Genomic DNA, 108,299 nt, shown 5'->3' on the forward strand with positions numbered 1-108,299 from the left:
CATCATCATCATAATCATCATCACATCCCACATTTATATATATCATTGTAGAGTCAGAAGGGACCATGAGGATCATCAACCCCCTGCAATGCAGGAATTTGCAGCTGTCCATGAAAGGGATCGAACCTGCAACCTTGGCGTTATCAGCACCGCGCTCTAACTAACTGAGCTATCCAGGCTTGCACATGGGCAGAGATTTCTTGTAACAGGGACTTGTGCGGAAAATTTTTGCCACGGGGAAAGTCATGATGTCATGACTGAGAGCTCTTTCAGAGGACTCCCACCAGCACCACCAGTATTCACAGCGCTGAAGCGCTGCTAGTTCTCCAACAACTGTATAGGCAGCCAAATGCCTTATCAGGGATGAAGGTCCACAGAAAGGCTGCATGCAGTTCCCTACAGGGAAGTGGGTTTCTGTGTGGGGAATGCCTGTGAATTGCTGTTGATTGTGTTGAGGCTTTGGCCTCTCCTGTGTGTTGGGAGAGTGAGGTCAGCCTTTTTTTCGCCCAGTCTAGCTACTGGCATTTACACTGCCCATTTATAGTACAATGTAAATGGAGCTGTCTGTCCTATGGTATTCCCATACATAGCAACTGATCTCATTGCCAACTCAGCTATTCCATGCTTTCTAGAGAGAGGGAGAGAGAGAGAGACTGCGCACAGGAGGCACTTTCCATAAAAGGATGGCTAGGGAATCTTGCTTTATTCTGTGTGGGGCTTACTGATTCAACTAGCAAATCAGTGCGATTAATGAGCCAACTGGGTATAATAGCAGGAAAAGATTTTTCTGGCCCACCACAAACCTAACTGCGGGAGAGGTGGTAAGAACTGAATGTGCCCAGGGAACTCTGATTTCAGGAGAGTCATAGAATTGTAGAGTTTGTAGGGACCCCAAGGGTCATCCAGTCCAACCCTTTGCAATTTAACAGGGCAGGGGGGAATGTTTATATTCTAAATAGCTTTGTTCAAGCTCTAACCCCCTCTTCATTTTGCTGGAGGGTTGCTTTGAGAAAGGAGAAAGTGACAGGTGTCAAAGCCTTTTCTTCCCACCTCGACAGACTGTTGCCAGTAATATTATTAATAATTCTCCTCTTCTTTTATTTAAATATACAAAAAGATAACCAACCATTATTCACACAGCCACAGAGTGAATACAATGAACGAAATGATCCTAATAGACCTTCTGCAATTTTTATCTCTGGGTTTGGTAGTTTCGGGGGACCAGATGAAGCTCATGGGCTCCCAGTTGCCGATTCCCTCATATCTTCTGACCTCAAGCATGTTTCGAAAGAATGTGCTGATTTTCCAACTAATCTTACCAATGGCACTCTTTCTGTCTACTCAGAAACTAGCAGCAGCACACATTGCCTGCTATTACCGTATTTTTCCTTCTATAACACGCAGATTTTTTCTTCTAAAAAGGAAGGGGAAATGTCTGTGCGTGTTATAGAGCGAATGTGTGGTCCCTGGAGCCGAAAAATCATGCAAAAATCAAATCGCGGCGCTGCACGCTGCACGGAGAAGCGAAACCTGAAAAGAGGAAGCGGCTGCTTTCCTGCATTCTGCCTCAGGGTCTTACTGCCCAGCCTCCTCTGTTTCGTTGCTGTGTTTGCTGAAACGGAACAAAGAGCAGGGAAAGCCCCTCCCCTCCAGGCAAGCTCCGGTGCTGCTGGGGGAGAGGGAGAGAGAGGGGGGAAGGGAGAGAGAGAGGGGGGAGGGGAGGGAGAGAGGAGGGGGGAGGGAGAGAGAGAGGGGGAGGGAGGGAGGGAGGGAGGGAGGGAGAGAGAGAGAGAGAGAGAGAGAGAGAGAGAGAGAGAGAGATGGCTGGCTTGGGTGGGGGGAAACTTTTGCCTTTCTTTCCTCCCTGCCGTTAAATCCCTCTCCTGCATTCTTAGCCAGCTGCTTCTCTGCACACCCCTCTAATGCCCCTTCTTTGTTTTTCCTTCGCTCCCCACTTAAAATGTGGTTACAAAGCATGGATCCTCAGGATCTTTGCATTGGGTCACCCCAAATTCACCATCAGATCACATAGCATGTCCATGGCTACAGCCTGCCCCCCAAAAGTCACGCACCCACTGTTGCCTGGGGCTGCAATGGTGCAAAAATGTGGTTAAAAACCATGGATCCACATGGATCCTCAGGGTCTTTGCATTGGGTCAGCCCAAATTCACCATCAGAGCACATAGCATGTCCATGGCTACAGCCTGCCCCCCAAAAATCACGCACCCACTGTTGCCTGGGGCTGCAATGGTGCAAAAACGTGGTTACAAACCATGGATGCACAGGGATTCTCAGGATTTTTGCATTGGGTCAGCCCAAATTCACCATCAGATCACATGTCTGTGGCCACAGCATGAAGCACAAAAATGATACATCCACTGTTTCATTCAGAATGTTTTTTCCCTTGTTTTCCTCCTCTAAAAACGATGTGCGTGTTATGGTCAGGTGCGTGTTATAGAGCGAAAAATACGGTACTTTTTAGAATGCAAGTTGCATACCTTCCTGCTCTAAAATTAAAATGCCATCTATACCTGGCACTTCTGCTAGCTCCAGGAAAATTGTATTTATATACTGGAACTAATTAGAATTTCGGCTTTGTTTCTGCAGCCACTGCAAAAGCAATTGCAACCAGGAAATGCTGGCTCCTTTTATGAGCCTTGACTTAGGAGGCCTTGAAATAAATGCAGGTATCTCATCTCCCCCAGGCTGCTGCTTGCTTCTGACATTTTATACAAGTTGTTTTTCTGGGGTTGTTATTTTTTTCCTGCTTGTCTTTATTTTCATTCTTTATTTATTGTGCATTAGGGAGTTTGGGAGGGGGAATCTATGCAGAAAATATTCTTCTGGTGTATCACTAACCCATTTAAAAATAGCTATGCAAAAATATGATCAGGCTGAAATACTGAGCAAGCTGCAAATATTTCCTAATACTGTACATGGAAACTGGTCTTCCAAATAAAAATATCAGGCTTTGTGGATCTCTGCTCCTGAATTTCAGCAACTAATAAAGAAACCTAATTTTAGCATGGTGATGCCAAAATTTAGGAGCTTTGTTTTTGATAGGCACCAGGTTTCTGCCACCTAGAGCCTGCAAACTGGCATTCTCTTGGGTTCAAAATACAGTCGTACCTTGATTCTTGAACTGAATCCATTCCAGGAGTCTGTTCAACTCCCAGAACCATTCAAAAAACATGGCGTGGCTTCCGATTGGCTGCAGGAGCATCCTGCAGCCAATCAGAAGCCACAGAACCCACACCGGATGTTGGGCTTCCAAAAATCATTCAAAAACCGAAACTGTCACTTCTTGGTTTCAGTCATTCGGGAGCCGATTTGTTCGGGAGCCAAGGCGTTTGAGATCCAAGGTACGACTGTATGAGATGAGTTGGGGACATTCCATGTAACCCATCTGAATGATGGTGACAATAGCCTAGCTTAAACCATACCTATACCCATCTGCTAAACCAAATCCAAGACTGGCTTCAGGGTATATTGTCCTCTCCCAGGCCTCTTCCACTCTTGGTGTGTCCAGTGGGTCCTGGTGTCAAGGAGCCAACAGGGAGAACGGGTCGTTCACAGAACAGAGAAAGACAATGGCACGCCAGCTAATTTACAGTTAGCTTCTTTATTAAGGAAGCAGAACAGAGTACACACATAGACTTCTGAGGGTTGCTCCTGTCTAGATGGAGCAGTTGTCCAGACTGGCTTCACTTCCTATCCCTCTGTGTCAGGCCCCTCCCTCTGTTTCACCCTGGCTCTCTGCTCTGTGACATGCAAAAGATGCCTTGTTCCGGGAGTAGCATCTTGCAGGCTGTCAGCAGAGAAGCTGTCAAGGTGACTCTCTGGTGGAGCTGCGAAGTCTGATTCCTGCCGCTGCCCTGTACTGGGGCACCTGCCTGTCTCCTCCTCTTCGTCCTCCTCCAAACTCCCAGCCTCCAGCACTTCCCAGCTTTTCCCCTCCTCTGGGATGTAGCTGATTTCCCACCACCAAGAGCCCAGAGCCAAATCCTCTCACTCTGTGCTTTCCCTGGAGGGCTCTTGGTCAGGCACCCTCCACCACTTCTCATCCAGCCAGTCCCTGACATCTGGTAGACTTATACCTAGCTTTGTGGGCAGTGCCCCAAGCAGTTTGAATTTCACAGTGTCTGTTATGTACTGAGTTGAATAGGATCCAAATTGCAGCAGTCCGATTGGTCCTAGAACAATAGGATCCAGAATTCAGCAGTCTGATTGGTCTGCAGGAGCCACCCAATCCAACTCCAGGTGGAAGTGAATCCGCAACCTGATTGGCCTACAGGAGAATCCTGGGAATTAGCCAATCACGTGGGGCCCATTGTGTAAATAATGTATTTAAAGCAGACATTTCAGGGGAACTTCCTTTTTAAAAAAATAATATTTTATTAGATTTTAGGAATAAAAGATTAGAAAAATACAGAAAAAGCAAAAATACAAAGTCACAAAATACAAAAATACAAACATTAAAGCATGAAAAAGAAAAAGATAAAACTAAAAAAGCACATACAAAAAAAGAAAAGAAAAAACAAAAATCCCTCTTTTTTATTTCACATTTTTGATTAACTTATTTTCCTGACTTCCTCACATCTCCCTTTTTTGTATCCCTTTTAAAATTTATTTCAGCAAATTAATTAAATTTAATTATTTAGTTTATCTATTTATCTGTTATAAGTCTGATCTTAACCTTGTTACTAGAACCCCTTCAATTCAAATCAATACCATCAACATTCAAAAATTTTACAGTGCTTCTGTAAATAAATTTTAAATTTCCTCCAATCTTCTTCCACCAAGTCTTCTCCCTGGTCTCGGATTCTGCCAGTCATCTCCACCAGTTCCATATAGTCCATCAATTGCGTCTGCCATTCTTCCACATTTCAGGGGAACTTCCATTCCTCCTCACTACTATGAGCTGAATAAAGAGCATGAAATACACACTCGACTCCGAGTATATTTCAGTGTCCCAATCTGGTTTCATTCTAGGGAAACATTCCCCAAACTGGCTGTCTTCTGGCTGGGGCCATTGGGAGCATTGGGGGGAATGTAAATGGTGCTTTTAGCTCTCCTCTGTAGCTGCATCTGGGTGGTGGGCCAGAGGGTGTGAGGTGGTTTTTTTTTTTCTAAAGGAGGCCCTGGCTGGGATCAACAGTATTTGGGACCTTGGCAGCTGTCAAAGGATGCCAGGTGCGGATACTGGCCCTGACCATATTCTCCGACGTTTCAGAGTTGAAAATAGGGACACATCTGCTGGCAGTATCTCTGTCCTCACAGCAAAGATCATTGCTTGAGCCACCTGTCCCGTCCTTGCAAAGTTGCAGTGCCTCTCCTCTGCTGGCAGATTATGCTGCAGCAGCTTGCAATTTATCCTGCAGTGGCTTCAGAAGCCGGGCATTGCGTTAAATTAGTCATAACCTTTCCCCCCCTTTCTTTTAAGAAAGCAGCAACCTCACAGGTTAACCATTTTTAATCGAACAAATACTTGCAACCTTCCCATGCACCTTCCCATGTTTACTGGGAGTAAACAGAAGAGTAAGCATTGCCTACCTATTAGTAAGGGACGCTGATGGCGCTGTGGGTTAAACCACAGAGCCTAGGACTTGCCAATCAGAAGGTTGCAGTTCAAATCCCCGTGACGGGGTGAGCTCCCGTTGTTCGGTCCCAGCTCCTGCCAACCTAGCAGTTTGAAAGCACGTCAAAGTGCAAGTAGCCAAATAGGTACCACTCTGGCGGGAAGGTAAACGGCGTTTCCGTGTGCTGCTCTGGTTTGCCAGAAGTGGCTTAGTCATGCTAGCCACATGACCCAGAAGCTGTACGCCGGCTCCCTCGGCCAATAAAGCGAGATGAGCGCCGCAACCCCAGAGCAACCTCCCTTTAATCGATGGACTGGCAATATGACAACACTTCCAACTTATGAACAGACTGCTTATACAGGTAGACTTTGTTTGGATAAATATGACAACATTTAGAATGAGTTTATACAGAATGTAGTAGGGTATTAACATCAATATATGTACAGTGGTACCTTGGGTTACATATGGTTCAGGTTACATATGCTTCAGGTTACAGACTCCGCTAACCCAGAAATAGTGCTTCAGGTTAAGAACTTTGCTTCAGGATGAGAACAGAAATCGTGCTCCGGTGGCGTGGCGGCAGTGGGAGGCCCCATTAGCTAAAGTGGTGCTTCAGGTTAAGAACAGTTTCAGGTTAAGTACGGACCTCCGGAACAAATTAAGTACTTAACCCAAGGTACCACTGTATTAGGATAATAACACTTTATCAATGTATATACGTAGGTATGACATATATTGTAATCTGAACCCCATCTGCCTGGTGATAAAGCCACTTCCGGCCTGCCCAGGAGGTGGGGTTGCGGGCTTCACGCCCACCCCCACGTGAGCGGGGGCTGGTTTCAGCCCCCGCGAGAAGAGGGGAATCCCGGCCAGGTCTGCCCTATTTAGGGCCGGAGCAGAGGGGGCTTGCCCTCTTTTCACCGGCTAGCCCTCATGTTTTCCCACCCTCCCTCCCTTTAGGTATGCTTTAGGTAGGTCTTTGACTTTGCTATGGACTTCGGTCTGTCGCCGCAAGGGGCATGGTAGGAATTTTTCCCAATTGGCAATTTGTAGCCTTTTGGTTTTTCGCCTACCTCGTAGCAACTCGTCACAACTTTCCGGCATTGGCGGTAGGCATTGGTAAGAAGGGGTTAAGAGGATGTGGGGGGGGAGGAACGCCATCACCTCCCCCCAGTGAGCGAAGGGTGGTCCGTTAAAGGACTCCGGGGGGCGTGGCCCTGTCCGAAGCCTATGGAGGTGTGGGCCAAAGGCACGCCCCAGAGCGGTGACCCGGGGGAGCTCCTAGCCGACGTGCCTCGCGGGAGTCTCCCCCGATATAAGGTTAACCCTTCCCCGTTTCTCCAGCAAATGGGCTGGAGCCGGATAGTCGATAGGACCAATGCCTAAGCCAATGCCTCTCATTCCTGAATTCAATAAAGTTGTGGCCTAATTCGCCCAATAAACCTTAATTATGGTGTCTCGTGTCTTTATTTATCCTGGTGGGGGGCGGGAACTCGCCACGCAATTCCCATTTAATTCAATGGGATTTATTTCTGAGTAGACATGGTTAGACTTGTGCTGTTACTTGGTCACTGCAAAGACCACACTGAGATCAGGTAAGGATATAATTTAACTGGGAGCTCTATTGATTCTTGATTATTTCGTACCACTTAAAGGAAATATATTTGTTTTTTCCCCAAATTTCAATATTTGCTTGATTTATTTCCTCTCTCTTATTTTTAAATTCATCGAATAGGGTGGTGTTTCTTTGCGAGAAGCTTATTTTGAGCAAAATAAGAGATGACAGCAATAATTTGTGTCAATCACATTTACAAAAATATCCTTGCTCAGAACAACTCCATCTGGTGTCTCCTCTGCTAAATCTTTAAGGAATACTCTATGAGGAGAGGTCTAGATCAACCATGAGAATGAGCTTGTAACTTTTGACTTTCACATATAAAGAATGGTTTTCTTCCATGTTGTTTTGTCAAAAGACAAAGTTGTCGGGGTTGCCTGGTCAGGGCATGTCAGAACTACATACTCTAAAGCTCTGTAGATGCCCTAAACGTTGATGTGTTTATCAGTGAAATTTCACACACTGCATGAGTCAGAGAACAGGAAGAATTTGCCTACTAAACCTGTAAAGCTGCAGCTATAATGAACAGCAGATACTACTTGGCCACTACTTGGCCACTGCTGCCCTCTGTGGGAAATAACTAATTTTTGCCAGACTTTCCCTAAACATCTCTTGCACTGTGGGGCCTCCATTCGGAAGGTCACGATGAGGTTTCCTATTAAGCCACAGCTCATAAATGCATTTTTTCCCCACAGGCATCAGGTTGGTCACTGTGATAACAGGATGTTGGATAAGATGGACCATTGTCCTCATCCAGCAGCAGCAGCTTCTTATGAATGAGAGTAGAACCTTCTCAGTAATTACACCCCATGCTTTGAACTCTCTCTATTTCTGGAATGTTTGTGCTGTTCTGCTTTAAAGAAAATTATAGCTGGGCTTCAGAGTAGGATAATGGATTTTTTTACCCCAGTGGCTTGAATATATGTAATGGCTTAAATTTTGACCCTAGTGATTTCTAGCTACAAGGACTTTTTTGCTTCCTAAATTTGTTGTTGTTTAGTCATTTAGTCATATCAGACTCTTCGTGACCCCATGGACCAGAGCGTGCCAGGCACGTCTTCCACTGCCTCTCACAGTTTGGTCAAACTCATGCTGGTAGCTTCGAGAACACTGTCCAACCATCTTGTCCTCTGTTGTCCCCTTCTCCTTGTACCCTCCATCTTTCCCAACATCAGGGTCTTTTCCAGGGAGTCTTCTCTTCTCATGAGGTGGCCAAAGTATTGGAGCCTCAGCTTCACGATCTGTCCTTCCAGTGAGCACTCAGGGCTGATTTCCTTCAGAATGGATAGGTTTGATCTTCTTGCAGTCCATGGGACTCTCAAGAGTCTCCTCCAGCACCATAATTCAAAAACTATACGGGTCTTTTGGCTCCAAACACACCATGCATTTAAAGCCCATGGCTTCTTCCAAAGAAACTGTAGTTTTCGCTACAGTTCCCAACACCCTTAACAAACTACAGGGTTATTTGGGGGCAGTCATGGAGTTTAAGTGTACACAGCAACCTCGAAAAGTAGAAGTGCAGATCCACTCTCATGTCAGGCCATCTTATTTCCACCTAAGCAGATCGTAAATTGCCATTCCTATGGAGCAGGGAAGGGCACTCCTTGGTTTGCCCTTAAAATCCACAGTGAGGAGTTGGGGTCAAGCTTTTGTGCTGTAGGGAACTTGGTTCAATTTTTATAGCTGGCGTGTTGATCTGTCTCTCAGCATGACTACTGCTGGATCTGCTCCAACATGTGCCTCACATTGCCACAAGATGTCGCCGTTTCCAAGGCTCACCAAATTTGCTTTATTGTTAACTAACAATGTTTATACCGTTCCCCGCAATAGCAATTAATTTGGAAAGATTCGTAGCTTAAAAAAAATATAGCAAAAATTGAGCAAAGCCTGGTTTCATTTATTTATTTTTTGGCCACTTTTAAATCAAATATCTGAGCAGGAAACAATATCGAATCACGTTACCATAAGAAACTCGTTTTAAAACAAGTAAGAACCGTAAATAAAGTCACAAAACAGTTCAGTGAATCTGAAAAGCACATCATTAAAAAGATCAATGACATGCCTGGGCAAATTAAAATGTCTGCAAAAGATGCCTAGCACCCATTGAGGACCACACCAACCAGATCTGTGAGGGGAGGCCACATTAAACCCTGGACCATTAACATCAAGCAGGATCCCTGCAGACATCTTTTTAATTCTGTAGCTAGGATGATTTCTGCTCATGATGGTATTGGGGCTGTTATACCTGATCTCACTGCCAATTTGGATTGTGCCTCCAAAGCCTTTGGGACACCCATACCTACAGCCTTTCTCCTTAGCTGATCCATGCAGGTCTACTAAGGAAGGGCTAATAATTAATAAATAAAATAAAATAAAAAATTATTTATCCCCAGCCACTCTGGGCAGCTTCCAACAAAATATTAAAAATACAATAAAACATCAGACATTAAAAACTTCCATAAACAGGGCTTCCTTCAGATGTTATCTCCCCTTCTGCATCCACCAAATGTTCCCCTGTCACTTAGGACAAGGGGAAATTGCAGCTAAAATTGCATCTGAACACTAGGCTCTGCCTACCTCAGAACTGTCTACTCCTTTTTTTCTAAATTACCGTATTTTTCGCTCTATAACACGCACCTGACCATAACACGCACATTGTTTTTAGAGGAGGAAAACAAGGGAAAAAACATTCTGAATGAAACAGTGGATGTATCATTTTTGTGCTTCATGCTGTGGCCACAGACATGTGATCTGATGGTGAATTTGGGCTGACCCAATGCAAAAATCCTGAGAATTCCTGTGCATCCATGGTTTGTAACCACGTTTTTGCACCATTGCAGCCCCAGGCAACAGTGGGTGCGTGATTTTTGGGGGGCAGGCTGTAGCCATGGACATGCTATGTGCTCTGATGGTGAATTTGGGCTGACCCAATGCAAAGATCCTGAGGATCCATGTGGATCCATGGTTTTTAACCACATTTTTGCACCATTGCAGCCCCAGGCAACAGTGGGTGCATGATTTTTGGGGGGCAGGCTGTAGCCATGGACATGCTATGTGATCTGATGGTGAATTTGGGGTGACCCAATGCCAAAATCCTGAGAATTCCTGTGGATCCATGCTTTTTAACCACATTTTTGCACCATTGCAGCCCCAGGCAACAGTGGGTGCGTGATTTTTTTGGTGCAGGCTGTAGCCATGGACATGCTATGTGATCTGATGGTGAATTTGGGGTGACCCAATGCAAAGATCTTGAGGATCCATGCTTTGTAACCACATTTTAAGTGGGGAGCGAAGGAAAAACAAAGAAGGGACATTAGAGGGGTGTGCAGAGAAGCAGCTGGCTAAGAATGCAGGAGAGGGATTTAACGGGAGGGAGGAAAGAAAGGCAAAAGTTTCCCCCCACCCAAGCCAGCCAGCCATCTCTCTCTCTCTCTCTCTCTCTCTCTCTCTCTCTCTCTCTCTCTCCCCCTCCCTCCCTCCCTCCCTCCCTCCCCCTCTCTCTCTCCCTCCCCCCTCCTCTCTCCCTCCCCTCCCCCCTCTCTCTCTCCCTTCCCCCCTCTCTCTCCCTCTCCCCCAGCAGCACCGGAGCTTGCCTGGAGGGGAGGGGCTTTCCCTGCTCTTTGTTCCGTTTCAGCAAACACAGCAACGAAACAGAGGAGGGTGGGCAGTAAGACCCTGAGGCAGAATGCAGGAAAGCAGCCGCTTCCTCTTTTCAGGTTTTGCTTCTCCGTGCAGCGTGCAGCGCTGCGATTTGATTTTTGCATGATTTTTCGGCTCCAGGGACCACACATTCGCTCTATAACACGCACAGACATTTCCCCTTCCTTTTTAGAAGAAAAAATCTGCGTGTTATAGAGGGAAAAATACGGTATTATTATTGCTGCCACTGCCAAAATCAGCAGGGATTTTTTTTGGGGGGGGGCAGCAGAAACATTTTCTTGTGGGGCCTGACCTGGGTTAGCTACCCCTGCTGTATAGGATCCACGTTCTTGAATTACTTTGTGAATTTGCCACTTTCTCGTGCACAGAAATGTGGGGAGCTGCTTTGGATCCAACTATTTCAACCAGCTCCATCTTGCTAACTGTCTGCGACTCTTTCGAGTTTCATGTGGGTCTTTTGTAGCAGAGGTAGATTTAGGGCAGAATGACTGGTTCCACCATACTGGGTCCAAGCAGGGTGTCACAACTATGGTGAGCAGAATGGAAGGTGAGGGGGGCATCAAATTTTGGCCTTGCACAGGGTGCTGCTGAAATGTGAAAGTCCATCCCTCTTCTCAGTCCTCTTCAGGGATGCCAGGAATCCATCCTAGGGTCTGGTATGTGCCAGACATCTGCTCTGCCTGGTTACAAGGCCCTGCGTTGGTTAGGCAGACTTTTTCTCCTATTGGGCATTCCCCTTTTGTGTTAGCAGCAGTTCCATTGTGAATGAATGTGCCCTCCATTCTGAGGCCCTTTGAATGTATTCAGTGCAGGGATTATGCTTAAGCACTGATTGTGTCCCAGGTCAAAAGAAGGTTATGCCGAGTCAGCAAAGTGACTGGTCAACAAAAGCATGTGTAGAATTCCTTTTAATACTGCAGCCATATAGCTGAGCCGGGCAGGGAGGAGGAAGGAGGCAGTATTCATAAGCAGGAATGCCGTGTCACCTAGGGTTGCCATATTTCAAAAAGTAAAGAATCAGGAAAGTTGTCGAGCTTTTTGACTCGTCCTGGTAATGTCTGGGAAAATCTGGACATATGGCAGCCCTACTGTAGCCCTGTGTTATGTGTTGCTGAAGGATGTGCTAATTGGAGGAAGAAACCCCTGAATGCTAAAGTTCCCTCCCAACACATTATCAGGTAACTGATCACTATAGGTGAAATGAAGGTTTGGGAGCAACTGGTTTCCATGCCTTATTCCTGGGCTGAAATGATGGAGGTACTGTATTTTTCGCTCTATAGGACGCACTTTTCCCCCTCCAAAAATAAAGGGGAAATGTGTGTGCGTCCTATGGAGTGAATGCAGGCTCCTTGGCTTCAGCGATAGCAACGCAAAGCCTCCAAAGTGCAGAGGGAGCGCTCCCTCCGCGCTCCGGAGGCTTCGGGTTCCTTTTGCTGAAGCCAGGAGAGCAAGACTCTCCTGGCTTCAGCAGAGAGGTAGAGCTGCACAGCGCCCCTTCAGCGAAACGGGAGGAGAAATGGAAGGGGCTCCGTTTCTCCTGCTGCTTCATTAAAGGGGTGCTGAGCAGAGAGGGGGATAATTTTTTTTCTTGTTCTCCCCCTCTAAAACAAGGTGCGCCCTATGCTCGGGTGCGTCCTATAGAGCGAAAAATACAGTAAATGTTGTGGGGAGCGCAATAAAATCCACATGCCCCTATCTTCTCATTTCTCCCCAACTTTAGTCAAATCACACCCAACCTGCAACTTCCCAAAATATAACCTGCTGTAACAAAAAGTGAGGAGCGTGAGCCTCCTTTGTCCACCCCTCCACCCCCCAAAACCTTTGCCTTGAGCTATCTAGATGCTTGTGAGCATCGCTCAGGGATTCCACTAGCGTTGATAGTGCTGGTTGGGCTTCTGATACAGTAGGGATGGAGGAAGCACTGTCACTTTCAGGTTCTTTCAGGTTCGAGATCTGGTGGTGGTGCCCTGCCTCTTCCCCCCTTCCATTTAAGAGAGCACATGCTCATCTCTTCAACTTCAGGAATGAATGTCAAAACTTCATCTGGAAAATAAATTCCACCCATTCTCAAATGGCGTTCACATACACCTTAAGACAGAGCATAAGATTCAGGTAGATAAAATCTGAGTATTAGAATCTGGACCTTATTGCCCAGCTTTGCCAGTAATTTACATTTTTATTCCTGCTGTTTTTAATTGTTTTTAGGGTGGGGGGGGGGCTCTGCTATTTTTTGCCTGTTTCCCATCCGCTTCCCCTTTTCATGATATCATAGCTCTTTTATTATTTCTGTTAGCTGCCTAACAGAAAACTGGTCCTAACTGCTAACTTTCCCTCAACAAGCATTTTGCACCACTGTTGTATACATTGTTATTCAAAACCAAGTCCTGTTGTGCTCTATGGGGCTTCCTGTGAGGTAAGTGGGTGTAGCATTGCCACCTCAAATGAAAAGCATCAGAAGTGGCCCTGATTAGGGGCTACGAACTGCTATTTCTGGTTGAAACCCCAATTGATCGCAAACACTAGTCAAGGAAAACTGAGCCTTGCCCCCCACCCTCTCAGTTCCCACGCCCTTTGACAACTGTTCATATCATGGCTAAATATGGACTCAGATATTATTTAACTGACAGGTAATAATCCTACGTAGGTTGCTTCTTTGTTCCACATAGAACATATTCATGACTAATTTGAACACTGCTGATCGTAGTTCCTGTAAGGCAACAAAGCAGCCATAGTTTTCATAAGGTTGTGGGATTCCCACCCGCCATCCGCCCCAAGAATTGAGAGGCTTGAAGGAAAACCAGGACAGGAAAAAAGCTTTAGTGGTGATACACTGACCCTTCACAAAAGGATCAAAGCTTATACCTGCACCGGAAATGGGGTGAATATCTCAGCATATTAAGCAGAGAAATGAACAACCTTTTTGCCCAGGCAGATGGCCTCTTCACTTCTCCGTTTGCAAGAGCCAGCGAACAATCAATGAAGTCTTCATTGCTTCAGCCAAATCAGGAAACTGTAGCTAATGGCTTCAGAAACAGCCAGGATATTAAGCCCCAGTTTATAGTGGGTTTAGAATCTTGGCTAATTCAGAAACAGCTAACCACAGTTTCCTGGTTTGTATGTGATGGGAAACTGGACTTAATGGAGTACTTCCTGGTTTGTTCCCTCACCTGCACAAAGGGCCGTGTGAGGACAGAAGGCTTGTCCATATCTCAGCTTATTATAGTGAGACATGGTTATCCAAATGTTGCTTCCTCCCAGGTAAGTGTGTATAAGGCTGCACACCCTTAGAGTCAGTGCTGTTTTTCTAGGGGTGAGGAAAAGGTGCTCGAACTCATCACGAATGCCTCCCTAGTTTTCTTAGAATGACAATGTCACCAACCTGAGAGGTTCTGGAACTAAGTTCTGGTGAGTTCTGGCTGGAAAAAAAAGCCCTGCTTAGAGTGTCTTTAAGTCGTTTATTTGCCTCCCTCCTCATTAGACTCAAGGCAGGAGTTGTGGAGGTGGCACCTCAGGCTCCCTGGAGAGAATTCACCACCCTTCTTGTGTCTTAAAATCATGAGCATTCCTGCTTTGCTTTCACAGCCATTCAGCTGAAAAAAATGACCCTTAAAAAAAAAATGCAAGCAATTTAACGAAGCATGGAAGGGGTGTGTTAGAGGCATGCTTCTTGCTTTTCTCCAGGAATCAAATTTAGATCCAAAGAAATACAAAGCTGGCCACCTGATGTGATTCAAAAATCTCCCCCCTCCCCAACACAAAGACCAGGGCTGCGCATGAACAATCGTTCTCTGTATAGCAAGGGCAAGGAAAGAGATGCCTTGCAGCAGTTCAATACCCCCTTCCTATTTATAGCCTTAAATGAAACGGTTAACAGCACTGGTCACGCCAGTTTTGCTATGGGGCCTATTATGTCACCAGGATCCCTGCATGGATTTCTTTAAACGCAGTGTACACAATTGTTACATTTCGCACACAACCTGTTCAATTAAGTGCTGCCTGGCTTGTGTCTGTACGTGACCTTTTGAGAGAGGCTTGTGGAGGGCTGTTGATTGAACTCGCACACAGTTGAAATACCAGAGATCATTTCAGAATGAATGTTTATTGGCAGGGGTAGGATAGCCCAGGGTAGCTATTCACACCTCCTCGTTTAATATATCAATTTATGCTTCTTCTTTTTTTGCAGGGTGAAGCATGGGGAAGAGTGCAGAAGGACTCTGATTCAATCTCTGCCGTCTCCAGTTAGGGCTGTTGCAAATCCCAGACACTGCCAGTCAGTGTACACAATACTGAACTAAATGGGACCAGTGTTCTGACTCGGTACACAGCAGCTTCCTGTATTCCTACAAATCACTGCATTCAGGCTGCCTGTGTTTTTGCTGCCTTTATTTCCTGTGCCTTTGACAGCAGCGCTATCTGTTGACATTAGCAGGAGATATTGCTCACCTCTGCAGAACAAGCTGCTGTTAATGGCACATGAGTCAGCCAGGCTGTCCCCTCCCCCCATGGTCAGCTAGCAATTTGATTCTGTATACCTAAGACAATTAGCAACCTATTGATTACAACAGACTTCTGGGGTCAAACAGAAGCAAATCGGGACCTCTAATGTTCTGTGGGCTTTCTCATTTCAACCTAGCTTTATATTACCCATTAAAAGGTGCAATAGAGGGATGCGGGTGGTGCTGTGGGTTAAACCACAGAGCCTAGGACTTGCCGAACAGAAGGTTGGCAGTTCGAATCCCCGGGATGGGGTGAGCTCCCATTGCTCGGTCCCTGCTCCTGCCAACCTAGCAGTTTGAAAGCATGTCAAAGTGCCAGTAGATAAATAGGTATCACTCCAGCAGGAAGGTAAACGGCATTTCCATGTGCTGCTCTGGTTCACCAGAAGCAGCTTAGTCATGCTGGCCACATGACCCAGAAGCTGTACGCCGGCTCCCTCGGCCAATAAAGCGAGATGAGCGCCGCAACCGCAGAGTTGGTCACGACTGGACCTAATGGTCAGGGGTCCCTTTACCTTTACCTAAAAGGTGCAATGAGAACATCTCCACCCAACTACTGTCATTTCTGCAGACCCTCTTCTTGTACAGCAGAATTAGGATTACTAGGGAGTAGCGATGGGTGGATTTGTCCATTTTGGTTCTCTATTTTCTCATCTTACTGTAAATCTAGTCCTTCACATTTCTGTAGCAATGTGATTTAAGAAAACAGCAACACTAAAGATACCCTCATGAAAATTTGCAAGCATTTTAGTGTAAATTTCTCCCAGTAAACACATTTCTATTTTTCTTGATACAAATATTTTTGCAAAACAGTTTCTGCTAATAATAAATTTTTATGCATACTCTGCCCTAGCAATGCAATTATTATTATTTTTTGCAAACATTACTTGGTTGGGGAACTGATTTGCAAAATTCAGAGAAGTGGAAAAGTCTTGGAAGGATGGCTGTCCGTGAAGACCAAAGCTCAAAAAAGAGAGAAAAAGAGTCAAGGCTAGCTTTGTGCTGCGATTCATACAGAGCAATTACACCCCCACCACACCCCAAAGGAGATGTATTTCATTCCTCAGGGAACTCTGCAAACTTTTTTTAAATAACAAAAAACAGCAACAAAATGGTGGGCAGGCCGGATCGTCCTCTTATATACCTGCTGGGATTGACAAGGCACCTGACCCTCACCTGAATCTCATAGCTCTGCTGTAGCTGCCTCTGATTAGTTATCATTTAACTCTTGGGGAAAATAATTAGCATCACACATCATGTGCATGGAAGTTGCCAAACCAATTAACCAGCTAGAAGGATTACTGTTAATAGCACCAGTTTTCCTATAACTTGATATTGCTGGATAGTTTTGATGAACTGCAAAAGCATTTTTAGTCTGCTTTCTGTTGCCACCCTGGAACTTTTCTTTATTAGTGCCACTTTGTTTTGAACAATTCCTTGCAAATGAAGGAAAACAACTTTTCTGCTTGTATATGTTGATAATATAATTTTGGTTACTGAGGACAAACAAGATTATACAAAAACAAGATTGGGTGCAGGCCTGGCCAGGACATAGGTGTCCTGACTGTGACCAAGGTGACCTCTGTGCTTGCTTGATCAATAGTTGTTGGGAACTTAAAGTCCCTGCTCTCTGCTCCCTGCTCTCCCTTCTTATGCTTTTTGTACTGGACCTAGAGACTCCAATAGAGTGCATTCCATGTCAAGAAGGAGGGCAAGCGGGCACTCTATCAAATGACAGGGCAAGAGTTACATGGAGCAGGGCCTTTTCACTGGTGGTGTCCATTGCATGCCTCACTCTTCCCAGACCTGATCTCTTTTGGCCTGCATTTTGGAGCTTTATAATTTAGGAAGACTTTGGTATAACTGGTTGACAAGTTTTATCAGTTGCTGACGTATGAGCGGATTTTATTTGCTGCTATTCTGTGCTTCTGGTGCACCAGGGTTTACACCAGCATAATAGAGTTTGCCAGGGTGCCAGAAGAAATACAATTTCTGAGCTTTCTCCATTATCTGCACAGCTGGGAGTGTTCAGTCAACAGTGCAAAGGCTGAGCTGAAGCATTCCCTGCTGGTTACCTGCTTTCAGCAATAGGGGTCACTGTTTGGTAGTACCCAGCTGGTTAGCTGTCAGATTCTAGAGCTCCCCATTGGTGGCTCTTAGGTAATTCATAGAATACAGAGTCCATTCATAAAACACAGTGTTCATTCAAAAAGCAGTAACATAAATCTCCTTTGCTACATATTGGGTGTATATTTCAGCAGTTGAACGTACAGGTTTATGGCCATACTGTAGTGTAGTGCTTATGCAACTGTGAATAAAAGTGTCTGGGCTCATTGTCTCGGGGTATGGGGGGGGGGTAAAGAGGTGGCAAAACTGATTTCCAATAAGTGCCCCTCCTTTATTTCCATAACAAGTCCTTGAGTCTGTACTCTGAATAGTGACACCAGGGACCTAGAAGGTGCAGGTATTGTCAATCCAACCCCTGCACAGTCTCTGTTAGAATTCCTGCTCCATGATTGCAGTCATGGGATTTTTGTCTATCACATGACGGTGTATGTTTTGACTCCACAAAGTGGGAAGTGACGGAGACAGAATGTTTGTGTTACTGTGTTCCATGAAGTGGGACTATTGTCCTTTGTTCTTTTTCTTTTTGCTCTCTGATGCTAGAGAGAGAGGGAGCCATGTTGCAGTGCTCCGTGTGTGTTTATATGTAAATAAAGTAGATTAGCTGAGTTGCTGAGGTCTGTTACACATGCTGCTGTGGATCCCTAAGTGTGCCGATGTCTGTTGGCATCAGTCGCTGTGATGTTCAAGTTGAAGAAAGCTTTTGAAGCTCCCGAACGATTGGCCAGGAGGGAGAGAACATGCCAGTGAGGCATGTGTCTCTGCCAGGGTCCTACTCGAGTGTAGGACAAGCTCCTGACAGTCTCATCAGGGCTGACCTTAAGGTGACTGGAGCAATTTGGCAAAATTGGGCCCTGTGTGCTGCTCCTAAGGGGGCCCCCTCACCAGGGCAATCTAGATGGATTTTATTTATATCTAAAAGATTTTGCAAACTTTGGCTGTGAACTGGGGCCCTACCAAAAAATAAAAATAAAAAAAATCAAGTTGTGCCCCACTGCTTCAAATTGGGCCCCACTGGCTAGCCCTGAGTCTAATAGTTGCTGGGCTTGAGTTACCCCGCCCTTGCATGAATTTTTGGGTTTGCAATTTTGGGAGAGGGGAGACTGCGGCACTGGGGAGCAGGCAGGCTGGCGAGGCCCCCTAGATTTAGAGGCCCGAGTTGCCCTGCCCTCACATGAAGTCTTGGGTTTGCAATTTTGGGAGACAGCCCGCTGGGGCGCGGGTGGGCTGTAGAGGCCCACTAGATTTAGAGGCCCTAGGCTTCAGCCTACTTAGCCTATACATAAATCTGGCACTGCTTCTCATGCCATCAGGTTGTGGCAGGGCAGAGAAGAGTCACAGCTACTGAAATGATATTTTCCTATTTTCCTGCCACCCCACCCTGCAGAGGCCCTGCCCTCTTGTTTTGCATCTGGTCAACCTGCTACAATCCTAAAACAGTTCCTGGCTGGACATGAACAAATGATGTGTATTAAGGACTTGATGCCACAGGGTGATCTATCCAGCACTCTGCCAGCCAAGTAGTGGGGTGGGTGTGTGTACATTAAAACTGCTTGTGCTGCTTTCAGAACAACATATTGCACAACAAGCGGGGCAGAAATGGTCAAAGTGGTTTTCGAGCTAACTTCTTTTCAGGGGCCGGGTGGAAAAGTAGAGAAAGAAGATTATTGTGCGTGCTAATTAACTTTGGAAGGCTGCCAAGCTGGGCCTCCAGCTACTTCCAAGTTTCTTATCATGAAGTTTGTTTGGTAAATAGTTTGGCTCAATCTGTTTGGAAGGATTTGGCATCTCCACACTAGCATTCTTTTTATCCCCATTCGTTTTCCCACTCGCCAGATCACTAGTTAATTGATCAGCATGCCTCTTCCTCTGCTAGTTCCCATTCTGAGTTCTCTTTGCTTTGCTTTGCTTTGCTTTGCTTTCCTTATGTAGGTCGTCCTGTCTAAGTCTTCCTTACCGTGGTTATGCTCTTCATGTTATTACTTTAGTCAAAAATAATCACAATGATGTAGGTTTTCAACAATATTGTCAGCTGCCTTGCAGACTCACTGAATTGCAAGATGGGGAATGAATGTTTAATGAATAAATAACAATAGATTCCCCCCCCCATCTGTTAAGAATGGTTAAATGATCAGTGAGAAGTGGCTGCGTTATTACAGACGGTGCTTATGGCAAATTCTGCATCCATCAGGGATGGAAGCCTGCAATAAAATAAACAAAATCCCATTGATTTTCATATAATCATTTGCTTTTCTATAAATTGATTCAAGCCTACGAGAGGCAAAGAGCTCTGGAGGGCACTGAACCTTTTCCTGCTTGGGCAGAGGAAACCCAAATCAATTACTCTCTGGTTTGTGAGACTTTCCTAGGTCAGGGATAAGAAACCTGGGGTCCTCAAGATGTAGTTGAACTCAAACTCCCATCAGCACCAGTCAGAATTGCTGGATGCTTTTATTGTTGTTTAGTCATTTACGGTAGTCGTGTCCGACTCTTCGTGACCCCATGGACCAGAGCACACCAGGCGCGTCTTCCACTGCCTCCTGTAGTGTAGTCAAACTCATACTGGTAGCTTTGAGAACACTATCCAACCATCTCGTCCTCTGTCGTCCCCTTCTCCTTGTGCCCTCCATCTTTCCCAACATCAGGGTCTTCTCCAGGGAGTCTTCTCTTCTCATGAGGTAGCCAAAGTATTGGAGTCTCAGCTTCAGGATCTGTCCTTCCAGTGAGCACTCACGGCTGATTTCCTTAAGAATGGATAGGTTTGATCTTCTTGCAATCCATGGAACTCTCAAGAGTCTCCTCCAGCACCATAATTCAAAAGCATCAATTCTTCAGCGATCATCCTTCTTTATGGTCCGGCTCTCACTTCCATACAACACTACTTCCATACATCAAGGGGTGTGTAGTTCTGTACCCAGGACCCAAGTCTATGTTTGCATGGCACAAACGATTGCAGAATTGTGCCCTGCCCTTGTGGCTTCCTTATCCTCTTTTCTGAGCTCTCTCCCCACTCCCGGCCATACAAGAGAAATCCCTGGGCATGTCTGCACATATGAAATGGTTTTATCTGTTTTGTGAAATATGCAATTGTTTTAGGTGTGCTTTTATTGCCTTGTGAAATTGCTTTGAGGGTTTTCATGGGAAGCAAGTCACAAATTAAATAACAATAGTAAATGGTGTCGTTTCTTTTCACATGGGACCAAAGGAACCTGCTATCAGTCCAGAGCTTTCAGTGACAACCTGTGGACGTCCCAGGTATTTTTGAGCACTTTCAAGCCTCATTTATTTCTGTGGGACTGTTTGAGGGCATGATCCAAGTGACTGGCTTTGAAATGAATTTGACTTGAAAGTGCTTAAAAATTGACTCATATGTTTTAATTTATATCTCACAACATGGTTCAAATATTTAAAATGTTTTAACATGTGTCAAAAGAAATATTACAAAATTGTCAGAGTGTCTAAAGGACTGTTAAAGATTATATTTTTTTAAAAACTTTGCTGCCATTCTAGTCCCACCTGGGTAGTAAGTCCCATTAAACTTAGTGCAGCTTACTTCTCACTGAATAGACAAGATTAGAATTGCACTGCAATGCTGCAAGCCTATATGCACTTATGGAGAAATAAATTCATATGAATTCACTAGGACTTCATTCTCAGTATACGTGCATAGGATTGCACTGTAAACTAAAGTATTATTCCAAGTAGTTCAGTAATGTTTGAAGCTACCAGTGCTTGCTGCTCCCATGTTATTCACTCTGGGTTTATGTCCTGCATGATAAACCCAGAATAATATCCTTGGGTGTCTTATAACTTAAAGGTTTTAGCCAACTAAAGTGGCCATCCCCGTTTCAACTGGTGCATCTTAAAAAGAGTGCATAGCTACTGTTCTGATCCACATAATGCTCTCTTAACATGCTATTAGCAAAGGAAAACAATACTGCAGACTCCCACTACCCCTGGCAACTTACCTTGTAACAACATAATGGGCAAACGCTGATAAGCAGAAAACAGCATGGCAGATTTAAGTGCAGGGTTACATTCCCATAATACTGGAACACTCTGAGAACAATGGGCTATAAATAGTCACACACACGTTGTACCAACTCGGGTACATTCAAGTCTTTGCTGCGGTGGTACCAAAATTAACACTTGCTTGTTCAAAATTTAAACAAGGTACAGGATGAAATATTGTGGGGCTAACTTTGGCTGGTGCATGAAAGCGCACTTCACTTGGCATAAAAGTGAACGTAGCCTCATCCGTGCAAAGAAGGCTATTATACCGCACCTGGATTGCTAGTCTATAAACAGTGCACTGACTTCTCTGTACATCTAACTCAGGGTTTCCCAAATGTTGCTCTGTAGCTTTTTTTTGGACTACAACTTCCATCATCCCTAGCTAGCAGGACCAAGATGATGGGAATTGTAGTCCAAAAACAGCTGGAGACCCAAGTTTGGGAAACACTGATCTAAATAAAGATGTTGTTTTCATCCAAAGGGATGTATGAAACTGGGTGGGTGGGGGATTGCATTCCTTTTTATTGATATAAATTGAGGCCGCTGGTTCCACTATCCTAAAATCACATACTAGAATAGCTGCATTTGGTTTGGTTTGCCTGTTTTATACTCATTTTCTCTCCGCAGCAATGGCCAAATGTAACAAAATAGCAGCCTAACCTTAAGCAAATTTATTCAGAAGCAAATCTCCTAGAGGCCACTGGGGACTGCATCCTGAGAAATGATGTCTAGGACTGCAGCTCCAGGATTGTACAGCGAATCTTGGGAAGAAGTCCTGCTGAACACAGTGGGACCTGCTTCTGAGTAAGCATCCTGATGGAGGACGCTGAATGCTACATTTGATATACAGTTGTTACTAGCTGGTGTTGCAGGAAGCAATAGATACAAAATGTCCTCTCTCCTGCTTTGCAACTGTTAGGCTTTGCACAAAGGAGAAGCGGGAGATAACTCGCCTCTTGAAAAAGTTACATTCGATGCAAGCTACCTCTCATACTGGAAGTCTGAGAACTGTTCAGATACAGTAGGGAAGGTGAGAAGGGTTCTGGCAGGAACTGTAGCCACTTGTAGCCTCACAGGTCCCACACAAAAAGTACAGTAGGAATATTGACTAAACATGAATTGCAAGGAACTTCTGGTCTTGTCAATCCTGTGCTCCCAAGGATTGAGAGGGAAATGCTCTTGAATGGCAAGGCATTGCTGAAAGGGAGAAGAGAGTGCTTTAGGCAGATAGATGGACACTCTTCCATTAGTTAGAACACAGGAAGTTCTCTTATGTTGGGGAAAAACCATTGGTCTACCCAGTTCAGCCTTTTCCGCACTGACTGACAGCAGCTCTCCCAGTTTTCTGACAGCGATTTCTCTGGAAATGTTAAGAGTTGAACACAGGTCTTTCTGCATGCAAAACAGGTGCGCTAGGATAGTTGCAAAACTGCCACGTACATGTGGGTTAGGAAGCCTTTGCTCTTGCTGCTGCTGTAAATAATAATAAAAATCAGAGCATGACTATGCCATGGAGACTGGTATAAAAATCTAAGTCTGAATCTATTTTGCAAATGTTGACTGCAGAGCGGATATATTTGTATTACTGATTTTTATAATTTGCAATTAATTTGAGTAATTAATAGGCTGAGTTAAAGGTACCCATGACTATTATATTAAAATATGCATGTGTCTGTTGTAGAAATCCTGATTGTGCTGTCTGAGTCTTTTTAAATACAGGGGTGTGTTTTTTAGAGCACTGCAGGTACAAAATCAGTTTGGCCAGTGACCACAGCAGGGCTTGGGTGGGGCATGAATATATTTAATGAACGTCTGAAATGTGATGACCTTTAGATCTGACTCTTGACAGACTAGTCAAATTTTGTGAATGTCCAAAAGGTAGAGAGAGAAAGAGAGAGAAGAGAGCAATTAATGTTGACTCTCATCTTCAGCTCCATGTCTATAGCTTCTTACCTGAGACTAAACCTGATAGTAATTGCTTCTGAGAAGACATGACAATTAGGATTCCAATATCAAGATGATTGTTAGAATTAACTGGTGTATATCTCCAAAGACATTGCAAAATTCATCTAGGATTGTCAGCCAAAACATGCAGAATATGAATATTTACCCATTTTTGGAATATTCATTGCAACACAGCAGGCAATAAAAGGTCTATACCCTGAGTCCAACTCTTTGAAATGCCACCATGTGTGGACTCAGTCTCAAATCAACAGCTGATGTCTTGAGCAACATCTGCATGTGTTTCATGGGCTGCATTCAATTGCATTCCAGAAAGTTTTGAGGCAGAGGCCCCATCCCCACTTTTGACAAATAACTATGAGTTTTATTAATTTATTGCTTCTTGTTGACTGGTCAAATTTTAAAGCTCCCTCTCTATATTATGTCACTGGCTTTATATAACAAACAAGCTCAGCATTCCTCACATGCCTTTCAGGAGAGAAGAAAGGAGTTCTTCTAACAATTTTCCACAAAGGGCAGGTGATGGCTGAGATTATGCCCATTCCTCTCCCACAGCTTTCAGATAGCAAGCTGAGAATTGGGCTGCCTCATTTTATCTATAAGGAGATCAGCTCAGTCTCTCGGGATTTGAGACTGATTTTTGTGTTTGTTTGTTTTTCAGTACTTGGAGGAACACAAAAACAAAAAGTCTATACATACCCTACTGGGAATTTTTTATTTTTATTTTTTTGCTTCTTTCCTTTTATTATTCCTTACATTTTTCAATGCATGCATTGTTAGAAATATAAAGAAGATATAGAACTTTATCCTGGTTAATTGAAACTAATAAAAATCTTACTGGTACTGCAATTCAAAGTACACCCCATGGAACTCAGGGAGATTTATAGCGCAATCCTGTACATGTACACTCAGAAGTAAGCTCCAGTGAATTCATCATAACTTACCCCCAGAAAATTGTGTATAGGATTTCAGCCTTACTTTTGGATAAATAACTTTAGGAAATGTCACACTTTAGGGACATGTCAAGGGTAGGAAATGGGTGCATCAAGGGCAAAGGGAGGAATAAACAAAGCTGCAGTATGTCCTTCCTTCTGAGAATGTGGGCCGACCTAAACTACCTAAAATGTGGATGTACGGTAATTAAATTCACCTAACAGGAGTCAATATAAGCACCAAAAGTGAAGGTTAACACTGTCTGATTCACTCATGCCTCCCGCCACCCAGAAGCAATTAGGATGCAGCTTAATTTACAGAGGAGATGCGCCCAAGTCCCCTCTGGGAATGGTGGAGCAGAATGCAAGGAGCCTCATTCTCTATCTACTTATCTTTTAGAGTCCTCTTCCTTATTACTTTTGGGCAACTTCTCCCTTAACTTCCATATGCAGTCCCCAGCCATCTCCCAGATGAACTGACAGCGTTCATTTCCCTCATATTTGCTAGACAGCAAAGCTGTTTACTTTCCTTAGCAGCAGAATGTTCCATGCCATCATGTCGTTTTAGCTGTTCGTTGGCAGAGACTTGTTATATGCAATACGATATAAACATAGACACTTCTGCAATGAGTCAGTGAGTTGCAGCTAACCTGGTGCAATCGCACTGCACAAGACCTTGCATGAGTCATATGACAATGTGATAGGGGAGGATGAAGGCATGCCTGCACTAATCCGAATCCCAGCCACATTATTAGGACCTAGAAGCCCCCTGTGCAACACTTTGACAACAGACATGAGTTTCAAGGTCTGTAGCTCAAACAGACTATGACGTGTTGATGAGCTTCTGCCAATGCAATTACTTTCCTTCAAAGGACCTCATTAAGACAGATCTGTGAATACTTCCAGATATGGGAAGCTCTGGCTATCATATCACCAACACAGGATGCTGACTAAGAAATACCTTGAAAAAGAGGTGCATGCAAATTAGATATGCAACAAATCAGATTTTGAGAGGGACGGTATGCGTTCTTTAGATATGTATGGTACAAGCACGTAACACACAGTGATACTGCTTAAATTCCTTTGAGGAGGGTGTGTGCTGTAGCTGCTTATGCCTTGGACTTGGACTGGAGAAGGTAAAAGGTAAAGGTAAGGGTACCCCTGACCGTTAGGTCCAGTCACAGACGACTCTGGGGTTGCAGCGTTCATCTCGCTTTATTGGCCGAGGGAGCCGACGTTTATCCACAGACAGTTTCTCTGGGTCATGTGGCCAGCATGACTAAGCCACTTCTGGCAAAACCAGAGCAGCACACAGAAACACCATTTACCTTCCCGCCGGAGTGGTACCTCCCACCGGAGTGGTACCTATTTATCTACTTACACTTTTGGTGTGCTTTTAAACTGCTAGGTGGGCAGGAGCAGGGATTGGAGCAGGGACGGAACAATGGGAGCTCACCCCGGCACAGGAATTCGGCCGACCTTTCGATCAGCAAGCCCTAGGCTCTGTTGTTTAGACCACAGCACCACCCCCGTCCCATTGGACTGGAGAAACTTGAGTTCAAATCCCTGTTCAGTTGCAAAGCTTATTTGGTGGTGTTGATCTGGTCATGGAATGAAGATTATATCTATGGCAAGAGAGATTTTTTCTTTGAGGGTTTTTTTATTTTAAGTATTGTTAATGTGAAGAGTGTGAAAGTTGGGGGTCAGAGTTGGGAGTTTTGGGCAAGACAGCTTGTGTTTTTTCACAACCATATGTCAGGAGTGCTCTGATGGTGTTTCCTGCTTGGCAGGGGGTTGGACTCAATGGCCCTTGTGGTCTCTTCCAACTCTATGATTCTATGATTCTATGTTCTCTAATTATGCATATTTGCTAGGGAGGTGGGGGTGGTGTTGAATTTCTAGATACATGTAGGGACTCAGACTTGTGTAGGAGCAACACCATTTTTCCTAGAAACCTGTCTTTTTAATTCTGTGTGAGCACAGAGGTACTTTTACTATGTTTCTTCTGGCTAGTGGGGTTTTATTTTTTTACTACCAAGCCTGGACATAACTGGTGGCCCCTTGGTCTCAGCCTAACCCATCCTGATGAATGGCACTCCAGATGTGGCCCTGCTGGCTGCTGCTGACTACTGGAGCACCTTAGGCTCCTCATCTATGAGAAAGGAAAAAGCAAGTCTCATAGTAGGGCCGCTCTCCTTTGTGCAACTTAATTCCTTGCAGAATGCCTTTGATTCCCTGACTTTGATTTGCAAAATGAGTATGGAGGGGGCTGGCTGGGATGCCATGTGCGTGGAATCGTGGTGAAATTTTTATTTTGTAGGGGAACAGTTAGGGCCAGAAGCGCCAGCCTGCGATAGCGACGGGGGTGTATGTGTGTGTCAGGCAACGTTTCTAGCATGTGACATTGCAAGTGTCAGCATCACACTTCCCTCCCTAAGCTGGGCAGAAGCATCCTAGACTTTGGGAAGGAGGTGCCAGATTTTAATACTCTAATGTATTGGGAATATTTAGGGAACTAGCCTAGTCCCCTTAGTCCACACGCCACTGGTGGAATCTTTCTCCACAAAAGAGGAATCACAGAGGTGGAAGCAGGGCCGGATTTAGGTTTGATGAGGCCCTAAGCTACTGAAGGTAATGGGGCCCTTTATATGTCCAGCTGTCCTTTGTCAACAACAAATTGTCGCTGTTTTTTATGTTGATTATATGCTATATGGTAATTTACGGACCTAATAGGTATGTAAAGCCATTTGCACATAACAAATAGGAGCCTACACAACACAAAGCACTGTTGCTGTGTGTAGGTTTTATTTTATTTGTTTATCTTATATTTTGGAAATGTACATCAAGTTCCCCCCTTTAAATTATTTGGGCCCCCCCAGGAGAGTGGGGCCCTAAGCTATAGCTTATTTAGCTTATAGGTAAACCCGGCACTGGGTGCAAGGGACCACGAGGGTCATCTAGTCCAACCTCCTGCAATGCAGGAATCTTCTGCCCAACATGGAGCTCAAAACCCACAACCCTGACACTAAGAGTCTCCTGCTCTATCGATTGAGCTACCCCTGGCCAGGAAACTTTGGGAGAAGCGGGGGGTTGGGAATCATTCCCTCTTCTTTTCGCCACACTTTCTCCCCGTCCCCGGGATTTTCTCCCCGCAGCCGACGGAGGCGAGGGGCTTGTTCCTTCTCCCTTCTCCCTTGCTTGGGTGTCGCACGCAGCATCTCGGGGTCAGATCCCAGAGTCCCAGCGAGGGAGAAGGGGAGGGACCAGCGGCTGGTGATGTCAGCTTGGGAAGAGCGAGGGAGGGAGAGGAGGGAGAGGGAGAGCGCGACGGAGGAAGGGAAGGAGGGAGGGAGCCAGAGCGCAGAGCCAGCGAGTGTTCCGGGTCAGGCGCTGGAATGAAGAAAGGTGCTGCTGCTGCCTCTGCAGCCTGAGCGACGAGCGAGCCGGGCTCCTTGGGAGAACTGGGGGACACTGATTGGACAGCGGAGGCCCAATAAGAGACAAAAGCAGCAGGAAGGTTTTCTGTTTCTTTTCTTTTCTGCGCGTAGTAGTCTGGAGCGGCAGGAAAGAGTTTTCTCCTGTCCCAGGCGAATGTTTGCAGGAGCGGCTGCCGCCTCCTCCTCCTCCTCCTCCTCCTCCTCCGGGACTTGCTGAGGAGAGAGGAGAAGGCGAGGGCGGCCTCGAAGGCGGCGGCTGGCAGACCAGCGAAGGCGACGTGCCTGGGGAGCCGGCGTCGGCGGCGAGGGTTGCTAAGGGCCGGGTTTGGAGCCGCCCCCCTCCGCGCTGCTCTCCTCTCTCTCCCCGCGCTCGCTCGCTCGCTCGCCGAGGGCGAAAGAAGCCTCGCGCTCGCGCGCCTGGCGCTGGAACTGGAAGCCGAGCCGGGCAGGGGGCCGCGGGGAGGCTGAGGCGCTGCCCCGAGTGGCCGCGCGAGCCTCGCGCAGCTTGCCGAGGGTTGGGCTGCGGGAGGCAGGCAGAGGGTTGCCGCCGCCTTTGCTGCTATGTTTCATTGCATCCCGCTGTGGCGGTGCAACCGTCATGTGGAGATTATCGACAAGCGCCACTGCTCGCTGGCCGCCGTGCCCGAGGAAATCTACCGCTACAGCCGCAGCCTCGAAGAGCTCCTGCTCGACGCCAACCAGCTCCGAGAGCTGCCGAAGGTGAGCGAGAGAGGGGGCGAAGAGACGGCGGGTCGCCGTTGGGGTGTGTGTGTGGGGAAAGATTCATTTTCGCAGGTGGGTCAGGAATGGAGCGCCGCTCTCGCCTCTCCCCCCCCCCCGACCCTAAAGGTGAAAGAGTCCGCGAGAGGTTCCTTCACCTCGGCTGGGACTGGGAGCAACCATTAGCAGCAGGGGGGGGGGGAAGGTGGCCCATTGAAATCTGCTGTTTCTGAAACTTCTGAACTTCGCGGGGGGGGGGGGGGAGTTCCGCTCTTAGTGCTCTTCTCGAGCCACCTACCAGCGCGGGTGAGTGGTTTACTCGGAAGGAGTGTGTCGTGAGCCCCGTTCTTACGGCGGCATCAATACATTGCGAAGGTGGTCTCTTTGGCGCATGGGCTTCTGTCAGAGCGCGCTAGCAAAAGCCCCCGCCCCCCCCCCACCGCTCGCTAGTTTGGGATGGAACCACATTGGACAAGAGGAGAAAGTGTGGGGCGAGGAGCTGGCTAGGTAGGGAAAGGGACCTGAAAAACAGCTGTCTCTGCCTGGGCGCCAGCCTTCCTTGCCAACACAGCCCTAAGTCTCAAGTCTTGCAAGACCTGCTTTTCCATTTGTGTGATGGCCTGTTTGCCTTGTTTAAAAAAAACAAAAACTGTCCTGCTTCACAGCCAGGTACGAATGAGATTTTAGAATAGCATCTTGTCAGGAAAGAATAAATGAGGAGCAAACTTAGGACCCAAGATAAAGGAGAATAGTGAAAGTGGTACTGGGCTCTTGTTGGGTAGCCCCTGTCTTCCTGATGTAAATTAACTTCTGGATTCCCCCCCCCCCCCCGTTAATACTTAAAGGTGAATTCCCACTAAAGTATTGCTGGAACTAACCTTCCATTTGCAGGTATTACTGTGCAGATGGAAATTTCTGCAATTGTGGTATTGTGTTCAATTAATGTGGTCATGAGGGTGGCCACTTATAGATGTTGAACTGGCCCATGCACAGTTCCCCATGGAAAATAGAACATTTGGATTTACAATGTGATGGAGAAGACTATGTAAACTATACCCTTTACACAGGAATTATTGCAAACATTGTTTTATAAATTCCTAGTCTCCTGCTTTTTTTTTTTTTTTGGAGGGGGGTTGTGTTAGCCTGCCCAAATAAAAAGATTATGAGTGGGTTATTTTATACACAGTATAAATAAAGCAGACCCTGTGACTAAAACTTAACCATGTCAACTCGAATTACCTTGCATCTCTTCTGAAATACTTGGGGTAAGTCTGTAGTGAGGCCTCATTATAAGTGAGTGATATAATCCATAGATGCAGCAATGGTATTGATATGTGCTGCTTTTAACAGTGGTTCTGAAAAGGGTCTTTAGATGGATTTAAGATATGGGCAGAAAGCATTTTTATGGCCTCAAGTAAGTCTCCTTCTGCCACTGTTTCCCCCCCTTAATGTACCAGTAGATACTTCCTCTTTCACTGTAAAAGTTTATGAATCAAGTACCACCACATCTACATTTGTGGTGGTGAACAGTCTGTGGTACTGACTGGCTGGGTTGCTGTGGTTTCTTGGGGAACTAAGCCCTTTGCAGTCCAGTTTCTGTGAGGGAAGAGAAGGTTTTCGGTATGCCTAGATTAAAGTGGAAACACAGGGTATGTCTGAGAACTGGGATACAGGGAAGCTAAGTGACAAGATGCACAGAGGACAGAGGCTGAAATAGAAGGACAGAACAGGCAAGGACCTGAGAGAGTAACCTGAAAGAAGCATAGGTGGAGAATTCAGCTTGAGGAAAGCTGCCGCTTGCTGTTTTAGCTACTGGATTTTGGTAAAAGTTTCCATGTGATGTGATGTACAAGCATGTCTGCTGAATCAGCATGCGTGACACTTGGAGAAAACATCACCCTTATCTAGCTCTGGTCATGCTTAAGAACCATCCCCACCATTTATGCGTGGGTAGTTGTGTCAAAATACTAATGAGCATTTCAATGTGCATATGAATCTGCATCCCACTGGAAACAATATAATGAAGACAGGTGTGTATTCTGAGCCACATTTGGTTTATAGCAATGGTTCCTGATTCTATAAGACAGGGATGGGATACAGCTGGACTTTCAGGTCCCATTATCCCTGACCGTTGGCTGCACTGGCTGCTGCTGCAAGTTGGAGTCCAGCAATATCTAGGTAATTCCAACATCCCTGCTGTAAGAGATGTGGAAGTCTGCTTTTCCATATTGAGCTTTTTAGCTTCTTAGGAGTGCAAGCCTGGAGTGCATCCTTTGGTTCAAGTAGCTACTAGAATGGAGCAGAATCATCGCTTTTGGTAGGTAGGCCACTTTTGAAGAAGAAAGACTGAGAATTCTCAATTTATAGGATGAGTGTTGTTTGTTTCCTTTTGCTATTTTCACTCTTAGAACCCGTACCCTAGGGGCAAAGGACTTTAGCACCTATAAATTGTCAGAGGACTTGAAGTATTCTGTGTGATGATTCATTCCATCTAGGATATAAGGAACTGTCTTGAATTAAATCAGGTTAGCTGAATTCCGTGGGAATGATAGATACAGTATACTACTTCACTGCCTGTGCATTGATTTGGAATCAAGCATTCTGTAATAAGAAGACCAATCAACTCTCTCTAGTACTGGCTTTTCAAAATCTTAGAAAATGGTATACTCAGTGCTTCCCCCCAGGGGGTACTTAAGGGTACACAGTACCAGCACCTCTTTTTTGGTTGTTAAAAATGTAGCACTTGTTGTAACAACTTCATGGTGCGTACCAGCATCTATTTTTCTAGAAAAATAGGCATTTCCTAGTCCTGCTCTCTGATATTATTTTACTGGAGATCACATTGCTCTTTCACTGAGCTATGCCTCTGCCCTATACAGTTTGAGCTTCCCCTCTGGAAAGGGAACTTCTTTAGAAAAACCCAGTCTTCTTAGATTGCCTTCTTCCAGGATTCAAAGGCACAGCTTCATGGGTGCAGACCTTTGTGCGAGTCATATGCCAAATCACTGAGCCATACTGTGTGTGTGTGTTTGTAGCTGCTTCATGCTCAAATATCATGCTGTGGTCTGTCAGTTTGTTTGTCCGGGTAAAGTCATTGAAACTGACAACATGCTTCTTAAAAGTGATAAACATGTTTGTCTTTCCATTCTTGAATTTTTCCTTTAAGAAATACAATACCTTCAGCTCCTATATTTGGTCTTCTAAAGAACTAACCTTATTTCTATTGCACTCTCAGTTTACAGTGACTCTTTTCAGAGCAAAACATGGTTAAGAAAGTATAACTGGTTCGATGTGGATGTCTGAACTAGGGTGGGGGGAAGGCTTATGAGTGATCACCAAACCAGAATAAGAAGCTATGGTTTGAAGTTGTTTTCAAACCATGGTTTTTGCCAACTCTGATTCAAGCCCCCTTCAGAGGTTACTTGGGTGAAAGGGGCTGTATGAGTAGTAGGCATCAAGGCAGGACTACTGCCCCCAAGTCACATTGCTATCTGCCCCCACACCCCTCTATCCATGCATTGTGTGAATGTCTTCATGGGGGAAGCCTGTCTACACACACAGGCACTCACTCATTCTGGGATCCTGATCATGCAGGGTCTAGTCCTGCTCACAGTAGACATTGAAGCTCCTCCACATGCAGCTGCTGGGTGACCTTGGGCTAGTCACACTTCTTTGAAGTCTCTCAGCCCCACTTACCTCACAGAGTGTTTGTTGTGGGGGAGGAAGGGAAAGGAGGATGTAAGCCACTTTGAGACTCCTTCGGGTAGTGATAAAGCAGGATATCAAATCCAAAACTATTCTTCTTCTCTTGATGGCATGACTAACTTAGGTTTGTTGCTTTCAGTGGGTCTACTCTGAGTAGGACTTAGTTGTGTGTGGCCCATAGGGTTTCTGAATGTGTGTAAGCCTTTGCGCGTAGACACTGACTCCCCCTACGCAGACATCAACATGCACAGCCTGAGGCTTCTTTTATGTGAGGAGCCCACTTCAGATGAGTAAGACATGGAGGGACTTTGGTGTGATGTCCACATGAGCAAAGGAGTTAGTCATCACTCTTTTTGCAGAGATGCTGCATCCTGGTCAGGGGAGTGAACTTGTTGTATGTGTTTCTAGTCTATAGTTACCACAAAGTATGGCTTGGTGTGTTTTCTGAATTCAACAAAAGTCTTTCTTTCTTTCTTTCTTTCTTTCTTTCTTTCTTTCTTTCTTTCTTTCTTTCCTTTCATTCATTCATTTTCATCTGCCCCTGCAAGAGCAGTGCCCAGTGATGTATGGTTAGTAACATGTCAGATCCAGGAAGTGTTTCTAGGGCTTGAACCCAGGTCACATTCCAGCATTCCAATTGCTTCTCCCCACAGCCAAAGAAAAATCACCACCAGCTGGTAAATAAAGGTTGCATTTTATCTGTGGCCCTTGCTTCCGTTGAAATTGTTTTAGGGAATATTGTGATTTCCAAGGGTTGTAAGGCAGGAACTGGCAGGCTTTAACACTTGAGGGTTCTATTTTGTTTTGTTTTACTGTGGCTCAGCCAGTGGCAGCTGCAAAATAGAGGCTTGACTGGGTGGACCTGATTCAAAGAATTAGAACCAAGCTGCCTCTGAGCACATGCTCAGCCCATAAATGTATGATCAGTACCAGAAATGAGCTCACAACATTTTTCACATGAAGGTCCTACTCTTGATTCTCCTCCCGACCCCTGAACTTTCATTTTCATAAACCTAGTTGGGCATGGGGGTTGGGAGAGCTTCATTGTTAAACAATTGGAAGTCAGAAACTTTTGCCAGTCTCCTAGATATCTGTCATTAGATCCCAGTCTACCAGGGGTTTTGCTGACCTCTGTTTTGAGCTGCTTTGAGAAGTCCATATGTAGTAAGAAGGGCAGGATAGAAATTTCTACGTAAACAAAAGAAATGTGGTTCCATTAAAATAAAGCTTTACCAAAACCTTTTATTTACTGGCACTGTGATGATATATATATCTATCTATCTCACCTCTGCCAATACCTCTCTCTGGTCTAAATAACATTTTGTGCAGTTTACCAAACATCTGAGTGTACATATTTTCATTTTTAACAATGGTCTTTGTTTTGCACCTTCCAGTATTTATTATTATTTATTGAATTTTATATCCTGCCGTTCCTCCCGAAGGAGCCCAGGGTTACCCACAATTTAAAAACGAAGATTTTTTTTTTAAAAACCCACTACAATTACAAGCACTCTAAAACCAGTAAGTTTGAAACATTCTAAAAGCATAGAGTTAAAAATATGATTCCACTCAGTGGTCTTAGTGTTGCCAGGAACAGTATTCTTTAGCTATCAAATGCCTGGGTAAAGAGGAATGTTTTCAAGTTTCTCCTGAAAGATACTGATGATAAAGATGGGTCAGCATTCCACAAACAGGGGACCACCACTGAAAAGGCCCTGCAATGAGTGAGCTCCAACTGAGCACCCACTGCTGACAGCAGCACCAAGGCATCTGCTGCTGAGCATAGGGTTATCTGACATGGCTGATATCTGGGAAGGCACCCACTTCACTATATTTTATGCCTTCTTAAATGCATGGGCTACACAGTCTAGCAAGTGACTACCAGGAACACATCTTTGTCTTTCTTAGTTGTTGTCATTGCCAGCAGGATGGCTTGCAATTGTGGATTCATAGCTAACAGATTTATCAACATCAGGTGTAGTTTGGCTCTCAGATCCAATGTCCAGAACTCTACAATTCCATAGTATAGATATGGTCTTAATAAATAAAGAAATTGCCCAAGGTGTGAAAACATTGAAGGGCCGCCTAAATTTGTTCTCTGAACATTTGATAACTTGTGCAAATAAGGGGGGGGGGGGAGAATGCAATGTATAGTAGAGACAGAAAACAATAACCCCACACACCTGTCCTGATAGGGGAAAACTTCCAAAGCTTAATGGAAATCTCTTTGCCACCCTGATTATGTGTAGGAAGAACAGATCAAGCAACGTGTGGGGGCAATGCAGTGTGCATGTTTTTTTTAGCTATTTCCTTTCAGGAAATATATAACAGAAGCAGTCTTTTTCAACCTGCTGTCCTTTGGATGTTCTGGTCTACAGCTGCCCCCCCTCCCCAGTCCAGACCATTGACGATTCTGGCTAAGGGCTGATGGAAGCTGGAATCCAAAACAGGTTCTAGAAGGCTGCCTTAGCAGTTTAGCATAAAGGGGAAGGCTAATCACAGTTAGGCAAGAAACAATGTGTTTTCGTTTGCGAGCCTTGAGACTTTAAAGCAATTCATGCCTTTCCCTGAGAGATGACAATATAGTGTGTGTGTGTGTGTGTGTGTGTGTGTGAGAGAGAGAGAGAGAGAGAGAGAGAGAGAGAGAGAAACTAAATGGCATTTGGAGGATTGGGAATACATAATGGAACTGACATTTACTTATGCTCCAAATAATAATAATAATAATAATAATAATAATAATAGATTTTCTTTCCACCCAGCAAGTTTTATCGCAGAAGTGGATGGCTTGTTGCCTGAACATTCTCTTTTGAAATATCTAGATTCTCTGGAACAGCAGGTTTTAAGGCATGGCATGGCTTCAAGTCAGCTAAGGTATGCAGGTGATACTGTACCATGAGCAAGGCCAGACATATGTGAAACTGGATAATTGAGGTTCCTGCAATGCTTCCGTATATATTGCTCTTCCTCCAAGGAATTCTCCTGTGGTGGAGGAAGGGGATCCTGTGTGGGTTGTCAGTGCCCGCCTCTCCACTGTCATGAAGTCAGTCTTTCGAAAGGGTACACCTGTGGTGGGCAAGGCATTCTTCCCACTAATTCAATTCTTACTTAAGCAAGTAACTGCATGGGACAAAAAACAAAACAACATTGTTCCGTTTTAGTTCCAGTAGTAGTGGAACTGTGTTATATGCCTTCAGACTGCTCTCTGGACTTGTTGTGTGGACTGTGAACGGCAGTGCTTTTTGGGATGTAAATGTTTCTGACAATACTGCTTGCGTAGTTTCTCAACTATCCCCAGGACCCACAAGAGAATATCTCGTGTCTCATGCCTTGTTGATGCCTTAACAGTCCCTAACGTTGTTTTCACAGGTGATTAGTCACCTTTTGGCTTCTGTTCTTACAGGATGTTACTGTGTCCTGTTCCCACACTAAATGTGAGGCGATTTACAATTGGTCCTCATTCAGCCATGTGATAGTGTCAATTTGAAAGCAAGTTTTCTAGTTAGGGGTTGCAATGAAGTGAGGACAAAAGATAGCACAAGTTGCTTCAAGGTTTCGCACGCCGTTGCGAGCAGTTAGGATGTTTTTGACAATAGGCATCTTGGTTGGCCTCTGTGAGAAAACAAAATGCTGGATTAGGTGGTCTGATCCAGTCAACTCTTCTTGTGTTCTTATAATAGCAGCAACAATATATATCTGTAGGTATTTGAATTTTCAGTTTAAAATATGAATTGGTACATCACCTCCTTAAATTTCTTATTTTTAATACTTGTGATGAGTTTTTTTTTTGGTATTTCAAGCTAAACTTGGTTTTTTTTAAATACTTGCAATGTTCTAAAACAAATACAATACTCTAATTCTGATTCAGTTATCTGAATGCCATTGTTTAGGTAGCCTGAATTGCAGCGCACTTGCACAAATGGGAGGTAGGAGCAGGCATGGGGTACCCCTTGATATATTCAGAGATACAAACCCTACAAAGGCATGGATGGCTGCAGCAGGGAGGATATTTCCTCCAAACATCCTCATGGGTATTGAGCAAGCCCAGTGCCTGTAGAATGCTGACTGAGGGAAAACACCCTGAAAACTGGATGGGAGGGGAAAAATGGGATGGAGGGGCTAGAATAGCAGCATGGAGGTAGAAGCACAGAGATATAAAGATGCTCGCCTGTTTACTTGCTCTGCATAGCCTTCTGACTGAATTTGAAGGCCTGCCTCAAGCACCCACCTGCCCATGTTTGCATGTTACTTTTCGTTCCTCTTATTGTAAGCTAATATGATCAGAATATTTTCATTGTTCCTTGAGGCTCTTCAGACTGCTTAGCTGAAAGAGCACTTGGATTATTAACATGCATTTAAAAAATAAAAATAAAAATTGCACTGTAGTGGCTAAATGGGTCTAACAACTTCTTTAATTTTATACTTTTCTGCAGTCTTCTTAAATTATGGACACGCTGTCAAAAGGAGTGTAAGTGCCTACACTTTAGACTGCAGGCTGGCCAATGACCTGGCAGTCTTCATCAAGGAACTTTTATCCCAGCCTTTGGGAAGGCTTGATTTTGGGAACTACTCAGAGAATTTTTATCACCTGCTTTTTTTTTTTTTAGCATTTACAACCCATCTTTCCTCCAAGTGTCTCAAGGTGCTTCTTTTCCTTTTCATTTATATCCTCACAACAACCTTGTGAAGTAGTGTAGGTTTTTTATATCTTGCTGACATTTCTGTTTCTTTTATTGTGAACATTTTATAGTGTTCACTGTTTTCTTTCTTTTTGTATGTGACGTATGGTATCGGGTGGCCTCAAAGTTAGGTAAGTAAACTGCATCCCAGGATCCTCCAAAGCAATTTGAAGACACTTGAGGCACACCTCTGATGCTAAGCCAGATAGACAGAAGTGCAGGTCTTCAAAAACCTGACGAAACTCTGGATTTAGCTGTCACGTCATGTCTTTCTTCCCTGTCACAATGTTTTATGACAGCCTTTCCTCTATAAATTTGGAGTGGAAAACCTGGTTTGAAAACGCCTTAAATCAACAGGGTGCAGGCCTGCACTCAGTTACACCCAAGTGCTTCCAGTAACACTTGTTTTCTTGCAATGTGTAGACAGACTTTGGCAAAAACCTTATTCTCAACAGTACAATAGGGATTTTCATCTCTCCTTGTAGTGAAACCAATGTGTACGGTACAAGACCCAGCTGGAAAATGTGGGCTTAAATGGTGGATTTGATGAGGGAAGGGATGGGTTGCGAGGATGGGTGGGCGTATAAGGGACACAACTAGAAATGTCCATAGCCCAGTAGGACCAGCTTATGTGAGAATTAGTGGGAGGTTCATTGCATTTTTCCTGTGTGACCCCTGTGTTGAATTCTTCCCTCTCCCAAATAGGTTTTCATGTTATACAGAACCACTTAGCATAATGTATTTGCATTCTTACAAAAATTGAAATACATCCTCTGCCATTATCTCAGGTAATCTCTTAGGAACCATACTGTTATACTTTTGGTGCATCTTACTTTGTATTGTTGATACTAACTGGAAGATGCTCTCCAGGGTTTCAGCTAGGGAGTCTCTCCCAACCATACCTGGAGATGCCAGGGATTAAACCTAGGAGCTTTCGAATGTTTTACCACTGAACTATTCCCCTTCCCCAAATAGTCGACATACACACTTCTTCTCTTCACATGTTTGCCGCCTCCAGATTTGTGTGGACAACAATGTGTAGATTAGTGGTAGGAAGGGAGTGCGGACCTTTCTTTCTTGGAATGCGACTTGAGATTTCATTCTGTACATCATTAGTATCTCTCTCTCTCTCTCTTGTTAATCCCAAGTGCTTTAAAAGTAGCTGCAATGAGTGTGGCGTACTTCAGATTTCAACAACTGCTGTAATTACTTAATGCAGAGCACTAACTCAGTAATTGCCCATCTTCACGAAAGCTTTGCAATTAAGGGGGGGAAATATATTTAACAAAATTCATATATTGCTTGTTTTAATAAAACTTCTAAGTAGATTAGAGTAGACACATGTAACTTCTTTGCAATGTTAGAAATTAGCCAGGCTCCAGGTGCGTTTTGTGACTGGTGTGGGTCCAATTGCAACCACAAGGAGATCTCTGGATGCCAGGTTGATGACTGGAGAAAGCAGAATGTCACTTACAGAAGGACCTGAAATAGTTTCCTTTGAATTTGTTTTATTCTAGATTGTTTTATTTGATGTTTTAATGTGTTGCAAACCACTTTGATGTATTTTCTTTAAAATATAAAGCAGTGTAGAAATGAAAACAACAACAACAACAAATCTCATTGCAACCCCCCCCCCCCAAAACCACCTAGACATTCCATTGTGGCAACCATAACCTAGGTCTAAGGTGCCATTTGGCAATTAGATTATATGTTTAAGTTTTTAGTACTACTTCTACATGTCTGGATAGGCTTGTCCTAAACAAAAATATTTCAAGCAGGCACCAAAAAGAATACAGTGTAGAGGAAGGCAGATCCTAAGTGTAGATGCAACAGCCTAGAAGCCCAATTTATTGCAAGCTTGGAATGAGTATTATGTGGCACCTGGAAGAGTAACGGTGCTGCAGATCAAAGTGTTCAAGGGGGCATCCATAGGGTAGGGCAATCCTGCAAGTAAACTGGTCACAATACAGTTTTAAATACAGATAGTGATGCCTAGAATGTGGCCCAGTAACAAATCAGGTTCTATATGCTGATGGGGTCTTGGGAAGCTCCTCATAAAGGGCCAGTGTGGTGTAGTGGTTAAGAGCGGTGGACTCACAATCTGGTGAACCGGGTTTGATTCCCTGCTCCTCGACATGCAGCTGCTGGGTGACCTTGGGCCAGTCACACTTCTTTGAAATCTCTCAGCCCCACTCACCCCACAGAGTGTTTGTTGTGGGGGAGGAAGGGAAAGGAGAATGTTAGCTGCTTTGAGACACCTTAGGGTAGTGATAAAGCGGGATATCAAATCCAAACTACTACTACTACTACTACTACTACTATTCTTCTTCTTCTTCTTCTTCTTCTTCTTCATTGTAGTAATCTAGTTTCAAAGCCACCACTGCCTGAACTTCTGTGGCCAAGCTCTCCAGGGGTGGTCATAGCTGGTGCAGCTGGTAAAAGGCGCTTCTAGCCACTAGGGCTACCGGGGCCTCCATTGACAGAGCTGGTCCCAGAAGCACCACAGGGCTGGGCTGTGTACCTGCACTAGCCAGTGTTTAGTTGGCTTTGGAGTGAGATTTGTGTTCTCATCTTCGTCCAGCATGCTTCCTTAGTCTGAAGTTCCCCAGAATGCCAAGCAGTCGGCAATTGTGTCGGCTGCCCATTTCATCTTTGCATTGCATAGCGAGAGCAGGGCTTCGACAGAATGGCCAGCTTCCCTCGCTGCAAAATCTCCCTGAGCATTCGGGAACACATCAGGTTCCATCAGTCTCAAACTAGGTAGTTCCCTCACTGATAACTTCTGAAGGCTTTTTAAAAAACAACAGCAATGGCACAGACCTGTAAAACTCCCAAAAATATTGTTTCTTAAAGGGAAAGTTTGTACCATTCAATTCACTTTCAGGGGACTATAAGGCAAAGTCAAGGTATTTAATGTTTTCTTTCTTTTGTGCTACATTGTTATGTTGTTCAGTTTTGTGGTTGGTTGTGCAAGAATTACTTATACAAAGTGGCAGGCTGGGTTGTTTACTTATTCTCCATGGCACTGCTGGTAATGGAAGTAATCTGTCTACATTCTCTCTTCCCCTTTCCCGCTGCTGAGCATGACTATCCAGCTTGCTAGTGTATGCCCCAGTCCTTGTTTCTCTGTTTCCAGTTAAACTGGCCACAGATTCGGTAGCATCCAGTAACAAAGTATGATTATAGGTTTCCTCTGCAGCAGCTGGAGGTGAAAGCTCTCTCCCTCTGCTGTGATCTGATGAGTCTCGCAGCAGATGCTCTTTAATCTTCACTGCTTTTGCTGCTCATTCTACATGTTGTGTGCGTGTGTGGGAGTAAATCTGTGCCCACAAGAAAACAAAGCAAAGCAATGATTTCGGTGCATTACTGAAGTGAGCATGTGGAAGTTAGGTTTTGCAGTAACTCTGAATTGTCTGTGACAGAAGGCCCTCGCTTCTGTTGAGTTGCTTCCCCATTCCCTCCTCACCCCCAAGTGGGTCTGCAGTAATGTAGACGGGCTCAAATTTGGCCTCTTTGTAGGAGTGTAGGTCACACAGATGAGAAGCTTTTCTGAGCACAGCTGCCACGACTAGACTGGCGATGTCAGAGGGACGTGCCAGCATTTGCTGAGGGTTCAGGCATTCTGCTCACCCTACCTCTTGTCTACCTTTTCAATCTTCTCATTTTGCTAACCCTGTTAGACTTAAGATCACCTGCCAGATCTCAAGTGGGTGAGCCACGCCCAGATTTTATGGATGTTTTGGTTTCAGCATGATCCTGCAAAGGTTTGCACTCTTTAATGCCTCCCCTACCTCTGTTGTCTAACCTGTGTTACAAATTACGAAACACCATTCTGTGAAAGAGTACAAACTGAACAAGGCATCTATTAAAGTCTTAGAAGCATTAAAAGATAAGGCGGCCAGCTTTTTTTGTATTATATGGCTTGCTTGATTGCCACTCTGCACTTCTTTTGGAGAAAGAATGAGACAGAAATTTAAGGGGGGGGGGACACAGTGAGAACCATGCTTATAACACTTGCCATGTGTTAAAAAACAAAAAACAGCTAAGGTGTTAAATCTGCAATTTCTGTGAGATGGTTTTACACCCTTGTTTGTTGGCAAAACTGTCTACATGTGTACAATTAAGTAAGAAAGGACTACTGTTAATTGCTCTATGTGGCATCTATTACCGGCAGTGAGAAGCTACTGAAAGTAAAAGGTCATGATATAGCTGGTGTGATTTCCCCCCTCCACCGCAATGGCATATAGCATTTTCAGATGCTTCCACTGGTACAGAGAAAATCAGGCTGCATGAGCTAGCTGCTGTACACTATCTGTCTACCATGAAATAACAGCTGCAGTGAGGGTGATTTGAAAGTGATCTCTGTTTAGACTGGCTAGTGGGTAGCCCTTGATTAGTATGCTTTAATTCAATTTTACATGATCGGGAATGACTGGAAAATGTTAAGAACATTAATGTAGCTATAAAAACATTTCTATACTGCTAAATCTTAAAGAAAATATCAAAACAGTTCACAGCAACTTTACATAAAACCGATACAATAAATCCCATGTAATGTTTTTGAAATCAGAGAACTATTGTGGAAAGGTGTTGTTTTTTTGTTGCCAATTAATTTTTATAGAATTTTACAAACTTTTAAACAAATCAACATCAAATTTAACATAAAACCATTTAAAAGTTGTATTCTTAAGTGCCTAAAAAAGCCTGATGAAATAGAAAAGCTTTCAGCAGGCATTTCACAGTTGGAACAGAAGGAGCCTGTTGCCTCTCTATCGGTAGAGTGTTCTGCAGGACTGTTTATGAAACTAAAGGCTAGGTTGCTTGTTGTTGTCAAATGAGCCTCACCTACTTGGCTAATGACCAACGATGCACCAGCAGATAATCTCAGTGATTTTGTTAGAGAGTGTGTGCAGAGGGTGAGTAAGTGATCCTTGCAGGGTGACCCTGTGCATCCTTTCTTAATGCACCACAGCAGCAGATTTGTGTTGTGTGGCTGGAAGAATCCTAGGCACCTTGAAAATTGCTCCTGGTGCTTGAGGAATTTGAAATATTTTCCCTTGATTCTGTGCTGGGCTGCCTCCTAAAACAGCAACTCCACTCCCCGCCAGGTTGGTGTTTGGATGTTTTGTATGGGGTTTGGTCCCATTTATGTTAAACAACAAAAACAAAGGGCTGTTCCTGTTTCTGTGACTACATCTTTTAAATGGATGGATGTCCAATACAAATTGTGGGAGGGAGGGGCAAATGCTCATCTTTTTCAGTTCTCAGCTATTGGTTAAAAGCACATGCACTCATTAAAACTGAGGTCACTTAAAAGCGGGTGACAGATCTGGTTCTCCTTCTTCAAGAAAACTGCTGCATTAATCACAGAGGTGTGACGGAATATATTCTTAGCTATATCACATAGCTGCACCATATGCACCATAACCACTAACCCTGGAAACCCCAACATCACACTCAAAACCTCCCTTGGCACCTGCCAAAATCTTCTGTCCCAGTTTCTTAAAATCATTGCTTTTTGGCTTGCAAGGGTTACCTGCTTTTGTCTGTCCTTTTGGTTGGAGGTGGGTGTTTTGCCTGTTTGTGGGGTTGGTTCTGAGCACCGCCAGTTTTTCTTCTGTGAAATGGGTATTTGTGGTGCCCGCAACAGTTTCTAAAATTTCCAGATGTTTCCCTTGGCTCTAAAAGGGGTGTGTGCATGTGTTAGGAAACCTCTGCCCTGATCTACCTACTGGGCCTTAGCAAATGGAGGAAAACAGTCACAAATTACTAACACTATACTTGCGTGCAGTGTAACCACTACATCTTTAGACTGAATAAGGGAAGCTTTCAATCATTGCTGTAACATTTTATAAGATGCATCCATTGCCCACAGGCACATGGGTGTAAGTACATTTTTAAAAGTCCTAAGCAATAATTACAAAAAAGGCTAAAACCACAAATCACCTACGTACAGTTGAGCACTCATTTCAGTAATGGGTAGTGGTACAAAGTTTTGAAGCTGAATTATATTCTAGGTTGGAGCAGCCCAGAGGTTCAATGAAATGGCAGAGGATGCTATGAGAATGCCATGCCAAGTGTTCTGAAAAAGTGGGTCCTGTCTCCGGGAGTCCTTTGGGATCATATTCAGGGTGGAGTGGGAGAAGGAAAAAGGAGGAAGAAAGTGCAGTGAGATTCCCTTCCTTTTTTTGTTTTGATTTGAATCACCACATGAATTTCTATAAAAACAGTCTTCTTGATTAAAAGCTGTTTGCACACAATGAGTAAGATATTGCATACCTATTCTGTCCACAAGCTGAGGAGGATTGCTAGTGTGAGGGAGACTTCTCAGAATAATAATAATAAATTTTATTTATATCCCGCCCTCCCCAGCCGAAGCTGGGCTCAGAGCGGCTAACAACAAAGAAGTTTGTTCATGTAAGACTTCCTCATGTAACGTGTGTGGGATGCAATATTTGAATAGGTTGTTGTGTACAGAATGCAGGTTTGACTAGCCCAAGTGGTATCCCAAGTAAAATTCAGGTGTCAGCAGTGTGATCCAAACCTATACACACCAGATTCTTATGCATGCACACCATACTGAAGTTACTGTATATAGCTTGTGGCTTTTGTAAGCAGCATGCTGGGAGGAAAGACAAAGTCAGGTGGTGGTAGCTTCCACTTACTGGAGGTTACTGGTTTATGGCTTTGCCTGTTCATCTCATCTGACGACTTGAGAGCTCTTGATATCATTTCTGCAAGGTGGTGGTGGTGGTGGTAGGAAGAGGGAAGATAAACAAAATAAATGTCTGGTGTTAACGTGCCATTTCACATTATGGATTTTTAAGTTGTGCTTTTAAAAAATTATGCAAATTGGTTGCCGTTCTTGTGCACAGAACATATTTCCTGGATCATCCTAAGTTGCTCCTAAGTTCCTCATTCTCCTTGTCTCTTTCGGTCAGGCTGCTTCCAAACTAGCTTTGACTTTACAAATGTTGACCTTTTTTTTGCTAAGTCTACTGCAGACAGCTTGGGGTCAGCACAAAGTACTAATCACAGGAGGCTTATAAGCAAAACATTTCATTGCATGCCACATAGAAACCTTAAAATGGGCAGTGTATGGTACCAGCAAATTTCTAATACTTCTATTGTATGTGGGTGTCAGAATCACTACATATATTCACTGTTCAATAATATAACAAAACAAATGATGTGGAAGTAGTACATTTTAGTACCTTCCTTTTCCAAACATCAGTTTGGATGCAAGTTCCCCTGATTTACAATATCCTTCTAAATATTTAGAATTTGTATCACTTAATTCAAAACCTGAGTGCTCCATTCAGCTTAATTAAAAACTGTCCACAATATTTGCATATTTTTGGGTGGTGGTGGGAGGCACACTTTCTATTCTGCTACTTTTAATAATATCAAAACACACTTGGGTTAAAGCAGGTAAGGTTTGGCATGTGGAGGAAGAAGCAAGGAAGAGTGTTTTCTTATCTCTTCAGCAACGGCAAACACATCAAGTTGTAAGTTTGCCCCTAAGGGATACAGAATCTTTTGATCCTTATCTCCAGGAATCCCCAAAATGCACCCTTCTGATTTGCAACACAGTGTTGTCGACTCTACTTTAAAAATTAACATAATATATGTGTTTAAACAATTTTCTTTCCTCTAGCGCAGATCTGTCCAGCCTGTGGGCCCATCAAGCTGAACGCAGCACATTAGCTTGCCTCTTGCCTGCCAGCACAGCTGTTTTTGCAACAAAGAAAAGATTTATTAAGCCACCCCACAGCTTGTGATCTACTCTGGTGTGTCACAAACTGTGCAGATGTGCTCTAGATTTATATGACAGGAATGAAATATGCTTGTACCTTTTTCTTCCACCACCTTGTTAGAAAAAATGCTTTCTTCTCCTTCCTGGTGCCTGAATTCCTCTGGAGAATTGTGATGAGCTCCTATGCATTTACAATGGAATTCCCATCCATTTCAATGAATGGTATGGTTTTGTGCTTGTACAGTTGTACCTCTGGTTACAGACGCTTCAGGTTACAGACTCCGCTAACCCAGAAATAGTACCTCAGGTTAAGAACTTTGCTTCAGGATGAGAACAGAAATTGTGCAGCAGTGGCAGTGGGAAGCCCTCAGGTTAAGAACAGTTTCAGGTTAAGAATGGACCTCCAGAACGAATTAAGTTCTTAACCCGAGGTACCACAGTAAAGGGAAATGTATGCAGAACCACTTCTCTCCAGCTGAATAGACATGTGTGCACTTACACTGCTCCAGAACTAATTATTTATTTATTATTTATTTATTAGATTTATGTACCATCCATCATAAGCTCTCAGGGCAGTCCACAGAATAAAACAAGTAAATAAGTAAAATGAAACTGCAAAACAATAACCCCCCTCCCACAGGCACATTAAAGAAAGGCTGCAGAATATTAATCAGCCAATATTAATTAATTAGATGAATGTCCAACTATGTGGAATGCTGGAAGTCATCCTGTGTGCCTTACTGTTGCAGCAAGCTGGGGTGAAAAAAAGGACAATCTAGCCACGAAATTCTGACCCCATTTGAATAAATTAAAACAAGGCAGCAGCACCCTTTACGTGACAATTGTATGCTACCACTGCACAGTTTGTAATACCCAGTTGGAATAAAAAAGGAGTGAATTTGTTCAGATATACTGGTTATGAGGACAGAGCACTGTTATATAGTGATATAAGCAACTTAGCTTGCAGAAATAGGCAACCTGACCAAGGGAGTGCCTGCCTGGGAGTGCCTGGGGATTAGGAGAGTGAGAGCCTTATCGTTGGTTGTGCAGTGGTAAACATGAAACGTGTTGGGAGGAAGGGCTGATGCAAACAATTTTTGTGCTCTCCTCCATTCATTCAATTGATGTGATTTAGAAAGTTAGAATAGTCTTTGGGTGACAAGACAAAGTCTTTGTTGCTGTTGTTTAGTCGTTCAGTCGTGTCCGACTCTTCATGACCCCATGGACCAGAGCACGCCAGGCACCCCTGTCTTCCACTGCCTCCCGCAGTGTGGTCAGACTCATGCTGGTAGCTTCGAGAACACTGTCCAACCATCTCGTCCTCTGTCGTCGCCTTCTCCTTGTGCCCTCCATCTTTCCCAACATCAGGGTCTTTTCCAGGGAGTCTTCTCTTCTCATGAGGTGGCCAAAGTACTGGAGCCTCAGCTTCAGGATCTGTCCTTCCAGTGAGCACTCAGGGCTGATTTCCTTAAATCTGGTAAATTAAGTAATGAAATCTTCATTGCGAGTAATTGAAAAGATGCTTCGGATGAATTCACTGTGATCACAATTATATATTTAACACTATTTCAGGCAAGGGGAATTTTAGCGGCAAAGAAACACCATCAATGTTGGCCAAATTGGCTCACATGTTAATGCTGTCATTCAGACTTGACCCCATGCATGCGTACTCACAGGGGATATTCCATACTGGGCAGTCTCTGTCAAAGAGTGAGACTTAAAGTGTCACTAACTAGGGAACATTAAATGGTCTTTGCTATACCGCCTGGGATTATTTTTTAATGGACTACTAACATGACTACCTGCAGTTTTTGTATACGCACTTAACAATGGATAATTATTTTCTCTTTCAGCCTTTCTTTCAGCTTGTAAAGTTACGAAAACTCGGGCTTAGTGATAATGAAATTCAGCGGCTTCCTCCAGAGATAGCAAACTTTATGCAGCTGGTAGAACTTGATCTGTCTCGAAATGGTAAGCCTGATTATATGAATACATACATGTTCTATATGGAATAGTTTTAAGGATTGTTCATGGCGAGTCAAGTTTAAGTACCTCAACACAGAACTGTTTAGCCAAATCGAACTGCATTTACTCTCTCCCTACTTGGAAAAGTCATGGGTTGCATGTTTGCATCCCGCCCCCACCCCAATTGAAACCCACACTGGTGAAGGGCTAAACCAGCACATAGGCTCTAAGCATTAGTCTTGTTTCCTTCCTAACATGTTGGCTTACATGCATCTTCACATTTCCAGTATCGAGTAATAAGGTTTCCTTCCTGGGTGATGAAATAGACTAGACTACAGGTGGGCAACCTGTGGTCCACACAGGCCTTTTCTGAAGCCCACCATGGAATACCCATCCTACTGCCACTCCTGAATGTGTTGTGCTTCCCTCAGCCTGTCCAACAACTGCTTGCCAGACTGCTGGGAGCCAAATTTGCATGTGCCAGAAGGTGCATGGCAGTGGAGTGCAGTGAAATTTTTCATAGGGGAACAATTAGGGCCAGAGGCACTAGCTTGCAAGGGCCGTTGGGGGTGTCAGTGTCATGAATATGATGTGATGCATCTCCAGGTCTCTGGCAGGATCCTGGAGCTCTTCTGCTTCCTTCTAAAAGTTGGATGGGCTTTGGGAAGGTGGCAGGACAGATCTCGGACCCATCAGAACCTCGCACCTCCCTCCGTAAGCTAGGCAGAAGCTTCCCAGGCTTTGGGAAGGGGGCACCAGGGGAACATATAGGGCACTACTCTAGTTCCCTTAGTCCAATGACTGCAAAGCTTTTAATATTTGATGAATTATTGTATTTTAATATTTTGCTGGAAGCCACCCAGAGTGGCTGGGGAAACCCAGCCAGATGGGCGGGGTGTTGTTGTTCTTGTTCTTGTTCTTGTTATTCCACTGGTACATGGGATATACTCCCCCTTTTCACCTTGCTCCCCATCTCTCTGCCCATTTCACACATCTCTGCTTCCCAGTCTTTGGGGAGAACTGAGAAGCTAGGCAGGGACAGAGAGGTGCATGATGGGATTGCTGAAATCCCCCCCCCATGCCTCTGGGCCATAAAGGTTGCCCGCACCTTGTCTAGACGTTCTATTGATTGCACTGAGGCCCCTTGAAACTGCCTCTTTGAGCTGCCTCACTTGTCACTGTGGCATGTAGAGGTTTTGCCACTTCCTGTGGGAGACCAGCTGCTAGGAGGCTGAAGTGCCAGAATAATGGGGAACTTTCATGTGATGCCCAAATACAATGCCTTGATTGTTCTGTGTGCTATGGTAGATAAGAAAAAGGCAAACCATTATGGGAATGGTAGTTTTAAGCTGTCTCCATGAAGCATATAGTGCAGACAAGCCTATAGTATCAACATTTTGGCATTGGGGAGTAGTGTTCTAGCTGGAAAAATAACCTGGGTGGAACATTATTGGGTTGAAGGTGCCAAGTATCTGACAGTGGCGAAGATTACCTTCATTGAGATACTCCAGCAGAGTGCAGTACCTTTTTAAAAAAATAAAAATCTGCTGTTGAAACTACATAACATGTTTCCAGTATCTGTTTTTGTAAAGACTTTGTCAAGAGAAGTTTGACATTTGCAGAGGTCTGTCTTATGAAAAAATATTAAAATTTGTATGGAGAGGCATCACTCACATGCTCAAAGGGTATGGATAGACAGAATGATTGAAATTAGCAGTCTGAAGAGAGGCTGCCATGAGAGAAAGGAAAGAGGCATGGTAATAGTATTCTCTGTAACTGGTATAAACACAGCTAAGGAACATAGCTGTGGATCAGGAAGTCCCTGTTCTAAAATCTGAATCTATTATTAACTCGCTAAATGACTTTAGGCAATATGGAGGATAATAGTACTGGCTTAGGGTGGGGAACTAGATCCTAATTTTCCCTGCCCTTCTTGGGCCAAGTTAGACAGGTGAGCTGTTGGGTGATCATTTGCTAGTATAGGACTTGCAGAGCATTGCACAAGATGGAGCTTTGTAAGGGGCTTCTAAAGACCTGACAATTAGGAAAAAGCATTTCAGCTTAGCCATGTTTTTACCTGCCCAGCAGATGATGGTGGGTGGCCATGGCTTGACTTGAAATGGACTTGCGAGCCAAGTGGGGAGGCCATGTGTGTGTGTCTCACTGGGCCTGTTGGGTTATTGTACCCCTATTGAGTTACTGTATGATTTACAGCAAGATAATGGAAGTGAAGCACTTTGGATGTGTAAAAAAGCTCAAGTCAAATGACAACATTGCAATTGCTACTATTCTTTTGTTAGTTCCACATAGGTATTAGGCTGTCACATTGCAGGGGTCCCTTCCTTGAGTCTGGCAGAATAAGTCAAAAGATTCTAAGCCTGCATGTTCAGAGGACCATTCTGTAAGGGTCTCTCCAAACTTCAATCTCGAGCTAAGTCAAGCTAGCTGGAGACAGCTGCCACACCCCTCCTGGCAAAACAAAATAGGTCTGGTTTCTTTCTTGTTCTTGGCAGCTTACTGCTGCTGCTTAGGGAAGCAGTGGCAAAAGCAGGGGTTGTACATGCAAGAGCAGCAAGGCCTCAGACCTTGGAAAAACCTAATTATGGGGAAACAGAAGCCGCTGTTTCGATTCTTGGCTGTGCCCCAGTATCTCCAAAACAACTTCTTCCTTACTATTAAGTGTCTGTAAGGTTTAAGGATGTGTGTTATTCTTTTTCAGTGTTGTCCTTTATGCTTGGAGTTTTAAAGTGTTTGTCTAGCCTATCTCTCCCAGAGCCCATATTGCAGCAGTTTTAGGTTGTTTTTTTTATTTATAGGATTATTTAAAGGCCACCCTTCTGAGCACAGCTCACCCAAACAGACTTCCATCTCATGAAAACAACACTAGAATGTGTCCCTCCCACTCCATAGATGTTGGGTTGCCCATTTGATCATCCCAATGTCTACTTTCATTGTCCCCTCTCTTCCAAAGTGTTTACATCAAGGTGGGAAGCCAGTCACAAGCACTATGTTGGGGCTTTAAAGGCCTGAAACTGAGTGTCCTGTCTATTGTGAACAGAGTGATACCTATCTCCTAAAAAGTTGAACCTATTGCTTTCCCAAGCACTATTTGTCTTTCAGTATTCTTGGTGTTTTGCTGCAGAGTAATAAGGAGTGAGTTCAAGAAAAGCTGAGTGAGCAGCTAGGATAGACTACTTTTTGTTGAGCATTTGCTATATTCCACACTCTCACTGTAAGACTTTCCCATTGCTAAGTGACTCTTTGATACTGTCATACTGGAATCATTGGCTGTTTCTAAATTACCTGTCTTTTTAAAGCATCCTGGTTTGTTGACACAAAGTTTCTGGGGCACTTATGCAATATCCACCGTTTGCTGAGCATTCATTCTGATTTGTTTATGGGGAGGTTATACAAAGTCACATGAAACACTTGTTATCCTATGATTTCTAGTGTTTTCCCCCGGGACTTTCCAATTTTTATTTTTGGAAGTTGCTTTGTTGTGTATCGTGGATTTGCTGGTATGTGGTTGACGCCTACTGCAAAATAACAACAGTCTAGAAGTGACCTTCAATGAGCCATCACAAACTCAGTCACTTTTATTTTCTAATTAAGTGAGACTGCTGTTGTGTGTGTAAGGATTGTAGTAGTATATTTCTTAACAGGTCAACTCCACAGCTGAAGTGTGATGGAGTAAATGTTGATTTATAGGTTTACTGTTCAATGTAAATATAAAGGATGAAGAAGTAGGTAATGAGGATTAATTATTTCCTGCACCTCCCACTTTTTAAAAAACCCTGAAAAAAAAAATCTTCCTTTACAGGTTTCTCAGGTAGCATTATGACATATTTCATGCAAGGGTGTGGTATGAAAGTTAGCTATATTTGTTAATAGTGAACTACTTTTAAAATATGCAAATATTTACACACATTTGCAAACAACTAGAGGAGTAACTGAAATGTTCATGTTCTAAGTTCAACACCTGGTAGAATGGCTAACATTATCTCTTCCATCTAGCTTTATTGATTTAGAGTTTGTTGACTTACTTTCATTGTTCTTAGAGCTTGTGTTTTCTGTTTTTATTATGCACACTCTTTTGATGGTTTTCCCCCCTGTGAAGTGGCCTATAAATTTGTTGCTTAAAATAAATTTATCGGGACTGCCACAACATCTATATATCCTGAAGAACAGGGTTGGAGAATTTCTGACCGATGAGCCAGACGTGGCCATCTCTGCCTTGGATTCAGCTACACTTTTCCTTCCTCAGCCCAACTCCCATGCACCAATTAAGCTTAGAATACAGGACCCCATTTATGCAAACAGGGACCATTTTATCTAAACCTAATTGCCCTAGGATGGCAGTGATGATTTTCAGGGTGGCAGCCAAAGGGGAGAGAGGAGGGTTAAGCCTTCCCTGCACACAGTGGTCCCCTCTGAAGATTCCCCCCGTTAGATATGTAGGAAAAGGTTGCATTTTTGCCAATGGAGGTTTTCATGCTGAATCCCCTTTCCCAACCAAGTAGGCTGGGGGGGGGAGTGTGGGTGAGAGGAGGAGGGATGGTGCGGGCAGGGGAAGAAGAGAGAAAGAGAGAGAGAGAGAGAGAGAGAGAGAGAGAGAGAGAGGACTTGGCAGTGGATGAGTGGTATGTGTGAATGTAGCAACGTGTGTGTGTATGTGTGTGTGAGAGAGAGAGGGGGGGCATTAGCTAAAGTGGTACCTCAGGTTAAGAACAGAACGAATTAAGTTCCTAACCCAAGGTACCACTGTAGATGAATGTGGCGTATGTATGAAATCATATGAGAAGGAGACAATGAGTGGGGCGACTTTGAGTCCACACACTTGTGGCTTTGGCTGATTCATCCATCTAAAATTGTAGAACTTGGAAGTTGTTTGGAAGTGGTGCAATGCAGCTTAGGAAGGGCATTTGGGGAGGTGGTACTCATACAGGGCACCTAAGCTGGGTTAGTTTTTTTGTACGGTTACCTATGCTGTTAGTTTTTTCCTAAGCCCGTAAAGCCCATACACCTTTCTCCTCTGAAATACATAGCCTAATAATGATAGCTTGGCAGGGTCTGCAGGTTTTTTGTAATTTTTTTTGTTTTAAATTGCTCTCATTTGTCCTTAATGTAAACGCGGTAAGTCTTCATGATCCATCATTATGTAATTTCGCTGTACAAATAAGCCAACATTTTAAGCGCAGTTTCAAACTTCTGCCGGAGCAGAGTGGCTGTGCAGAGAAAAGAAAACTTCAGCCTCTGCTTATAGGAACCTCACGGGAGGGAGGGAGGGAGGGAGGGAGGGGGTGAAGAATATGAAGCACAATGCATCTCTGTGCACACAGCCATATTTACACACCCCCCCCCCCCGTGCCTCCTTCCTTGCCTCAGTGCCTCAACTCATAATGTCTACCATTTCACTTGCAGTGATTAAAGCAAAGTTATATCAAATTCGGTAGCATTTTAGTGAAGCAGTGTAAATAACTAGTATTACATTATGTTCCTAATTAAACTTCTACACTTCTTTAAGATTAGACTTTAATATCAGCTGTGGATGCAATTCATATTTGAAGCTGTGGCAGCAAATAATGAGAAGACAACCGTGCCTAGAAAATAGAAAAAGGCATAAACTTAGGCCTTGCCTGCTGTACACCCACCCCTATACAGTGATACTTCTGGTTACGTACTTAATTCATTCTGGAGGTCCGTTCTTAACCCGAAGCACCACTTTAGCTAAGGGGGCCTCCTGCTGCTGCCGCGCTGCCGGAGCACGATTTCTGTTCTCATCCTGAAGCAAAGTTCTTAACCTGAGGTACTATTTCTGGCTTAGCGGAGTCTGTAACCTGAAGCGTATGTAACCCGAGGTACCACTGTACCATTTTAACAGTGATGGTTAAAATGGCACATTGACTCTTGGCAACTGTTGTTCAAGGGTGATGGAAACTGTAACTCTTTGAGGTGTCTCTTAACACCCCTTAACAAGCTACAGTTGTCAGGATTCTTTAAGGGGAAACCGTGACTATTAAAGCAGTACAAGAGCGCTTCGAACATATGGTGTGCATGTGACTTTATATGCAGAAGGCTGCTCGCTTGGTTTTCTCGCTTCAGCTGGCCTAACATTCACTGACAATGTGCCTGTTTGCGCTGTCCTGTGTCACAGAGTTTATATAGCCTTGTTGTTCAGCAGTGTCTGTGTACTGACTGTTTGCCAGAGCATCTGTATGTCACATGTTTATAGAGCAGCATTCATTGGTCTTCAGGGTTGGATATTCCAGGGGATTTGAACTGGTTAACAATGAGTGTTAGAAATTAATCTTCATATTTAGCTATCACGCAGGCACAAAACTTAATATAAGTCAGACTAAACATTCAGGGGAAAAAACCTATCTGACCATAAGAGCTGTTTGGCAGTGGAACAGACTCCCACAAGAGGTGGTGGACTCTCCTTCCTTGGAGATTTTTAAGCAGAGGTTGGATGGCCATCTGTCATGGATGCTTTAGCTGGGATTCCTGCATTGCAGGGGGTTGGGCTAGATGACCCTGGGGGTCCCTTCCAGCTTTGTAGTTCTATGTTTTTTCCTGCTTCAGCAATATTTCATGATGTTCCTATCATCTGCTACTTCTGGTTGGTTGGGGGAGTGTGTGTGCGTGTGTAGATTGATATTGTCCTGCCCTGCTTTTATTGTCCAGTGTATTTTATTTTGCAATTAAATTATAATGGCAATCTAGAATATATACAGCTCCACCTTTTTAAAGCTTGTTGAGAATCTACTTGCCCTTTGCCTCACATTCCACCTCCAAGGAATCTTCTGTGGTGTCCCTGAGCGCATATTGACTTTTCTTTTGAGGTCTGTGTCAGAAACTGACTTGGTTCTTCATGGCTGTGATTATGCTGCATTCCTCTTTACAAGCTACTAAAACAGTCAGAGGCTTGTTTTCCTTTTCACCTACAGTATGTGTGTCTGTGTTTTAAAAAGAACGGGAATTGCATGCAACTTTAGCTGTGTTTAATGCTGCCAAGGAAAGAGAAAAGGGTGATGTAAAACACAATGCTAGTGGAGCCATAACGGCTTGTTCATTTTGGATTCCACTGAAATCCCTAAATGATAGGTCTATATATAAATGCAAACCAATATCTATCATTGCTTTTAGAAAGATATCTACCAGACAGTATCTTACAAAGTTGCATTGCATTGTAGGATCTAAAATGCACTGAAGGTGGTATTTGCTCATTGCTCAGAGCAGACCCATTGAAAATAATGGTCAGACTCTCCTCCCTGAAAGAGAGGGGAGTGGTTGTGGGCGGGAGCCTGAACACCGCCCCTAGCAGGGGGCGTAGCCCCCTGCCTCCAGCTCACCTGGCTGGCGCTCACGCCCCCCCCGGTGGCCGTCCAATCAGGTGCCATGGGGGGGGGCGTGTCCAGCAGCCTTGATGCTGCAGCGTCAGCCTCTCCCCGGCCTCATTTCTCTTCGTCGTCCTGTGCGAGTCACCCACCCTCCACTCCCATTGAGTTAGGGCTTAGGTCATTGGACTTGCTATGGACCTTAGGTTGGTCGCCCCGGTTGCACGGGGGGCCTGGTAGGAGTTTTTCCATTTGGCATTAGGCTTTTTGGTTTTTTCGCCTACCTCGTAGCAATCGTCACAACTTTTGTGGTATTGGTGGGTAGGTTAGGCATTGGAATAATGTGCTGTGGTGTGTCGAAGTGCTAGGTGTGGCCATCGCCTATGCCTTCAATGTTTAGGGGTATTCCGTTAAAGGAATCTGGCGGTCGTGTATTCTGTCCGATGCCTGCTTGGCGGGAGGCCATGGCACGACCCTCGGTGACAGCAGGGGTGAGCCTATAGTTGGATTAGCATCAACAGGTGATGAACTCCTGGTGAATAAACCCACTTGTTCCGCGATCCAATGCCTAAGCCAATACCTTTTCATTGCTGTAATCAATAAAGTTGTGGCCTTTTCTAGCCCATTAACCTTATATCACGTGTCCCTGTGTCTTCTTTTCACATCGCGGTGGTCGGGTCCTCGAACCACAACTAACTTAGTCATGTTCATTCATTTCACTGGGTTTGCTCTAAGTAAAGCTGAGTTGAATACCATTCTTTGATTTTGAAACAGAGATGGTATGGTAGATTCTTGGTTGCTGTTTCTTACTCTTTGTTTTCTCCCTTGCAGATATTCCTGAAATCCCTGAAAGCATTTCCTTCTGCAAATCGTTACAGGTAGCAGACTTCAGTGGGAACCCACTCACCAGGTAACCTTCATAAAAAGGAATGAATGGTAAAGTTGCAAAAAGTGTTCAGGTCTTAGAAGTGTTGTGTGTAAAGGTAATCTTCTATTTGGCTTGAACTTGGCAGTTTTCTGTTGTGCCCTTCCTCTGCAGGAGCCCATGGTGGCATAAAAAGATCAAAAAATAAAATAATAAAACTTGAGGGCAGAATCCAACACATTGCTAAATAGAAGCATGCATGTGGGCAACAAGATTCACTTGCAATATGGGACTTGCACTCCTCTCTTCCTCTCACACCTTCCTCAAACCTGTTCTGGGGTTCCACTAACTTCCTGATTGAAATAGACTTAGTGGGGTAAAAGGGGTTGAAGTCCTGTTGTGCAAGTGGATCTCATTCTGCATACAAAACTGCTTTGTTGAATCCCTTCAAAGGTAGCTCTATGTGGGGCTACCTTTGAAGGTGACCCGGAAACCATAACTAATCCAGAATGCGGCAGCTAGACTGGTGACTGGGAGCAGCCGCCGAGACCATATAACACAGGTCTTGAAAGACCTACACTGGCTCCCAGTATGTTTCCGAGCACAATTCAAAGTGTTGGTGCTGACCTTTAAAGCCCTAAATTGCCTCGGTTCAGTATACCTGAAGGAGCGTCTCCACCTCCATGGTTCTGCCCGGAAACTGAGGTCCAGCTCCGAGGGCCTTCTGGCGGTTCCCTCACTGCGAGAAGCAAAGCTACAGGGAACCAGGCCTTCTCGGTAGTGGCACCCGCCCTGTGGAACGCCCTCCCACCAGATGTCAAAGAGAAAAATAACTACTAAACTTTTAGAAGACATCTGAAGGTGGCCCTGTTTAGGGAAGCTTTTAATGTTTAATAGGTTATTGTATTTTAGTGTTTTGTTGGAAGCCGCCCAGAGTGGCTGGGGAAACCCAGCCAGATGGGCGGGGTATAAAGAATAAATAATTATAATTATTATTATAATTATTATTATTATAATTATTATTATTATTATTATTATTATTATTATTATTATTATTGAAAAATATGAAATAAAAGTGGATGGACCACTTTTTGAAACCCTTCTTGAAACAATGACTGCTACTTTAAAAACAGAATTGATGGAAGGCCAGTGAAAAATTCGACATTCCTGTGCTGCTTAATGCAATCTCTTTTTGTGGCAGTGAACTGTTGGTGTGTGTATTGGCAACTGCGTTTCTTTTGTCTGTGCCAAAGACCTGCATCCCACAGAATAATATGGAACACTGAATCAGATGAGCTTACACAGAAAAGAATTGCGGGGAGGGAATGTGAGAAGCCGCTCGAGAACTATTAATGATTTGTGAGACTGCTCAGGCATGTGGGCACACACCACCTCTAAACCGAGGCCATTATTTTTATAAGACTGCAGCAGCTGGTGGAAATTAATGGCTGAGCATGATGCATAAATGCTGAAGGAAAGTGGACAGATTTCTTCAGGAACCTCTGTGCTACTTTTTGCATGGCGTAGTGTGCTTCATCACAGGATGCAAAATACGGGCACCTCATGACAATTATGAATGGCTGCTGTTTTTCTCAGCAGAATGCAAGCAATTATATATGTCTGGGGGGATGTCTGCTTTGTGCATTTTATCAAGGAAAAATGGCAGTTTAAATGTGCAGCACGTGCTGCTCAGAACGATGCAACGATGCAAGGGATTAATATTTGTTACCTGTTCCAGAATACAAAATCTCAAATGAGAATGGGGCAAGCTGATCATATTCTGCCTTGGGTGGTCCATTCTGCTGCCTCATTGCTTTTTCAGCCCCTGAATGTTTGCACATTACGATTGAGGCAAGCAGTGCAGCCTTAGTTAAGCTGCAATACTTCCTATTCTGTTTATCGATCCCATCAACAACTAACTGCTTCCTGTTTAACACACAACATACATTTAGACAAGAACAGAGGCTGTTTATCACCTCCTAAGGGGCTAATTATTTACATGGAGAAAGTGATGTTAATCTTTCTTTCACTGCAATTAAGCCTTGATTGAACTAGAGGATCATGAGAGATGATATCTAATCTGCAGCAGATTCTTGTATTGAAATGAGCTCCTGTGAATGACAGCCATCTTCCTCACATGCAGGGCTAAGAAAAGAAGACACAGCAGCTGATTGATGTTTGCCTTTTGTCAGTCTAGTTGGATTCAGTGTTGTGGCTCTGTTCCACTTTAATGAACTATTGATTTGTTTTTTTAAAAAAAACAGCATGTGCTGTGTGCCTTGTTGCAGGCCAAGCTGCCTGGTAGTAAAGAGAGAGAAGGCTTTATTTTTTTCCTCTTTGTCCTTGAGAAAACAGTTGTATGATGAAAGCAATCCAAAGGAGGTGGTGGGAAGAAAGGCCTTTCCAACAACAACACATTGGAGAAGAAAATATATGTTCACACACACACACACACACACACACACACACACGATTAACTAAACTGAACCACTTAGCACAATTTAGATGATTTACTTTTTCCATTTGTGTTTGGACCAACTGGCATTTTGGTTTTAAGGATTGCACTGGAAGAATAGCAGAGCAAAGTTCAACTCCTAGCTGCTGCAATGTAAACCATGCAGTGCTTCTCCATGGCAAGATGCTGAGGAGAGAGAGGGGGGGGGGAATGTCCTTTTCTGTTGTCCTTGGCTGATCTGTACTTTCCTTTTTCTAGGTTGCCTGAAAGCTTTCCTGAGCTGCAGAATCTAACATGTCTTTCTGTAAATGATATCTCTCTACAAGCATTACCTGATAACATTGGAAAGTAAGTCCATTTTAAAATAATAAAAAAAATTGCTGCCTGAAATTTGTCAATGGTGGATTTTGTGCATAAGCCTAAATACCTGTGAACATGGTATAGAAAACTGGTTGGTTTTTCCTCAGGATATTTTGCAAGTATCTTTTAGGTCATCTAGAGCTGGAGTAGCATGGCTATCAGGTAAGCTGGCAAGTCTCCAGTTCAAATTAGCATCCCACCATCAATTCATTAATGGCTTTTATCCCTTATTTTAATGCAGAATTCTCCTCTTGTATGAAGAAAGTCTTCTCTCTCTCTCTCTCAATATATGTGTACAAATACAACACTTCAGGCTGGAAGAATGCCTTGTATAAAAACTCACCTAAAATTCATAACATTCAACATCTCATGGAGATAGCGTCCCAGTTCAGACAAAATGAATGCTCATGATGATTTAGATTAATGAACTTTCTTCTCTTCTTCCATAGTTTTCTGCTACATCCAAACATGGGAAGCTGTTATAACTGCATTTGGTTCAGGCTAATCAAACTGTGGTTTCAGATTCTGGTTGATTAACTGCCTAGAACAAAGCAGTTTCCAATATTTGAATGTAATGGAAAACTATCTAAATCTGTTATCGGAAGCTTTACCGATGCAACCTGCTGGGAGAGCAGAGTTGAAGACCACCTTGTTCCAACAGGCTTTTGGGAATTGACTGCTTTAAATGAAAGGGCAACTGCTGTGCTGTTTTTATTGCAATTATGTTTTAAACAGCTTTTATGTATGTATATAGTTTTTATTCTATCAAATTTTAATTGCCTTTTGATGCTTGTTTCTTCTATGTTTCTTTCTTTTTAATGTGTAAACCATCTTGAGTCCCGTCAGGCAGAAAGACAGGGTATAAATAAATATATAAGAACTCTATATAATAGTTCATAACTAAGCAATGCTTAGTTGATCACTTTTATGTGGACACTAGTATCCTAAAGTCTTTGAACAGTCTTGAAAATACGAAGTTCCATATCTTAAAAGCAGAATATGTTTCAAAAAAGTTTCCCCTAGATTTATATAAAACTGCCCAATAACTTGTTTTTCTGGGTGGCCAACCATATAAAATACCACAAGACATTTAAAAAACCTTTCATAAAATAAAAGCATTTAGCAGAGGGTTTCCCAAACTTGGGTCTCTAGCTGTTTTTGGACTACAATTCCCATCTTCCCTGACTAGCTAGAGATGGTGGGAGTTGTAGTCCAAAACCAGGTGGAGATGCAAGTTTGGGAAATCCCGATCTAGCACAATTCAGGATTCTACTATCCCATTTCCTGGGCCTTTTGATCGTCACTTGACATCCTCCTCCACTTGCCCCTCTTAGGGAAGTTTAGAGGGTGGGGACAAGGGGAGAGGACCTTATCAGTTGTGGCTTCTTACTTGTTGAATGTTCCTCCTCAGTTAGATCTGCCTGGGACCATCATTAACATTCATTTGGTTACCTGGTGAAAAGCCTCTTTCTCCTCCCAGCCATTTTATGATAATTTATGATAAAAGTTCTATTGTTTATTGCTAGATGTTGCCTGCTGCTGAAGTTTTATTTCACTGGGTTTATATAATAAAAGCAGAGCAAAGAGCCCCCTTAGCCTACACATATGCACAAAAAGTATAAATACACTTGGCTAATATTTTAAATCAATAACAGCTTCAAGAAAAAGATTACTGCCTTTGTGAACTGAGGGAGTCAAAGCACTTTTTAACTTCCCATTGCAATTGTTGATTTTAGTACTTATTGAACCGAAAACAGAATTCACTTCTATAAAATTAGAGGTTCTCCATAGGTAGAACAGAGGGAACATGAAGCTTAAAAAAAACTTTTTTCTTTTTGCTTTCATCTTTTGATAATTGTTTTATTTTACATAATGGGCATGTAGTTATGCCCACGTACAAACTGAGGGGGCCTGATTCAACTCGCTGTAAAAATAGCGCAGTCCCCTGACCTTCAGGAAGCACGTAAGATCTACTTGGTAACTTTGGTATCACTTTTTGTTGTACAATGAATATGAATCAGTAGTTTGTTCTGTGTGTGCTTGTGTGCTTGTGTGCGTGTGTGTGTGCACACACGCTTATGGGCTGGCATTCAAAACCATGAACCAATTATGTATAATGTGTGTTAAATACAAATGACACCTGCAAATAAGCATACAGAATTGAATACAGAAAGGGGAAACATGGCAAGAAATGTGATTAAAAAGACTAATTCTGTGGGTTATATACGCAAAATATCTCCCATACATTATATTCAGTTATTATAGCTCATGCTCCAGCTGCAGTTCCCTGTCTATTTGCAGAAGAAACTGGATATGGTTTAAAATTAAGACCCTTGGCCTCTCTCTGTTATGTATGCTGGAACTGCTTGTATGATCAGGTTTCAATACATTATACGTGATAGATTATTAGTAGAGTACTGGTTAAGTTGTGTGACAGCTTGTTCCAGATATCTGGAAATCTGCCTGTACTGCAGAAGAGCAGTACAACTGATGATACAAATTATTCTTTTAAAATCTGCTGTGACCCACAGCAAGTATTTATCAGGATTCAGTGCTCAGACAGCTAGGTATTCAGGTGCAGTTGGGCATGGTGGAAGCTTCCACTGTTTGGGGGATGCAGAGATCTTGCTCCAAAACAGCTCTAGGTCTCTGGGAGTCTTCTACCTTTTCCACTTCTAGCTATTGAATCTGTTCTTTTAGCCTCTTCCTCTATTCACTTTGTACTTCACAAATTTCTCAGGTGCATGGAAGGCTGATTGTTATCGTATTTCCTAGGAATTTGGGAATTCACAGGATGTTGATTCTTCCTGGGGAAGGTTGCGTACTAGCTATCCCATGGAATGCCACCTGGAATTTCGCTTCTGGGGTTCCTGTGAAGCCTGGAACTCTAGAGGTCTATGGTTCTTATCACTGGTAGTTTTTTTGATAGTGCTATAGAAGCAAGAGTTTTAATGTCCTATTCGTTTATTATAATAATTCACAGTTCATCTCTGTTCCCACCCTGCTTTCTTCCCTGTAGTAATTCTGGAACAGAGTCATCATTCATTCAGACCAGTCATTTACAAGGCTGCAATACATAAATGGGGAAAATAAAGACAGCAGTAGAAATAGCAAAGGCAGCAAGTATATGGGGATAGAAAAACATACAATTGTAGAGGCACAGTATATTATAATATACTTGCTTCACACACCGCACAGTACATTTTGCTTGACTTATAAGTACAGGACAGCTTTGCTGAGCCACAGTAACTAAAGATACTGCTTGCTTCTTCAGTTCCTTGTATTGGACAAACTGAATTCTCACCTACCAGAATGGTATAGGAAAAACGAATTATAGATGTCTAGCAGGAAATAGATAGGACTGTGCACTTCTATACATACCCAGGATAGGTTGACCTCAGCTTCTAGTTATGGTTTAGCTGCATTAATAGATAGCTACATTACTTTCGAAATATTTGAATGAAGCCAGCATATTTTAAGCACTGCTCTGATTTGAAACTGCGCCAGCAACTTGGTTCTTCTAAAAAGGGCATGTTTTGGAATGTCGCCCCCACAGGCTTCTAATTGATCCCATACTTAAAAGTAGAAAAGACATCTGGAATGCCGAGGGAGAAAAACAACAATTGTAATTACTTCAGAAATTGCATACTCCCTGTGTTGGCTTGGCAATATTTCTTGCATGGAATTTATACTTGAACACAGCTTTGAAACACTGGACGTTTGGTGGGAAAATGTTGGGGTTTTGCCTCGCAAAATGTGTACATACTGTAGCAGTATACTTTGCATCCCCCCCCCCAAAAAAAAGAGGCAATAGTGAATGATACACCTATATGTTACTGTGGAACACCCCACTGTTCTAAGTTCACAATGCCATGGTATGAACTGGAATCTTGGCTCAGGGAGTTGTGCCAGCATAGCAGCCTGAGATTAACACCGCTGTGCTTTCAACAGAGGTAATGTACAGTTTGAAGGACCTTGTGTGAGAGACAGGGAAGGGGAGATATCCCAGGGTGAGAGACTGGGAGAAGAGAGGGATGCTCCCATGTGGAAGCTGGGAAGTTAAGGTACATTGTGAGAGAGGATTTTGTATTCTTCAATCTCTTCCATCTTTTTTTCTCTTTTCTTCTCTCCTTTTATTATTCTTTGTGTAGATTAGCTGGTCTTTTATTGTATAGTGGAAAAATGCAATAAAACTTCATTTAAAAAACAAACAAACCAGAGGTGATGTCAGGGTAGTGTCTACTCAGCTGTCACATGACACGAAAATGGCCGGGGGGGGGGGGCAGAGCTGGAATGTGACTGCAGAAGTCTCAGATGCCATTCTGAGGTTTCCTTGGCCACCACTGAGACAGCTATGATAATGTAACCCTATGTGTGTCCGAGTGGTTTCCGTGAATTCAGTCTACAAGGAACATAACAGGGCATGGCTGGCCTAGACATATTCCTAACCACTGTCACTTTTGAGTACAGTGACAATGCATTTCAAAGGGTGGCTATAGTGTGAAATTGCAACCAAATTCTACGCGTGAATTTGACTTTATTCAGTAGCGAAAGGGAGGTCTCTTTCCCGCTACACTATGCAGTTAATTCTCTTTATGTGTTGTTAGCATAACAGTGCTGCAGATCAAACTTCTACCTTTGCATCTCACAGGCTCACGGCTGCAGTGTTGGTGACCCCTCCCCTCCCCACTTTTACCCGTGTATTTATTAGCTAAGTGAAGTAATATTTGATGCATCTGACCAGTTTTGGCAGTAGCCCATGAAAACCTACGCTTACAATAACATTGTTGTTCTTTACAGTGCCACAGAGCCCTTTGTTGTGTCTTTCTGCAAAAGTGACTAGCATGGCTGCCCCTCTGGAATTTAAGGCAGAGGCAGCTATGATGCAGAAAATATGGGCATGCATTTCTGTTTTTTGTTTTTGTTCAGGGAGGTTGGAGGATTAAGGCAGATTACAGCCTTGGGATAATGTCCGATACCTTGTGTTCCATTTGGTCCTAAATAAAACCCTGGCCAGGGTGGGGGAATTGTTTGTTACTATGGTGATGATAGGCTTTTACTATGATGGGAAGTGAGTGGAAAGCTTAGCTTAGTCGTGTAATGCCACTTACAATGATGAACACTCCATAAATGGGAAGTTATGGATAGCTGGAGATGCGCTGAACCAATAAATGCAGTTTGTATACCAAAGGCATGTTTTCTTTAATTGAAAAAAGGGGGGGGAGCTTTACACACTGACGCCTAACCATTGCGTGACACATCCAGGCAATTCATCCTTTTCTTCTTGTCTCTACTCCACCACTCATTCAAAAAACAAACATTTTCAGTTTTGAATTTAAGTGTGTGAGTTTTCATCCATTGTCTGGGTACTCATTTTATAACCACAAGTTTTGTTTAAAATAGGTTCTCATTTGCCTTAACACATTCTCATTACAAGAGTTTGTCCTTATCTATGTGTTCCAGATTTTATTAATCTACACAGATTCACTAATAGCATTAGTTTCCTTTAAGTGTTGAGTTATTGGTGTATCAGCAATGTGAAACATGAAATGGATTAATCTTTTGCAAGTTGTAATAGCATTGTAAGGGGGTGAAAGTCCAATTTTCCTTAATGTTTTTTATTGATCTCCGTCCCAACTGTTTGAGTGATGTGTATCCACCAGTGCCTTTTCTTGTTTTTGTGATATGTGGAAGCTCTCCCTACACATCCATATAAGTAAATGATCTTGTATTTGCCATTTACTCTACATGGCTTTTGAAGTGGGCATGAATCCATGAAAAAGATTATGGCATAATCTTTAAGATGTGCCATAAGACGCTTTATTTTTCCTGCAAGAGACTAATATCACTACCCCTTTGGAAATTATTTTTAATGTTCTTTTTAAACAAAGACAAAGGATTAATAAGGTTTGTTTTATCTTTTTTAGCCTTTATAACCTGGCATCACTGGAATTAAGAGAGAATCTGTTGACATATTTACCTGAGTAAGTTGTTCGTTTTAAGTTTGTTATGCATTCATGGCATGAATTGCAGCATTTCTGCCTCCCTTTTAAATGAGTCATTCGGTACAAAGAGATGGCGCTGGAATGCAACATTTTCATTAGCATCTTTTACTTTAATTTGTGTGAATGTTATTCAACAATTAAGAGGGGAATGTCCTAGCCCTAATGCTAATAGGCTGCTTTTAAAGCCATGTGTACAAAATACACTATTCTTGTTTTCCTAGGTCAGTTGCCCAGCTGCAGAGACTAGAAGAGCTAGACCTAGGGAACAATGAACTTTATAATTTGGTAAGCTTCCCACACTTTCCCCTGGTTTATAGTGTTGGTGCATTAGTATGCAAATTCCCAAACTGGCAACAGTGACATCTGAAAAGAGCAAGGCTTCCAGAGAGTGATTTTGGACTGATTGCAATTAACGCTGTTCGTTCCAGTAGCATTTGGAACTGTCTTTGCTTATTGGGACCCAAAAGCATCTGTCTTCAAAGGGCTGCCTTATGGGCTGTGGACGTGGATAAGGAACCTCTTGCAGGGAGTCTATAGAAGGTTATTGGGGAATGTAACTGCATCTTGGGTACACAAGTGCAGCACCTGTTGCTCATGCTTTATCAAGAGAAGAGGATCTAATCATGTGGTCCATGGATGTGAAGCTTTTATGAATAACAAGGGTTTGCAGAAGGAGCTTCCAAGCAGCCATCCCATTCAAACGAAATGGAGTGAAAACAGCCTCTCGGAGGAAGGCTGTGGTTTGCTTCCACTTCCTGAAGCAGAATAACCAGCAATCTGCTGTTGAGACTCACTGCCCTCCAGTTGGCACCTTCTCAACATCTAAGAAAGAAAGCCACCACATCTCTTATAGGACAATGTTGAAACATGGACAGTTGGTCTTAAGATGCACTTTGGAGAGAGCTTGAAAAATCCCACTACTCTGCTTTCCCATTTTGAGTTCCATGGGCTATTCACACCATTGTCTAGTCTAGGATGATCATCTTCTTCTTTTTAAAAAAGTTAATACTACAGTGGTACCTCGGGTTACAGACGCTTCAGGTTACATACGCTTCAGGTTACAGACTCCGCTAACCCAGAAATAGTACCTCGGGTTAAGAACTTTGCTTCAGGATGAGAACAGAAATCGTGCTCCGGCAGCACGGCAGCAGCAGGAGGCCCCATTAGCTAAAGTGGTGCTTCAGGTTAAGAAAAGTTTCAGGTTAAGAACGGACCTCTGGAATGAATTAAGTACTTAACCCAAGGTACCACTGTAATGAAATGCAAACTCACTGACATTACTTATATGCCCACTTGTTCTCATCCATACTGTCAGGGGCTCAGGAGCAGAGGCACAGGAGAGGGAGGAAATGGAGAGCGAGGGGGAGGAATCCGAAGGGAGGGTAGGCGGTGACAGTGATCAGAGGGATTCCATGAGCCTCTCCAGCGAATCGGAAGATTCACAGAAGGGAGCGCCGATGGCCAGGGCAAGGGGGGTGCCAAGGGGGAAACCCCAGAAGGAAGGGGCCAGTGGGGACTCCCAGAGCAGCAGTTGGAAATCAGGACCAGCTTCCCCACCAGAGCGCAGTGGGGGGGAGGAGTCCCAGGCATCGGGACCAGTGTTTTCACCACCAGCGAGAGGAGATGAGTCAGGACTGGCCACGCCTCCATCGGAGAGCGGGGAAACGGTCAAGAGGAAAGTTACCGGCTGGGCGCGCGCGCCAAGTTCAAATGTACAGGCGAGCGGCACAGCAGGTAGCCCGGATAGGGAGCCAGGTCCTAAAGCCCGCTGGAAGGAGGGGCAAGACTCAGGGGGGTCAGCGTCAGAAGAGTCCAGAAAGGAGGAAACCCCAGGGGGCAGAAGGACCCAGAGGAGGAAAGAACTACGGAAGAGGTGGAGTAAGGCTAGAGTCTTAAACTGGTGTCTAGGAGGCGGAGACTCAGATGGAGCTTCGCCGGTCTAGGTTCTAAGACGTAGAGTTGCACGCTGCGGTTTGGAAATGGAAACTAATCTTCAATAAAGACTTTTATACGTTATTACTGACTAGCGTTGGTCCTCTGTGAGCTGGGACCTGGAGGCAACTCTGACACATACGCTTTTCTTGGGTTAAATGGAGAGCACTTAAAATTAGCATTACCTTTCTTCTGTTTGACTTCTTTTTCCTGCAGGTAATGTATAAATGCACACATGACATGTATCCAGCCATAGAAGAGTGAAAGGTTGTCACAACTTGGTGATGCTTCCTTGTATAGATTATTGTTTATGTAGACTCGCCCATCATGTTTCCTGTATAGATTGTTTTTGTAGGCTTGTCCTTATAGTCATCGCCTCTAAACTATTCTTCTCCTTACTTCATTCCTCAGCTTTCAGCTTTCCAAAACTATATTTCCCTCCCCCCATTTTGAAAATTTGCAAATTCTTTTTAAGACTTGCTTTTATGCCTCTCACAGTTTGTAGTGTTTTTCTTTTTAACAGTCCTCACTGGTGACAGAAATGGCAAGCACATCAAGAGAAAATCCCCATCTGCCCTCCTTAACTGCTTTAATGTTTAATTCATGTTTAAAAATACAGATACACTCACACACTAAAATAAGCTCAAACTGTACAGTATGAAATCACAAATTTAATGCGTAGATGATATATACACAAAATTAAAATTCTCCCCAAAGCTAGACAAGATTAACATTCCAGTTGCTTCTCTTTTTTATTTTCTTTCCCTCATCCACTGATGTGGCACTGAAGGCAGAGCATGAAAAAAAATTAAAAACAGTCCAGGCTCTCATTTAATAACCACAGAGAATGTGCATTGAAGACAGACTACAGCAACTAAAAATATTCTGAGGTTAAATTCTTAATAATGGTAGTTAATGTTATAGTGTGGTTTTGGAAGCTCACTGTTAAAAAGCAGGGGGGAGGAGAGGTGTGTGTGTGTGGCTCTATTGCAGTATAGAGTCATTGCAAGTTGGGGGTAAGTTTGCTTAAGGGCATTAAGTTGCACCGTTTGTCTTGGCATTTTGCTCTTCTTGGCATGTTCCTCTTTCAAGCGGGTCATATAATTTCATTTAAAGAGAAAGAAAAAAATACCAGGTTTTTCTAGCAAGAAATAATAAAACGTAACTTCTCAAAATAGTGGCCCGTCAGAATAATGTGAAACTCTTAGATCCCAGCACTTTAGAACATAGGGAGATGGCCCTTCTGTCATTGGTGAAAATGAAGCGCTTCTCATTACAATGTTTCATGCACATTATAGGTAGTAATCAAGAAACTCTGTATCTGCGAATGTTGCCTGGAAAAGATTTCACTTCCATCAACTGAAGAAAGGGCTGTGGAATGTTGGCTGGAGTGTTTTGGGATGTGGTTAGGGTTATCAGGAGTTGACCCTGGAAGTGGAGTTGTTGCAACATGTTGAGATACCATTTCTCCTCCTCCTTGAAGTTCTGAACTGTTAGTAGTGTTAAGTAATGGCAAGCTGAGCAGCCAAGAACCAGGAGGAGAGACAGGTTTTGTGCTTATTCCTTATCAATGGCTGCACCTATTTGTTGTGAGATTTCTTTGCTATGGGACTTTGGATATAGCAAACACAAGCGAAATGCTTGCAGGAGTTCTGCATTCTTGATTTGGCTATAAAGGATACTTAGCTGAAGAAATGATGTTATTTCGGATTCCCCTGTGTATTTAAAAGTATTTTGCAATGGTATTCATGATACATTTTCTCTCACGTGTTGCAGCCAGAAACTATAGGTGCACTTTATAATCTTAAAGATCTCTGGCTAGATGGGAACCAGCTGGCTGAATTACCTCAGGTAAGAGACAATTCTCATCAATTTTTTAATTACACTAAACTACATCGAACATTATTATTATTGGATGACTGAAGGGGAAATCTAAGCCCTTCATATCCTGTTATTTAAAAAAGACAAAGTGTCCATTTAAAGATTATGTAATATTTGATTTCCGCCTGTAAATGCCTTTTCATCTTTGTATGTGTGTTTTGAAGCTGAAGAAGCAAGGGGAAGGGATGTGATGTCAGTGCTTCCTCCAGAAACCCATTGCTAGGCATTGATCGGTTTCCCTCTCTGCCTCACAGTGGAGAGGTCACTTATGTGTCATGCATATCTGTCAACGTTTCCCCTTTTTGAAGGGGAATTCCCTTATTCCGAATAGGATTCCTTGCAAGAAAAGGGAAAAGTTGACAGCTATGGTGTCATGTAACTGCAAGGAAGTGGAAAGGGGTCGTGATAATATTGATGGGGAAGTAGGTGACTCTCAAGGATATTAAGCCCCCCCCCCCCCAAAGAGTGGTGAATTCTTTTCAGCCTGATGGATTCATTTCCTCATGGTTGACCTTTTTTGTGGGTGGGTGTGGTCACATGCCAGGGAAGGGGGCCAAAGGTAAAAGTGGGTGTGACCAGAGGCAAACATTAGGACAGGTGGGCAGGGACTAAAATGGGCACAGTAATGAATGGGGCACTTACCTTTGTAGAATAGGCTACATTTCAGCTACTCAAATGCCAGATGTTTCTGCAGCTCCTCACACACCTCTATCCAAGCAAGCAGTAGACTTATCAAGTCAAGCAAATGTATTTAAAGATGATGAGAGGTGTCGCTCAAGCAGAGAGGGTAAGGCCTGGGGAATGCTTTGGAGCCTAAAGGGCTGCATTTGACCCTTGAACTCCAGGTTGCCCACCTCTGCTTTTCACAGTTTTCTGTTTGGAAGATGAGGAACCTGAGAGATGCTCTACACAGAAAGAGCAAGCTGCTGTTTTGGGACGTCTGCTTTCTGCTATCTTTCCACCTTTCAGCAACACGAGTGTTTTGATAACTTGGGAACTGAACTATGAGAAAATGTGTGTAGGTGTGGATTTTATAGTGCGGGTTCGCTGGCATGTGAGCAGAATTCAACATAAATGTCGTTGATTTTACAATCGGAACATGCACCCATATCTTTGGCTAACTGTAATCCAACCATTGATGGTATAATGGCAAAACTTGGTACAGTGGTGCCTCGCAAGATGAAAAGAATCCGTTCCGCAAGTCTCTTCGTCTTGCGGTTTTTTTGTCTTGCGAAGCAAGCCCATTAGCAGCTTAGCGGCTTAGCGGATCAGCTGTTAAGCGGCTTAGCGGCTTAGCGGATCAGCTGATAAGTGGTTTAGCGGCTTAGCGGATCAGCTGATAAGCGGCTTAGCAGCTTAGAAAAAGGGGGGGAGGGGAAAAAACCCACAGGAACTCGCAAGACATTTTCGTCTTGCGAAGCAAGCCCATAGGAAATTCGTTTTGCGAAGCACCTCCAAAACGGAAAACCCTTTTGTCTAGCAGGTTTTCCGTCTTGCGAGGCATTTATCTTGCGGGGCACCACTGTATACAATTCAGTGAGATTAAATAGTTAAAATACCCCCCTGTTAGACATATTTCTTCTTACAAGGAATGCAGATGCAGGTTCCCCATATACTGATACTGGAGCTTTAGTCAGCAAGGACTGATTTGACTAATTGTGTGCCTAAGCTTTTACATGTTTAGCCCTTTCACCTTGAATAGTATTCAGAATTGGGTGTTGGCTACTGTTGAATGAATGACTGGCTGGCAGCACTGGGCTGCACTCATAAGTCAGCAAATTAACTTGGACTGTTAGCACATGCTAGGTATTGCACACAGAGATTTTACTGGTGAATCACTTGTGATATCATCAGAAATGAGTTGTCGTCTGGCAGAGAGGAATTGCCCTTTTGCCGTTAAGCATCTTGTTATGGGGCAGTTGTCAGATCTCTGGGTGCTGCACGTTGAGACATGACTTAGATGTTTGTCTTGTAGGAAATAGGAAGCCTGAAAAACCTGCTTTGCCTGGATATCTCCGAAAACAAACTGGAAAAACTGCCTGAAGAGATAAGCGGTCTGCTGTCTTTAACTGACCTACTCATCTCTCAGAACCTTCTTGAGGTGCTACCGGATGGCGTAGGTAAGTGAAAAGTGTTCTTTTAAAAAATAAAATAAAATAAAAAAGAGCAACAATAATTTAATCAAGTCCAAACATTTCCAATGAAACAATTTCTTTCTCATAGAAATTTCTGCTTTGGACTAATGCTGGTAAAGGACAGCACAGTACATTGGCTACATTTACACATAACACTAGCCCTTGGTTTAGGGTTGCAAGAATGAGTTTGTGTGACTCTTGGACTCATGTATTCTCCAGCCTCTTTCCTCCTCAGGCAGGGCCGTAAGCAGAATAGTAACAGCTTCTGCTTTTGCCTATCCACAATTTAGTGTTGTATCCAAACTTTAAGCTGTGAAGAGGGCCTGGGTTGTCTAGTGCAGTGTTTCCCAACCTTGGGCCTCCAGCTGTTTTTGAACTACAATTCCCATCATCCCTGACCACTGGTCTTGCTAGCTAGGGATTATGGGAGTTGTAGTCCAAAAACAGCTGGAGGCCCAAGGTTGGGAAACACTGGTCTAGTGGTTAGAGCAGGCTTCCTCAAGCTCAGCCCTCCAGATCTTTTGAGACTACAATTCCCATCATCCCTGGCCACTGGTCCTACTAGCTAGGGATCATGGGAGTTGTAGGCCAAAAACATCTAGAGGGCTGAGGTTGAGGAAGCCTGGGTTAGAGAATGTCTGGCCCAGGACCTGGGAGAGATCAAGGTTCAAATCCCTACTTAGTCATGAAGCTCATTGGTTGTCCTTAGGCCATTTGGTCCTTCTCAGTCAAAGCTACCTCCTGCAGTGACTGTGAAAATAAAGCAAGGGAGGAAAAAGAATCATGTACGCCACCCTGAGATCCCTGGAGGAAAGGTGAGAGATAAAAACAAACTAGTATAATAAACCACAGCTTGCTTCCATTTTAGTAAATTGGTGCTTAAGACTACAGTGGTACTTCAGATTACATACACTTCAGGTTACAGATTCTTCAGGTTACAGACTCCGCTAACCCAGAAATATTACCTTGGGTTAAGTACCTTGCTTCAGGATAAGAACAGAAATTGTGCTCCGGCGGCACGGCAGCAGCGGGAGGCCCCATTAGCTAAAGTGGTGCTTCAGGTTAAGAACAGTTTCAGGTTAAGTACAGACATCTGGAACGAATTAAGTACTTAACCTGAGGTACCACTGTAATGTTAGCTAGTCTGGACTCAGATGGACTTGTAAGCTGTAGTTAGTCACTCTCTGCTCTGCTACCTCATCTGCTCAAAAGACTTCTGCGTCTTCCATGATACAGGCAGTTAAATCTTTCTCCCACTTGAGCCTGTAGCTTTGTTCTGGAATACCAACATGGTTCTCTCTCTCAAATCCATTTATGTCCTGTGGTCATTTTTAAATGAAGTGTGATAGCTGCAAATTCATTTGCTTGCATCCATTTCTTTTGCAACATTTCTTCCTTTCCCACTATTGCTGGCAGGCTTCCTGGGGCAGGGACCTAGTTTTATTTTTTTGCTTAAGTTAAAGCACTATACATATTGATGTTGCTATGAAAATAGTAGTAACTCAAGTACAATGGTTTTCAAGTACAGTAAGGGAATACTCTTAAGAAAACATCTCACATGAGATTCTTCCCACTGTAATATCTCTATTTTCGCAAGCTTTATTTTGATTGCCTTATCTTGTCTGGTGCTGCCCAGGCCTCTCCCATCTTTGTCCTTGCCTTCCTCCCACTTGCTAAACATCCTGGCTGCTGCCCTTAGTACTCCAACTCTTGGTGATATAGCCTACTGCAGTCAGTCAGCAGTTTCCTTTTTACTCACTGTGCCTTGCCAATTTTTTATTGGTACATAACCAATTACCTATTACGGAGAGGGCAACTGGAGGCTTATGAATAAGGTCATTAATTACCTTTCATCAGACTCTCTCACTGTGGCCACAGCATTAAAAATGAAACTGCCCCCCAAAAAAAAACTATCCTAAAAATGCATGAATTTCTACACCTGTGTCTTATATCCAGTGGATGGAAATATGGAATTGGACCAGAATTCAAATCCCTGCTGCATTATGAAGCTTGGTGGGTAGCCTTGGGAAGCCAACCACTGTTGGCTTAACATACTTTATAGGGTTGTTGAGGATATATTGAAATCAAGGCTGGAAAAAGTAGTTGTCTCCCCTCCCTGCACCGAATACACAAAGCAAGTTGTGAAGTATTTTAAAGTACCTAACAAATTTATTATGGCATAAGCTTTCAGAAACTACAAAAAAAAGTCTCAGCCACTACAATTTTACAGTAGTCAGCTACACACAAGCAAAAGACATTTTGCTAGCCTTGCTAAATGAAAAGAAAGTACTCTGAAAATGGGCAGTATCACATTTTAAACTCACTTAACTTACCATAAAATGGCAAAAAATGGAGACTTAGTGCTGGTATAATATGCATCAAATGTTGCTTCCTTTAACCCGAGATGCAGCTTTGTACTATAAAGGACTCTCCCCACACATATGCATTGGAACAACTCTGTGGCTTTAACAAAATTTAATTTGGCCTGATTATTGTGTTTGTTGGATGCATAACTCCCACTTGTTCTCAGTTGAGCTTACTCACAGATAAGTGTGCACAGAAGATTTATTCCAAAGAGGAGGTGTCATAAGGCAGGCATGGCCAACTTTCAAGAGACAGAGATCTACTCCCACTATAAATCATTGAGCTTTTTGGGGTGGGGGTGGGTCCTGTGATCTACCGTGATCTACCACAGACACAAATAAGGGACTGTGGAAAACAGAGTAATCTTCCTTCATTTTAAAAAGTTTTTTACTATTTTGCTTTTACAGGTGAAATAGTAAGGAAAAGCATATGGTCAGCATTTTTCCTAATTGCTTAGTTAAAAATAAAAACAAAGCCTTTCCCTACTTTTCAGTGTTTTGCTGCACAGCAGAACCACTGAAATAACTAACATAAATTTAAAATGGAATTGTTTTCATTGAATAATGTAATTGTGTTACAATTATTAGATTTTTAAGACGTTTTAATGAACTTAGTTTAAACATAGTGATCTACCTATATCTGCATTGATAATGACAACCCTTCTCCCATTGTGAACTTCTCCTTTGCTTTCTCACAAGAAATCTAAGACTAAGCCCCATTAAACCCCAGTGATTCCTATATCCTGGTATCTAAACAACTCACTCATCCATCACTGCTCTGACTTCACTCATTGGCTAAAAACATTGCAAGCCAGGTGTAGCCAGGGAAGGCGTACCTCAATGGTTCTTGACTATATTGTCCTTTCTTGTTCTGTAACAGCTATCGTTGAAGAACTTGGATAAAAGAACTTAGATAAAAGTCACATGGAGTTTTGTTTTTTCATTTTCTAGATTATAAACATACCTGAAATAATTATCTTTGAAAAGACCTTATTAGAAACAACATCACTACAAAATTTTGCTGGCACACCTCAAGTATTTTAGAATATCTGCTAATGATGTCTGGCAAGTGTTTTATGCCACATATTTGCTACTGGTGCAGTTAAAGCAACTAGCATAAACTTCTCCCTTCTGCTTGTAGGTAAATTAAAAAACCTATCCATCTTGAAGGTTGACCAGAACCGGCTTGTTCAGTTAACAGAAGCAGTAGGAGACTGTGAAAGCCTTACTGAGTTAGTTCTCACAGAAAACCAGCTGCTGGTAAGTATGGCTGCAGCTCTTCAAATGGGTGGCAGTAATTAAGCCTTTTGCCATATTCTGACTCATTTTCACTGCAGCATCTTTGTTTTTCCAACTTATGACTACTCCAGTAAAATATAAGACAGTCGAATTAGTACCCTTCAATGTGCATTCTTAAACACATACTATGCATACCATGGAGGCTGTAGTCTAGGAAAAATATGGGATTATCAGAGAGAATGGGAACAAACTTAGATTTCAGTTTTAAGCAGCTGTTACTTGTATCTAGCTTGCTACAACAAATTATTTAGAAAACATCTGTGGCATATATGAAAAGTGCAACAGAAATGAGAACACGCCCCCACACAAAAAATGGAACTGGATCTTTATTTCCCCAAAGAAGGGCCAGTAGGGTCCAAAGCACATTTGCTTAATAAATATGTTCTGCCTACCCTGCTTATTTATATATTTGTTTATTTTGCTTGCATATTTAAGAAACCACAGGGATGGGAAAGCTACTTATTACTTCTTTGGGTGAAATGTCCCATCATTACATTCTAGCACAGTGTTTCCCAAACTCGGGTCTCCAACTGTTTTTGGAATACAGTTCCCATCATTCCTGACCACTGATTTTGCTAGCTAGGGATGATGGGAATTGTAGTCCCAAAACAGCTAGAGGCCCAAGTTTGGGAAACACTGCTCTAGTGGTAGGAACACCTGTTCCAAATTTAAGAAACTTGCCAAGATTGGCTGGTAGGACTTCACTACTGTGTCATTCTATCTTTCTTCCCTACCCAATTTATCCTAACATGCATTCACCTCATAATGGAAAGCCTTGATTAAAAGGGTTTGGGTCCACATATCTCCCCAAATGAATATCTGATTGCAAATGCTCTTTAGTAAGCTGATGGTTATATCTTCAGAGGGAGAGAGGCTTTAATTTAAAACCTTCAACATTTTGCATTTGCCCAGTGTGGTGGAGCAGCAGCAATACCCTCCCAGCAGTGTAGTCACTGCTACTTACTGGGAGCGATGAGGTTGGGGTTGTGCAAATGCTATTGCTGCAGCTCCTCCCACCCACTCCTGTATCAGGGGACCTGCTCCTGCATATTGCACAAAAGCTTGCCTAATAATTTGGCAAGTTTCTTAAATCAACTAGATGATTTAAAGGTATTGGAACGAGGAGGTAGAAATCCATAGTGCACAAAAGGAATTTTCAAGTTCCTGGTGCTGGAAATAGAGGCAGTGTAGAAAAAGAAAATGGAAACAACAACAACAGAAACAACAACAACAATTTATTTATACCCCACCCTTCTGGCTGGGTTTCCCCAGCCACTCTGGGCGGCTTCCAACAAAATATTAAAATACAGTGGTCTGTTAAACATTAAAAGCTTCCCTAAACAGGGCTGCCTATGTTGGAGCTGTTTCTGACACTTCCAGGCGGGTGCCCAAGTTAGGATGGTGTTGGATCTTGGGATGTTGTGTTTTCAAGCAAGGGGAGAAGGAGAAGACAAAAGCAGTAATGGCTGCAGAGGTGAGGAAGCAAGGAGGGTTCTGAATGACACAGCAGCATTTTGATTCGCTAGGCAAGATGCAAACATAAAAACAGAGTGCACACCATAGTTACTTAACTCTGTTACATGCGGCTTCATCCTCAGATTATTCATATGTAAATTTGTATGTGGTGGTGAGAATTCCTCTTGGCACTGCCATCACTGCTCATTACCTGGGATGGGGTTAGGTTTGAGTCAGCAGTGAGGTCATAGTCACATGGTTGTAGCAGAGGATTGGTGGCAAAGGTCATGTTAGTGCAAACATGACCTTGCTTTGCTCTGATCTGCCCCACCACATTCACCCCTAGAACTTCATTGATTGAGCTCGCACACCTTGGAATCTTAAGTCTTTAAATCTCAACAACCTGTATCATCTGGAACTGCTCTGAAAGGTAAACACATATTGAAAAGCTGGAGGTATTGTAATCACTGACATTGCTCTGCTTTGATCTGAAACAGACTTTGCCGAAGAGCATTGGACGGCTAAAGAAGCTGAATATATTGAACGCTGACAGAAACAAACTAGTGTCTTTACCCAAAGAGGTAAGCAATATCCCTGTTGTTTGTCTTTGCAGGGGAAACTGGACAGCATGTAAAAAGGTATGTCATTTCCATTCAGCTAGCAGCCTTGGGTCAGGGATGATGGGGCTTGTAGCCTAACAACAAATGGAGAGCCATAGGTTCCCCATTTCTCAACTAGAATGAAATGTAGTAGGGCGAGAGCTTGGACTGCACTGACTAGTAAAACCTGAAATAAGTGGACCTGGGTGGATGGAAATAAATGCATGTAAGGAAGTGTGTTAGAGCAGTCTATAACTGAAATGGTAATTTACTGTCCAATGTGCTGTGGCTGGTGTCTAGTGGTTTAGCCCAAATGATTTCACTTCTCATGGTCTTGGACATCTGAAAGGAGCTCTTAATTTCCATCAAAATCCACTCAACACAGCAGATGAAGCATTTTCAAAGTTAGAAAAAGGAAGAAAGAAGGCCAGTTCCTTTCCCAGGGCAATGTTTTGGAACACTAATTGCTGATGAATGTGTGGTGCTCTATCAGAATACCCTTGAAAAGTCCCAAGCAATTATGAGTATTACTGGTTAGCCATTTAGCTTTTTATGGTTAAAAATTACTATGCAGAAGTTCATCTCAAGGTCACAAGATTTGAAATGGCATTGGGTGCTTGTAACAAATAAACTGAAGAACGCTGCCTTCTTGGATATCTATACAACATCTGGAGGGTTTTTTTTAAAAAAAACATTTTGTATTTAGCACACTGATGAGATTGCATTGCTGGCAGTCTTATTGTCACAGGCTCTTGTCTGCGGCAGGTTCTGACCTGCAGAGTGCTTGTGTCTTTCTGTGTGAATAATTTACTGAGGGGTAGCTGTGCTTAGTCTACTGCAGCAAAACAAAAAGCATTGCAGGAAAAAAAAGATTTAATAGTTTTGCTATCGCAAATCTGCTGAGAATCCTCAGGAGACCTAGATTCCTCATTGGAAGCTAGTCCTGTGATCTGTTTGAGCAAGCATGTACCTTGCAATGTAATGTTTCTGGATTTCAAAGCATGGTGTACCTTGCAAATGTCCCCTTTAGTCCTCGGGAATTACAACTTTTGGAAGTAAACGTAGGTTTCAGTTCTACCATCTTAGTCTAAATCAGTGTCCTTTAAGGCTAACAAATGTCACTGTGGCATAACATTCAACAGACACAATTACTTTCACACACATGTGTCTTCCGTTCTTCATTTTATGCAAAAACTGTGCTGGGCACATGTAATCTGCTTGGTTTGCTTTTAGTTCTGCTTTGTTGCTGAGTGAAACTGGTTTTGGTTTTTAAGGAGGGTGGGAGGGGGGTTGGAATGACAGCCGACAGGCTTCTGGTGGTGTTTTTTTTGTTGCCAGTGTAGCTGTTTGATAACATTTGCTTTCAGCAAAATATGAACATGTGCTATAAATAAGAAAAGCCACACATGGTGTGAAAGTCAAAATGACAAGAAGAAATTTAATTTAATAACATCCAGAGACTGAAAGACTGCAGGGATGGAGCAGTGTGGTGAGGAGTCTGCCAGCTGACAGCCTTACAAAAAGGCTTCAACTCTGCCCTCGCCACTCAATGGGATTACTGCTACATTGCAGTAAACATTTCAAAAAACAGTCTTATTAGCCCTTGAAGGTCAACACAGGTTTGTTGGTTCAGTTGGCCACATGCTCCTGAACTTTTAGGCTTCCAAGTCAGAGAGGTCTTCAGAATTTTCCTTTTCTTTGTAGTTTGGATGCTGATTTTTCTGGCCTCTCCAGATACACCTGGTATCTGTGAATAGGCATGATGGATGGGGGCAATGAGCACTGAGTATCACCAATCCTGAGTGGTTCTACACTCTAGAAAATGTGAAGGTGGGCCAGTATAAAGAGATAGCCTTGGATAAGTGTACTCATACCCTTTTATATAGGATTACACCAAATCAGGCCAGGTCTCCATTTAGCTCTGCAGGGTTTCAGATGAGTCTTTCTCAGCCCTACTTGCAGATGTTGGGACTGAACCTGGGAGCTTCTACACTTGGGAAGGGAACCTGTGGCCCTCCCTATGTTGTTGGACTCCAGTTCCCATCAGCCTTAGCCAACATGACCAATGATCAAGGATGATGGGGGTTGGATTTCAACATTTGGTGGGTCACAAGTTCCACACCCCTGTCCTACATTGAAAGCATGGGGAACGTAACCAAATGTGGTTACTCTCTAGATTCTTAGCCAACAAATATGTTGACAATTAAGTGTATGAGAACAGTTAATTGAAAGCAAAGCAAATCAGCATCCTTAATTGGATGTTACTGCAGAATGAAGATTGTGTTCAACTAAGTCCTACTCAGAGTACACCCATTGTAATTAACAAACCTAAATTGGTAATTTCCATTAATTTCAATGGGTCTGCTCTGCATAGGGATAGCATTAAATACCACCCTGAGAGTTTATTCTACAGTTTTATTCATATAATAGTAGAGAAGTTTGGTGGTTATATGATACTTCATTGATTAGAAAATGTGAGTTCAGGAAGCTGACTGTTTTCTTCTGATGTCAGTGATATTTGAAACTGGAGATAAAATTAAATTATAAATAGAATTTTGTCTTTCACTGAGTACCACATGTATGGTAGGGTCTGATAAGAAACAGTTTTCTGCCTGGTGAGTTTAGCCTTCTTTCTGTGTACCACTTAATTTGTTACAAATATCTGAGGGACCTGAATTGTGCCTGGGGGCCTGTAGATCCAGCCTGTCATTTTACTGTGAAAGCTTCAGATTATACAGAATGAGCTGCTACACGAGGTTGACTGTTGTGTTATAGTACAGAGATAACTGCATGCTGAGTCAAATAGTTGTCTTGTTGAGAGCAGGAAAAGAAATACTGGAGTTCAGCTTCAAATGTATCAACATACTCTGTACAGAACCTTAAATATGATAGCATGTGCTTTATTTGTTTTTTAGAAGCATAGCAAAAAGCTTGGGTATTTTTTCTGCTCTGTAGTGCCATGCAATTAAGTGTTTGGCTACAGACTAAATAATTAGTGGCCAATTTATTTTTTGTTTAGTACAGAGTCAGGCAATGGTATAAGCCAGACCCATAAGCCCTTCTTCTCCTGTCCAGGGATGTCACAAACACCAGCTTCCGGTGTCGCTTCTGCTGCTAATAGGTCGCTTCTTTTGCTTCCATTAACTGTTCAAAAGTTCAGTTAGTTTTGCTCACTCTCTGGATCTTGAATATTCACAGATTTATTTCCCTATACCCTCTTTGGTATTTTTCATGATGTCATAAGTAGCTTTTTCAGAGCTTCAAACCTCATATTGCCAGTGGTGAACTGTGTCTGGTGTTACATAAACCAGCTATTCTGGCTGCTCCGCAGCTAATCATAGCCATCAGTGCCACCTACAGAAATATGACAAAGTGAACTGCCAAGTGTGATAATGAGAACTTCTGCTGAGCAGTGTTGGGATGGAACCTTGACAAAATTCTGACAGGTGAGATCAAAGGAGGTGGGCTTGCGTTGCCTTAATAGCAAAGGGGTTTGACATGGGGAGATTAGTGGGTGGATTTCAGCAGGCAGCTTCTGGCAGGCAAGCAGGTTTGATGAAGTGACGGTCAGGTTCTTTCTTTCCTACCTGTTTGAAATCATTATATGAACTAACAGCTGATTCATACACAGTGATTTATTTCATTGCTCTGTTATTCGGCATTTGATGTGGGGCAGCCTGCTTTGATAAGGTATTGTCTGAAATGATGTGCACTGATATAAAAACTCTGGTGCTTGTTAGTGGTGGCTGTTTTACACCTGCAAATCATCACTTAATGTTGAAGTTTTGGAGTTCTGAGATCATAAATATATATACATATATATGAATTTTGTCTGTCGTATTGTCACCTATTTTCTTGTTCCCTTTTTTGCAAATGGGCATCTTTAACAAAGTTTAGAATCAGAGCCCCTAAAGATCCTTGGTATGCAATGTAACATGCACAAATGAATACATTACTCTTCAGTCATACCAGGTTGTCCAAAAGGGGTCAGAGGAACATATATGCAATTCAACTAACCAGATTCAAACGTCTGCTACTTTTGACTTTTTTTTTGCATTTGTGTTGTGTATTTTGTCCTGCACATGAGCCATGTTTTGAGATATACATTAGGTATCTATGAATACATAAAAATGAAATGGTGGTTAAATATATAAATTGGCAGCTGGGACTAATAAAACTGTTGGCAAATATGATATCAAGTGAGTCGCTGGCTATTCATCACTTGACTTAGATGGCGAGAGGATATTCTGGATTAGTGTTGTGGCATGGATGCTTCGGAACATGCATGCCGTTTAGAAAATAATGTTAGTTCAACTACGGAACTCACTTCTACAAGATGCAGTGATGGCCACCAAATCGGCATAGCTTTAACAGAAGATTAGGCAAATTCATGGAGGAGAAGGCTATCAAGGCCACAAGCCATTGTGGCTATGTTCTCTCTCCACTGTTGGAGGCAATATGCCCCTGTATGTCAGTACTGCTTGTGGCCATCCCATAGACATCTGGTTAGCCACCGTAGGAACAAGATGTTGAACTAGATGCACTCGATCCAGCAGGCCCTTATATTCTTACGCTCTTTGAACTCTGTTTATTTTGCTTGCCACAAAAGTAGAATGGATTCTCCCACTAAAATGCTTTCCCTGGTAATCATTGCTTCTGTTAATTGTTGCATGTAAGTAAATGTTTCTGCAAACTCTCCTTACCACTATTTGTAGATATTTCCCCCGTCTACAAAGTGTGAAATATTTTGGCAGCAAGATCAGTAAACCTCAAGGTTTTGAACAGCCATCCTTTTGAACCCAGTGTGTCCCCATGTTACAGAACGGGATAAAAAAGAAACTCTAAGCCCTTGTCTCCATTCAAATTCCTAAGTGTGCACATAACACCTGAGAACTTCACCGGAAAGTTTCAAGATCAGAATTTTGTTTCACCTAAGGATTCATTCATGCCTAGGGAACCCTGTAATTTTTGAAGTGGAGGTGTAAGTTTCACAACAAAAGACTGAGGTGATTATTTCAAGAAGGGCTATTAGTTCACAGTTGATATCTTACCAGTTTTGATTGGATGCTACATCTTCACCTATTATTTTTGACAGAGCTGCATGGTAACAAATGGTTCAACCTTGTCAATGTTGCTCAGCTGCAAACTATGGCATTTTTAAAGTGACTATATGTGGTAGATATTTAGAATGTGCTGTGTGTAGCCAGCCATTAAATGTGTAGCATTTTTGTGCTCTGAATAGTCAACTCTCCTATTAAAAAAAGAAAAAAGAGAACCCTTAAGGCATTATTTGCATCTCATGATTGTATCCTCCATATGAGCATGAAGTGTAGATAGCAAGCAATCACTTATCACATAGTATTCATTTGCAAAACTCTCTCTAGGATGTATGCAAACACATGGGGAACTGGTCATTATTATCTGACCCTGTGGTAAGCAAATACTTTGCTATGTTTTGGATTAGGTCCACAAAGCTCAGCATTATGGACAACTAGCTTCTCACATGCTTTCATTTAGTCAGTTTACAGATTTATTACAGTTTACCATGTAGTGGTCAGTTCACCAGGCAAATTGCTCAAGGCTGTTCAATGCAGAACTAGCTGGAAGCCAGTTTCAGTGAAGGAGCGGAAATGTTGAGTTCTCTGGTAGAGAAAAAAAATGTCTCATCATAGAGTGTGTGTGCTTGTGCAAGACTGGTATTGTCTTGTCCTTTGAAATAATAGTGTGTGTTTATATCAAACAACTGTCTCTTGTGTTTTTCTTAATTGTTAGCTGCTTGGAAAAATTGAGTCAGGTAAACTCTTGTAACCTTGTAAGTATTGTTCTGTCCACGGTTGCACTGATTCCTTTCATCCAAACTGCTTTCAATGCATGATGATTCCAACTGGCTGCACTTTCATTGCCCCCAAAAGTCTGGGGTTTTCCAGCTCAAGGGGTGGGTTCCTCTCAAGAAGGCTGCATGGCCAAAACTCATTCTGCTTGTTCTCGACACAGAATCATTCAAAGAAAACACTCCTTGTGTGCTACAGGGCATCATTTGCCAGCTCATCTAGCATTCACTAACCAGAATAATTGTGCTCAGTTTTTTTATTTTAGAGATGCACCAGTTAGGCAGACAATGGATACTTTTGCTACGGTTCCTCATATCCTGTCAAGAGTACTTAGAGAAATTTTAGTGCATGGTTTTTCACTCCTGGGGAGGCTCTGCAACTTAAACAAACACAATATATAATCATCTTGCTCATGCTTTTTTTCACTATGAACTCCTTGCATGAAAATAGGAGGAAAGTATGCCTGTTTCTAATGGAAGGGAATACGATGGAAATATTTATGTTGGCAAAAAGTTTGCATAAAGATTAAAATGTGATGAAAGGAATACTTTTTTTTGGTGGTTACTGGGGAAAAAAAGATTTCAGTTGTAATGGAGGGAAAATGAAAATGAAAATTCAATTCAACCAAAATTGAATTGACTCCAATAACTAGCTAGCATTTAATGAGTTGTTTGAAAAAGTATTTTTAGATTTATAACCAAGGCTTAGAGGGGGCTTTAAAGTGGCTTGTTGATACAAAGATTGTGGTCTACTTCAAACGGTACAGACTCTCTCTTTAAGTTGGTGGTTAGCATCAGTGGTAATGACAGTAGAAAACTTTTTATCCTTTTAAAAAGAGAAATGTGATGATGGAAATTCCATTCATGTTGCAAAGTGACCATCTTAAAGATGCATGTGCTGTTGAAGTTCTTTACAATAGAATGCTTATTCTCTTGAAATGAAGCTTTGAACTTCACAGAACCTGGGTGTGAGATGATATCCTGAGTTCAAGATGCATAGTGTTTTCTACGCTGAAATTTAGGTGAATGTAAACAGAAGCTTATATAGAATTTCAGAGGAAATTGGATACTTGACACAGTAAATTGAAAAGACCCACTCTTAAATCCTATACATGTTCATTTAGAATAAAGGCTTGCTGATTTTAGTGGAACTTACTAAGTCTTATTACATTTTAAAACCTACTTAGAATTGCTAACTTTAAAATGGTGATTGTGATTTTGTGTAACTTAAAAAGTATGCCTTAAGTGCTTTTCGCTTGAATCTATTACTTGAATCTATTGCTTTCCATTGTGCTGTTGAGTTAATTATTGGGGTTCGTGTAAATTATGGCGCTTTTTTTTTTGAGCGCAAGATGCCTTACAGTGCACTCTTACATAAGTACTGAGTTTTCAAGTTTGCATAAGCGCAGTCTCAATAATTGCTATGGAGCAACCTTGTGGGTGTTTTACTTAGTATAAGCAACTGCTGCTTTAAAAACACCTCAGCTGCAAATAGAGTGAATTGAAGATGCCGGTGCATTTGACAATGAATCTTGCTTTGGGCAAGCAGGTTTGTGTATTCCGTTGTTGCTTTGCAGGTGCGCCAACATATACAAACACACCCCTGAGCACCTGATGCAGAGTAGCATGTAGGGAAAAGAAATGAGATCAGGAAGCCTAATTTTATAAAGCAGTGGCAGAACCATCAGACCAGGAATTCAGATGTTTTGCTGAAGCTTATCAACTTTGTTCCCAGCTGCTCTCTTTTAGTCGCTAAACAGAAGAACTTTAAATGCTGTCTCTGAAGCTTCCATTGTCCAATGGGTTAGCTGAGAAGGAATCAGAATGAGTGTCCCAAGACTGCCCCTTAGTGGAGCGAGTTGTTGTTGTTGTTGTACAAAGCAACTACTAAGGCAAACATGAGTATTCTAGTGTGCTGGTAACATTAGTACTCACAGTCCATGTTCTACATGCATACTGTGCCTCTGCAACAATAATGCATTCTCTTTTCTTTTCGTAAAACAGATTGGTGGGTGTTGCAGTCTAAATGTTTTTTCAGTACGTGACAACCGGTTATCTAGGATTCCTCCTGAGATATCACAAGCCACAGAACTTCATGTCCTAGATGTAGCTGGAAATAGGCAAGTACTCGTATGCACAACAAATCCAAATTATTTTTGTAATGTATTCAAGATGCTTAATGTTTGCTACATCGGATGGGGTATGTGCAATTTGGTAGCTGTTATAAACACAGTTTTTTTAAAAAAACACATTAATAGTTGAATGTTTAGGTTAGTTCCCAATTTAAGTCAAATGAAGAGATGTGTTGGATTTAGATTTATTTATTTATTTTGCTATTATTCCACTGGGGTACAGCTGTACAGAATGGTACTGCATCTGTAATGAGATTGTGGCATGCTGTTTTTAAACACCAGATATATTAGTATTATTTTATTATCTTTTCCATTCAGAAGAAAAAATAGGTACTGGAGGTTAAATCTCCCTTCCTTAGACTGTTGTGCTGTGATAAGATCCAGTAGCTACTGTAATGGGATGTGAGTCTTTATGCTGTCTGGCTGTAATGTAGTTCACAGCAATTAATCCCCCCAGTTTGCAGAATTTAATTTCCCCCCCTTTCCAGTCACTTACAGCAATACCTATACCATTCTCACAACGCTTTTAGGGAAATGCATGGAATATGAAGGGTTAGTTGGGTGGGTGGAATACTGCAATTTTCAAGACCAGACACTACCTATGTATACTTGTGAAAATGCCAAGCTCTTTCCTGATCACATCAGATGCTTCTTGCATATTTGCCTGCACATAACAAAACCAATGTGGTAAGGCTGATCTTTTGTTGGAAAACAGTAAGTTACATAAAGTGCACAGAATCCATGTAAAAATTTAAATTTGTATGATCTTGCATGGGGAAACAGTTGTTTGGGGCACCTTCTTCCACCTCTTTGCAGACATAAAAACAAGACTTTTTCATAACACTGAAATGCTTTATTCTCCATAGCAGTTTAAGAACTATTAGGATTGTTTTCTCCTCCAGGTTGCTACATCTTCCCATGTCGCTCACCAGCTTGAAGCTGAAGGCATTGTGGTTGTCTGATAACCAGTCCCAGCCTTTACTTACGTTCCAGACAGACACAGACCCTGAAGTAGGGGAGAAGATTTTAACATGTGTTTTACTTCCTCAAATGCCTTCTGAGCCTGGTTGCCAAGGTAAATACATTTTACAGATCAATTTCACATGAAGCAAGATGGCTTCAGGGGTAATGAGAAAAGCAAACAAAACTCCCTTGGCTGCATAGTATCATGTAAGTGTGCTATGCCTCTTAAGAGGTTTTCAAGAAATTGTAGTTTTGAAGTTATGAAGTGTTGCATATCTTCTGCCAAGTGATGATAATAATGGCTTATCGGCTCCCCATTCCCTGTAGTTTTACTTTTAACTTATTGAATAAATGCAAATCATTAGCTTGATCTTGGAACAGCTTTTCTTGATGATGTTTAAATATGTTGCATGTTCTTAGCTCTTAGCTCAAGCAAGTACAAGAGTTACGTACATGAAGTGATTTTTTTGCACTTGCAACTGAAGACAATCTTGGGCATTGAGAGATTTACATTTCAGGGAAACAGTCTTAAAGAAAAGAGTTCCAGAAAGTTGATGTTTCAGCCTCTGTCTGCTCATATATGGAGACATGAACAAAATTGCCTGATAAGACTGTATCATTGCAAATGCGATGTAATGTCTTTCCTAAACATAAGCACAAGATCTTTGCAGCTGACCTCTCAAGTGAATGTAGTATGGAATTGTCAAACGTGTTTTTATCAGGAAAAAAAACCTTGACATCTGAACTGTTGGATATACGTTGATGCTGACTTCTCTAACAACCTTCTATCTCTATTTGCTATCTCTCATAACAGATAACCTGCCCCGATGTGGGGCACTGGAGAGCTTGGTAAATGAAATGTCAGATGAGACATGGAATGAACGAGCAGTAAATAGAGTCAGTGCAATCCGCTTTTTAGAAGACGAGAAAGATGAAGAGGATAATGAAATGGTATGTTTTCTTGGAAAGCGAATGAAAAAGTGGGGCCGTAAGCACGGTTTGTTGGACTACTGATGATTCAGGCATTAATTTACACGGCACCAGCAGACCATTACTAAATTGCCAATTTTGTTAAATGCTTGTAATCAGATACTCTTGCAGAAACCCCTGGGTAGCAAAATATTGCTACTTAATCCTAGCTTTAATCGACTTTTATTGTCTTTTTTGGGGGGTTTTCCCTTCAGTTTTCCAAAAACAGGATGGAAGTATCCATCTTCTATGGAAGATTTGGAACCAACATCCTGTAGGCAGCAAAGCCCTTGGAGTTATTCCTCCCCCATTGGACTGTCTCCTATCCTGCCATACTGTTTGTTGTCATTGCCACAATCCCTTCCATCGCCCTGCCTTCATTACATGATCATTTGTATTGACATCTGAACTGGCAGGAAATGTTCAGTGTTCTGCTCAAAATGAAGGAGGGCCGAGTGGGAGCACCTGTCACTGTACTTATGAGACCTCCACTAAAGCACATCCCCTCTCCCTACAAATATGCCCATGAAGTAGGTCCACTTAAATGATTGCTTTTTACTCACAGAAGATGTCAAGCGGCAGGCAGGCAACCTTCATATAGGAGTGTAGCAGTATGAGACATGTGTTTGCGTTCACACTTAAAAACAAATACCTTAGGTATACACTTAAAGATGCCATGTGTGAAATTGTCCACAGTACAAACCTAAAATATGCATTAAAGGAATGTTCTTGCTTTGAATAGTGACTACAGCATTTTTGAGAGTAAGAACAAAAGTGTTTCCTTGCAACTAATACTTAACTGGACTGCAAAAGGCCCCTTCTACCATCCTCATATATTGGAGCAACAAATTGACTCCCAGTCCTTCTGACTTTCTGTAACTGGTGAAATTGCACAGTTCATATTAAAATAATGCTGCTATAAAGCAGTTAAAATTGCTGTGATTCATTTAATATCATGGTTTGTGTGTGCACGCGCACACCTTCTGCATCATGGGACAATAATTTAATTTTGCTCAGTGCATAGCAGGCGCACACAGCCCGCCACCCCCCTCACTTTCACTTATTTTTATTCTTCAGAATCAACTAAAATTAAAAGCAGGGGAAAGATTCATTGCATAACTAACAGCAGCTGCCGTGACTCAGAATGCATATGGTGGTGGATGCTTTTTACGAAGGTGCTACAGTCACTTTTCTGAGCAGAATTGCATTTCACAGCTGCATATGTGAACTAGAATTATCAGCTGTCTTTTTGCAGCTATGGCTGCTCACAAGTAAATGTATGTTGACCACATTTCCCACAGTACACAAGTTTGAAGAACAGATGCTTATTGAAATATATATCCTCTGTGTTTTGATGAACATCTCATCTTCAAACATTAGTGTTGACAATGTGGGTGCATTTTTCACATAAAGCATGAAGTGTCCCAAAAGTAATAGCATGTAATTCCCAGAGGTAAAATAGATACAGAGTATGACTACTTTTAAATGCATGGGACTGCAGTGGTGGACTGAGTTCCTTTAAAAGACAGTGGTAGGTCCATTTATTAAAAAGCCAACTCTGGACACAATGGAGTGTAATATCTATACACCAGTCACCAACACCCATTTCATGGCAAACATAGTGGAAAGGGTGATTGTGGAGTAACTGCAGGTATTCTTGGATGAGATTCATTATCTAGATTTGCTGCAAGCAGACTCAGTTTTAGAACCCAATCAACCTTGGTTGCCTTTCCTTGTGAGACAGGGGGAATGCATCTCTGTTATTTATGCTCTGTCTCTCAGTGGTTTTGGATACTTCCTGGACCAACCAGTTTTTGAAACTCCCAATTGTTCTGGACGCATTTTGCGACAGGGAATTTTGTTAGTGCAATTAGTTTCTCAGCTCTGGGCGCAGCACCGCGCCTAAAATTTCAAACTAAAACTGCAGAGTGGAAGGAAAGGGGGACCTTTTTCTGCCTCCCCACTTCCAGCTACTCTCTAAAGACTGGAAAAGAGACCCTCTTAAGAATATTAGAGGGTGGGCAGGGAAAGGACTAGACCATGTGAAAAATGAACATAATACTTACCTGCAGTTCATTCATTTTCAGCTTTGTATTCTTGTTATAAGAAAGTGCACCTAGACATTCAGTTGTTGCACCCATAGCCTAGGTTTAAGGTGCCATTTAGGTCCTAGCTTTCATATCTCAGTTTCTAACACTGGGACCAGTCACGGTGGGATGGGTATCGGGGACACTGTATTACAATGGTTCCGTTCTTACTTTCAGGCCTATGTTTGGAGAGTAGCGTTGGGTAAGTGCTCTGTGGTCCTCTGGCATCTCTGCTATGCGGTTCTGCAGGGTACTATCCTGTCCCCAGTGCTATTTAATCAGGCTGCTGATGACAGGCAGTCCTATTTTGCCATAACAATTAAATCAGGAGAGGCAGTGGAAGCTCTGGATCAGTGTAGTGATGGACAGGATGAGGGCCAATCAACTGTACAGTGGTACCTCGCAAGACGAATGCCTCGTAAGACGAAAAACTCGCAAGACGAAAGAGTTTTTTGTTTTTTGAGTTGCTTCGCAAGACGAATTTCCCTATGGGCTTGCTTTGCAAGACAAAAACGTCTTGCGAGTTTGTTTCCTTTTTCTTAAAACCGTTAATACCCAGGGAATCCGTGCTTCGCAAGACGAAAAAACTCGCAAAACGAAAAAACTCGCAGAATTAATTTCGTCTTGCGAGGTACCACTGTATTTGAATCCTGGGAAGATGGAAGCACTTTGAGTGGGTTGTCCCCTCAATGCATGTTGCCTCTCTGCATCATGGCAAGCATGCCTTCAGCTATTAGGTCTATCCCCTGCCACATTTTATTTATTATTATTATTACTATTATTTTTAAGCAGCTATTTTAGAGTTTACAGCACATTTCCTGGTAGACTCAATCACTGGTATTTGATTTCCAAGCCTGAAAAGCCATTTTAAAGAATATATATAGTTTCTTAACAAGGGGGGGTGGGGAGTCACAAGAAGGAGAAAAATCATTTATTCCACTGTTTGTTTTTAGAGGACACTTCTAAGGCGAGCCACTCCACACCCTGGGGAGTTAAAGAATATGAAAGTGAAAGTGGAGAATTTACGGAATGATATGAACGCTGCTAAAGGACTGGATTCAAACAAAAATGAGGTCAATAATGCCAATGACAGAGTGACCACTTCTGTGTAGAGGCTCGCCTCCCAGATATTTGCCTCCCGTGTCTTCCCACCTGCTGTCGAACCGTTACTGTTGCATCCTGGGAATACCATCCAATTAACCCTCATGTGTTTTAACCAGAAATCCGACTCATCTTGTCCTTGTGTCATTCCTTTGGAAGGTGCTTCTCACTGGACGAAAAGTGCCTTATTTCAGTCCAGGCATCTGAGCACAGGGGGTGCAGCGCCCTGAGAACTGCTCCCCCACTGTGGTTCTTTGCTTGAACAACTCCTGCTTGTTTGCCGGCGAATTGTTCCCATCAACTCCAGTGTTGTTGTTTTTGTTTTAAAAAAGGATTAAGGTCTGTTTTGTTTTTAACAAGGGGAATATGCTATTATACAATCATGCATCTCTTTTACCCAGGGGTGTTGGTCTGCTGCTGTTCTCCTCTGCCCTCCCCCCCAACCCCAGTTCAAGTGATGGGGTATTTATTCTGCCCTGTTCTGGACTGTGGTGGTGGGGGAAAGTAGTTTTATTGCAGAATTGATACTTTTTAAACCTCTCTGGCAGCTCAGATGGTGTAAATTTTATAATTTTTTGTATAGGAGTCGAGTCTCATAACAAACCAACAAAATGGATGTATTTCATTTTTTAAAAAAGAATTTTTAAGCGGTACATTTTACTATTTGTGGAGGGTGAATTCCATTGACACATTCATGTTTGTCATACCTGCATGTGCCTTAATGCAGCCTAATGAGATTAGTTAAAGAAGAAAAAAGCCTAGGAGACAGTGAGATTAGTTTGAAGAAGGGTGCCTCCTCAGATGTGCTGCTTTGCAAACAATTAATGTTTAACTTCCTCCCTTTGTTTTAAGAAGAAGAAAAAGCTGAAGTTTTCTGCAAATTGTTTTACTATGGTGACGACACTGAATTGCCACTGCCTTATAATATGATGCACTCACACACTTTTAAAACTTGTTCATGAAGAAATTACTTGGGCTGAAGCAGCATTGCAGCCATTAGAATTTCAGGTGTCCACTTTTAAATGTGCCATTTGTAAAAATAATATATATTTTAGAAATGGAACAAAATGCACAACAGCAACAGCATAAGTTGTGAAAACGAATGTTATGTACTGTACAGGCATGATATTCTCAGACGTACTTGGAAGGTTTTATATCTCTATAAAACCTTAATAAAACACTAAAAAACCAAACACCTTAGTGCCTCAGTAACTTTTTATTCTATTACTTATAAATGGATGTATAACTTTAATTCATTTGCACTGTATTTCTTACTAAGTACTGCTCAATGTCAGTCCGCAATATTACTGCTCATAAATGTTACTTCACATTTGCTTTGAAATGCAAACAACAAATGCCATAGGGTGATACCAAATTTTTGATTTGCTGGATGTTGATTCTTTCAGACCTGCAGATAAATATAACAGATGTTGCTTCACAAGGTAGCTTTGTTAGTTCCAACAGCCTGGCCAAAGAATGTATAAAAGGTTTTTGCCTTCTAGAGCAGTGTTTCCCAACCTTGTGCCTCCAGATGTTTTTGGCCTACAACTCCCATCATCCCTAGCTAGCAAGACCAGTGGTCAGGGATGATGGGAGTTGTAGGCCAAAAACATCTGGAGGCACAAGGTTGGGAAACACTGTTCTAGAGGAATGTAAATTCTTATGTCTGAGTCACAGAAGTTCTGTGGTCCTGGTGGTGAAACATTCATGCTGAACTGTCCCTGTTGATCAGAACACATGCAAGTGATGGGAAACCTGTAGCTCTTTAGATGTTGGTGAACTACAGCTCCCATCATTCCTTGACCGGAATGGGAATCCAACCATATCTGGAGGGTCACAGATTTCCCATCCTAGGCAAATGGAAAGCCTTCAGACATACTGTGTAGTGTGCTGCAAACCTGGAAAACACCAACCAAATGACTTATATGACTTGAAGTAGGAGTTTTCTAACAAGGGTCTTGTGTTTTGCAAAAGAGAGCCCTCCTGGAAAATGTATTTCTAAAAATCTTCTGTAAGTCCTTCATGAAAACATGTGTTTAGAAAAGATGTGTAGATGTTTTAAGCCGAGTGACGCTGTGCTGCGATGGAGAACAGTTGCAATTTGGGGAAGGGGGAAAAGCCTAACATTGTGGGTTCATTCTCAAGAATATGTAGGTAGAATATTGTTACAAAAGCATCTGCACAAAGGTTTGCATGTTCTGCAGAAGAACAATGTTGGGGCAGCCCTAAGAGGAGATCCAGGTTTGCTCACTGCTAGTAAAATAATAATAAAGGAAACTACTCAGTTCAAGGGAGACAGATATTCTTTCATTGTTTTCCTTACTCTTGCGGTAAGATTCACCAACTTCACCAGTAAACAGGCATATAGTTTTCATTTGGCCTGTTAAAACTGTTAAGGCCTGATTCATCGTTGGTGCCATATAGATATAGATCACTGGGTTATGAAATGTTTGTGCTGACTGCACTGAAAAGTTTTGGCTTGGATCCTAACATAATTTAGCTTAAGGAAGTTCATGGAAGGAAAATACTCTGCCCCCACCTCGCAGCAGCAGCCCCTGCACCCTGTCTCACATTGCTCAGGAAGGTACCTCCACCCACCCTACCAAAATGCTTTTCTGGGGTCACAAATGGCCTGGAGGAAGGAATAGTAAACTTTCCTTCTAGGAACTTCCTTGTTAACACACTTCATAATCCAAGCGATTGTGGTGGACCTATTATGGAAGCTTGCTAGCTGGAGACTCATTAACAAAGCTTACCACTTTATCTTTGAACAGCCAATTAACAAACCCTATCAGTAAAAGGAAAATAGTTTTGCAACTTGCGAACATGGTTGTTGTGGGATTAGAGTCTGCAGCATTTGGGGCAATTCTTTAAAGTCCATTAAATAATTTACCACCATCGGTCGTTTCTTTTGCTAGCACTAGTGTATATGGGCATGCCTCAGTACACTGCTCCTGTGTAAGTAACATCTCCAATGCCAGAACTGTTTATCTCTATTATGGAAGAAATACTTTCTTCCCAGTTTAAATGAAATCATTATACTTAAATATGGCTTGTGCTGGGTGATCAATTGAATGGCTGCTGTCATTCAGCAGAGGCTGCATTGTGTTCTGAGTGGTACAATGTTTTTTGCTAGAAGATTGCAATCTGGGCATTGTTCCCTTGTAGATGTTCATGGGTGAATGATGTTCCAAAGCAAGAATATATTTGTCTTGTCTTGTTGGACTATATTTGCACTAAAGTATGTTCATCAGTGAACAAGAATGGGAGAATGCAGAATCCTGATCAAGTTGCAGTTGAAACACAAGTGTGAAGCCACAGTATTTGAAACTTTGCGTCTGATATTGCGCTAGAATATATCTTGCATATTTTCACTCCCTTCTTGGAAATAGATAGAGGTTTGATCTGGTGCATAAATATCCAAATGGAGAATTATGTTGGAATCCTATGCATGCACCCCCCCCAAAAAAAAATTCATATGGGTGTCTACATCCATGCCTTTTACTTTTGTGATGTAGCAAATAAAAACACCCTTCTAAAGTACTGCAAGTACAGTGCTAGCATTGATGGACCATTGGGAAGAAAATACAGGTGAAGCAATACATGAAATCTAACTGCATGTGTCTATCGGTCAGAGTCTCTCCATGGCTTCATCAAACATAGTTTTCAGATTTAACATCACTGCGTTTCTGCCATAGGTTTCGTATCACTTTAAAATCGCAAAGCAATGCAAAATGTATGCTTAGAGAAGTGCATATGAGGTCGACCGAAAGGCATGCTGTGTTGCTAGCAAAAGAAAAAGGTCAGACAAACACTGTATGCACCTGTGGGGTATTGATTTACTAGATAGGAGATATGTACACATATAAACATTGCCTGGTGTCACCTGCCAGCTCATTACATTGGAAATGAATGTCTTGAAACAGATCTACATGATAATTTGGCATCAAAACCCTTCCTATACAGAGCATTATTTCAGCACTGCTATCTCTTGTGCCTTTTCCTGCTGCTTCAAAGCACCTGTGTCTTACATGGTTAGTATTTTTAAAAATAAAAATACTAAAATACTAAAGATATATATGTGTGTGTGTTTGGAGTAAAACAATGAGCAACCACCTGGAAGATTTTCACCCAGGCTGAAATTACAGAACTCAACATTTTTGCAAACATAGCACCACTGTAAATGAAATTAGGTTTAACATTATTTTTGAAAGTTCTGAAAACATTTCTTTTGAAGCATCGTTCTTACCACTTGCATTTACTGACCTTCAGTTCTTATTCAAAAGACTTTTTCCAGAGGATTTGTTGCCAGTTGCCAGCATTTCTGAAAAGATTTTATCCACAGTGTAGATGGAATTCCATCACCAGTTCTCTTGAACGACTGATCTCCCAAGAGAATCCATCAGGAAATAAAGCATTTGGCCGGTTCTTACTGAACTTCTTTCCTTCATTATTGTTTATTCTTCTAACCAAAGGCCATGGACATTGGTGCACATGAGAGTACTTCTATTTTCTGCTGCAGCTGTAGAACTGCTGCCTTGAGCCCAGGTTGCACAGTGGGGTTAAGAGACTCCTAAAGTTGCAGAACATCCTAGTCATTCCTGTATGTCTTTTACTTGAAGTCTCACTGCATCATGGGAGTTGTAGTCACACTTCCTCTCCAGCTTTGAGAGGAAGCTAATACTTCCAGTGACAGAGGAGGAAGGAGCCAGAGCAACAGGGTAGGTTCCCTTTCTTTATGTCTAGTAAAATACTCTATCTTTCCCTCTTTCCCCACTTGCTCTCTTTTTTGATAGGAGGGAAGCAATATGGGTGGTATGCTTTGCCCAGTTTGAGACTTTATGCAATGCATGAGCAGTTTGTTCACTGTTTTCCCTGTTCACTCCTTTTCCTTAACTCTTTCCCAGTCGGCTATTTGGAGAGGGATGGGAAGAGCTGGGCATGCATATGGAAGTTTCAGTAACCAGTTTTCATTCTTCAAGAACACTTTTCTTCTCCCTTTGCACACACGCTTGGCTAATTAGCTGTGGCATGATAACAATCCTAGCTATGCCTCCCAGAAATCAATTAAACTTACTCCCAGGTAAGTGGCGTTCAGATTGCAGCCTGATTCAGTAGCGAACAAGGGCATGGCCAATGCAGCGTAAACAATGTGCAAGAATATTATTGATCACCACAAAACTTGGGTTGGCATAGCATCTAAACAATCTAAACAAGGTTGTTCCACCCAGGAGGGCTATTTCATTAATGCCCTGTCTGTGGGTTTTCTGGACGCATCTGATTGGCCAATGTGTACTGAGATTGAGTATATGCTGGCAAGATGTAGTGTGCTGTGTGGTCCTGCCACTGAAAAATGGTAATACCCTTTCAGATCTGTTACAGGACGGGGCTGAGGAAGCTATTGATGTGAAGACAGATGTGAAGACAGCATTTGCAGGTTAGAACATCTCTTCTGCTCCTTTGCCTTTGCTTATATAGTATTAATATTTAGGCCACTGATGCCATGATGTAACAGAGGAACAGGATGGTGTAACTCTGCCTTGCTTTGTTCATTTTCTCTTTGACTATATTTTTCAGTACATTTTTTTTCCTGCACATCGCTATCTGTAGCTACTTCTCTTCAAGATGTGCTTCTAGGGAAGCACAGCTATCCTAGCGTGCTTATTAACTCCACACTGTGCAATTTTGGGGCTTGTGCCAGCATTCCTCGCTTTTTGCTATCCTAATTCTTCCCGTTTTAATTTCTTTGCAGACCAAGATCTGAAGGAGTTCCTGGTGCAGAGTTCCCTGGTTGTTGTTCTAAAAATGTTAATGTCTAATAACTAGGTGTTTGTAAATCAATCATCATAGTAGTAGAATAGCACTAGAATTAATATTTAAAGCTCAATGATTTTTTTTTATAATGGCTAATAAAGTTGTTGAAATAAAGTGTGCTTGTTTGCATGATGGTGGTGGCATTGGACGAGGCAAGCTCCTTTTGGACTGTTTTTTTGTTTTTGCTAACTGAGAGAAGTAGCTTTTATCTCTTACACGCTCTGACAAAAGTAGGATATGAGGTAGCTGCACCCGCCCTGTCCTGATTCTTTGTCATTAAAGCGGGGGGGGGGGAGGGAGGCCAAATGGGGCTTCAAATTTGATATTCTATGGGTGTTTGTTTGAGGGCAAGGGGCGAACCAGACCAGGACATGAAAGGGTGAGAGACGTTATAGCTACCTCCTTGCACTTTTGGCAGCTGCCCAACGCCACTCATTTCCCCCACACATCACATCAGCGGGAGTGTCGCGTTGAGCTTGTGGGACCCTGTCCCCCTCTTGCATATCTCTTTCTTAAAATCATGTGTTGAAATCATGTGTCAATGGTATTGGATGGCTGACACTTTTGCTCGTGGTTCCTTTCCTTCTGCTCTGCCATCTGATGCACTAAGCTCTCATCCTCTGCTTGCAGATTTCATTGTCTGCTTCAAGGTATGGCTCTCCTGATGTACATTTAGGTGACATTCTGGCCTTTATGGAAAGAAAGCTCAGTGGGCAGAGCACACGCAGAAGGTCCTTGGTCCAGTCCCCAGAAGCCCCACGCTGGGCTTGGAAATAACCCTACTGGAAGCTCCAGAGAGTTGCTGTTGGCCAGTGTAGATGATATTGAACTAGATCAGCGGTTCTCAACCTGTGTGTCTCCAGATGTTGTTGGACTACAACTCCCATCACCCCTGAGCTCTGGCCTTGCTAGCTAGGGGTGATGGGAGTTGTAGTTCAACAACATCTGGGGACCCACAGGTTGAGAAAGGCTGAACTAGATGGACCTAAGAGCCCGACTCTGCTTCCTGCCCTGAAACCATCTTTGGGATTCACAGCCCTGAAGGAGTTGCAAGGGTGTGCCTTATTTCTGCTCCTCATGCTGCATGGCTCCCTCTAGCTTGCTTGTGCTCTTCAGTAGCTTCTACAGCAGGGAGCCTTTGCTACACACGGAGGCTCCTTGCACTGTTGAGAACCCCAGGAGATCGGGGTTGTCGATCACAGCCCTCATTTTGTGCTTCCATGACTATAACACGTCTGCGGGGGCCTCGGGCCTGAGAGTCAAATGTAGCCCTTCCAGCCTTTATCTGATGCTTGTAACTTGCTCACTGCTTCACAACCTAGCTTTTCTGCTTGACTGGAATGTGCCTCTGATTATGCCTCTTGCTTGTCTGGATGTGTGTGTGTGTGCAGAAATGACACTACTGCACAAAGGTAAAATAGCCATCAGCTGCTCCACACACTTTTCCACCTGCTCTCAGAATGTTGCCCAGAAGGGAATGTCGCCCTCAGGCTGAAAAATGTTCCCTACCCCTGCTGTAATGTCTGAAGGCTCACATCAGTCTTGGTTGCAGTCTCTCCCTAATACCTGCTAGCTAAATAACTTTTCACAGTGTTTAGTTACAGCACTTGGCAGTGATCATCTGTGTTTGTATCAGCAGTAATAAGGAAGCTCCTTACCCTCCTCCTGCTTCCATAGATCTCTAAGCTGGTATAGCAACGTACTTTCTTTCCCAGCTGGTCTGATGATACAGATCATGGGCTTGCCAATTGGTTCCATGCACACTGTGGAACATGGCTTGCTTGCCGGATGGCTTGTTTCTCTGCACTGGGAAGCAAAGGGTAACTGTTTGCCCTGATGAAGGATAAGCATCCTGAAGCTCAGTGTCTACCCATCGCAGGGCTTCTCCCTCGCTTTGTGTAAGGGGAAACAAACTGTGTTTGGCTGACTCAACAGCTGGTTTGCTTGCTTCCAGGTTTCTCATCATGGTGATTTCTGTTGCTGCTGTGAGATGACTGTATGTTCTGGTTAGGTCCTGAACAGCTCACCTTAAGCTTGTAGTTACTGGTTCCTTTGAGTCTCTTTTTGTTCTGTCAGCAGGCATGCTTAGGCACCCTGTCTGCCTGGGCTCCTGCCTTGCTGGTGAGGATGGTGGTGGAGGAGGAATTAGGCTACACCTGCTATATCATAGTTGTGGGCCTGACGGTATTTCCTTCCTTTGTAACCAGCGTAGGTTTCTGAAACGGCTGTGTCTTATGGTTGAACCCATCTCTTCACGGGTGCCATTTTGGAGCATCTCATTTGGTTTTCCCCAACTCAAACTTGAGTTTAATTCATAAACAGATTACTTCAACCAGCTCCAAAGTTGCTTGAGTGCCACTCCTTGATCAAACATTTCCTCTTATCCTGACAAAATCTGATGCCATAACACAGGGATGGCTGTGTTGCTCCCATCATTGCCAAAAGATTTTGCATTTCTCTGCCCCAACCCTGTTCCTCTCTCAGCTATATCTCATAATAACCAATCAAAATATTTATTACTGTCAACCAAACATTAATGAAAATATAATAATCCAGAGAGGGACCATCAGTGTGTGAATGCCGTTAGAAGTGTAAATTACTTAGTACTGAACAGAGCTTCTGAAGAACCAGATTTTTCATGAAGTATGTGAATCTTTTAAACACTTAAAGAGGTACTCAGAAAAATAACCCGCAAATCCCTTTTTATGTATTTTGTGTGTTTAAACTAAGTGTTCTGTTATGTCAGCCCATTTGGCTTGAATTGCTGTGGGCAAACAGTCCATTTTCTTTAGAAGACGTTGGCTAGAGACAGATTCCTTTGACTCGCACTAGAGTCTGCTTACCTAGTGTGAAGTGTTTCACCATGCCACTGTCTCTGGCTATAGAGATAATAAATGTTTCATAGGATCCAGCAATTGGAGATGAACTAGGAAAATCTGTTGCGTTTGTTTCTTGCAACAGAATCCACTAGATGGTGCCATAACAGACACATTGCTGGAAGTTCCATTCATTGTTTGTGTATCACACAATTACACTTCCCATATGTGTATATATGTGTTTGTGTGTAGAGTTTGCATAAATTTGTAATTTGCATAAATTAAAGATATTTAATGATCTGATCCAGTCCTCAGTGAAGATAGTGGAAGGCTGTTGCTTTGGATATGCTTGCCATTTTTTGTCTTGTCACATGTCTGGAGATTTCCTGAGTGTTTGCCTTATTTATAGCGATTAAGACCACCTAAATACTGCTTGTAGTTACCAAATATCCTAGATTTTTTCTATAGCCCACCAATTCCCAAGAACTATGAGTGGATAAAAAGAAGAAATGTAACATGCTGAAGTTATCACTCTGCTGTTTGAACAAGACTTATGTATTGTTAAGACAGAGGTCTTAACTCAGTCTCAGGAAAACAAAATGAGGCATAAGTTATGGGTCCAGGAGGAGAAACAAATGAATGCTCCTGAAATATGTTGTTTTACCTTTGTCTTTATCATCTGGATGTTTTAGGCAGTCATCAAGAATGGCACCACATAGGCCCAATAGACTATTAAGTCTACCATAGTTGATAAGCCTATTGATAGCAGGTGTTTCTTATGAATTTCCAAGCACATTTGTCATCAGAGGCAAAAGTAACTTAGAAGTTACTTTTTCAACTCTTTTTGATCCAATCAGTCCTGTGAGGCTAATAAAGGTTCAAGAGGCTTGTGAAGAAGCTGAACTTTGTTGCAAAGTCCATAGCTCTTGTACAGTTTGATTGCCGGAAGTATCAAAACATTTAAGACGAAACTTTGACAAATTTGGTAGATCGGTTTTAAGATTAGGTGTCTTCTTGGGGACATGTCTGTATCTGGGAAGTTCCCTTGAGCTCATCCATGCCACTGCAACCCCCCCTCCACATATTGTGGATGGAAACATCCAAACTTATGTTTCCATTTATGCATTGTGTGAATGATGGGGAGGGATAGAGCACATGGGAAGGGTAGGCTAAACAAGCCTTGAGATGGGGCAGATAGCTCACGTTTCTGGATAGGCTCATCTCTGCATGGCATCTCTCTGTCCAACAAACTAAGAATTTACCAATAGCTACTGATGAAAGTGAATGTCTGTGTGTGTCCCCCAGCCTCCAGTGGTCCTATTGTTCTGGCAGGCAACAGCATCTTCTAAGTTGCTCACTATTGTCCAACCTTGTTGTCATCAGATAGTGACTCCATTCATTTCCCACAGCCAATGACTGGCTGACTTAGCAACACACCTGATAAGCCTGTGCTTGACTGGATGCCTGGCAAACTTGAAGTCATCTGTTCTAGCTTGTGTCCAATTAGCAGGCATCCTTTTTGAGTGCCTGAACTCTGTACTGAATTAAACTCTTGTGCTTTTGCTCTTCCATGCAGGACTCTGTTAAATGGCTTCCCAAGTCTCCTAAGCTACATGGCAGTCATAACTGGAATTCCCAGGGTTCTCGCTGGGGCTCTTTGAAGGGAAAGGAGAATGTCCAAGGGTGCAGTCTGTACAAATTCAATTCGTCCAACGAAAAATGGAAGGAAGGGCGGATCAGCCCCGAACAAGAAGCTGAGGAGCTGGAGGATCCTGATGAGGATGTAAGTGCCAATCCAGCAAAAGATATGCTGCACCCTCCTGCAGCCATATTCAGGCTTGAGGAAATCAAAAGAAAAGAACCAAGGAGAGAAAAAAGAAATTATGCTGGCTAATGTTGTAGATTCTGAATGTTATTAGGAAGTAATAACATTCACAGATTTTCTAGCAGTATGATAGCCCTTGACCTCATTGAAATCAGTCCAATACTCATTTACATGATTGCTGCATATCAGAAGTAGCTGAAAAAATAATGAAAAGTTTGAAGGGCAAAAGAACAAGAGATTCTGGAACAGGAAATAGAGGCTGTGGTGTGTGAGAGAAACTGGGTGGTATTCATCTAAATTTTACACATAGAAATTAATGGACCTAACTTATGTTCATAATTTCAATGGGTCTATGCTGAGTAAAATTCACTAGTTTATTTTGACATATATCAACTATCCCTAGTGTATGTCCAGAACAGACAATTTTGTTCTTCAGATTTTCACAGGATGAACTGTACAATGCCAATCCTCACTGTTGACTGATAATCTTGGGATTTTCACAGCAATGTAAATTTGCACATAGACATCTGAGTTGCTGTCAGAAACTGTTGATTTCAGAGCTTGAGCTGAGATTCTCTGGATTTGTGGAAAACATATAATCCTGGCTATACCTTCAGAAGTGAGAGTGAAGCTACACAAGCAGCTCTGTCTGCCTTTCATGCCTTTTCACATTTACTGTGGTCTGGTTCCCACATAAAGCTAAGCCATGGTTTGTTTGTTTGGTTAAATTTGCACAGGAGCCTATATCCAAATTCTCTGGGAGTCTCTTTGACTCTGGAGACAACCTTCGAGATCAAAGAAATGCTAGAGTCACTTTTCAACAGGAAAGGCAAAAAGTGGCAACCAAGTCAAAACCCTTCCCAGTGGCCAACAGCAAACCACAGGTTCCAGTTGCAGCTGCAAACAGCTTCCCAACGGATGGCAACAGGTTTTCAAAGGAAAGCAAGGAGCAGATCCCAGGAGCTGCAGATACAACACAGTCACCCTTGAAGGTAACCCATGAGCAAGAAGAAGCATTTGCCTCTTGGTTCTGCCTTCTAGAATGGAATGCTAATAAATGGAACAGTCTGTATTCATTAGCTCCCGCTCCGGCGGGAAGGTAAAAGGCGTTTCCGTGCGCTGCTCTGGTTCGCCAGAAGCGGCTTAGTCATGCTGGCCACATGACCCAGAAACTGTATGCCGGCTCCCTCGGCCAATAAAGTGAGATGAGCGCTGCAACCCCAGAGTCGTCCGTAACTGGACCTAATGGTCAGGGGTCCCTTTACCTTTACCTTCCTAGTTCCCTAAAGTAGGCCCACACTCTCAGTTACTTTTATACAAGGCAATGTGTGTGAGGGAAAGGCACTCTTTCTAAGTGGAGGTAAAGAAGAAGAAGGCTGAGAAACCAAAGTTGGTGAATAACTCTGGATAAGCTTGGATGCTGTTGGAGAAGTTTACTGATGTATGTGTTTTCGAACTGGCTTAAAATTTATCAGTGGCTTGATCTGAACAAATTGGAAGATGAAACTGTTCAGGGCACAGAGAGATGGCATGCTTATCTTGCTTATGTCTGGGAGGACTTTTCTACTTCTGTTCTTGCACCTGGTAAAGACCCACCATTGCTTCTTGAATTAGTAGTTGCAAATCTTAGATTATGAAGCTCAGATCATATTTCGCCCCAGGGATTCCTTGTTGTACTCACCATACTACATATTACCATAGGCAAACCTTGATTGAACACCCCATCTTCAGAGCTTACTATTCTAGAGTGATTGTTCTGAGGTAGCACCTTTCTGCATGGGTCCCATGTATAGGACCTTTCTTGCAAAGGTCACACGTTTAAGCATCCCGTATTCTTAATTTTTTTTTGTAGGGAGCTTGCCATTCTGCAGCATAGTAATGTTCTCTAGCCTAGTAAGCTTAGCAACTCACCCAAACCTGGGAACATGGTTAAGGTCTCTCCTTCTCAATCACAGCCTGTAACCACAGGACAAACCCAAACTGTGGTTAAAGAGAAGAGACCTTAAGCTCACCCCTGGGTTCGAACAATATATTAAGTGAACCTTAGCTTGGCGAAGGAGGAGTAAGATGGCCGCAATCTCCTCATTGGGAGTCAGCACATTACTGTGTTCACGCTAAGCCCTGGTTTGTCTTAGCACGATGTGTGAACACAGCCTACAGTATATATGACATTTGTTACAATGAAAGTGAGGTGGATCAATCTCTGACTTTAGACTTGTCAAACTCAATCCACTTGCACTTTTGATTAATCTCTTGGAAGTAATAAATTAATAAATACTGCTTTGGCAGGAGAGGTACGAAATAAATTTGATACATAAAATGAACAACAGAAAGTTGATAAAAAAATAAAATAAACACAAGCCTTCCTCCAGTGTTGCAAAATACAGGGAAATAAAGATGTGAAGTGAGGGGCTGGTAGTTTAAGAGCCTGGTTTTCCAGAGTACTAAAATGAACGGACAACTTCACAGATAGAAGAAGCCTTTGCCCACTTCAAGACAGTTGCCTTAAGTGTTGGTGGAGGAGGGCAGAGCTAGTGTGCTCATCCCACCCCTATGTCTTTATTCCCCTGTATTTGTAATGCCTGGAGAGATCTTCCATTGATTTCTGATGTTGCTTTGTTTCCTCCTGAGTGCTTGCAATGCTTCCCAGTGGATGGGCATCATCCTCAGAAGAAAAAACCCAGATGTGTTATGGGAGTGTTGGGACAGCTTTGGGCATGCAGACCTTACTAGCTTATTTTAAACTGCATCCTATAGCCACATCCCTTGAAGCAAGCCCCACTGGGACTTATTTGGAGTAGATCTGTAGAGGATTGTATTGTTGACTAAATTAAGGAAAAATATTCATGGATTAACGTCCCAGAAATTGTGACTTGTCTTATGCTTTCACTAATTACATTTTCTAAACAGACAAGATGGATGTAAACTATTAAAAATAATTGTTAGAGACGTGAGTGCTAGAAATCTGTGCTTTAAACTTATGCAAAGGAATAATTTGACAGCTTCTTGGTCAAACAATGCATTTTTAAAAATTGAAGCTGGCTTTGATCATTAAAAGGATTTATTTTTTTTACATTAGGTAAAGGTAAAGGGACCCCTGTGTAAATGTTGTGTTTTGAGCACCTAATGGTATACTACTTTGTACTGCCTAATGGCATAATTCATTTTAACTTATTGTTAAATTAAGAGGCTAACTAATAATATGGGGTTGGATCCAGACTGCCCTGTTTGATGCAGAACCGTTGAAATCTATAGCCCTGATGACTAATTCTGAATCCAGACTGCCATCATATACTGCCTACATTCATTATGCCATCCCAAAAATAAGCTGTCACATTGCAGTTTGTGTTGACAGTTGATACAGGTTCCATTGCATTGCATCCCAGATCACAAGATGGAGGAAACTGGAGGGAGAACAGGTGGGAGGGTCAATGCTGGAGGGTTTGGGTGAATCTGCTGGGGTTGTCTCCAATTCCTTCGCACTTCCTCAATAACTTCCGTCTTCCAGGAGTCATAAACAAATATATCTTAGAATTTATTTAATGGGGCTGCCATTTATGTTGTATAAGTATTCTTCTGGTTCTGTGCCACCACGTTTAAAAAGGTGATTACTGCAGCACAAGCACTGCTGAGATCTCTGTTTATTTTGAACGAAACAGCATTTTCCATGTGTGTGTGTGTCGTGCATGAGTTTCATTACTTGTTGCTTGTCTAATAAGAATGACTAAGTGTTGTGTTTGCTTGTTAACTGCCTATTCAATATGAACTACAATTCTCTTCCAGATAACGATTACTGTGTGCAGTCAAATGGGGAGTCTTGGTATTAGCATTGCTGGTGGAAAGGGCTCATCTTCATGTAAAGAAAATGATGAGGTGCATTTCATTACTCACACATTTTCCAACTACTAATTCTTTGTTGTGAGAGACCAAAACAGTCGTCCTCCTGTCTTGCCATTGTCTCGTTGGAAGTCATTACATGGCAGCCTGTCTTAATAAGAAAAGCAGAAAGATTAGCTTATGCTGAACCTCAGAATAATCACATGAATTTCAACTTCTTGGGGGATGACTAAAATAATATTTGTTTGTTTGTTTGTATACAAAGCCCATATGTTGGAAATGCCATTACCAGTATCATTTCCCAGCTTGATTCAAGGTGACTCTACTTGCTTCTATGCTAATGCAAGTATCACACCTGTTCATTTCACAATTGCTCCTTGCTCTTGGGGCAGTGTCTCCGTGTCATCATGCCACAAAAACATTTCTGTTCATGGTCTCAAATCTCTTCCCAACTCAGCACACCTGATTCTGGCCCTCTTCTCTCCCAAGTGAATTTTTGGTTTGATCTTACTAGCCCGGGAAGGCTGGCTTCAATTTTTGTTGTTGTGGCCACCAAAATAACTGGTGTCCGTATAATTTTTAAGGCAGTTTTTTTTTCTCCCTGTGCGCTTAGTAATGCATAGCTAGCAAAATAAACTCCCAGGTCTGAAATGTCTTATTTCTCCCCAGGGAATCTTAATAGCACATGTGTCCAAAGATGGTCCACTTGACTTGGCTGGGTTACAATCCGAAGACAAAGTTGCGGAGGTATAGAGTCTTTGCTTTCATATTTCACTTTATGAAATGCTCTCCTGGATGCAAGGTAGGTTAGGTGGGTTATTAAAGGTCACTTAATACTGAATTGGCGTTTCCGTGCGCTGTGCTGGTGCTGGCTCGCCAGAGCAGCTTCGTCACGCTGGCCACGGGACCCGGAAGTGTATCCGGACAGCGCTGGCCCCCGGCCTCTTAAGTGAGATGGGCGCACAACTCTAGAGTCGGACACGACTGGCCCGTACGGGCAGGGGGTACCTTTACCTTTACCTTTACCTTTAATACTGAATTAAGCTCATTAGTTGTGGCCTACCCTCTTTCAGCAGTGTATTTTAGCAGATGGCCTGTACTGAAAGAAAATTGCTCTCTTCTTCTGTGAGAAAATTTTCAATTGTAAGTTGCTCTTGGTTACTTTTTGTAAACAAAAAAGGTGACTAAAATGCCAATGCTAATAATAATATTATGAACCTAGGTCCAGTGCTGCCGAAGACTTAACTTTTCACCCAGACCTTTAGATGAATCTGGTGGCATGCTTCAGTTGTTGGTTGTTAGGTTCTGGGCTGTACAGTACCTCTATTTATTTTGTCCTTTCATGATGTCTCTGGTCTGTAACGTTTCTACTGTAACTTATTCTGAGGTGACTTTCAATAATGAAGAGTGGGTAAGAAATTCTTTGAGTAAATAATGGCCGGGAGAGAGAGAGAGAGAGAGAGAGAGAGAGAGAGATGCTTTTTTCACTTGCTGAATAAACATTATGGTTCCAGGTTTCTTCACCTGTTTTAATAATGCCTGAAAAGTGAATTGGCTATTTTTCTTCTTTTTCTTTTTAAGGATGCCCTTATATCAGAACCCAGCACACCTGATTCTGGCCCTTTTGAGATGCCATCCAAAAGTGGACCATTCCAGACAGTAAATCATGTTATAACAGTAAGTAATGATGGAGGAAGATATTTATGCATTAATAGTGTCTGAAGAGGTGTTACTATTATGTTTTGGTAAAATATAGCTTAATCTCCCCTCCCCAGAAAAAAAAAATCCCTGTTTTTATTTATACCCACCTACCCCTGAATGGTAAGTTATCTGTCTGGTTCTTGTACTGAATTAAAAACAACCCACCAGATGTCAGTGTTAGCCTGGGCTCTTGTCAGAAGGTTTCAAATGCATCATCGACTTTGGAGAATGAATACTATTTACCAATAGTTAGAATTAGTTAACATTCTGCTTCTTCTCCCACCCCCACAAAAAAACATAGGGACAAATTTAAAGTAAAACAGTTGAATAGATAGTAGTGTGTAAAATCCTTCAGGCACACAGCTCTTCTCCAGAAAAAAATGGAAATATGCCCTGTTGCAATAGCATTAAAATACTTGCTTCAGCACTTAATAGTTTAGCAAAACAGCTCAAATCTTCTCTAACTTTAATTCTGATTTATATTAGTAGATTAGCAAATATTAATACAGTCGTATCTTGGATCCTGAATGCTTTGCGAGTCAAATGTTTTGGCTCTCAAACGCTGCAAACCCAGAAGTGAGTGTTCTGGTTTGCGAACGTTCTTTGGAACCCAAACATCTGACAGAGCTTCCGTGGCTTCTGATTGGCTGCAGGAACTTCCTGCAGCCAATCAGAACCCACGCCTTGGTTTCCAAATGTTTTGGAAGTCAAATGGACTTCCAGAACGGATTCCATACAACTTCCAAAGTATGACTGTATACCCTAATGCCTAAACCATTCTAATAAAAAATGCAGTAACTGCTGAAAATTATTGGTTCTTTACATTTAGAGAGACAGTATTAAATATCAGTAGATATCAATCCAATGTCCCTCTGGTTACTGAGAAAACCACAAGAGAGAAAGACATAGAGGATGGATGTTGTAGGCAGATTCTGCAAATAATACAGATCCTGAAAGGGATTGCTGTGGCGCTGTGGTCTAATCCGCCGAGCCTCTTGGACTTGCTGATCGTAATGTTGGGAGTTTGAATCCACATGATGGGGGTGAGCTCCTGCCAACCTAGCAGTTCAAAAGCATATCAGCAAGAGTAGATAAATAGGTACTGCTGCAGTGGGAAGGTAAACAGCGTTTCCATGCTCTTTGGCACTTGTCACAGTGTTCTGTATGCCAGAAGTGGTTTAGTCATGCTGGCTGCATGACCCGGAAATCACCACTCAAGGTGTCTTGTAACTTTCTAGTAGTAGTAGTAGTAGTAGTAACAATAACAATTTCATTATTTATATGTTGCCTATCTGACTGGGTTGCCTCAGCTACTCTGGGCAGCTTCCAGCAAAATATAAAAACACAATAAAACATCAAACATTAAAATCTTCCCTATACAGGTTTGCTTTCAGGTGTCTTCTAAAAATCATATAGTTGTTTATGTCCTTGACATCTGATGGGAGGGCATTCCACAGGATGAAGGCCATCTTCTTGGTTCCCTGTAAGTTCGCTTCTTGTGCTGAGGGAACCACCAGAAGGCCCTCGGAGCTGGCCCTGTGTTTGGGCTGAACAATGGGGGTGGGCCGAGGCCATTTAGGACTTTAAAGGTCAGCACCAACACTTTGAATTGTGCTCGAAAGCATACATTCTAAAAAATAGAATGAAAAAACCCAGCAATATAAAACCATCCATCAAAACCCCATATATAATCTGAGCACAGACCCTCTCTGGTCCTACCCCAGCCATATTTCCACTGTAGGTGGGCCTCTCCTTCCAATCTGAGGAAGAAGGATATGAGAATAGACTATTCCTAAGCTATCCAACATTTCGGGAACAGTTAAGCATTCAGGGAATATCTGGAAAATTCATGACATTAAAATTTGCAAGGGAGATCTGTGTCAGAGGAGAGTTCTTGGCAGCAAATGAATGTTAGCTTCTAGATTCTCTTGTGCAATTCACTTCTCTTCCCTACCCCCTTCCCTGCATTCTTTTACTGTATCCAAGATACCTCGAATCATCCTAACACGCCCTTCCACTTCAGACGAAGACACGGACCAGTTAGCGCAAGACCCTGATGACTTTGAGCCCGAGGAGACGGACAATTCAGAAGGCCATCTCTATTCAGACTGTTTAAACAATGCTTTTTACCCCCCTTAATAAATTATTCTTTTTAGAAAAAAAAGTTTTTCTGTTGCATTGAATATGGTTTGTGAACTGCTCAGATTTATTCATATTTTTAAAGGGTAGAGCTAGGTAGAATGAGATAGCCTAAGGAGCCTGCTGGCAGTAGATTCAGAGGTTTGATGAGCTAGATTACATTTGCAGGCCAGATGTTCTCCATCTCTGATTTAAGCCAATACAACGGAATTGAATTTTCAGCAGCCCAAAATCTACTGGTATGCTCAATTAATATGCCTTGAATTGTGCTTGGACTGGGATTTATAAAAACTGATATACTGAGTGAATTGTAGTGTACATAGAATTGTAGGGTTGGAAGGGACCCTGAGGATCATCTAATCCAGGCATAGGCAAACTTGGCCTTCCCGATGTTTTGGGACTACAACTCCCAGCATCCCTGACCACTGGTCCTGTTAGCTAGGGATGATGAGAGTTGTAGTCCCAAAAATCTGGAAGGCAGAGTTTGCCTATGCCTGATCTAATCCAACCCCCTGCAATGAGGAATCTCAACTAAAGCATCCATGACTGATGGTCATCCAACCTCTGCTTAAAAACCTCCAAGGAAGACGAGTCTACCTTCTCTTGTGGGAATCTTTTCCATTGTTGAACAGCTCTCACCATCAGAAAGTTCTTCCTGGTGTTTAGTTGGAATCTCTTTTCTTTTAACTTGAATCCATTGGTTTGGGTCCTACCCTCCAGAGCAGGAGAAAACAAACATGCACCATCTTCCATGGGAGCCAGTGTGGTGTAGTGGTTAAGAGCCGTAGTCTAGTAATCTGGTGAACCGGGTTTGCGTCTCTGCTCCTCCACATGCAGCTGCTGGGTGACCTTGGGCTAGTCACACTTCTCTGAAGTCTCTCAGCCTCTCTCACCTCACAGAATGTTTGTTATGGGGGACGAAGGGAAAAGGAGATTGTTAGCCGCTTTGAGACTCCTTCGGGTAGTGATAAAGCGGGATATCAAATCCAAACTCTTCTTCTCTTCTTCTTCCATCTGACAGCCCTTGAGATATTTGAAGATGGCTCTCACTCTCCTCTTCTCCAGGCTAAACATACACAACTTTTCTTCAAAATTCAGCTTCAAGTGCATTTTAAAATGAGCTATGCTGTCATACAAAAACTTATTTCAAAGATGATTGGGAAATAATTGAAGGAAAGGCCAACAGATTTTTTCTTTCAGTCATTTTATCCAAACTCTCATTGATTTTCAGGTCATCTTTTATGGTAAGTTTTTTACTTTACCAAAATGTTGGCCTAATCAAAAATATATATAGGTGGCCATATTTTCACATTGTTTATGCAGGATTCTAGTAGAGCAAAGGGGACGCAGGTGGCGCTGTGGGTTAAAGCCTCAGCACCTAGGACTTGCCGTTCGAAAGGTCGGCGGTTTGAATCCCTGCAGCGGGGTGCGCTCCCGCTGCTCGGTCCCAGCGCCTGCCAACCTAGCAGTTCGAAAGCACCTCCGGGTGCAAGTAGATAAATAGGGACCGCTTACCAGCGGGAAGGTAAACGGCGTTTCCGTGTGCGGCTCTGGCTCGCCAGAGAAGCGATGTCACGCTGGCCACGTGACCCGGAAGTGTCTCCGGACAGCGCTGGCCCCTGGCCTCTTAAGTGAGATGGGCGCACAACCCCAGAGTCTGTCAAGACTGGCCCGTACGGGCAGGGGTACCTTTACCTTTACCTAGTAGAGCAAAGATAACTGAGAATGCAGAAGACAGAGCCCCCGACATTCTTA

At 42.8% G+C, this 108,299-nt stretch overlaps 2 protein-coding genes across 2 annotated transcripts; both read left to right on the forward strand.

The window, feature by feature from the left end:
- Positions 1–27,668: 27,668 nt before the first annotated feature.
- Positions 27,669–90,714, forward strand: LRRC1 (leucine rich repeat containing 1). Its single transcript, XM_083730460.1, has 15 exons — positions 27,669–28,539; positions 46,533–46,650; positions 54,813–54,891; positions 57,560–57,649; positions 63,589–63,645; positions 63,888–63,951; positions 67,375–67,449; positions 69,455–69,599; positions 73,119–73,237; positions 75,229–75,312; positions 83,165–83,280; positions 84,195–84,367; positions 85,070–85,206; positions 88,265–89,918; positions 90,059–90,714. Exons 1-14 carry the CDS (start codon positions 28,381–28,383, stop codon positions 88,421–88,423), a joined length of 1,575 nt encoding a protein of 524 aa, XP_083586586.1. The 5' UTR covers positions 27,669–28,380; the 3' UTR covers positions 88,424–89,918; positions 90,059–90,714.
- A 3,448-nt stretch (positions 90,715–94,162) lies between these two features.
- On the forward strand, positions 94,163–106,569 carry LOC310841173 (uncharacterized protein; the record flags this gene model as incomplete). The annotated part of the gene is made up of 7 exons (XM_083731760.1): positions 94,163–94,219; positions 98,619–98,825; positions 99,605–99,859; positions 102,651–102,740; positions 103,374–103,451; positions 104,286–104,381; positions 106,392–106,569. Coding segments are annotated over 7 exons (936 nt in total), but the record flags the coding sequence as incomplete, so codon positions are not given.
- Positions 106,570–108,299: the final 1,730 nt, after the last annotated feature.

The sequence above is a fragment of the Podarcis gaigeae genome, assembly GCF_964106915.1.
Source record: "Podarcis gaigeae genome assembly, chromosome: 3".
Taxonomy (NCBI): Eukaryota; Metazoa; Chordata; class Lepidosauria; order Squamata; family Lacertidae; genus Podarcis; species Podarcis gaigeae.

Coding starts and splice junctions, on each gene's coding strand:
- LRRC1 (XM_083730460.1), top strand. CDS start 28,381: ATGTTTCATTGCATCCCGCTGTGGCGGTGCAACCGTCATGTGGAGATT. Junction 57,650..63,588: donor TTACCTGATAACATTGGAAA/GTAAGTCCATTT, acceptor TATCTTTTTTAG/CCTTTATAACCTGGCATCAC. Junction 63,646..63,887: donor CTGTTGACATATTTACCTGA/GTAAGTTGTTCG, acceptor TTGTTTTCCTAG/GTCAGTTGCCCAGCTGCAGA.